General features: G+C 51.9%; 7 protein-coding genes across 20 annotated transcripts in view; 3 read left to right on the forward strand and 4 right to left on the reverse strand.

Annotated features, from left to right (window-relative positions):
* The first annotated feature begins 231 nt into the window (after positions 1-231).
* Positions 232-1,594, forward strand: MRPL17 (mitochondrial ribosomal protein L17). Its single transcript, XM_030969123.1, has 3 exons — positions 232-747; positions 990-1,058; positions 1,129-1,594. Exons 1-3 carry the CDS (start codon positions 574-576, stop codon positions 1,381-1,383), a joined length of 498 nt encoding a protein of 165 aa, XP_030824983.1. The 5' UTR covers positions 232-573; the 3' UTR covers positions 1,384-1,594.
* A 970-nt stretch (positions 1,595-2,564) lies between these two features.
* On the reverse strand, positions 2,565-17,778 carry ARHGEF39 (Rho guanine nucleotide exchange factor 39). Its single transcript, XM_030969122.1, has 11 exons — positions 17,744-17,778; positions 16,511-16,613; positions 15,013-15,197; positions 14,004-14,098; positions 13,485-13,605; positions 12,305-12,423; positions 10,545-10,615; positions 8,677-8,805; positions 4,274-4,503; positions 3,315-3,403; positions 2,565-3,139 (listed from the first exon to the last, which is right to left on the reverse strand). Exons 3-11 carry the CDS (start codon positions 15,157-15,159, stop codon positions 3,124-3,126), a joined length of 1,017 nt encoding a protein of 338 aa, XP_030824982.1. The 5' UTR covers positions 15,160-15,197; positions 16,511-16,613; positions 17,744-17,778; the 3' UTR covers positions 2,565-3,123.
* Positions 17,779-17,871: 93 nt separating this feature from the next.
* On the forward strand, positions 17,872-43,727 carry LOC115915319 (myosin-IIIb-like). 2 transcript variants are annotated; one of them, XM_030968663.1, is made up of 30 exons: positions 17,872-18,001; positions 18,071-18,136; positions 18,210-18,340; positions 21,055-21,157; positions 24,117-24,219; positions 24,704-24,860; positions 25,164-25,266; positions 25,534-25,662; positions 26,849-26,957; positions 28,047-28,163; positions 28,600-28,700; positions 29,155-29,241; positions 29,413-29,478; positions 29,782-29,895; positions 30,824-30,935; positions 31,705-31,751; positions 32,062-32,127; positions 32,404-32,523; positions 33,410-33,495; positions 33,743-33,790; positions 35,297-35,344; positions 35,519-35,610; positions 36,785-36,916; positions 37,266-37,381; positions 37,705-37,904; positions 39,834-39,923; positions 40,770-40,935; positions 41,266-41,538; positions 41,752-41,825; positions 42,924-43,727. In XM_030968663.1, exons 1-29 carry the CDS (start codon positions 17,876-17,878, stop codon positions 41,800-41,802), a joined length of 3,159 nt encoding a protein of 1,052 aa, XP_030824523.1. In that variant the 5' UTR covers positions 17,872-17,875; the 3' UTR covers positions 41,803-41,825; positions 42,924-43,727. The 2 variants fall into 2 exon arrangements, with proteins under 2 accessions (XP_030824523.1, XP_030824525.1); XM_030968665.1 differs by having other exon boundaries at positions 18,228-18,340.
* Positions 43,728-63,944: 20,217 nt separating this feature from the next.
* LOC115915414 (carbonic anhydrase 9-like) lies at positions 63,945-79,277 on the forward strand. 2 transcript variants are annotated; one of them, XM_030968805.1, is made up of 12 exons: positions 63,945-64,120; positions 70,953-70,976; positions 72,131-72,301; positions 74,466-74,608; positions 75,271-75,363; positions 75,606-75,672; positions 75,843-76,000; positions 76,158-76,293; positions 78,397-78,420; positions 78,581-78,625; positions 78,763-78,856; positions 78,999-79,277. In XM_030968805.1, the coding sequence occupies exons 1-12, from the start codon at positions 64,000-64,002 to the stop codon at positions 79,060-79,062; spliced, it is 1,140 nt and encodes a 379-aa protein (XP_030824665.1). In that variant the 5' UTR covers positions 63,945-63,999; the 3' UTR covers positions 79,063-79,277. The 2 variants fall into 2 exon arrangements, with proteins under 2 accessions (XP_030824665.1, XP_030824666.1); XM_030968806.1 differs by having other exon boundaries at positions 78,599-78,625; positions 78,999-79,253.
* A 716-nt stretch (positions 79,278-79,993) lies between these two features.
* Positions 79,994-84,825, reverse strand: LOC115915268 (gamma-secretase subunit Aph-1b-like). Its single transcript, XM_030968564.1, has 7 exons — positions 84,624-84,825; positions 83,421-83,591; positions 82,263-82,336; positions 81,969-82,091; positions 81,491-81,618; positions 81,139-81,262; positions 79,994-80,904 (listed from the first exon to the last, which is right to left on the reverse strand). The coding sequence occupies exons 1-7, from the start codon at positions 84,734-84,736 to the stop codon at positions 80,867-80,869; spliced, it is 771 nt and encodes a 256-aa protein (XP_030824424.1). The 5' UTR covers positions 84,737-84,825; the 3' UTR covers positions 79,994-80,866.
* A 4,790-nt stretch (positions 84,826-89,615) lies between these two features.
* Positions 89,616-103,129, reverse strand: TPM2 (tropomyosin 2). Of its 11 annotated transcripts, none has more exons than XM_030968351.1 (9): positions 102,902-103,129; positions 101,909-102,034; positions 95,704-95,837; positions 94,556-94,673; positions 94,364-94,434; positions 93,539-93,614; positions 93,345-93,407; positions 92,947-93,016; positions 89,616-89,923 (listed from the first exon to the last, which is right to left on the reverse strand). In XM_030968351.1, exons 1-9 carry the CDS (start codon positions 103,013-103,015, stop codon positions 89,841-89,843), a joined length of 855 nt encoding a protein of 284 aa, XP_030824211.1. In that variant the 5' UTR covers positions 103,016-103,129; the 3' UTR covers positions 89,616-89,840. The 11 variants fall into 11 exon arrangements, with proteins under 11 accessions (XP_030824211.1, XP_030824212.1, XP_030824216.1 ...); XM_030968352.1 differs by lacking the exon at positions 93,539-93,614 and adding an exon at positions 94,059-94,134; XM_030968357.1 differs by lacking the exon at positions 89,616-89,923 and adding an exon at positions 91,074-91,168.
* A 3,247-nt stretch (positions 103,130-106,376) lies between these two features.
* The window catches only part of TLN1 (talin 1), a 35,050-nt gene continuing 5,186 nt past the window's right edge, over positions 106,377-136,240 (reverse strand). The window contains exons 2-58 of one of the 2 annotated variants that reach the window (XM_030968396.1): positions 135,122-135,285; positions 132,810-132,907; positions 132,447-132,576; positions 132,064-132,216; positions 131,636-131,778; positions 131,103-131,230; positions 130,547-130,607; positions 130,171-130,275; positions 129,657-129,812; positions 129,316-129,417; positions 129,031-129,107; positions 128,690-128,870; positions 127,885-127,998; positions 127,448-127,556; positions 127,059-127,267; positions 126,842-126,940; positions 126,598-126,648; positions 124,723-124,890; positions 124,164-124,458; positions 123,901-124,067; positions 123,424-123,552; positions 123,007-123,120; positions 122,685-122,798; positions 122,393-122,527; positions 122,114-122,242; positions 121,899-122,001; positions 121,618-121,826; positions 121,391-121,510; positions 121,033-121,230; positions 120,563-120,702; positions 120,366-120,459; positions 120,123-120,212; positions 119,830-119,952; positions 119,507-119,650; positions 119,028-119,189; positions 118,799-118,939; positions 118,388-118,569; positions 117,901-118,033; positions 117,679-117,780; positions 117,417-117,587; positions 117,103-117,252; positions 116,871-116,972; positions 116,648-116,767; positions 116,208-116,354; positions 115,309-115,475; positions 114,884-115,067; positions 114,517-114,642; positions 114,110-114,226; positions 113,845-114,030; positions 113,639-113,746; positions 110,610-110,715; positions 110,344-110,468; positions 109,925-110,050; positions 109,729-109,791; positions 109,314-109,496; positions 108,521-108,646; positions 106,377-107,591 (exon numbers count right to left, since the gene is read on the reverse strand). In XM_030968396.1, the coding sequence (XP_030824256.1) occupies positions 107,460-107,591; positions 108,521-108,646; positions 109,314-109,496; positions 109,729-109,791; positions 109,925-110,050; positions 110,344-110,468; positions 110,610-110,715; positions 113,639-113,746; positions 113,845-114,030; positions 114,110-114,226; positions 114,517-114,642; positions 114,884-115,067; positions 115,309-115,475; positions 116,208-116,354; positions 116,648-116,767; positions 116,871-116,972; positions 117,103-117,252; positions 117,417-117,587; positions 117,679-117,780; positions 117,901-118,033; positions 118,388-118,569; positions 118,799-118,939; positions 119,028-119,189; positions 119,507-119,650; positions 119,830-119,952; positions 120,123-120,212; positions 120,366-120,459; positions 120,563-120,702; positions 121,033-121,230; positions 121,391-121,510; positions 121,618-121,826; positions 121,899-122,001; positions 122,114-122,242; positions 122,393-122,527; positions 122,685-122,798; positions 123,007-123,120; positions 123,424-123,552; positions 123,901-124,067; positions 124,164-124,458; positions 124,723-124,890; positions 126,598-126,648; positions 126,842-126,940; positions 127,059-127,267; positions 127,448-127,556; positions 127,885-127,998; positions 128,690-128,870; positions 129,031-129,107; positions 129,316-129,417; positions 129,657-129,812; positions 130,171-130,275; positions 130,547-130,607; positions 131,103-131,230; positions 131,636-131,778; positions 132,064-132,216; positions 132,447-132,576; positions 132,810-132,907; positions 135,122-135,251 (7,677 nt within the window). In that variant the 5' untranslated portion in view covers positions 135,252-135,285 and the 3' untranslated portion in view covers positions 106,377-107,459. The remainder of the gene's footprint in view (positions 107,592-108,520; positions 108,647-109,313; positions 109,497-109,728; positions 109,792-109,924; positions 110,051-110,343; positions 110,469-110,609; positions 110,716-113,638; positions 113,747-113,844; positions 114,031-114,109; positions 114,227-114,516; positions 114,643-114,883; positions 115,068-115,308; positions 115,476-116,207; positions 116,355-116,647; positions 116,768-116,870; positions 116,973-117,102; positions 117,253-117,416; positions 117,588-117,678; positions 117,781-117,900; positions 118,034-118,387; positions 118,570-118,798; positions 118,940-119,027; positions 119,190-119,506; positions 119,651-119,829; positions 119,953-120,122; positions 120,213-120,365; positions 120,460-120,562; positions 120,703-121,032; positions 121,231-121,390; positions 121,511-121,617; positions 121,827-121,898; positions 122,002-122,113; positions 122,243-122,392; positions 122,528-122,684; positions 122,799-123,006; positions 123,121-123,423; positions 123,553-123,900; positions 124,068-124,163; positions 124,459-124,722; positions 124,891-126,597; positions 126,649-126,841; positions 126,941-127,058; positions 127,268-127,447; positions 127,557-127,884; positions 127,999-128,689; positions 128,871-129,030; positions 129,108-129,315; positions 129,418-129,656; positions 129,813-130,170; positions 130,276-130,546; positions 130,608-131,102; positions 131,231-131,635; positions 131,779-132,063; positions 132,217-132,446; positions 132,577-132,809; positions 132,908-135,121; positions 135,286-136,240) is intronic. The other variant, XM_030968397.1, reaches the window with a different exon arrangement.

The raw sequence follows: 136,240 nt of genomic DNA on the forward strand, positions 1-136,240 counted from the left end.
TTCTGGGCTCCTGAGCGCCAGAGAGACGGGGAGATACTGGAGCGGGTCCAGCGGAGGGTGGCAAAAGGAATTAAGGGGCTGGAGTGTCTCTTATGAGAAAAGGCTGTGGGAGTTGGTCGTCTTCAGCCCCCAGAGGAGACCGAGAGGGGACCTCATCCATGTCTGTCAGCGTCTGCAGGGAGGGGTCAGGGGATGGACCAGGCTCTGCTCGTTGGACACGGAACAACGAGCCCAAACCGGTGCACAGGAAGTCCCACTTGAGCAGGAGGAAGAACTTCTTTACTCGTTCGGGTGATCGAGCACTGGAACAGATTTCCCGGAGAGGCTGCGGAGTCTCCCTTATCTGAGATACTAAAGAACTGCATGAACTCGTTCCTCTGCCGTGTGCTCCAGGACGACCCTGTTCGGGCACGGAGGCTGGATCAGCTGTCCCGCCGTGGAGCCTCTCCAGCCTGATCCGTTCCGGGACGGCGGGACTGTGGCTGTGACTACAGCTCCCAGCGGGCTGCGCGGCGCCCGGGCGCTGCCGGGAGGCGGCGGCAGTGGCGGCCGGGCGGGCGGTCGGTCGGCGGGATGCGGCTGTCGGTGGCGGCCGCCATCTCGCATGGCCGCGTCTACCGGCGGCTGGGGCTCAGCCCGCAGTCACGCCTGGACCTGCTGCGGAACCTGGTGACAGCGCTGGTGCGCCATGAGCGCATCGAGACGCCCTGGGCGCGGGCCGACGAGATGCGCGGCTACGCCGAGCGGGTGAGCGGCGGCACCGCGCCGGGCCGGGCCGGGCCGGGGGGCGGCGGGCGACCGAAGCACCCTGACCCACCGCCTGCCTCCTCACCCCTCGCCTCTCTCCTGACCCACCGCCTGCCTCCTCACCCCTCGCCTCTCTCCTGACCCACCGCCTCCTTCCTCACCCCTCGCCTCTCTCCTGACCCACCGCCTCTTTCCTCACTCGCCGCTTCTCTCCTGACCCACCGCCTCCTTCCTCCCCGCAGCTCATCGACTACGCCAAGCGGGGGGACAAGGACGAGCGCGCCATGCGCATGGCGGATTTCTGGCTGACCGTAAGTACCCCCCAGCCCCGCATCGGTCCCGGCCCGCCGCGGAGCCGGGGCTGAGCGTGCCGCCCCGCAGGAGAAGGACCTCATCCACAAGCTGTTCAAGGTGCTGGCGCCCCGCTTCCAGCCGCACGCCGGCAGCTACACGCGGCTGCTGCAGATCCCCAACCGGGACGGGTTGGACCGCGCTAAGATGGCGGTGATCGAGCTGAAGGGGAACCCGCTGCCGCCGCTCGTCCGCCCGCGCCGCGACTCCGACAGGACGCTGCTGAACCAGCTGCTCAAGGGATACCGGCAGGACGCGCAGCGGGCCCGCGGCACCTCCGTCTAGGGCCCCCCCATGCCCCAGGGAGGGGGTGGTGTGTGTGGCAGGAGGGCTGGAGGGTGATGGAAGTTGCCATGGAGAGGGCTGCTGAGTTTCACCGCTTCCTCGAAATGGTTTGAAGATGACACTCAGCAGGAGAAGGAAATCAAGCTAGGAGCCCTGATGATTGGTATTTTCTGTGTAAATAAACTTTGTTTAGAAAGGCGGTTTGCTTGTATTTGAGTTGTATTTGGAGAATCATTTAGGGCAGAAAAGACCTCTGAATTTATCAAACCCAGCCTATGACCAAACACCACCGTGTCAACCAGACTATGGCACTAATTGCCATATCCAGTCTTAATTTTAACATCTCCAGGTGTGATTGGAACTGTGTCTCCACCACATCCTGGGCACCTCCTTCGTGTCTATTCACCCTTCTATGAAGAAATAATTCTTAATGTCCTACATACCTCTCCTGACTCAGCATAATTCCTGTGCTTGTAACCTAATAGCTTATTCCAGAAAATTGGATTTGCTAACAGTGTGTTCTAGGAGCCAGTGTTCAGCATTTCAGGGTGGGAAGTTTGGTGAGAAATAAGATACTTCTGCTGTTTAAGAAGCATTGAATGCAAATAGGATGGTAACACTGAGCTCAGTACTATAAAGAGAAACCAAAAGAAACTTTTTTTATAAAGTGGTAACATAGGCATGAGTCACAGTAATCCAGCAAGAGCTTGACAGACACCCCAGCTTCAGAGGCAGGATTGCAAGACATCTCTGTTACTCTGTTGGAACAAAAAGGGGGAGTAGCAGAACTTTTTCAGAGTGATACAACTACTGAGCATTAAGAATCTTAATTTGTTAGCTTTGTGTCTAATTTCAGGCACAGCTAGTACTTGAAAATCCTAGCTGTAACTTTGAAGTGAAAAAAAAAAAAAAACCAAAACCCCAAACGTAAAATCACAGGATAGAATACCAAGTTGGAAAGGACTTCAAGAACACCTGGCCCAACCTTTCTTGGCAAAACACAGTGGAGCCAGTGGCTTCCTATAGTTTGTTCCATTTCTTCCTCCCAAGTTTCACAAACTTAAGCGATTTAAACAAGTGGCCCTGTGTAGCAAGCTACTTGTATGGAAAGACAAAGAACCCCCATTAGATATTCTCTCTTTGAGACACTTATCTCACACAGTACCAGTTCTGTTTTAATAAACACCAGTGAGAAATTAAAGATGGGTGGTACTGCTTAAGGAAGAAGAAAAAACAGTCGAACTGCTACAAGGTCAGTCAAACAGACTTTAATCTTTTTGTTTCTAATAACCTTGAAATTGTTCTCTTTGCAGTTGACTGTATTGAAATAGATGTTTTCTGAACCAAACTGCTGCACAACTTCCACATTATTAAAAGTCTATGCTGAGGCTTTAACAAAATACAAAAATTCCTTTAAGAAAACATTTAATGAGGGAAAACAAGTCACATTCCCATCTGCTTGACCTTAAGTTATCTTGAATTTTACTAAAGTGCAAAAAAGCTAGAAGCTTCTAAGCTAAATTGGGGGAAATCCCTGATAACATGGGTTTTTTGTGTACAAATGCTTTTTTTGAAGTATCTGTATGAACATTATGGCAGCTAACAAACACATTTATCTCATAAACACAGTGCATAGTCCTCAATTCAGTGCTACTATATGTCCCTGAACATTTTATAAGATTGTGGAAGCTTCTGCCATGAGGGTGGTTGTCCTGCCAGTCTGTCTTGTACTCATGTGGGTCAGGCTTTCAGCTGCCTGCAGAGGAAAACAAAGGGGAAATTCACAGTTAATGTGGGAAATCTGTCCTCATTATTCCCTTGTGTCCTGGCTGCCAGGATCAGGCTGCTTCCATTGCCCTTATAACCACACACAGGTCCAGTGGTGACTTCTATGTCCTGTCCTCTTCCACCTATGGAGCCTGGATGCCTACCTGACCACAGCTGTGAGACTCTGGTACCAGTCATTGATCTCTTGTTGGTTGCTGGACATCAACAGCAGTGTCTTGTGTGGAAAGGAAAGCTGAAAAACAAGCAGAATTTGTGGCATTCCTTGCCAAGGCAGCAGCTGCAGTGGAAGGAAAATCATCACCACTGAATTCAGTCCCTGCATGCTGATTTTTACCCCCTTTCTTCCCACACAGAAAAATTTAGTCTTAATATTGAGTGAAGCCAGAGACTGTACGGTACAGAACAAGTGCCACTCTCATCCATTGTTTCCAGTCAAAGTTGACAGCTCATTCTGACCTGTTTGGAGGTGAGCAATTAGAATTCTCAGCAGCTCATCCAGTTTTCTACCCTATTCCATGTCCCTAGGGGTCCTTCCACTACCATCATCTACAGGTCACAGCTTGCTCAAAGACTTCTTTGTCATAGCTCACAAGAAAAGAGCTAACACATCCCCAGGTGCAACCTTGGAAAAGCTGACTTTGAAACTCCTGCAGAAGACTCTGGTCCCTGTCAAGGAATCTGCAACCCTCAGGGAATTGGATGCACAACATCTGTTGCAATAACATCCACATCTTTTTCATTCTCTGTTTTTCTATATGTTTAGTCTGTAATCAGTGTAATTCATTGTCACACAAGTGTGGGGCTGCCCCCCAGACCTGTGGCTCTGATGAGGGCATGTCAGAGTCCTGGTGGAGCCTCCTCACCTGAGCTAAGTGAAGCAACCAGCAGCCTGTAACTCCAGAGTGTGCAAGAGGCTCCATGCCACAAAAGGAAAAGTACCTGCATCACTCAAGAAGGGAAGGGTTGTCCTAACTCAGACTTGCTCACTGCATTTTGTCAGCACCATCATCATCTCGGTCCCTCTGCTGCTGAGACAGCTGGACACCTGCTTGCAGGGCTGTCTCCACTGGCACTTCTGCCTGGCACAGGTGGGAAGACTTACACTGAGGAGCCCTCCCTGGCTCCACGTGTGGCCGAACACTTTATCCACTGAGCACTGGTGGAGCGGGTAGACAGCCTGGCAGGACAGTTTGCTGGAGTTCAGCAGGTGCAGTGGGTGGCAGGGCTTCGCTGCAATGAGGATATCAGAGAACAGGAAGAACATCCTGCGCTTTAGTTCTTCTCCCTTTGCAGGCACCACCAAAAGCCAGCCTTCCCGGATATACCAGCGCCCTGGGCATGGAAACAGAGACAGCTGTGAGAGCTGAGGGAGGGCAGGTGTGGGAACTCTGCACATCACTTTGGATGTGAGGAGTCCCCCGAGACCACGTCGAGAGCCAAAACCCCGTCAGGGGGCTCGGAGATCTTGGCATGATGCCCGGAACACTTGGTGGCTGGATTTTGATCCTGCAAATGAATTGCCAGTTTGGTATGAGGGCTGGAAGGTGTGTTTAAAGGTTTAAAGGGTGTTTTTATAAGGTGTACACAGGGTGAAAATATAAGTTTTAAAAATTTTTGTATAAAGGTAATGGGGACAAGATGGAGGGAACAAGGCGTGTCTCATCCTTCTTCCTTCTTCTTCTTGTTCTCCATCTTCTGCTGTGATGTTGGCACTCAGGGATTGGTTTGGGGAAGGGGTGCACTGTCCAACATGGGTGATAGGTATTGGAAAGTAAAGGTAAATATGATATACGTAATTTGTGGTATAAGAGACGGCGCAGCCTTGGGAGCGGGCGGAGAGCGTTGTGGCTGCCTTGCTGGTCAGACCTCTGTCTGCCAGGGAGAAAATTTTGTAGATAAGACTTAATAAACAACCTGAAGACCGAACAACAGAGAGTCCAGTCTCATTCTTCAGAGCCTGGGGTCGCTCCCTGGACCACCCAACTCACCTCAGGGGCAGAGAACAAGCAGCCGACCCCGAGAGGCAGGCAGGAATAAAAAGGATGTAATGACACAAACAGGAATACAGGGTGAGCCACTCTTGTAGGCTGCCGTGTTCTACATCAATTCCAGCCACTAGAAGGCACTGGATGTCAGCTGGGTCCGGCCCACCAGCGCCGATAGCACCCGTGCAGAAGCAGAAACCAGCCCAAAACGTTTAGTATATGAAGAGCCGCTGAAGTTGTTATAAATCTACTATTTTAACTAAGAGTATATTATCATATGCAAGTCTTTTTAAAGTGATCAGAACAAAAACATGGTTTGAGAACGGTATGCATACCTTTAAATTAACATAAGCCTTCAGAAAACACAACATGAACTATCTCAAATTGTGTTGCTCAGTTGTTTGTCATCAGTGGTATAACAGAAACTAGCTTCCGGTTTGAAAACTTACCATTTTTTCCTTGTTTTGTTTGTGTGTGCTAATAAAATAAATAAGCTCAAAAAACCTCCCCAAAACAAAACCATATTTCACAGGTCATCTGACTATATACAGACCTACAGTAGCCAAGAGAATACCAATTGCAGGTTACTGTTCAAAAGACAAGGCATGAAAGGAGAGAGAAAATGAGGAAGGTCTGAATAGGCAACCTTATCGACCTCTCTTGCAAAACAGCCCAGGGTCATCCACCTATGAAATTAATTGTGATAAAACAAGAGCAAAAGAAAGCAGGAGGGAAATAATCAAAACAATTTGATAAACCTAGCTGCAAGCAGCAATTTAAAAATAATAATAATAATGAAATAAATAAAATAAAGCAGGACTTCTTACTAAGATTATTGTGGAAGATAGCCATCAACTCATGGGAATTATGAAGACACCTGCCAGGAAGACTATTTATAAAACTGTAAATCCATAACAAGGTATTGCCACCTGATCTTGTTTAGGAAACATCTGCCAGGGAATTTCAGCCACTCTTTCATGCCTTAGCTTTTGCATGAGCAATAAATACCTTTTAGAATAAAAATACAGTGGATTTCATTGTGGATTGTGTCTTATTAGAATACTACAGTCACAAAACAAAGAAGCGAGTGAATTCCTGCTTAGCTTATTCCACTGGAACCAGTCCTCTTACCTGAATAAGAAGCTGAGGAAGAGAAGGGTGAGGAATCAATCCAGGTTTAAAAAAACAAATGGGAGGAAGATGTCAGAAGCACGGGAGCTGTTTCCCTCAGGCTATGCTGTGATCAGACTCACAGGCATACAATCTGCCCAGACTGCACTGGAAGTCTTGGAATATAGATCCATGTCCAGGATTCCCAGGTGTACAAGTTCTAGGAAGTTGTTGTGAAAGAAGGGCAAGAAAATATCCCAGGGGAAGCTCTGGATAACAGAACAATGTTAAGGAGGCAGTTCTGGCTGACACAATATTTGTCCTGAATGTGGAAGGCAGCAAGAAAAGCAGGGTCTCCTCAGTGGGAGCAGAGACGCTGGAAAATGAGAGATACCCATCTCCAACACTCCCCCTTTGTTCTGAACCTACAGCATTTTGTTTTTTCTTGTGTTCCTTCCTGGCAATAGGACACAATCTTAACTGTCCTGCAAAAGCTATTTTGTTTCTGGAAAGCTGGCCCAAAACTAGCAAGCTGCAGCTGCCTCTTACATTTGTGCTTCTCATATCCAATGATAACTATGTAACTCCAGCCAATGGAAAACATGACTACAAGAATTCTCTGTCCTAGATAACGGAAATGCCTTTACTGACCCTCAGCACTCATCCTACGTCTCAGAATTTTCAGGGACCAAAATAATCAGTGGACCAAACACTTTGAAACAATGGCCATCTCTGGTCTAGTTATACTGTTTTGGGGTGTTCGTTTGTTTTCATGGTGTTATCTTATTAGTTCTAACATTAATCAGGATAAGTGATTTACCTTTTTACTTACACACTACCCCAAGTGTGCCCAGGCACCTCCACACATGCTTCTGCTCAGCATAATTAGAGCATACCTGTGTTATCTCCCTTTCACCTGGCAGCACCAAAATAGTCTAAGGACAGGAAAGAGAATTGTAAATTAATTTGCCCATTGACTGAGCATCTTTGAGAATAACCTCTAATAAGTAACCTTTGTTCTACCTATGCTGGTTTGGCTAGGATAGAGATATTTTTTGCCACAGTGGCTGGCTTGGATTTGCAGTGAAAACACCATTGACACCACAGGGATCTTTTATTTATTTCCATGTAGGCACTGCTCAGTATCAAGGTCTTTTCTGCTCCTCAAGCCACAAGTGAGGAGGTTGGGAGTGCACATGAATGTGGGAAGGCTCACAGCTGGGACAGCTGATCTGAAATCCCCAAAGGGACATTCTATATCATATGGGATCATGTTCAGCCTGTTATGGTGGAGAAAGAAGAAGGAAAGGGGGGAGTTTTAAGGTGCTGGCTCTTGTCTTTCCAGGTTATCACAATGTGTGATAGAGCCCTGGTCAGAGCCCTTTCCTTGGAATAGCTGAACACCTGCCTGCCCATGGCAGAGGGTGGATGAATTCCTTGAATGGTTTTGCATGCATGAACAGCTTATGCTTTACTTGTTAAACTCTCTTTATCTCAGCCCACGAGCTTTGTCTGAGTTTTTCCCCATCCCAGTGGGGAAAGATTTTTTCATCCAAAATCCATACATGTTAATTACAACCACATTCACAGGTACCTGGAGGTTCTTGCATTAAAGACTTTCACACACAGTGACTTTAACACTCCTCTGCAGCTGCAGCACTGTGCCTGGATAACCTCTGCAATAGCAGAGTTCAGTGAGGCTACAGGTGAAGCCCCAAATAACCATGTCATAAGTGCTCAGACTGGGCACAGTTCTCACAATATTTCCTACACAGCTCAGAGGGTGGTCTGGGCATGGAGAGCACCCAGTCACATAAGAGAGCTATCCATTGAAATGTTCTTACTTGCCAGTGACTGTGGCTTTCTCTATCTCAACAATCAACACAAACACAGTGATTTCTGGCTCAGTTTAACCATGCAGATAAAAGAAAATTCTTCATATGAAGGGTGAGTGCAGAATGTCATTGATCTTGTAGCTTAATGTAAACAACACCACAGTTCTTGTGCCCTTGACACTCAGAAATCTGTGGTTCGTGCAATGGAGTAATATAATGCGATAATGCCACTGCTTACACTCAGCCAAAAGAATTTAGTGTCTCCCTTTCATTGCCACCCAGGACTTACACTCCTGATCTTCTTGGGTTCCTAACTTTCTAACCACATCATCAGCTTCTCCTATCTGAATGTCAGGCAATTAAGCTGTTGCTTATCCTTACTCAAAAATTCTTAATTAAAAAAAAAAAAAAAAAAAGGAGTGCTTGAATTAGTAGTCATACTCCTCTATCGCCTATCTGGAATTTGGGCAGAAGTGTAAAACTGGTTAATGTGAGCTGAGTCAGAGATGGAGGAGAACATAAGTACACATATCTCAGCATAGCAGAAGAAAAACAGAGTTGTCAGTGAGACCCACCTGCAGTCAAAACCTGAGTCTTTTGTCCTTTGAGCAATTTCTGAACCCGAAGTAGCTGCAAGGAGTTCTCTCTCTTATCAAAGATGTCTTGGACCCGGTGAGATACCTCACAAACAGATTTCACAGTCTCTGAAATTATAGCAGCATACTTTAAAGTTATCACAAATGAATGCGTATTTCACCTTATACATCTTACTAAGAGAAGACAGCATAAAATTAAGAAGAAAAGTTTTAAACCAAGTATCAACAACAGCTTTATTCAGGAATTTCTGTGAAAGATTGGACTAGAACACCTCCAGAGGCCTCTTTCCAACTAACAATTCTGCAGTTCTAGAAATCACTTCTCAACGAAACATCAGAGAGAGGGCTAATTTCCTGGATTTGGAAGCAAAAACAGGAAAGTGCCCTACAAGTGGTGTTAACTGCTTGTAAAAACCATAGAATCATTTAGATTAGAAAAGACTACTGAGATAACTGAGTTAACCTAGGATTGAATACCAGTTTGTCAAGTAGACCATGGCATTGAGTGTCATTTCTTGGGATGGTGACTCTACCACTTCCCTGGGCAGTCCATTCCAGTGTTTAATGACCCTTTCCATGAAGAAATGCCTCCCAGTGTCCATTCTGAACTTCCCCTAGCACTGATTGAGGCCATTTCCTCTCGTCCTGTTGCTTGTTACCTGGGAGAAGAGGCCAATCCCCAGCTGGCCACAACCTCCTTTCAGGTACTTGTAGAGAGTGATCAGGTCACCCCTTTTCTCCAGACTAAACATCCCCATCTCCCTCAGTCACATTTCACAGGACTCGTGCTCCAGACCCTTCTCCATCTCCACTGCTCTTCTCTGGACTCAGTCCAGCACCTCAGTGTCTCTCCTGCAGTGAAAGGCCCAAAACTGAGCCCAGGATTTGAGGTATGGCCTCAGCAGTGCCCAGCACAGAGGGGCAGTCACTGCCCTGGTCCTGCTGGCCACACCATTGCTGATACATTCAGGATGTCCTTGGCCTCCTTGACCCCCTGGGCCCACCCTGGCTCGTGTCCAGCCACTGGAAACCAGCACCCCCAGGGCCTTTCCCACTCAGCAGCTTTCCAGCCACGCTGTCCCAGCCTGGAGCTGCAGGGGTTGCTGTGACCCAGGGACAGGACCCAGCACTTGGCCTGGTTGAACCTCACACAATTGCTCCTGGCCCATGGATCCAGCCTGTGCAGATCCCTCTGCAGAGCCCCCCTGCCCTCCAGCAGATCAGCACTCACACCCAGCTTGGTGCCATCTGCAAACTGCCTGAGGGTGCACTTGATTCCCTCACCCAGATCATCAGTAAAGATATTAAATAGGACTGACTCTGATACTGAGCCCTGGTGGACACCTCTAGTGACTGGATATAGCATGAAGGTTACAAATTATCCTAGAAAATTGAGGCATGTGACCAAGAGAGTCAGGGAATGGTTTGGGTTGGCAGAGACCTTAAAGATCATCTTGTTCTAACCTGCCTGCCATGGGCAGGGACACCTTCAAATACATTACATTGCTCAGGACCATATCCAGCCTGGCCTTGAACTCTTCCAGGAATGGGGCATCAACAAATTCCTTGAGCTACCTGTTCCAGTGCCTCAGAAGCAGCAGAGTTTAAAAAAAAACAGCTGCCATTTCTCCAACCTATATATTAGGCCATTTTCACAGGTAGTTACTCCATATTTTTATTCCTAACATGTTCTCAGGAACATCTTGGTCAAGATGGAGAAGGAAAATAACAATCCACTAGAACCCCAGAGAGGGAGGAAGATTTTTTTCCTTTGAAACCAGGCGGTAGGTGAGAGTCAAGATATTCTTAGCAAGGAGTATATCATTGATCAAAGTGCCAGCACTTACTTGCAAGTTTCTGGTACTCAGCAGTGTCTGGGCTGGTGTTCTCCAGCAGGTCTCTGAAGAAATGCTTGTACCTGAGGTGGAGAGAGCAGGTTTAATTCACAACAAGATACCAGGAACAGCAGCAGCACCTCCTGTTAGAACAGCACAGTGAACAACACTCAGCCAGGAGTAAGCCTAAACAGGGCAGTTTTGGTCACACTTCATTCATTCGTTTTATCATCAAATGTCTCAGCTAAAATAACACAAGTATTTTGTACATCTGCAAACCTTCGGTTTTTCTTGGGAATCCAATAGAAGCAGACTCACAAATCACTTAAGATCATGAGGCTGTCTCAGAATTCACATGTTTTGTTATTGCCTTCAATACGCAACAAATTTCTCTTTGAACTATCTATTTTTAATAGTATATTAATAGTATTCATACCATGTTTTCTGCCCACACAAGAAAATAAAGGCATTTCTGTAAGAACTAGGACCCACCTTTTTCTTTTTTCCTTTCCAGTCTTTACTGGAGAAGATAAGATCTCTGCAAAAATTTTCTCCCAGTAAAGTCAAATAGAAGGAACTTAACAGATTCACAAACTGGCAGAACTCATATGACCTAGTGCACATGTTAAAAAAGTTTTAAAGAAATTTGAACATGATAGAACTGATTAATGAAAAAAATTGGACTTTCTATCAAAAAGCTCACGTTTTTCCAAATAGTTGGACAGTAACAAATATACTGCAAATTTAAAACAATTATCCAAAGAATTACAGTAAAAACCCACCAAACAGTTTCGTGTTTACTTCTGCCAAGCTGATTAAAAATATTACATAAAGTTACATGAAAGATTGTGGTATGATCTCTCCAAGTTATTTCCAAAGAAAATAGGTGCTCAATCTCTCACTTTTACTTTAGTGTAGATAAGGTCATGGTTGAAAAACAGCTACTGGATCTATAGCAGCAGAATCTGGGTTCCCAGAAAAACACCATTATTACCCACACACCCTCCCCAGGAAAGGGCTGCCCATAGGTGCATGCAGCACTCCCCTCAGGCAGTCAGTTCGCCTCTTCAAAGGGGAGATGATCGTAGAATATCCTGAGCTGGAAGGCATCCACAAGGATCATCAAGTCCAATTCCTGCCTCTGCATTTTTAAGACAACCCTGAAAATCACACATGTCAAATGATGTTGTCTAAACATTTCTTGAAGACTGGAAGGCTTGGTGCCTCAAAAGAGAGATACAGCAATCCTGAGTGGATCTGTCCAGGCTGAGACAAATGTGATAGGCATCAAATCTGAGGAAAGCATACGGCCCTGATAACCAGAGAGGAAAGAGAAGCTCTCCTTCATTAATCTCATTTCTCTCCAAAAAGACCATCTCCAATAGTCATAATGCTCCAGGTCAGCAATCTGCATAAAAATGGAGCAAAAGCATTGCTGATAGAGACCACCACTTCTGCAGTATTTCAGTCAGCTTGCTTTCATTCAAAGCCAAACTTCAGTAGCTTACTGAGACAGCAGAAAGCATCCAATTCTACCCAAGAGCTAGAGGAAAGAGCCAGGGCTAAACACAACTGCCTTCCTGTATCATCTCCCATCCATGTACACTGATTCCACTTTGCAGGCACATCCTTCGGGCTTTTTCATTGCTGCCTCTGTGCTCTGATTTTGAGACACAATAGGCAACTTTCCCTTTCATAGCAACAAAGATAGTGATACATTCATTCTTCCCTTCTTATGCTAATCCCTCGAAGAGTCACAATTGCTTACTTACTGGTGCAGCCTCTGCAGGGGCAAAGGAAGCAGATCTTCTAGCTGCCTCCCTTGGAACTGAGGTCGAGTCTCCTGGAGCTTCTTAAATCGTCGGAATGACTTATTTTTCCTCACTTGCTCCTGTGTGCAGCAAAAAAGGGATTTGGCTTTGAGACTACAGAAAGAACTACGTGCCCTACTCTGTACCAGAAGCTGGAACACTTCAACTTAGAGTTTAGGACTCCAGTCCCACAAGCATCAACTTCTTTTGTGGCTATGGGCAAGCCATTCCCTTTCTCCTGATCATTCATTTCAGTGGGTAATTGAAGTGATATCTCCCCTCTATACATGAAATTAAAGAAAAAGAGAAGGTTGACCCAGTTAGGAGAACAAGGAGTGCACTTGTGGCTTTTTGCCATGCCTTTCAAGAAAAAGCAATGCATATCTGCATTCCCATCACCTTAAGACAAGTATCCAAAATGGCTTTTTCTCTTGGAAAATCAAAAGCCTGAGTACATGCATGCAAAGAGGGAAACATCCCAGCACATTCTGCATCTGGGAACAAGCATGAAGAAAACTGGGAGTTGGTTTAAATTCCAGATACAGCTGTCAGGACTTCAGAATACATATATATATATATAAAAAATATATATATTTATACTTATATTGTTTATGTTATTTATATCATGTATATATATAAATATATAGTCTGCAGAAATTTCTTGAAAACAGGTTGTATTTGAAGACATAAGTGGGAAGGAAAAAAATGGTCTTCAACATAGAAAAAAATGTGGAAAATGTGAAGGAAGAGGAAATCCCACTACTGTGATACAGTTGGTGGTAATGGGAAAGACTAGGAGACCTGACAATTCCTAGAAAGAGATCACTGTATCATAGTGAAAGCCTGGAAACTCTCTAGACTTGCCAGTTAGGAAGGAGTGGGAGTAAATACAGAACACTGTTTCAGAAAGCAGTGCTCACCATATGCACATACATACACAAACACCTGAAAAGGCATTAGAAATTTGAAGCTCTAAGTAGAGAAGTTTTCACCATTTTATTGTGGAAGAAAGCCAGAATTTCATCAAGCCAGAAAAAGCAAGAAAACTGATCTCTCCAGAGACAGAAGACAAATGGAAGGATGTGGCACTTTCACAGAATGGAAAAAGAGAAACCATATGAAGACTAAAGTACATATTTACCTTCAAGGTTTTATTTGCATGCTCCAAATTCTCAGCATAGTGGCCATAAAGATCCAGACTCTGGCAAAAATTTTCCAGTCCTGGTCCCAAATTCCCTTTCTCCAGGTGAAGTGACAGAACACTGTGCACAAGGAGCAGAGATAGCTTGTGAGGGATACATACTGATGGCATTTTCACAGCTCCTTCTGATTCCTTCCTTTGCTGACCTGCCTTTACCATTCTCCACCTCATATCCAGTTTCTGTACCAAATTGGTTCTTGGAGGTCAGAGAGTAAGCCACAGATCACCTTGTGGAACAGGCTTGCTGAGCTTAAACCACTGTCCAGTAACTGGGCACCCAGATATGTGATACAGATCAGGAGTTTCCTGGGGACACCTCCAAGTGCCACCAAGGCTAGCAGTGCAAGAAGTGAATGCCTGTTTTACAAGGGGTTAGCCTTATTTCCCCAAATCTTACTTTTTCATCAACATAGAGTCCTCCCAACATAAGTACAGGAATTCCATCCTATGTCCACTTACTGGCTGGCTGAATATAAGGACTCCAGGGGTCCAAATACAGTTTCCAACACAGCAGGCTTCAGCGTCCCTTTGGCCTTTAAAATTGTCACAAAGTACTAAGCAGGAAAAAAAAAGATTCAAACAGGTAGCATTCACAAATCATCATAGAATCACTCAATGGTTTGGATTGGAAAGGATCTTAAAGATCATCTAGTTCCCCCCTTGGCAGAGACATCTTCCAAGCCCCATCCAAACTGGCTGATCCCTTCCAGGGATGGGGCATCCACAGCTTCTTTGGGCCATCTGTCCCAGTGCCTCACCACCCTCACAGTAAACAACTTCTCTCTAACATCTAATCTAAACCTACTGTCTTCCAGTTTAAAACCATTCTTCCTTGTCCTATCACTATGTGCCTGTGTAAAAAGTCACTCTCCCTCTTTTTTAAAAGCCCCCTTCAAGTACTGGAAGGCTGCAATAGTAATTAACCTCTGAAGTCACTCAAAGGCCACTTGTGGCACACAGCAGAAGCCAGGAGTTGCTGCCTGAACACTCTTTGGCTTGGAAAGATATCAAATATTGTGACTGTCTACCTAAGATATGCACCATCAGATGTAAGCCTTACTTGTAGCTCTGACCATAACTGTAAACACATGGAACAGAACTACAACACTGAAAAGAGTCTATTTCAGTATCCTCCAATGCATCTGTTTTTCACCATCTTGTTCATACACTTTTTCTTGTCTGTGTCCCTACAGTTCATACATCTCAGGCATCTTAGGGCGAGCACCCTATTCAATCAAAACTGAAAAGATTTATGTCTGTGTATAGACGAAGGCCAAAAAGCCAAACCCACGAGCTATTGAATATTACTGAGGAGGTAAAAGAAAAACAACAAAAAACCCTTTCAGCCACAGCAGGCGTCCCAGGCATTAGGGATGTACCACAGTCTTGCTCTCCACCCTTCCCCATGGCAACATGAATAAGTATGTGTCGTCTGGAGGCACATATCAGAAGGGGCAGAAATACTCACTGTGAGCACCAAATCCAGCTGCTCAAGGTATTTGTGTTCTGTTTCCAGCAGTTCCTTGGCTGTCCTGCTGCGCTTTCTCTCCCAGCGAGCCCGCTGGTCTTCCACAGTGTTTGCTCCGACCACGAATGACAGGGATGAGACACTCATGGCAGAGTCAGGGTTGATACACAGGGAGGTAAAGGATCCTGGAGAGCCAAGCAAGATGGGCACACAGCAAAAGAATAACCTATGTTTCAGGGTAGGATTCTGAGCTAAAAACTCAACACCTTCCTACAAAATAAGGGCAGTCCGCTGCCAGCAATGATTATTGACAATTTCCTTCTGCATTCCCTCCTGTGGGCACAGGGGCCCTGCATCAGAGGAACACCATTAGGGAGACCACGTTGTGAAAGCAATAGTGGTACGTGATGATTCATCTGCAAGCAAATCTCAGTGCACAATCCCACATGCAAACCACTGCTTCCTGTGCCTTGCCCTCACCATTCTTTGCTTGAAATTCTTGTTAAAATCTAGCGAGTTTGTGGGTGGAAGAGGTATGGATAAGAGTAGAAAATAACCGTAAGATTTGTCTTGAGGGGGGATTGTAACAGGATTTCCCCTGTACCACAGGGAAAGAGAAGAGAGCACTCTTACTTGTTTTCCCATGGAGGTTACTAAGAAGCCAGTGGTTTGCTTTGTCATTTTCTAGCTGTTCTTTGTGCTCCTGGAGGTGAGAGAGGCCTAGCAACTGCTGTGAATCACACCAGATTCGTTGGGCTCTTCTGCTACAGTATCATGATTTTGTTGCACAGGAAAACATTATTTATCACACTCAGAGAAAGAGGCATGTTTTAGCAGAACATTAGATATTGTTATATATTATTATTAGATATTGTTATTGTTAGATATTGTTCTTTTGATGAAAAGGCAGTGCAGGCAGTGCACACTTGCCCCAGCATCAAGTTCGCAGTTTTGCTGGAATCTGACTTGCCACTGAAAAGTTGTTTCCCACATGGACAAGATACACTAATACAGAAAGATGTGTCATCATAGAGAAGGAGATTTGTCAAACACCATCTTCCAGAGACATTTCAAACACGTAAATCAATGTCTGAAACAAAAGTTCCACATCAAGTGAGTACCAGACTCATTTAATGAGTTGCCAAAAGTCCAGAGAGCTGAGGGACATGCACAGTGGTTTTTTTATAGGAGCATGCCCTCATATTCACTTACAGCAAAACAACAAGCCTAGCCAAGACCACATCTTGGTCAAACAGGCCCGACCTGGTGTGGATGGGGAGGAATAGTGCACACTGCAGTGCAGGGAACACCACCTTAAGCTTAGCCTTAGTCCAGAAGTGTTCAAGGCCAGGCTGGATGAGGCCCTGAACCATCCTGTCTGTAGAAGGTGTCCTAGGGCTTTGCAGGGCTGTTGGAAGGAGATGGTCCTTCCCTTTAAAGTCCTTTCCAACCCAAACTATTCCATGATTATATTCAAGTGCAGTTGCAAAGTACTCACCAGTAAAGGACTAAAGCACTGCCATTCACAGAGCACCTCTAGCCCGGGTAGACTGCAGTCAAGGCTTTCATTTTGCCGACCAATTTCTTTTAACACATAATAACTAAAACAAACAAGTTATACCAGGTTTGACCATCTACTGCTCACATAAAGAAGTTCTAACACTCCCATTATTGCACAATATATTCTGTGTGAGGTCTGCAGGGTGAGAGCTGTCTGCAGCCTGTGGGTACACTAGAAAATACTTCACCCACAAGTGGCAGAACTGCTCCAGCTTGCTTCTCCCCAGCTCACATTCAAAAATCACTGAACACCCTCTATTACTGTTAACTACCTATAGTACACAATTACCAGCATCCCCTTCACCATTTCTAAATTTTTTGGGTACCCTCAAAAAATGTCCTGTTCTTATTGCACAGCCTCTTTATGTCTCAGGAGTGTAAACACAGCTCCAAGGGACACATGGCCGCCCATCCCACACTGTGAGGTCAGAGGAAGGGGAAGGGAGAAACCCTGGAGCCCACAGCCACTCCTCAGCCAACCTGAGGACAAAAGGAGTAAATACTGCAGGAGTTAATACTGGAAGTAAAACACGCCCCTAGCCTTCCTTAAATTCGCCTGTGCTGCAGGGTACTACAACTGTGTTTTGGATCAGTCAAAATCAAGGGTACTATATTTTTTCAGCAGATGAGAAAAGATCCATTAAAAGTCTTGTGGGATTGAACAGAAAGCTATTCTTCGCCCAAACCGAAGCATTTTGCTCATTATCAGAGTTCTGTTTTGGGTGGGGTTTTTTGGTCTTTTTTTAATCAAGTGAAATATGTTTTAAATAAATAAATGTTTCCAGTATTAAAAAAATTTTAAAAACCAAACCACAGGAGCACACTACGCAAACATTTACTAAACTTTAACCAAATGTTTTTCTCTGACTGCGACTTGAATTCAGGAAATACTTGGTGGAATCAGGGACTAATTTAGCCAAAGGGATTTTTATGGGCATGCAGTTGAGCCTTGTGACTAAAGCTGGGCTACCACCAAATTCAGGCTGGGCTATTCATGGGCTCATTCTGCCCAGGACCGGGTAGAGATCGGGACGGGACATGACACAAACACCGGTAGCGGTGGCGGTCCCGGTTATGGTTATGGTTATGGTTATGGTTATGGCTATGGCTATGGCTATGGCTATGGCTATGGCTATGGCCCCAGCCCCACGCCGCCCCCGCCGCCCGTTACCTGCCGGTCCCGCCGCCGCCCCGCGTTCAAACGGCGGCTCCGCCCCGGCGGGCGGTCCCGGGGCGGGGCCGGAGCGCGGCGGGGCCGGGCCGTGTCGTGCCGGCAGGGCGGCGGCGGCGGCGGCGGGCAGTGATGGTGCCGCCGGGGCAGCGTGGCCCCTCGCCCGGCGCGGCCGGGGACCTGGCGGCGCTGGCCGAGCTGGACGAGGCGGCGCTGCTGGCCGGGCTGCGGGAGCGCTTCCTGCAGCAGCGCATCTACGTGAGTGCCGGGGGCTGGGGCGGGGGGCGGCGGCGGGCGCTCGGCTGACCGGCTGTCCCGTCCCCACAGACCGACGTCGGAGACATCCTGGTCGCCATGAACCCCTTCCAGCCGCTGCCGCTCTACGGGAGAGAGGTGAGCGCCGCGCCCCCCGCCGCGCCCCGCAGCCCCCGGCCGCTCACCCCTCTCCGCCACCGCTTCCCCGCAGGTCTCCGAACGGTACCAGCGCCTGGAGACCGACGCGCTGCCGCCCCACATCTTCGCCGTGGCCAGCCGCGCCTACCACGCCATGCTGGGCCGCGGGGGCGGCGGACCTCGCAACCAGTGCATCCTTATCAGGTGAGCGGCGGTCGGGGGTCCCGGGACCGGCGGGGGCCGGGGGTGGCCTCCGAGCTCTCGCTGGGATCTCCCTGCTCAAGGTTCTTGTGAAGCGCTTCTCCGGTTCTTTGGTGAGTCAAAATCCATCTGCGCTGGCAACATATCCTTGATCCCGACCGCTTTGGAGACATATTAGGGGGCACGTCGTGAGAACGTGTGGGCAGACAGAACTGGCTTTCCTGGAGCAGCTCGGCCAGCAATCTTTACAACAGTAAAGATGCCGGGTTCACTTCTGCTGGGGAACCAGCCGCTGGAATCGTGCTCTGGGAAAGGCTGTTGGGTGCTCTGCTCTGGCAGCACAACTTCCATGGTAAAAGCTGTAGTAAAAGTTGGAAGGATGATAATGGAAGGAACTAGTTTTCACAAAGTGGAGCTTCCCAAGTGTAAGCAAAGAGCAGGAAGTATTAAAACATGCCTTTCTGCTCTAAGACCTTTGGGAATCTGATTGAGGAGCATCTTAAAGTTGTGGGCAGTTCTATGCTCTAGAAGTCAGGAAAAAGTGGTTCTTTTAACCAAAGAGCCTACCAGTAGTATCATGAACATTTTACTCCATTTTGTCACTCTTGGTCTGCTGGAACTCTGCAGCACAGCAGGTAGCGTCATTTAGCAGAGAAAGCCTTAAACAACATCAACTAGCAGAGAAAGCATTGAACAGTGAGGAGAAAACCTTGAAACATTAACTGCCTCTTCTCTACTGCTGGGTGTTGTAGAGAACTATTTAAATGTCCTCTCAATTAAAATGCTACTTGCCAACTTGTTTGATTTAATGCTCCTTTGTATTTGCCTTCTGATCATTTTATCAGTATTTTTGGTCTACATGGTGTGGAAGTCAACTGCTGAATCACTGCTGAGTGTTTTGGTGGGACTGGGAACTGACTTTGAGGGGCACTTGAGCCCCACTCATTCCTGTAGCCTTCAGGTCATTGGTGCCTGTGCTTTACATGAAGTGCTCTCAGCAAGTGGTGGCTGTGGGGTCAGCGGGTGCAAGAGGCACTGCTGGTGGGGCTTTGGGGGGTAGAGAACAGTCATTGTATTTCTCTTGGGAGGTGAAAGACAAGAAAGAGTATCCTGTGAGAATTTGTGGTCAGTGGTCTTGTTGTTTTCTGCCAGCAGTTCAGAAATGAGTCTGATATACTCCTGTCCTTTTACCTGGTCTGTGTGTTACTGTCACAGGAAGTTTGTGGTTTTCCTTTCTGTGGGGGGTGAAACACTAATTAACAAGTTTTCCTACATGAGCACAGTTGGGGTGAACAGGCAAGATGAGGTCACACCTGTTAGACCACAGTTCCCCACAACACCACAGAAACACACCAGGATCTGCTGTCCCTGGTGGTCTCTTTTGGTGTCTCCAGCTGAGTCTGGGAGGTCTGGATTGCATCCTTCAGAGCTGATGTTGGATGAAGCAGCTGCTGCCAGATCATAAATGTTCATTGCTACCAAATGGTCTTCAGCCACAAATTCTACTGGCTCCTCTTGCCTTCCCAGTCCCGAAGGACATTAATCATAGCCTGCATGTGGTGCAGTACAGCACCTGGGTCACCTGAAGATGACAGCATTTCTCCAGAGCTGGGGGCAGTTACACACCTGCTGTGCTTGCAGGGCCTTGTGAAGGTGTTGTGCTTGTTGGAGGGTCTAAGGTCAAGCTTGAGCCATGGAAGTGCTGTTGGGTATTTTTTTTTGTGGAGAAGGGAGTTACTGAAAAATAAAAATAAACCTGACATACTGACCAGGGGCACTGGATGGCCTGTTCTCAACAGGCAAAATGGTCCTTTTTTGTTTGTATGTATTTGGATGATGCTGGTCTGACCTGTGCTTGAGATCAGGGACCTGCTTGAGGTTTTTAGCCACCTATGACACACACTTGATACCAAGCTCAGAGCCACTGGCAGTCACAAAGCAGTAAAGCCACACCACACGCTCAAAGGTCGGCTCAAAGGAAATGGGGACCTGCCCTCAAGTATGCCTCCAGCATTTCCTGCATGTATTTTTTTTCATGCACATGCTGAAGTTAGCTGGTGGGATGTTGTCAGTTAAGGACACGTTGTCTCACTGATTGTACATTCCCTCTCCCAGAACAGGGGAAACTGCACTTTCCAAGAGCTGGTTGTTTGACTTGGAGGCGGAGGAACTGTGGATGTGTGACAGCAGAGTGACGTGGATGTGTGACAGCGCAGTAACATGCACTGCTGGCACTGTGGGAGTGTGGGCACCTCTGCACCTGCATTCCCAGCTGTCTGGCACATGGATGTGTGAAACACTTGAGATCTGAGACTGCCACTGCATCTCATGATCATTATCCAGGTGTGGGTGTGATGTAGATAGGGCAAATCTCTCTGGAGAAAGAGGAAGTTGTTGGCTCCAGCATTTTCAAGGAAGTTGATGTACCAAATGGCTTTTGAATCAGAGCAAATGATCTGTCTGATACATCCCATCCAGAAGTGACAGCATGGGGTATATCTGTACTCCCTTGCAGAGGGGGAAAAGTTCCCTGATGAAGAGCCTCATGGTTCATGTGTAAAGCTGTGGCACATGAGTTTTTACTCACAGAGGTGATTTTGCTGAAGAAATTGTGAAACTCTAGCAGAGCACTCTCAAGTGATGGAGCACTTCAGCCATAAGGGACAGAACAACTATACTTTAAGGTTGATGGACTTTATTTTGCTTTTTCTTGACAGTGGAGAGAGTGGTGCTGGGAAAACAGAGAGTACAAAATTGTTGTTGCAGCACATCATGAACCTATGTAAAGGCAACTCACAGCTGGAGCAGCAGATACTTCAGGTAGGTCATTGCAGGATGGTGCTTGAAGGTGCAGAAGCAACACTGCTGCAAGAAAACTTGCATTAGGCTTAGGAAGACTGCTGGTGAATCACCACTGGAAATCAGGGAGCCACACATAAGACACATAAGAAAATAGTGGATAAGAATGGTGAGATACCTGGCCACAAATTAGAAGGGTTAGTAGGTCAGTAATTCTGTTTGCTGGAGATGGTTCTTAAATTAGAGAATTATCATGTTCTCTTTTACAAGAGATTGGTAGCATTTTTCTAAATAATTTCCTGTTTGAGGTAGAACAAGGTAGAACATGCCACTTCCATTAAAAAAATTAGACCTTGATTTAATGGTATAGAGGGATGAAGATTTCATACACTCTTTAGTAACCCATCCTTGGCTACTTATACTGGCAGTTAGCTAGCTGGCTAACTGCCATGTTTGCTCTTTTCATATATCTTTGCTAGCTCATTTTGAAACATATTTGACACTTTGGTCTGAAATATTTCCATTTGAATTTCTCCCCAGGGAGGTGTGAGGTTTTTTTCAAACAAATCATGCTTTAAACCATGTGATAGATTAACAAGAGCAAGTGCTTGGACTGCTTCATTTTAAAGTCTGTCTTTTCAGATTTCCTGTAGAAGCATAGAGGTCTTTCTCTGTGTGGTAGGTTGACTTCAACCAGTGCCCACCAAGCCACTCTGACACTCCCCCTCCTTAAGTGGACAGGGGTAGAAAAACATAACAAAAACTCATCAGTTGAGATGAGGACTGTGAGATCACTCAGCAACTACCATCACAGATGAAACAGGCTCATCTTAGGGAAAATTAATTTAATTTATTGCCAGTTAATGTCAGAGTACGATGATGAGAAATGGGAACAAATCTTGAAACACCTTCCCCAACTCCTCCCTTCTCCCTAGGCTCAACTTGACTCCCAGTTTCTCTACCTTCTTCCCTCCAGCAGCACAGGCAGATAGGGGATGGGTGTTGAGGTCAGTTCATCACAGTTTACCTGTGCTACTGTCTTCTTCCTCATGTTCTTCCCCTCCTCCAGCATGGGGTCCCTCTCACAGGAGACAGTCCTTCAGGAACAGACTGTTCCAGCATGGGTGCCTTGACATGATGCACTCCTTCAGGAGAAGGCTGCTCCAGTGTCAATACCCTCCCTGGGCTACTTCAGGAGCAGACTGCTCTGGTCTGGTCCCCTCTGCAGGGTACAGTCCTTCAGGAGAGGGTGCTCCAGTGTCAGCCCCCCACAGGGTCACCAGTCCTATCAGCAAACCTGCTCCAGCGTGGACTGCTCTCCAGAGGTCACAGCTCCTGCCAGGAACCTGCCCCAGTGAGGGCTGCTCTCCCCACAGGCCACAGCTCCTGTCAGGAACCTGCTCCAGTGAGGGCTGCTCTCCCCACAGGCCACAGCTCCTGCCAGGAGCCTGCCCCAGTGAGGGCTGCTCTCCCCACAGGCCACAGCTCCTGCCAGGAACCTGCTCCAGTGAGGGCTGCTCTCCCCACAGGCCACAGCTCCTGCCAGGAACCTGCTCGTGAGGGTGCTCCCCCAAGCCAAGGCAGAGCCTGCCCCAGCACGGGCTTCCCATGGGCTCACAGCCTCCTTCAGGCACATCCACCTGCTCTGCTGTGGCTCCTCCAGGGGCTGCAGGTGGATCTCTGCTCCCCCCTGGGCCTGCAGGGACACAGCTGCCTCACCAAGGGCTGCACCAGGGGCTGCAGGGGAAGCTCTGCTCTGGCTCCTGGAGCAGCTCCTGCCCCTCCTTCTTCACTGACCCTGTGTCTGCAGAGCTGTTCCTCTCACACACTCTCACTCCTCTCTCCCTTCTGTGGGTGTGCAGCAGTTTTTATCCCAGAGGCACTGCTGCTGTCAGTGGCAGGCTCAGCCTTGGCCAGTGGCAGGTCTGTAGGGCTCTGTTGGATATGGGGAAAGTACCTGACATCTCCTCACAGAAACCAGCTTTAGCTCCTCCTGCAACCAATATATTGACACATAAACTCAGTGCCCCATGCTCTGCTTTGGGCCCTGGGATGGTGAATTAATTCAGTGTGGTGTCATCCATGGTGGATCCAAGGTGAATGCCTATGCTGGGTTGTAGGAATGTGGCATTGGTACACCTGCTGTCTCTGCTTAGAGCTGGCTTGGGCCACACTGCCAGGCTGCTTCTGACCTGAGCAGGTTCCACAAGCAGGAGAGCTGTTTGCAGAGGGCCTAGAGCTAGCTTGCAGTTCCTTCCCTGGAAATAACTCACTTCAGCCCAGATGACCTGCCCTTGGAAAGCCTAGATGTGACGGTGAAGAAATAATATGCATCTTATTTGGTTCCTGTAGATATATCCAAGGACTAAAGTTAGTCCTCTTGGGGATTGCTATCATATCTTAAAGCTGTGTTCAACAGGGTGTCCAGCATTACTCTGAGGCATTGTTCTTTCAGTTGACCGGCATTCTTTACTCAAATATAGAAAAACTCTCATTTTGCCACCTTTGCATCCAGCTTAGCAAGCTGGTCTGATTGTTCTGTTAATTTCTTTATGATACACTGTCCTAATGTCTACAAATTTCAGTAGCTAAGCTGTCATACTTAATAACTGAGTGCCATGGTGACTTTGTTTACTGCTGTTGTATAGCACTCAATTTATCTAGTGACAGCCAGTACTGTGTGGAAATAGGTTGTACCAACCCTATCTTCTAAAAAATGACTCAATGATCTTACTGAGATCCCAGCAGTTCAATTGTACTGATCACTGTTAATCTCACACTGCTTAGTCTTTGTGATATTTGCCTCTTTGAATTTCTTTATCCAGGCAGAGATAAAACAGGTGCTCATCCATATTCATGGAGTTGTTCCTTTTCCAGCTGAACTCTTGAGTGGAAAATGCTAAAGATAAGTTTTTCCAAGTGAGTTAGATTGGATTGCTTAATCTGAAGAATGGTTGTTCTCCTTCTTCACTTGTTTTAGGTGAATCCATTGCTTGAAGCTTTTGGCAATGCCCAGACAGTGATGAATGACAACAGCAGCCGCTTTGGAAAATACATACAGCTGCGTTTCCAGAGAAATACAGGTAAAGTCAAGGGCAATTTTTAGCCTGAGGAGTGGTTAGGAACTGGAGGGAGTGGACTGAGTAGCCAAAACTTGTGGAGGGTAAAATTTTGGCATGTGCCTCCCTGTGGGAAGGGTGTGCAATTAAGTAAAATCTCACAGCAACCATTGTTGGATAGGACCTGCATAGGATTAGGCCTGGATTTGGACAGAGTGGGAGTACAGCAGGGATGTGGGGGTGAGAGTGCAGGGTAAATGTCAGTAATATTCTGTGATGCCAGAAGCCTTTGTTTCTGCTGAAGGAGGTGAACAGAAATCTCTAAGACCACAGGAAGCATGGAGAAGCCAATTTCCAGTGTACAGGGCAGCCTAAAGGGTCTTGCACACAAGAAAGTTAATTTAAACAATTCTGTGCTCCTGGCATCAAAGAAGAGATGTGGGACAGCCCAGGCAGCTTGATGTCCCCCAGAGTGAAGTTCCCCACCCTGTCACCTTTTTGTGTGCAGTGCAAGGTGCCAAGCTGAATGAGTACCTGTTAGAGAAGTCACGGGTGGTACGACAAGATACTGGGGAGAGGAATTTCCACATCTTCTACTACATGTTTGCTGGACTGTCTGCAGAGCAGAAGGAGATGTATGGGTTATTGGATCCTTCACTCTACAGGTGCGTCAAAGGCAGAACCTAGTTTAGTTTTTGTGATGTGTGGTGAAGGGGAAAACAGCATAATGGAGTTTTTTTCCTCTGCCCTGGGGTTTAATCTGTGGGTGAGTGGAAACTGGAGTGGGATCTGAATGGAGCTACATGAAGAGATACAGACCATCATGGAAGCTGGGAGGTCAGGGGTCTCTGCTGCACTACCTTGGAAAAGTTTCTTTCCCCTCCTGGTGATCTGCTTGTGCCCATCAGGGATGACTGAGTTACAGTGCCGATTGTGTGACAGTTTTTATGGGATGTGCACTTTCTCAGGTACATAAGTGGACGATTTGGTACACAGGAAGTAGCTGAACACTGGAAGCTCAAATACCAAGAGGTTTGCAATGCCCTTGACATGGTGGGCTTCCAAGAACAGGTTAGTCCTGGGGCTGTTTCATTTTCATCTGTGCTTCCTGCAGCCACGGAGTTTCTTTGTAGCTCCTCTCTTGAAGCTCAGACCTATTTCCTTCCTCTAGATTCTCCGTGTTACTTTCAGACCACCTGAGTCTTCCAGACTTTGTGGAGAGCTTTTTCCCACAGGTTGCCTGTGCGTCTTCCCTTAACCTCTCCAACTTCTGTGTCATCTGTGTTATACATGCTACATGCTAGTGGGTTTTTCAATCACCTTTCTTTTGTGTTTTAGGAGCAAGTGGACATGCAGGCTATCTTGGCTGGTGTGTTATCTCTGGGCAATGTGACCTTTGAGCCTGAGGAGAGCAATGGGTCTGTGAAGGTCAGTGAGGCCTCCCAGGGATGGCTGAAGGCTGCAGCGGTGAGTCACAAGAAATTTTGATTAAACCTTATGGGTATGATGCTCTTCCCCACTGGCTGTGTGACTGCAGGAGCTGTTCCTGCCAGAGGATGTTTTCTGCCTCAGAATGTGAAAGTTTCTAAAGAACAAGATTTTTTTTGGAAATGTACAGTTTGACCCCATGACAGTATTTGTGTTCACTGCTATTCATACCCAGAGAGATACGTCTCAGCTTCTGTTTCTTGTCTTACATAGTGAGCATATACCTTGCTGACTTCATAAAACACAAGCTTTTTAAAACTAAATGTTTTATGTTAGTGAGTTTGATGGTGCCTTGGAGAAATTCAGGTGTGCAATATCTGCACATTAGTTCTGTGTTTTCATCAGATTTTGTCCAAGGATACCACCCTAAGTGCTGTCATTTTTTGTTGGTTATCTTGAATTAAGCTTTCTGTTATTTTGCATTAAGTTATCACAGATTAAGTATGTATTTCCCAGGACAATTCCATTTTTGTTAAATGGGATGGAGAAGTTATCCTGGTTTGTTAACAACACAGGATGGAAAAAATTAACATCCTTCTCCCCTTTCTATTTCTTTTCATTTTGACCTGTTTGAAATCCCAGCACCCTTGCTCTTTGGTTTCACTCCCATCTCTTTGCTTGTTTCCCTCCTACGCCATACCAGAAACAACCACCAACTTCTGTTCAGCAGCCAACTAACTTCTTTTTATCTTATTTCTGAAAACCTGCTCCTCATTTCTTGCCCACAGGAGGGGAATTCCTGTTAAACCACTGAGGGGTTCTGTGTGTCTGAGTTTCCTTTGTTTCCTGCCTCTTGTGTGGGTTCCTGTGACTCTGAAGCTCAGATGCTTCAGCACCTGCTCAGTCACCTCCGTGTGGTGCTGTTCAATAAGTCATTAAACTGCTCAGCAGGGACTGGCGTGGCTCCCAAAGAAGGTGAAAGGTGGCAGCACTGGAAGAGCAAAACAAAAAGTGTTTGGGAGTGGGTGTGTGAGGCTGGTCACTGCGGGGGTGGAGCAGATCAGAACCCACATCTGACTCTGGTGCCAGCAGTAGCACTCGCCTTACAGTGGGGCTCAAAGGCCTGAGCCTGAATCATGACCCCATTACACGCAGACAGACACAATCCCCACAAGCAGAGTAAGGGTTTACAACTGACTGTCCTCGTCTCTTTCCTGTTTCCCAGGGTCAGTTTGGAGTCCAGGAAGATGAGCTGTTAAAATGCCTGATTTGTACAACGTCAGTGACCCGAGGCGAGCAGATCCAGCGCTTTCACACCCAGCAGCAGGCAGAAGGTAGGAAACACAATGAATTGCAGATGTGCTGGCTAGAAAGACTGGATTTTGTGGAGGGGTATCCCCACACATGTGCAGCTTGTTGGGAACAAAGATGTCCTTCTGTGCCCCTTCATTCCTCTCACACAGAGGGAAGTATGTCAGTGTTTATCTGTTTAGTCACTTACTGACATGAAGGGCCATGAATGCTGCTTTTGTTTGGTCTCCAGGAGACTGCAGAGATTAAATGAGAAACCAAGGAATTAGCTTTGCTTTCTGCCTCAGTCCAGCCCAGAAAGAAACTCTGGATATTTGTGGAAAACGGGAAGGTTCTTGTTGCAGAGTGCTGGCAGTGTGCAGAGCTCTAGGTAATAGGTGGAGAAACAACCACAAGAGCAACGAGATGTCACAGTGTCAGAAATGGAGTGAAAAGAGTAAAATAGCAAGCACAAGGTGTTATTTTCCCTTTCAATAAAACAAGAAAATAATCTAAAATAATCTGTACCAAAAGGTTCATTTAAAAGGTAATTAAAAAGAGATTATTGCTTCAAATAAATGAGAAAAGAAAATGAAAATTAAGTGGGATTAGCTAGTTCTGTTTTACAAATTTCTCTAGACAATAAAGCATACATCTCTAATCATAAGTCATGTTAGTTTGGTCTCCTTCTTAGAATGTCGGCAAGCTTTCCATTGTGTCCTTTTCTTGACTACAGCATTTAAACACTTAGCAACTATGGGTTAGGAGGAAGAGAACCATCCAATTTTCCAAGCTTGGACTTGTCCCTTGGTTTAGCAGTGAGGGGATCCATACTCAGTGTATCTTCAGAGGGGAAAGCAAGTCTCTGGATATTCTAAAAAGTGGCATGACTCAAAAATGCCCTGGTATGGCATGGCTGATCTTGTAGAAAGATTGTGAAGATTTTGAAATTAAAGAGCTGTTTTTAGAGCTCCCACTTGCAAAGGATGCAGACAATCCAATGTTTATCTGGTCTTTAGAGTAGCTTTATATAGCCATTGTTGCTGGAGGTGGATGTATCAAGCCAGCCTGTGTTGTGTGCCCTGCTCTCCTGTGGAGCCTGTCAGTGAGCTGCTGCTGTTCCCTCTGTGCAGATGCTCGGGACTCCATTGCAAAGGTGGCCTATGGCCGAGTGTTTGGCTGGATTGTTTGCAAGATCAATGAGCTGTTGGCTGAGAACGTGGATCCTGATGTGGAACTGAGGGAGATAGGTGAGTTCTGCCTGCCTTGCTCCTGTTCTGTTTTCAAATATGCGTCCCTCAGCCATGACGAAGGACAAGGCACAGCATGAGGTTTCACAGAGCTTGTGTGCTGGGATGCATTATCAGAGCAGTGATCCTGCCAGAGATAAGAGTCAGCATTATGAAGTCTGTAGGGCTTTGTTCAGCTCTGAGCAGTCAGTTGATCTGAAGTAACTCTGAGGCTGTTCTGGGGCAGTCTGGCTTAGCAGAGAAGCCAAGCTGGAGTGGGTCTTCTCTTAACTAACTCTTCAAGATGTGGAAGAGCTGCGGCTGGTGTCTCTCTTGGATGCCTTTTCCCTGTGCGACAACAGCTGTGTGATAAGAGATTTAGTTGTGTGTTGGTGTACACAGTAATCTGCAAGGATGGTCTGCAGGCTCCACTATGTGCTATTCTTCCCTTTTTTAGGCATCTTGGATATTTTTGGGTTTGAAAACTTTGCAGTGAATCGTTTTGAACAGCTTTGCATAAACTTGGCCAATGAGCAGCTGCAGCATTTCTTCAACCATGTAAGTTTGCTGGGGGTGACCTCACCTTGTGTTGTAGAGAAAGCAGAACACTGCTCCACCTGGCACATACAGGAAAGCTTGGGGAAAAACATATCTATTGCCTGTAAGGACAGAAATAGTGAATAGTGAAGCAAGATAGAGAGCAGCAACCTTTCCTGCTGGGGTAGGGGAGGCACTTGGACAGAAAAGGAGGAGGTAGAAGGATCAAGCAGTAATCAAAGTCATAATAGCAGGGACAGTTACACTCTGACAAGTGTTCCTGCTTTATGCACCAGCACCAGTGAGTGCCAGGGTTACAGAGAACCGTGGAGAGCAGCAGCCACATCTTGGACCTCTCATGCTGTGGCTGAGAGTGCCACACCCCCATCCTCTTGTTCAAGGCAGGAAGGAAGATGTTCAGGGTTGGTCTAGCCGAGTCTGGTGGGTGCTTCAACCTCTTTTTTCTTTATTTCAGCACATTTTCCAGCTGGAGCAGGCTGCCTATAAGGAAGAAGGGCTGCCTTGGGAGACTATCACATTCAACAATAATGAACCTATTCTGGTAAGTGAGAGGACTGACAGAATATAATTGGTCTGTCCAGCCAGGAGAAAAGTCTTGCTCTTTCGCTGGGGAGGAGATGCACCTGAGAAGAACCTCTGCAAAGGGTGGCAATGGTGAGAGGGGATGTCCTGCACTGCTTTATGTATGTGGCATGCATCTTCTTTCCTGCAGAATCTGCTCCTGGCCAAGCCACTTGGGCTGCTGTCTCTTCTGGATGAGCAGAGTGCATTCCCTCAGGTATGCATGAGACAAGAGGCAGGGAAAATATTCTGGGGGCTAAATATATCAATGCATATCTGGGCTACAAAGAAAGGTCTTGATCTGGAGCGCAGGATAAACAGAGATGTCCCCATGTGTGACTTGTGAGACAGGACATCCTGATCAGAGGCAGTCTAGTGGCATTGGCATCCCTGAGAAGAGTCAGAGAGAAGGTACAGCAGAAGACTACTGCACAGCCAAGGATACTTCCAACATTTTGTTTGAATTTTGTGTGTCCTCATCAGGCCTCTGTTGCAGCTCATGAAATCTGTTCTCTTGCAGGCAACTGATAAGACATTTGTGGATAAACTAAACAGCAGCTTTAAGGAGAGTTTACACTTTCAGCCAGCCCGAGGCCGTGTTTTGGGCTTCAGCATCATTCACTATGCTGGGAAAGTATGTACTGTTTGCAGGAAGAATGCTGTTGTACTGTATGTTGGAGGGGGAGGGAGTGTTGCCTGACAAATAAGGCTTTGATGTTGAGGAATGTGTGGTCTGAGGATGACACTAACAGAAGTGATGTGTTCCAGTGGATTGCCTCCTGAAATTCCCTGGGATTTATGTAAAAATTACCCTCAGGAAAGTGGGGCTACCTCTCAGAAATGTAGCAGATTTACAAGAATCTGCTGTTCTTCTAATCACCATTCTATTAGGACTCTAGTCCTAAAGTAGTACTTTATAAATTAAACTACTGTGTCCACTGTGCAGCACCAAAGGACAGGCTAAAGGCTTTTTCTTTACCTAATGGGTTCCAGAACAGAGCAGTGACTATTTTTTGCAAACGCCTGGGAACACTGTGTAAACAGCAGGGTAATTAATGTTTTGAAAGTGGAGGCAGTTATTTACACATTCACTGGTATCTAAGCAGCTTGAGATTTAGCATTATTGCATGTAACTTTACTGCCACCAGTATTGAAAGCATTGGTTCACATTAAATTGAATTGATCGGAGATAATTTTTGGAACAGGAGCAGATATGACAATCCAGGTCATTGTAACTTGCAGTTTAGTAATCTAATCTCAGCATTGTTGACTAAGTTACTATTTGTGACATCCATTATTACAAAAATTAACATTTAACATGTAAAAGGTGGATGTCTTGGTGTTATGCTGCACTCCTGTGATTCTGATGCCTCTGGCACATGCATGGTTTGGTTCCTCAGGGCTGTCATCTGAATGGGGTGCATATGTGTTTGAAGAATTCGTGCGCAAGCCAGAGTACAGTCAGTTTAACTCATGGTCAGCTCCCAGCAGGCTGTGGAAGTGGCTTTTACAGCCAGCCTGTGTGCCCTGCTGTCCTTAGTGACCTGCTGCCCTTTCCCCAGGTACAATATGCTGCCAGGGGCTTTCTAGAGAAGAACAGAGACACCGTGCCAGCCAGCGTCCGTGGGCTATTCATCAACAGTGTCACCCCCTTGCTCAGTGTGCTGTTCACAGGCAAGTCCTCTGCACATCCAGCATGAGCCAGGACCCACCTTGGCAAGAGTTAAGTGTGGGCATGAGGCTCCTGTGTTTCCCAGAGTGTGTTTCACAGCTGGCAGCGCCAGGGGGACTCTGGGAATGCTGCAGCCTGCACTGGACCTGTCAGAGCAACGTGTTTATTCCCTGCCATGGAAAGCAAGGCAGGCGTATCCCCTTCCAGAGAATTAGCCACCCCTCAGATGCCTTCCCATCTTCTCCAAGGCCAGTGCAGGACTGTCTCCACAGGCCCTTTCTACACACTCTATTCTTGTCTAGAAATGAAGGTGGTCAAGATCATAGATTCTAAAAATGTAGCTTCACAGATTGTTAAAAAAAAAACTCTCAGGTCATGCATTATTTTTCTCCTACCACTATGTTTCCCTTTTCCAGTTATCAATAAGCCTTCAGATTCTCCAAGGCTTCTAATTAAATGAAAAATTTAGAGAAAGATCAAGTGGATATTTCCTTGGAAATTGGCTGGCTGAATACAGTGCTTCTGGTGTAGAAATTTTGTAATTTTTTGGTCCCATTCAGTCCATGCCACTTTCTGGGATTTACAAGAAACTGATGAATTTAATTTCTATTCTCCACTGTGTTTTTCAGCTACTGCTCAGGACTATCTTTCTTCATTACCATTTTTGCACTTACTGAAGGTACTTAGGTTTGTGTGTGAAGTGAGATTTGAATGTTTAGCCCTAGTGCATTGCAAAGGTACAAAATCAACTAATTGTCTCTGTTCTTCCAGCCACTGTCTCCAGGACAGGGACCCTAATGCCTCATGTGAAAGCCAAGGTATTGCACTTCAGGTCCACATTGCAATTGATAAATGTTACGTGATAATTACTGTTTGAGAAACTGTCTGAAAAAGGGCAGACAGAAGTTGGTTTAAGATAACAGCAGACAGCAATCAGCTTGTAACAGTTTCTCCTTTGTTTTTTACCATGTTTTGTGCTTGCTTCTCCCATTTATACATTTAGCTTGTCTTCCCTCCCATTACATCCATTCTCCCTCCTTTTTCGCCATCTGCTTTCCAGCAGTGCTCTTTGGCTGTCAATCAAGCACCTCTTTCTGGGGCTGATCCTTTGTTTTGGTCTGGTTTCAGGTCGTGCCAGGAGCAGATGACAAATTCAACAGCACGCGGAAGCAGTCTGCTGGAGCTCAGTTCCGGGTACGGTACTGCTGCCCTGAGGGGCCCCGTGAGATGAAAGCAGTGATAATTTTATCACTGCACTGCTTCCAGAGTGCTAGGCGTGATTAAAGCAGACATTATGTAGACAGGGTTTTCCTGATGGCCAGGCAGGACTGATCATGGTGGGATGGGCCCAGTTGTTGCCAGAACCCAGGAACTTGCTGCGGGGTGAGAAAACAGTTCTTGCTGCAGGATATTGCACATGTGGCAGTGCTTTGGCTTGATGGACTGTTGATCTTCCTCTGCCCTTGGCAGCATTCCCTGATGGTGCTCATGGAGAGGATGTATTCTGCCAACCCACACTTTGTGCGCTGCATAAAGCCCAACAGCCAGAAGGAGCCAGGTGTGCTGGACAGCCAGGTGGTGCTGCTGCAGGTGAGCAAAAACAGTGTCCTTTACAGGGACTTCTGCCACATCTCAGTGGGAGGGCAGATTCCACCAAAAGGCTGTGAAAGGTGGCTCAGTTGAATCTCCCCTTGCAAGAGAAAGAGTGGCCACACTTTATATATGTGTAAAGATTCTGAGTACTTGGTTGTTTTTGTGACACAGACTGCTAGGTCCAGATTTTGCAGTCTTAGATCTCTCTCATTTCTTTTTCATGAATGCAATGAGATCTGCTTGTCAGGCGCTAGGATTCATCTTCGTATCTTCCCCTGGATGGGACTGGTACAGACAGTACTCTGGAAAAATTGCTTCCCAGAGGAGACTGTTCTCACCCATCAGCCAGGGCAACTCTGAATAGAAACCAAGATGGGATTGCTTTGATAGGATCTGAAATGCACTGATATGATTTTAGTTGGATATTCTGTCAGGTCTGAGGTATAGATGCCTTAAAGAATACTGAAAATGATTGGAAGAGTTCAGAAAACTCAGCATCCTCTTTAATGTATATAAGAAAGGATAGGATTAAGACGAAGTTCATCCATGCCTCAGAGTACTTCTGTGTCCAGATTTGGAAATATGAAGCTATCCTCTAAGGGACAGAAGCAAAGCAGTACCCATGGCTGGAAGGTGAAGTTATTTCAGTCACTGGTTTTTATGGTTTCCAACTTCTAACTCAGAGTGGTTAATCATCAGAGTCACAGGATTAGGTAATTTCAGTTCTTAACCAAAAAAACATTTTCAGAAAAGAACTTTTTCATTTTGAACTGGGGAAGTTTAGGGCCAAATGAAGTAATTTCTGCCTGCAAAGGAGCAAAACCAGTGTCATAATGACCTGTTTCTCTTTGTTTCTCTGATCCTCTTTGTGGTGCTGCTTCAGCTGAGGTACAATGGGCTGCTGGAGACAATCCGTATCCGAAGAGATGGTTTCTCCTGGAGACCCTCCTTTGAGGAATTTGCTGAAAGGTCTTTTAAAACCTCTGAATATTCCTTGTTAGATGGTATTTGGGAAATTACCCTGATAACCAGATATGGGCAATGAGTGAAAGAGTTTCTTCAAAGTTCATGTGGTCTGAGATCATGGGGTTGTTTGCTGTGGAGGCTGAGTGGGAAAGATAGTGATTTGTTGTTGTTTGCTGTCAGGGTGATAGGGATCAGCTCTGCCCATCAAGGATGTGGCTTTTATGTGTTTGTATTGGTTTGTTTTCCACAGATATGGAATTCTTCTAGTTAAACCTGGTGTCCCCCTCACAAAAGAAAGGTAGGAACATTAACTTTGTTGTGTGCAGTCTGGTTTGTTTTTCAGAGGCTTTTACCTGGAGTAGCGTAGGAAACTGAGTAAAAGGGACAGAAAAAAGAGGATGGGATTTTGTGGTGATGGGGAACACGGATCCCAGGCAAGGACATTTAATGTTTAAAAAGCATTTGGTACCATCATGAATTAAATCTTTCTTGAATTGTTATGTAGCAATTAAATTCAATTGTTGTAAAGTGTTGTTGTGCTGTGAAATGAAAAGTGACCCACGTATTTAATTTGGGAGTGACAATAATAGTCAAGGGTGTCCACTAAACTCAGCACGGCAGGCACTCAAGTACTGCTGTCAGGGTCCCTCTCCAGGATTTTTCCTGATGGCCCATGGGAGAAGAGGATACAGACAATGCTGAACAGGCAGCCAGCACTCCCAGGCTAGAGAAGATATTTCTAAACCAAGAATTTTGTCTCTATACAGGCAAAATATGCCATCAGCACTTTTAGAACCTGACTGTTTACACACATAAACATCCTTCCAGCTCTGCAGAGGAGCAGGATTTTACCCTGCCAGTGTTTTCCTTCCTACATCTAGGGCAGCAGTTCCCCACCTCCTCTTCTCCACTTTCCCAGCCTCTCCTTCCTGCCAGTGTCAGCTGTGATTGATAGTGAGAATGAATCATGTAAAGAAGCCAGCTGAGGGGTTTTTTTTAAGTCATTTAAGAAAAGGGTTTGAATGATGTCCTGGAACAATTCTCTCCTGGCAGTAGCTCCTCCTGCCTTCACAGTGCTTCCTTGAACTTCCTGATGCTTCTGAATAGAAAGAATTTCAAACCCAGCTGAGGTCACAAGAGATTCTCATAGATGGGCGAGAGATTATTGTAAACAGGCGGTGTGTTTAGAGACACAAAAGTCATGGGATGCATTTCAGAAAAAAATCCTGCGGATATGGATTGTGGCACTGTGGAAGTTGGCCGAGATAGAAGGAAAAACACTTCTGCTTTCCTGTGTGAGATATTAGCAAAAAGTGCCACTATGATTTCACAGCCTGGATTAGCAGGAGAGAGAGTAAGCTGTCTGTGTGTTGCAGCTAGAGCTGCTTTCAGTTCCAAGTTTCAGGGAATCTTTCCGAGTGACCCAAATTTTATCACTGGAGTCTGCAAAATGAAACTGGAATTGGAAAACAGACTTTCTCCCAGAAGTCTTGCTGTGCTGACCTTGCAACTTGTGTCCTCCAAAGGGCTTGGAAACAGAATGAGGAAAAACACTTCTGAGAATAAAATAGGCTCTACAGAATTGCCTCCCAGGAAGTTGAAGTAAATCTGCCTCTGGGAACCCCTTTGCTGATGTTCTTCCCAAATGTGATCCTAGCTGTACCTCAAGGTGCATTGCAGACTGACAGCCAGTTTACTGACTGTTGGGAATTGCTGAGGCGCTTTATACCACTTTTTGCAACTAAAAATTTGTTGTTGGCTCTGGGTGGAAAATTATTTATTTCACTTTTTTCGTCTCTTTCAGCTGCTTGGAGATACTGCAAAGTACAGAGTTGAAAGGCTGGATTTGTGGGTAGGTGTGGATCACTGCTGTTGGGAATGGGAAGCCTAATATTTTACATGTGTAAGCTGTCACCTGGTTCTCTTTAGGGAGAATTCTGTGGTTGTAGGAATGGGCTCTTCAAAGGATGATGGATAAATGTTTAGGCAGTGTTTCTCACTGCATCTTTCTCTTCCAACTTCACAGAAAGTCTCGACTTTTCTTTAAATATTGGCATCAGGAACAGCTGGCAAAGTATGTGGAGCGACTGGAAAGAGCAGCAGTTATCATACAGAAAGGTGAGCACTGGGACAGGAGTTGATCTCAGACCAGGGGAAGGAAAGCCTTTTCTGCAGTCCCTGCTCCACCTTTGCAGAGGACAGAAGGGTAGGGCAGGTGCCATCTCTGTGTCAAGGCCCTGTGAAGTCAAAGTCCTTATTGCAAATGCCCTTATTCCCAGTGCTCATCCTGAATCAGGGAGAGCCCTCAGTGTCAGCCTTGGAAAGGGAAAATGTGTGCAGGAGAGCTGGGCTGAGCAGGGCATGCACATGATTTGGCTGTGTCCTGAAGTCTGGCTCACTGTCCTCTGGAGTAAGGATTGTTGGTGAGTTGTGTTGAACTGGGGAGAGGGAAATGAGTGAAGCAGATCTCATTGCTGTTTTCAGAGACAGGCAAAAGGGGTGAAATTTTGGTTTGGTTTTTTCTTTCCTTTCCATGCCAGTCCCTTCAGAGTGGCAGTGGGCAGATTGGTACTTCCCTTTGCACAGGCTACATGAGGACTGTGCATCCCGGAGGAGGAGGAGGCTGCTGTCACCCTGCTTAGCTCCCCTCTGTTACACTTCTCTTCTATATGGGTTGTTGCACTGCTGGAGCATCTGAGCAACTTCCAGCTGTGCACCAAAGAGTGTGACAAACATCAGATGGTCACAAGCTGTGCGCTGTTGTCATCTATGGGGAGGGTGTGTGGGTAGTGGGAAATGAGAGGGTGCAGCTTTCTTAAAAAACACTTCATGTGTTTTAATAACTGGTAGAGTAGGTGGGATCACACAATGTCTGCAATCCTCCTGGTGAGCCCTGCAAATGGCTGCTTATGGGAAAAGTTTTTCTGTGGGCTGGCGTCAAGGAAATCCTGTCTCTTTCACGGTGTCTAGAAGGACAGAGAGATGGATGGTTAACAGGCCTTTCTGTGAGGATTTCTTTTTAGGTATTCAGTGCCCTGGGATTACAGATGAGAGCTTAGATCTGTAATTTGATTTCTATAAATCTGTGATCTTGCAGCTTAGAGAGTAGAAGACAGCTCTCACAGGGTTTTGGCTGCCTGGTCACAGTAGAGTTTCCATTGCTCTTTATTAACATGATTCAGGTGTTGAGGGCTTTGTACTGGATGAAGGACTATCACCCAGTGTTCTTCCCTGAGAGAATTACAAAGGCATGAACAGCATCTTTTTCTAACCACAGCTTTTTTCTGAACAGTTTTTAGGGGATTCAGATGCAAGAAGAGTTTCCTAAAGCTGTTGGCTGAGCTGAGAGCTCAAGCACAGCGGCTACAGGAGGAGGCAGAGAAAGAAAGAATCCAGCAGCCGGCACTGGCAGCAGAGGCCCAGGGTGAGTTGTTCCCATTCACAGTGACCCAGAGCGTGTCCACTGGTGTGGTGATCACCTTGACGTGCTGTAAGCTCCAGGTCATGATGGCCTGCCCTGGGATGGGAATTCCATCAGTGTGGTGGGCAGGGAGCTGATGATGTTTCTGCTCTTTGGAAGTGTGGCATTGTCTGTGGGCAGCAGAAGCAGCATAATGAAGGTAATTTGCCTGGCTGTGCTGGAAGAAAGGCCAGGCTGTGGTTTTGCCACATAATCCATGCAGCAGAGCCTATCCCAGTCCTAGACCTGTGGAGAATAGATCTCATGGATCTTGGGATGCTTGAGTTCACCTACTTATTTCTTCTTGTTGCAGAAAGAAACTCCCTTCCAGTCCCCATGCCACGAAAGAGACGCCCTCAGTCTAGTCCTCATCCTTGTGATCAGTCACAGCAGCCACCAGTGCCTCGGCCACGCAGCAAACTGACAGAGGTAGCAATACTGGCTCTGCTGGGGGCCCTGAGCCAGGTGTGCTGGTTCCCTGCTCCATCCACCTTCTGCATGCACGTGTTCTGCATGCAGTCCCAAGAGAATGTTGTCATTCTTGTCATGAGAAGTGTGAGTCCTGTCCTGCTGTGGTTAGATAAAAAGCATGGTCAGGACCTTTGAGGAACTGAAAGCAGCCTTCAGTAGTTGGTGACTGATCTTCTCTTAAGGCACTCAGGAGTGGGGTCACCTGCTGAAGTGATCTCTTCAAATGTCCCCTGCCTTTGACTTTGCTTTCGTGCTGACTTTCCCTCTCTCCTTGCTTTCAGTCCACTCCTTTTGATAACTTCTTGAACCCTTCTGTGCCTCCTCCTGTTCTGGGAACTGAGGAACAGACTGGAGAAGAAGCAAAAATGAGGAAACTCAAGAGAGGAGCAACTCTCCGCTGGTTCACAGAGACACAGGCCCAGAAAGTCATGCAGGATGATGGAGCCTTTCCAAGCTGGCTGCAGGGGATGATCAGTCGGAGGTGAGTCCTCTGGACACAGTGACCACAGGTGGAAATCCATGTGTCCTTTGGACTGTGTAGGTTGGATTGGCCAGGAAGGAAGTGGAATGGAAATGGAAGTGACCAGCATAACTTTTCCCTTTTAATCTGTGAGCATCAAACCCTTCAGGGAAAGCTTGGGAGTCCCTGTCACAGGCTGTAAAAGCTGAAACTTTATGCAGGTCCATGGAAAGATCATGGAAACTCATAGTACATAAGTCCACTGGGTCCCTAAATACAGATCCTGTTTAGGGATGGGAGGCTTGTAAAGTAATCAGAGAGGAAATATACACATGCACTTTCCCTGTTCTGGACCATTTGCAGAGACATGAAGATGAATTTTTGGGTGGATTCATTATAACTGTTTTTCGTATTTCAATATAGGTCAGGAGAAGACCCCAATTTACAGCAGGAGAATATAGAATTCAGCTTACTTTTATTTTAAATAGTATTAAGAGGGGCTTTAGTGAGTAGCTAATGGCAAAACTCTACCAAAGCCCTCTGATACAGGCAGAGGAAGGGTTTTTCTTGATACCTCTGTCTGTCTAAGGAGGATGCAGCATAGGTGGTATTTGCTTCTAGTTAGTCTGGGAGAGATAACCACTAAGTCCTTCTTTCTTATGGATCTGTTTGCAAGACTTTGTTTAAATGCTTGAACTTTTTCTACCTGGTCTGCCTCACACTTCTCTCTCTTGGCTAAGTCAAGCAGTGGCATAATCAGAGAGTGCTGATTATGCCAGTGCTCAGACAGGAGCAGGATGGCATTACAGTCTCACCTGTGTGCAAATTGATCTACGGTGCTTCACACTTGTTAACTGCCAATCTCCTGTAATTGGTGGGATTTCTTTGTCATTGTTGCTGCCATCTGAACAGCCTCATCATCTTGCTTTAGTTGGGTTTTTTTCTGTTGAAACTGCAATTCTCCTTCAGCCTTATTAGATCTATGTTCTTGGATTTTTTCAGCTTTTTGCTTTTTTGTTCTTGGATTTTTTCTTCGTTCTTGGATTTTTTTTTTTCTCTTTACTCAGAGACATTACACAGCACATTAGCTTGGTAAAGAGCACTACACTAGCTCACAGCTCCCTGGTAACTGCATTTCTTTTAATTTTTTTACGATAGTTATTGATACCCTAACCTGTAATAATTCTTTTGTCCACAGATGAAAGAATGTAGGAGAGGAATTAGTGTCTGGAAGACAAAACTGTCTAAATTCGAGTATAGACTAGCCATGAGCACTGCACAGTGAAGGACGTGGCAGATCCTTCCCAAAGACAGTGGTGCTTAAGCAGACACTTAATTTTCACTCAGCAGTGTAAGCTCAGCCTCATGAAATGGAGCAGCCAGAGCAGCCCCAAATTGCCCTGGTGATTTGCAGTCACCTTTAGCCTGAAGCAAGGCACATGACAAGCACAAAGCAGAGCTCTCTCTGTTGGACAGAGAAGGGGAAGATCTCATTCCAGCAGGAAGTTTGGAAAGCCAGAGTGGGGTAATCCAAGCTGGTGTTTTTCCAAGGTGCTAGGCTTACCCAGTACCCCACAGCATCCTGACTTCTTCATCCCTGGACCATAGGAAGTGCACACATGCACAGATTCCTCATCTCAGTGTTGCTTTCTGACATGCTTGGTGCTGGAAGGCAGCTGTTGCTATTGCACAATCAAACCTGCTGGAGCAGATTTGGAGCAGCCCTGCTTGGAGAGGCTTTGGCTGAGAGTATGGTGCTTCATCAGCCTGTTAGTGCCTCCTGCACCACCAATCTGGGTCATGAGACCTGTTCTGTAGTCAGGAGCACATGGGGCAGATGCTGGGCTCCCTGGGACACTGCTGGGCTAGCACATGAGATAGGATGCGAATCCCAGCAGTGTGGCAAGGCAGCTGCTGGCTCTCTGCTGAAAAACTCTTTCCTGGTTCCAGGGAAGCTGAAAACTTGCTGATTGACAAGCCTTTGGGTTGCTTCCTTGTTCGGATCAGCCAGAGCCGGCCAGGCTACATCCTGACATACCGGTAGGTGATGGGCAGGGGAGGCTCAGGGGAGACATTATTGCTCTCTACAACTCCTGGCAGGAGCCTGCAGCTGGGTGGGGGTCAGCCTTTTCTTCCAGGCAGCTGGCCACAGGACAAAAAGACACAGCCTCAAGCTGTGACAGGGTAGGTTCAGGCTGAATGTCAGGAGGAATGTCTTCACAAAAAGGGATGTCAAGCACAGGAACAGGCTTGCCCAGGGCACTGGTGGAGTCACCATCCCTGGAGGTATTTAGAAGATGTGTAGATGTGGCACTTGGGGACATGGTTTAATGGTGGACTTGGCAGTGCTGTGTTAAGGGTTGAACTTGAAAATCTTGAAGGCTTTTCCATCCTAAGTGATTCTATGAAACTGAGCACTGCATGAAATTCTGTGCTCCTGGAATTCTACAGTCATAGAAGTCTTGAATTCTGTGATTCTATAAAACTGCTTGACTGGAAGACATTACCTGCTCCACAGAGGAGTCCAGTGAGGATCATGTTCAGCCTCTCCTGTACTGGGTGCCTCAGGGAGTTTGTAGTAGCAGCTGGGATACTGCAGAATCTGTCTCTTACTGAAAAAATAGACTTGTTTGTGGGTGGGATGCTGTGGCTCCAAGGGTAGAGGTCCTGCTTAGGCTGTACTCTGTGGCTGAGAGGGCAAACCAGGTTGGAAGGAGATTGCAGCACATGTTAGCGCCCAGCACATCTCCTGCCTCTGTGGTACCTGTTACTGAGGATCCTGATCACAACTGGCTTCTGGGGACCACGGGTGTGGGAAGCAGGAGCCAGGTTCTGACAGGCTGAGGCCCCCATGTTGTGACTGTTTCTGTCCATCCCTCTCCCCAGGGGCGAGGGGCGCTGCAGACACTACATGATCCAGGTGCAGCCCAACGCTCGCTATGTCATCCTGGGCGAGGCCCGGGCACACGCCTCGCTGACCGAGCTGGTGCGCTACCACCAGCACGTGGGCATCCAGCCCTTCATGGAGAGACTGACTGTCCCCTGTGGGCAGGTGAGTGCCCAGGGTCTCCAGGGGGAAAAGAGGATGGGGCGTGGTCTGTGCCTTGAGTGAGTGCTTACAGACACTGCAGCAACATCTGTTTTGTGTTCCTGTTGAGGGGTGTTCCATTTTGGCCAAGCAGCTTGGCTACTTCTGCTTGTGCTGGGAAACGCTGCTAGCTGGGGAGTCCTGGGATAGGGGAGAGGCACTGGCAGGTGGGTGGCACTCCGCTGCCCCCTGAATGTCAGCAGTGGACACAGCTGGGTATTTCTCTTCATTGTACTGTTCAGTGTGTGTGAAGGGTCTGCAAACCACTGCTGAATCCACTCCTCCTTTCTCCAGAAAAGTAGTGAGAGCTTGAATTACAAAAATCTGGAGAACCTCACACTGAGTTCACCAGCAGACAAGGGGGAGACCCTTCCAGAGAAGCAGTCCTGCCCCTCCATGCCTTCCAGTGGCACACCTGCTCTGCAGTGGTTCAGGAGGACCAAGAACTTCCAAAACCAGCAGACCCCACAGAAGAGTGGAACAAAGCCTAGCTCTGGAGAGAGCAGCCAACGAGCCTTCCCTCGCCTCCGCTCTTCCATACGCCTGGCAATGCAGGAAATCCAGCAGGTGAGCTGGGGTATAGCCTCTGCTAAGCCACAGTCCCTCTGGGGCACATGGAATTTCCCTGCCCAGACACAGGAGAGAAGAGGGTTCCACAGATAGCACTTGGTTTCTTAGCTCCTGGGTCATAGGTTTTATTTGGTGGTCTTGGGATCAAGACTATATTCCTTGCCAGCCTGTGCTCCCCCGCCAATGCTGTTTCTCTGCTTCTCACCACAGTTCACTTCCAGTCCCATGAACATGTCTAGAGAGAGGAGCTCACTGCACTGAGGATGCACAGCCTGGGTGACATGGTAAGAGGAGGCGGTGTACGATTCCTCTTTCCTGGGAAATGGAGAAGCAAAGGAACTTCTCCCTTCACATTTCACCTGTAGCATCTCTTGGCCACAAGCTACATAGAAGTAGAGCAGGAAAAACAGAGAGCAGCAGCCAGCTTCCTTCCCAGGACTACACAGAGACCAGGGAAACCCGGGAAAATCAGCCTAAGTTTGTGTTCCCAGCAGCTGTGGTGCACGGCATTCTTACAGTACAATGGCCAGGCTGCTGGAGGTAGCTCACAGTTTGTTGGAGGGCTGGGGCTGGAAGGATGAAGGCTACCAGAATGCATGCCACAATAGTCAGCTTCAGTGGCTTCCTGGGGTAGGGAGGCAGTGGTGGTGGGGAGCCCTGCGGGGTGGCAGAGGCAGCGAGCTGAAGGTGAGGCTCAAAACAGGGGAAAAGGCAGCAACTTTGTTGATGTAAAGAGGACTTTGTTGAAAGTCTCAGCAGTAGAAACACTGCTAGTGACTGAGATTGTGATATAGTGGATGGGTGACACGGGTCTGGCATGGGTCAGAAGAGGCCTTTTGACTGAATTTGCCTTATCCAAAGTATCTGCTGGATGTGCAGCTCCCTGTCCCACTCAGCTGCTGCAGACAGCTGGGAGCTGTAGTGGTGCTGTAGTACACCTCTGGAAGAATCTTGGTATGTGTCAGCTGAGCATGGAGAGGGATCAGAAGACCATGCTTTTGGCTGCTGACTCACTGCAGGGCTTCCAGCCACACACCAAGATTACCAAGTTTCCTGCGTGGTTCTGCTCCCATGCTGGAAGTCATGCTGGAGCAAAGCTTTTTAGCTGGGGCCTGTCTTGTCTTTCTCTTCATAGCTGAGAAAGACAGGAACTCTTCAATAGCTGAAAAAATCCTCCCCCTGAAGTGTTTGGCTTAATTGCTTCATTTCTCTGTGTCCCATTCATTGATGTGCCCAGGGGATGCTCCTTGTGTCAGAGGTTAGGCAGAAGAAAGATAAAACACAGGGATTGGCATAGATAACTGCAAGCTTGTTGTACTGGGATACTTAAATTGAATCCTTTTGTGTCCTCCAGTGAGTTGTGTTTCTTGACTCTCTTCCAGGTCCAAGTGGCTCAGACCTGTCCTCTTCCAGTGCTGTTGGGCCTTGTCTAACAGTGAATACATCCAGAGATACAGCAGACTTTTTCCTTTTTTTTAAATTTTTTTACTTTTCTTTGCTGCACCCAGCTGTCCCTGTGCTTTCAGACAGGGCTGATGCAGAAGTTCCCTTTCCTCAGCACTGAGGCAGATCGTGACTGCAGCATCCAGACCAGTCTGATCCTGGCAGAAGGGAGAGGATGGGAACAGTCACACTCTGCACAGACCCACAGTGCCTGACAGGCTGTGTGCCTGTACTTCAGTGTTCCTGGAGACTCCTTGCCTAGCACTGTGAATAGTCACAAACTGGGTATCTCCCAACAACCTCTTCTGCCACGAATATCTGATTACCTACCTCTTTCTCTTTCAATATTCTCTGTTTTGGTCCTGTGTGTCTGCTGCTCTGGGAGCCGAGGGGAAAAAAGTTGGGCTTGGGCAGTAAAAAACAAAACTGAAATGTCCCTTTTGTTGAGTGCAGGAGCACTTGAACAGAAGCTGAGACAAGGTCAAGAAGATCTTTCTTGTAAAGGGGATTCACTGCCCTTGCACCAGTGTGCTGGCACACTGCTCCACAGTCCTTATCCAGAGCTTAAGTCAGGGAATCATTGGTGAAACCCTCTCACTCATCCTGGCTGAAATCTCTACAAGTCGAGGCTGGACAACATGCTGCTTTACCCTGAGGGTGGGCAGAGGGCTTGGAATGTAAAGGACCATACTACTTGTTCTGTTTTTCCTACCTTTTAAAATAAATCTCCTTTTTTTGGCCTGTGTGGAGAAGCTCAGTGGTTTTTTTGTTGTTGTTACCTGCAGTCAGTTCAGCCACAAATGACAAATGAAAGAAAGCAGCTAACAGCTCTGGGGGTAGACTTGGGATTGTGTGATGGTGGAGAAGCTGAAGGCACGTGGGGCACTAACCCAGGCATACAACTGCTACCTGTAACAGCCACTCTTCTTGTACTTACTTATGCCTGAAGTACTTCTGGAGTGCTCCTTAATCCACCTGTAACAGCTCTCCTCCCAGCCAGCCTCGTTTCCCAGGCTCTGCTCTGAAGGACAGCCAGGCTGCCCGCCCCACCTGCCCCTTCCCTGGGAGCGTGGCTGTGTCCAGGCTGGTGCTGTTATCACTGTGATACAGGGTGTGGGTTGCAGTGTCTCAACACTGCCTTTAGTCACGGGGCTGTTTCTCCTCCCTCCCTCTGCTCTGGTGCTGAGCTGTGCTGGATCGCAAGGCAGCGCTGCTGGCTGCAAGACAGGGAAGCAGTGGCTGTTCCTGGCTCTCCCCAGCACTGCCTTGCAGCTTTAACACACCTTTTCTCTTCCTCATGTCAGGTTTTGGCAGCTGCTTTGAAGCTGTTCAGGAGAGAGCTAGTCCAGGCAGTTGAAGGCTGCTGTTGGCAGATTTTTCCTGACTGAGCCCAGGGGCATTTTGCTGGGCAGCCTTGGCTTCTTTTCCAATGTTCTCCTTAGTTTCCTCCACCGCTGGGCTGGTGGGAAGCCTGCCTTCTGGGCAGCACATAGAACCACTTGTGGTCAAAACTTTTCTAGGAACTCGTGCACAGACCTGAGACGTGTGTGAGAAATGCATGTCAGTAATGAAGTCCCTCAGTAACTCTTTCCTAGTTCCTGTGCCAAGAATATGGTGCACGCCCAGGGCTATGATCCAGCTGCAGAGCAGCTCCTGTAGCTTGGCAGGGATCATGCTGAACCAAGGAGGGTGGTGAAGAACTCTTCCCCAGCAGTGCCTCCAGTTCTTCCTGGGTGCTGCTGCAGGCACAGGTCACAAGTGACACAGGAATGACTGGTGGGTCAGGACGATTCCCTGGTAGATCTTCATGGCGCATCCTGCAAGCTTCCCCAGAGCAGCGCAGATCAATCACAGATTTCTGCTGCCTCTGTTCCAATGGGTGCAAGTTGAATCACAGAGTGTGCAGCCAGAAGCCTGGCACAGACCCAAGCAACACACCTGTGTTGGCAGGTCAAGTCTCTCCCACATCTGTTACTTCTGCATTTTCTGTGACAAGGCAGGAGGGAACCAAGGGAAAAGAGGGTGAGAAGCTGCTCATCAGAGGAGGTTATGCAACACAGGAGACATTGGCACAATTTCTGCAGGGCTCTGGTTTGCAGAGTCATTAGCAAACAGCCAGTGCCCTGCCTACACACAAAGTCTAGCCAAGCTTCTGGAGAGCAGTGTGGCTGGTGCTGGGCTGTCATGGGCACAAATGTGTGCCAGCAGTTGGGAAAAACTGGAGGAAGAGCTGGGAATACAACAGGCTGCTGAAGAATAAAATGCAGATTTGATATCTCTACTGTGGTCTTTGCCTGTGTGTCCCCAGATCATGGCCAAAGTCAGCACTGTGTGAAAGCTAAGAATTAATTTCATCTTCTATCTGAGGGTGACCTGTCCTATGAAGACAAGCTGTGAGAGTCAGGATTGTTCAGCCTGGAAAAGAGGAGGATCTGTAGAGACTTCATAGCATCTTTCAATATCTAAAGGGGTTACAAGATAGTTGAAGAAAGACATTTTGCAAGAGGCTGTAGTGATAGGACAAGGGACAATGTCTTCAAACTGACAGAAGGTGGGTTTAGATCAGATATCAGGAAGAAATCATTTGCTGTGAGGGTGGCTGAGGCACTGAAACAGGTTTCCCAGAGAGGCTGTAGATAACCCTATCTCTGAAAGTGTTCAAAGCCAGACTAGATGGGCAACCTGATCTAGTGGAATGTGTCCCAATCCATGGCAGGGAGTTGGAACAAGATGATTTTTATGGTCCCTTCCAATCCAAGCCTTTCTGTGATTCTATGATCCAATTATTCATTGAAGAGCAGAAGGTACAGGAGCAGCCTTACCTCATTTCCTACAGCAGCATCTTACCTCATGGCACTTGGAAAGCTATGTCTCAGAAAAAAGCAAAGAATAAATCAGGTGGGAAGACCTTTTGTGATAAATCATGCTATAGTTCAGCTAGTGTGTGATGAAATGAATTTATACATGTAGAGGATTTATGCATTTGCTCTCCCACAGAGAGAGCAAATACCAGGCTTTACTGGGCTGAGTCAGCAGGGCAGCACTCAGAAGAGGGTCAGGCAGCCTGTGGATCCCTTGAGCACAGCATTTCATTCCCCATGGAACTTAAGCTGAGCTCTAAGAGGAAGGATAGGAACAAAAACACAGGTGTCGGGAGCTGGAAAGAGCCAGCACACAGGAAGATGAGAAGAGCAGCAAGAAAGATTTGCAATCCAAAGGAGTGAGAACTGGAAGTGCTTCTCTGGGCCTGAAGGCTTGGGATTAATTTTATTTCATAACCTGGGCCTTAATAGTCATCCCCCTGCACTCCTTCTCTATAACTAGTGTTTCATACCATCCTTTAGAGAGCTTCCCTAACCTGCTTTCTTGTTTTTGCAGAAGGATTTTGTGCCCCTTTGTTACGTCCCTCTATCCTCTGCATTTGAATGATCTTGACTGTAGACCTTTTAGTCAATCACCTTGAACTGAGATCTGCTCCAGGTTAGTTGTGTGCTGTCCAAACTAAAACTGTCTCACCTTTGGCCCTTGAGGTATCTGGCCAGCGACTCTCCACCAGGCTGGCTGAAACAGAATTTTCACTCCCCTTCAATTCTCAACTTTTCCTGTTCCCCCTTTTCACAGTTCTGTTTTTTATCCTCCTCTCCTCAGTCTGGCCATCATCTCTGATGGATGTTTGAGTTTTAGGAATGTTTGTAACCCAAGCACTGGTATGGCACTTACGCTCTTTTCACAAAGGCAGCCTTCGTGTTGTTTGCTTTCTTCCTGGGCAACTTTATAGAGTATGTTGACATGTTTCCTTCCCCAAATGTGTCTTAAAGACTGCTTTGGCCTTCAGCCCAGACAAAGGCTACTCCACACTACCCTTAGCCTCACTCCAGCCTGTGTCAAGTCACCATGGAGTGTTGTGACAGCATCTCTTGAGATACAGTCATTTCCTGTCTTGTAGCTGACTTTGTCGTCCCTACCGAGTTCTCGCATGGTGTGACTTTGCTGTGTTTAGAACTGGCTTTCTGACAAGGGCTTTGTGTATCAGCTTTCTCCACCTGGTGCACCACAAGAGCACAGAAACCACTGTGAGATTTAGGGGACAAACCTGCACCAGATTCTGGCTGTGAAGGTGGCCAGTGGGGTGTGGCTGGAGCAGATGGAGGAGCAGTGTAGGTATAAAACCAGACTTTCTCCACCACATGTTTTCAGCAATCTTTAATCAGGATTAAGCTCTGCTTAATCTTATTCTGACCAAAGCATCATTTTGCCTAGTGGTCCTTGCTGGGTTGTTCTTCCATGAGAAAATCTGGTTGCCTTTGATCCATTCTGCATTGTTTTGCATCCCAGAAATCCTAGTTAATTAATTCCTTAGACGTACAGAGTCACAGAGTGGAAAGGACCACATTTGGTCCAACCTTCCTGTTCAAGCAGTGACATCCAAGAGCACTTTGCAGAGGATTGAGTCCAGATGGTTCTTGAAAGTCTCTGGTGAGATTCCTCAATGCATAGTGAAAGAGAAATTTTCTTCAACCTGCTATGTCATTACTTAATAAATATTCTTGTTTTTCCTATACTGTAAAACAAAACAAGTAATCATTTGCTTTTCCCCTTTTCCACTTCTTAGTTCTACTGTCCCTTCTCTGAGAAGGAAGGGAGAAAACCTGTAGCTGATCCTCAGGCCACTTTCCCAGTTGGGGATAACTGGTCTGAACACCTTTGCACAGTAAGAGCTTCTCCTTGTAAATTACACCTACCCACACTTTAATTTGTCATTTTATCTCCCAGCTTTCATTCTGAGATCTTGCTCATTTTCACTACACTGCATTCTTCAGCCTCACCATCAAAGTTTTCCCCCTCACTGCTCACACACAGACCATTTATGAATACGTCAAAAATCACAAGCCGTAGCACAGATCCTGGTGGAACACACTAGTGTGTTCCATTTTAAACACTGACCATTTTCCATTCATTATCTTCTGCCTTGCTCTTAACCATGGGAATAAGCATGGTTTGGAGGAGAGCAATTAAGGACATTTGGTGAGGGATCTTTCTGAAAATATTTTGGGCACCCAGTAACATCCATCTGTACAGCCATATTAATTAAACTGGATTCCTCACTCCTTTAAAGAGCGAGACAGGACTTTCTTCTGCTAGAGTGGGATTCCTTCTTCCCGTTTAATCTCATTTCTCTATGTGCCCGTGGATGCTATTCCATGACACTCTGTTGGAATTTCTCCAGAGCTCTTGGATAAATGTCATTTGTATAATTTACTGTTTGTGTTATCAATTTGTTTTTAAACCTACCCTGCTAACTGCTTTCACTTGAAGCATCTGTCCCTACACTAGGACACTGTAGGATGGAAATTTCCCTTCATTCCTTGTTGGTATGGATTACTCATTTTGCTTTTGGCTGGGACTCTACCTTCTCTGAATGGTCTTTCACACCTCTGTTATGCTATTTATGGCAAGCTTCCAGGGTGAAATTTTTTTTTTTCATTTGTAATGGTTTGGTGGTTTGGGATTTGGTGGTTTTATTTAGTTTTTCAGCTTATCACTCTAACAGACTGTTATGGTTTTCCATTTCATTTGTTGTGGTTATTCTTCTTCAGAGAATTGCTGAAGGTGTTGAAATATCCTCAAAAGCGTGAGTTGTCTCTTCCTACATGTCTCATTTTCTCTTTTACATGCTGATTTAATTTTCCAGAATTTGGAGTTTCCAGGAAACCCATTACAAAATCCTATCAGCCACACTTTTGCCAACCTTAAACACCACTTCAGATTTCAGTAGCTTCATCCTGAACTCTTTTAAAGCCAGTTTGGATGAGGCTAGAACATGGAGGACATTTCACAAGGGCATGTAGTGATAGGACTAAGGAAAATGGGCTTTAGAGGAAAGAGCATACATTTAGATTGGGTATTAGGAAGATATTATTTACTGTGAGGGTGGTGAGGCACTGGCACAAGTGACCCAGAGAAGCTGTGGGTGCTCCATCCTTGGCAGTGTTGAAGGCCACTTGGATGGGCTCTGAGCAACCTGAGATAGTGAAAGGTATCCCTGCCCATGGCAGGGGATTGGAAATTAGTTATCTTAGTGCCCCTTCCAACCCAAACCATTCTGTGATTTTACAAAGCACGCAGAGAAGGTGCAGAATTAATGTCCCATGCAGCACCATGGACCTGAGTCCAGCAGCAAAGCTTTGGTAGGTCCTCAGCCCCTCCTGTGCTACATTCACACTAGCATGAGGCTTTGGGCATTTTTTGTTTTCATCACATGTTGGGAATGCTGCATTTTTCCAGCAGAATCTCTGGAGGAAACACAGAGCATCTGAGGCTTACAGCTGCTCTGGACAGAGCAGGGCAGGCTAAATATTTTCAGCTTGTGTTTTGGTCTGTGCATTGAGTTTGCTGACTGTGTCTGGCCTCAGCTCTTTGTATCACAGATCCTGGCAGCTGACAGCCAGGGGAACCCCCTGCATACCACAGGTTTTGTTCCCAAAGCTGTGCTTGGCTTCCAGTCAAGCAAAAACATTTGACAAATTAGGATGTTGGAAAATTAGTAAGAAACACCACATTGTCAGGAGACCTGCAAGAGTTTCAAAGTGTTTCTCCTGCTGCTCTTGTGCTTTGGAGGTGTCTGCCAGCAACTGAGCCCTGCTGTGGCTGGTCTGGCAGGCATCAGCTCAGCTGCTCAGTCCCTGCCAGAGGCATAGTCTCACCAAAAAACTGGCTGGAATGACAGCAACAGCACAGCTGAGGGCCTGCTGAGCTGAGAGTGCACCAGCCTCACCACGCTGCGTGCACAGTGCTGGGAGGAGAGCAGGGGACAGTGACAGGTACCCCAGGAGCTCTGCACAGCCCAGGGACAATGATGTGGCTTCCCTGGAGGCACTGAGACCACGACTTCAGGCAGATCCCAGCTGGAATAGGCAGTTATCACCTCATCTTAAGGCTGTAAGAGATAGCTTGTGTCTCTGCATGCTTATGAGTTTGTTGTTATCCTGGATGAGGATTGAGGGGGAATGGAGTCCAATCCTGATGAGCTACGTAATGGAAAATATTTGCCAGTGCAAGACCCAGAAATGCTTCTGTAGAAACCAGCCTGGATTGTCACTGCTGATCCACAGCTCAGGATTCCTAACACAAGCTATTTCCTCGGAGCTGGCTTGGGGTGCCCGCTGTGCTCTTTAATGTCAGAGCTGGGGCAGGGGTTGCTGGCTGTCATGGGTGCTGCTCCAGTTCCAAGCCAGCTCTGCACCACACTGCTCACATCAGCCTCTGTGTCTTCACATCCGCAGCAAGGTTAATTTACAAACTGTCCTCAAACAAGGGAGAGTCGGAGTTTCGGAGGGGACTTTGTATTCAAGATAGAGCTGGAAAAACATAACCCTGTGCTGTAGCCAGCAACATTCAGCAACATTTGCCTTTAGCTTTCACCTGCAGTTCTCTTCTGATTTCATCCAATTTTGGATGTGTCTGTTCTAGTTCTCAGTATCTAAATGCAGGACCCCTATCCCTAGTTCCACTTCTCCTTAACTAAATTTTTCATTCCTCTCTAGCCTGTCTTAGCAATAGAAGAAACGGAGATTCTCTGGAAACATCTGATTTCTTTGAGGAAGCATCTAAGGGCATGGGGAGAGGCATGTTTGTGCTGAGGGCTCCAATAAGAGGTGCCATTTTTCCTCAAGATCAGTGCAATCAGCTTGTCCAGTGCATGCATGCTCTAACTCTCTGTAACTCCTGTGCTCTGCTGCAGGCACAGGCCATTCCTCTAGTTCTGGGGAGAGGGAAACCTGACTGCTTTTCAGCCAGATGGCTAATGGCTGGGGCAGGGGACAGCACTGCTAACACTGCATCAAAGGCTTAATGAATTCCAAAATCATGTGCTCCACGTGACAGCACTAATGCTTCCCTTCAGAGGCTCATTTGGGATTTGGTCAAAAACACATTTGCGTGACAAGTTCCCAGAGCTTGTTACTGCTCTTTTGATCCTGTTATCCCCTCCTGGTCCTGCTGCAGGAGGCAGGGGCTGGGTCTCCATAGGGCTGGGCACTCCATGGGCCCCATGGCTGTCTCTGGGCATTAGCCTTGCTGTGGGCACCAGAGCAAGGAGAGCAACACAAAGAATCACAGGGAGCATGGGACTCCAGACTCTGGGGTGGGAGTTCCTTGGATTTTTTGCTGGGGCTTGCCACGTCTGGTTTTTCTGCGACAGATTTTTGCTGTCTGTAGAAGGTAAAGTTTGAGAAAGAGGCTGCTTTGCAGTTTAATAATAAATGGCCCAGGTTTCCCTGCAACATGTACAGATGACTTTGCATTTGTTCAGGTTTTGTAATAAACAGCTGGTGTTTTCTGCCCGTGCTGGCCAAACTCTGTGTGATGTGAAGCTTTTCTACTTCCTCTTCTCACATATGTATTAAATATATGCATATATTTTAAATTATTACATTTTTCTCTGGTCTTTCAACAGTTTTGGTGACAAACATCTTTGTTCAATGTTACCTTCCTGTTGGTTCACTTCACGCTGGCTTAGTACACTCTGTGCAGGGTCAATTTGTACTTGAATGAGTCCTTCCCTGCCTCTCTCAGCCCAAAACTGCCCAGTTGCTCTTCTTTTGCCTCATTTATGTAAACTCTATCCCTTCCTGTAGGGACTGCTGCCAAAGGAGATGGTTGATCTAGCTGGGCTTGTGTAGGAGAGGAGAATCTACTGTTTGCAGAGCTTTTCTTTGGTAGCTGGTCTTTTGTCTTTAATTTGTAGCATGAGCTTTGACTTGGCAGAGTCCTGTCTATGTCATCCTCATAGGAGGTGAAACGTGGAGCTTTTTGGATGGAAGAATGTCAGTCCAGATCAAGCGCAAAGGATCTTCATTGCTCTTGAGTCCTTTAGCAGCAGGAGTGGATATAGTGCTGAGAAGTGCTTCTGCAGGAAGAGGCAGATAAATCGGGGCAGTAAGTCACAGCCCTGTGATTGCCCAACTTAATGACACTTAATTTGTTATTGCTATGTGTTTTGCTGACTCTTTTTCCCCTTTTAAGAAAATAGGATCTTATGTGTCAGACAAATAATATGCTGCAAGACTACGCGGGATGAGGAAATTATCTGCATCTGATGGAACCAAAACTGTACTCTCTGCATTCCTGTTGTAATTATACCTGTTAGAGAAGAGTCTCTGTGTAACATGAAGGTCTAATTAAACTGCAGCTAGGAAAGAACTTGTCTGTTCATGGTGTATCAAGTTCAAAAGAGACCACAGAACCACTTGGCCAGAAGTCTGTGGTGGCCCAGGGGAAGGCTTTCATGTAGTCCTCACATCATGCAAGGCCTCCAGCCAGGTGGACTCTGGGGATGTGTTGGCTTTGCTGCCAACACTTGGTTCATCCCACCTCATTTTCTGTCCTCCCAGACTGTCCACTTGAGACTTTGGTGGTGCATCAACCTCTGCAAAGCACCTGGCTCTGCCCCCCACTTGGGGTCAGTCTCCCTTCCTGGTGGCTCTGGTCTGTCCTGGCATCACTTGAGCAGCAGTAGGAATTGGTTCCTCTTTCCTGCACTGTTCAGAACACCTGCCCTCCTCCTGCTCCCTGGGCAGCCGGGAGAGGCTGCCTGCTGGCACCTCTCTCTGCTGGGAGCACCTGCACGGTCTTGTGGTCTGGTTGGTTTCGGCTTTTCCACTTTCCTGGCAGGCCAGGGCAGATGGACACTGGTGTCATACAGAACTAGGGGTTTTCTCATGCTGCCCCCAAGGTCTTGCACTCCTGCCTGAGGCAGCAGCAATGGTTGCACTCCATGCTATGGATTAGTACATGCGTAGTATGTGTAGGTATTATGTTGCAGCACACTCTGAGCCCAACCCGCAGCACATCCACAGGAGTTCATAGAATCTCAGGATAGATTAAATTGAAAAGGACATAATCAAGGTCATCTCTGCCATGGGCAGGGATGTCTTCCAAGCTAGACCAGGTTGCCCAAAGCCCCAACCAGCCTGACCTTGAGTAGTGCCAGGGGTGGGGCAGCCACAGCTTCTCTGGGCAACCTGTGCCAGCACCGTCATTGTTAGAAACTTCTTCCTCATATCCAATCTAAATTGGCCTTTTTTCAGTTTTACACCATTTCCCCCTGTCCTGTCACAACGGGCCCTGCTAAAAGGTTTGCCCCTTTCAGATCCAGCAGTCCCTCTAGCAGTGATGAATGATCCCAGGAGAGCCTGGTGCCTTCTGTTAGCTTCTGAACCAAGGGTGGCCTGGTCTGGAGCGCGTCAGCAGCCAAACTCATGCTAAAAAAAGCCATGAGAGGTTATGAAGAGTTTCAGGCAAAAAAATACCAGGAGAATGTTGTGCAGAAAGCTGCATGGGGTCAGGTCCCCAGCTGATAGATGAACATCTTGGGAACACTCCGGCTGCATTTTGCTGCCTGCATCACCTTCCTCAGGCATCACATGTGTCAAGAGCAAATGTGAGCAAAGAGGAGGTTCAGGAACAACTGGGTCAGAGACCTGCAAAGGCCACTTTGCTTGGTAGCACTGCTTTGATGAGCTGTTGAGGCTCTAGAAAGATTTGTTAGGGAATCCTCTATTTCTGCAGGAGGAAAAATTTATAGCTGGTCTGTAACACCACAGTGGGCTATGAGTAGATATCCCCAGACTGAGTTTCTTTGCCCTGAGACACCCCAAAGGCCTCATGCTGCAGGAATGCCTCCTGCATCTCAGGGGCAGGGCTGCTGGATAACACCCCTTAGCCTGGTGCTGTTGCCAGCCAAAGGCATGGATTAAGGTAGTGGAGGAACCTGGAGCATGTGATGCCAAGGTCCTGCCAAAAAACCCAGGGAACAGAATGACTTTGCCAGTCACTTTTGCCAGTGACTTCGCCACCTTCATCATGTTCCCCTCTTGCTCCAGAGCTCAATGCAGAGCTTAAGCCCAGGAAAACCAGGAGAGCAGCATGCAGGGAGAGGCAGAACCAGATTGGAAAACCAGCAGTTAACTAAGACATGCTGTGGTGAATTGAGACATCCTTGCCTCCTTTTCACAGTGTCCTCCCAGGAGTCATCAGCACCATCCCCTTGCCCAGCTGTGAGCAGCAGTGACAATAAGGCTCACACATGTCCCTGCTGCCCCGCACCTGCGTCCTGCTCCAGCTGCTATCCAAATTCTGGGCTGCCCCTCTGCCTCCTTTGAGGTAGGAACCCTTCAGCAGCTGTTCCAGGGCCTCCCCAGGACCTGGCAGCAGCACATTTCCATAGGCTTTCCCCATGCTCTTCACTCACTCAGACTGTGCTGCCGATCACGTCCACCCCAACACCCCGCTGGCAGAGCTATCTGTGGGTTTTATCGCCCAACAATGCGTGCAATGTTATTGTGCTAAAAAGAAAACAAAGCCTAATCCATTTTAAATTAAAACAGTGCCCCAGTGTCATGCATCTGATGCAGACATGGTCTGGCAGCGCAGTCCTGCTGGCTCCCCGAAGGCTTCACCCGAGAGGTGCTGGGCTGTTCACTCGGTTCCCAGCAGACATCACTCAGAGCCTTCAGGCTGGGGGGGTTGGTTTTCCCAGGCCCCTCTGGTCTCAAGGTCCTGGGCTGGCCTGTCCCCTAAAATGCTCTGTCCCTTGTAGGTGGAACACTGCCATGTGCCAGAAGTTAGCAGCAGACAGAAACCAGGGGAGACAGAACTGGGATCTTCCTATGGAAGGAAAGGTTTATAGGACAAGAGGAAATGGCTTCAACTTGCACTGGGGAAGTTATAAACCGGATATTGCAAAAAATGTCTTACTTGAAAGGGTGATCAAGCATTAGATGAGACTGCTCAGGTTAGTGGTGGAATTTCTGTCCCCAAAAGTGGCAAAAGCCATGTAAATGTTGGCACCTGGGGACATGGTTTAGTGGTGGATCTGTCAGTGTTGGGTTGATGGCTGGACTCAATAGCCTTAGAGATCTTCTCCAGCTTCAATTATTTTATAATTCTACAGTGGTATAAGGCTACAATAGAGGCTTTGCCAGGTCTGGCTTAGGGTTTATGAAGTTTCAAATGGATTTAAGAGGGGATGAGGGTACTGGTCCTTTCAGTCCAAGAGACCATTTTTTGGCAGTACTGTTTCTGTTCTAAGTTAGTTTCTGTGATGGCGCCTCACATCTATGTTTGTCACACAGCAGCATTAGAGTCTGCTCAGGAGGCAAGACTGGCTCTGAGGGTGCTTCCCAGCCAGGACTGTTTCCCAGCCCTTCTCCGTGGTGATATTTTTTCCAGCTGATGTGTGCATGGATATTGGCCACAGATGTGCGCAGCAGACCCGTGGTGCCCAGGCGGGGTTGTGTGGTTGAAAACAAGGCTTTCTGGCTGTGATAAGCAGGCTCACCTCCACCTTTTCTTCATCCCCGCGTCTGGCAAGTTGATTAAAGTTTCATCCCATTGTAATGAAGAACATGCTGTGCCCCGCCGTGAAGAGCTGTTTGGCTTGTTTGATATACAGGCCTTTTATGTTTGCACTATTGTGCAGCAGTCACGGGTGTGAGCTTTGCTTCGTAGCCATCACGTGGCTGCAAGCCCTGCCAGTGGAAGCTCTGGCTGCACGTCCCTCCTGAGATCCCTGCCTGACTCTCCTCAGCTGCTTGTCACTGCGTGCAGCAGAGCCTGGTCCCTGCGTGCAGCTGTGGAAGATAAGGACTGAAAACTGCTGAGGAGACTTAAGAACTGTTCGATTTTTGTAAGCCAAGTGGCCATGAGTAAAACCCCTTCTGTTAGTGTGTTGCAACTCCCTGCATCTGACCAGCGCCCTTCTGTGAAAGGTGCAGCCCCTGCCCCGTGGCTGTGTGTGTGCAGCTGGCACTGAGGCACAGAGAGCTGCTGGCAGGCTGCAGCATCCCCGGGGGATGAGCTGTGCTCTGCTGGGCTGTACTGCCCCGGGGGCGTCTCTCTGGCATATGCTAGAGCCTCATGATTTCCATGTGTCTTTCTGGGTCTCCTCTCCTCTGTCACAACCCTGCAAGAGTCATTTGTGAATCCGACTTCCTTTTCCTCAGCCTATTTTGCCAGCTCATCTGTGACAAGGATGATTCTTAAGAACGGTGGTGAAAGAGTGCGTTGACGTGCCCTGACCCTGGGATATCCTGCTACGTGTTAAAGAGACATGTTTTCTGTCTGTGGGCTTCCACACAAGCAGTGTCAGAGATGCTCAGGGCATTTGAACTCCACAGCTGAGCTCCTGAGGATGTCTGACAGCAGAGCAGCTCTCTCCTGCTGCTAAACAACCTGCTGGGATGACTGTCAGGAGATCTGATGATACTGGCTCTGTGTGGGGGCAATCTCTAGTCTAGAGGTAAATACTGGGACCCTCTAGCAAAATCCCAGCTGTGCTCAAACTGAGGATTTACTGTGAAGCCTGAGTGACATGATTTTGACCTCTTCAAAATCATGGCACATGAAAGCCAGGCATGAGGACAAGGAACAGGGCAGGCTTAGGAAATGTGGGGTTTTCCCTCGGAAATCCACAGGTTAGAAAATAGTATTGAGTATGAAGCAGAGTGGTATGAATTCCTACCAGGATACTGTGCCAGAAGGAGCTAATCCTTTTCCAGATGAGGATGAATTGCAATGAATCACAGAATAGTTTTGATTGGAAGGGACCTCAAAGATCATCTTGTTCTAATCCTCCTGCCCTGGGCAAGAACACCTTCCAACCTGGATCTTGGGTTAGTATGTGGGAACAGGAAAGGGATTCCTCTTCCATAAGCAGTTTTGGTGAGGCTGTGGCTCATGTAAAGTCCTGTTCTGGTGTCCACATCACTGAAATAATTTTGATGGAAAATTGGAGAACTCATAGGAAAAATTATGGACACTCAGGATGGAAAAGGGTCCTCCAGATATTAATTAAAAGGGCTTTGTTTTATTAGCTTATCAAGGTGGCTGTTGAGGGGTACTTCAACTGAGATGTGGGGAAACACACAGGGACTGCTCAGAATCCTGGACTGGCTACACAACAGAATGAGAAGCAGCAGCATAGTGTTAATCAGACTAATGAAAAACAAATACAAATTGTGCAACTTCAACATCCATTGGAGGAGAGTTCTAAGAAAAATCCTAAATCCCCTGAAGGTTTATGAGCTCCGGCTATGCATTTCCCAGAAGTGAGCACTGGATCATGTGCAAGCTGCCAGGCTGGGTGCCAGGGTGATTGGGTAAGGTGATGCCTGGCAGAATGGTCTGGCGACTCTTTTTGCAGCTCTAAGTCTCTAACCAGCCACTGGGATCTTCCATCCCAGGTACCTTTTCTTTTATTTTATTTTAACTGCTTTAGGTCAATAAGACACTGTAACAATCATTGAAAGTAAATTTTTGAGCTGGTCTTCTGTGAATTCCCCTTTCTTTGTGTGTTTGTCTTGTAGTCTTATGGCCCCAGCAGAGGCTTTGCTACTCGATTCCCCTTTTTGGAGAAGCTCTTAAGGAAGAAAAAGTCATCATGCAGTACACCACACAGTGATCCACAATGCCAGTGACCTGAGTAGTCCTAACCAGCACCAACTATCTCCTAGGCAGCAAAAATGTGTATGGTTCCTAGGGTATAGAGTTTACAGTGCTGGGGAAATTTCACCAGAAAGCATTTCACAATTTTCTGTAAGCTACAGGCAAGATCCCCAACTCTGCTAATTTCTAGTTAATTGAGACACTGTTTCTCTTTCTCTAATGCCAGTTCTCAGCGGGGGAGTAGCTTGGTAGCTTCCTGTGACCGTAACACAACTCAGAGTTCGCTCCGAAGCCGCTTGCACCAGCAGGGCTTGGTCAATTCAAACATCCAGGGAACTCTCCCGAGCCGGTGGTCATTAACATTGTTTCTTATGTGTGTGGAAATTATTGTACACAGGCTGGTTACAGAAAATAACCTTATATCCACTGATAAGAGTTTCATTGCCGCAAGTGAAAGGTTACAAATGTTTACAATTATGATACTTAATTTCAAGGACAGAACTTTGAGCAATAAATTGCAGGGACTCGTTAATGAAGTCACCGGGACGGAGGAGCGCGAGGACTTGGCATGGAACGAGGAGTGGCACGGAATTTTTTAGTTCTCTCGGCACAAAAAACATTTTAAATTTGTGACCTGAATAATGTCTAAATATTTTAGAAGGTGACTCCAGCCCTTGGTGGTTGTATATCTATGGTGAATGATATTGAGGATGAACAAAGAATGTGAGCAACAATTAAAGTGGTTAGTAAAATTAACAAAGAATGTGGTGACTTTGGGGGTCAAGTTGCGCATGGAAAACCTGAGAATTGTTCCCAGCTGAGAACCTGCGGAGGAAACTCCAAAGCTCCATGAAAAGGTCTTTAGCAGTCTTTGATAGAGAGCAGCAGAGAGGAAGGAAAGCTGTGTGAGGATTGAAAATCCAGTGTCAGGTGTGACTCCTCAGCCAGACAAGCATCCACCCCCATGTTGTGAGACAGGGGAACAGAAAAAGAGGGCAAAATAAAAAGCAGGTGTAAGGACATGCCACTCCATCCAAAATAAAATCTAGAGGTGTTGTAAAATCTAAGGTGTTCAAAGGGCTTGAAAATGGCACACTGAGACCTGAAAGAAGCAATCAGCTGGCCTACAGGTCTGGTGTCTAGCAAGAGGCAGTGTCACAGCAGAGACTAAAAACAGTACCTCAGTTTCAGTGGAGAAAAGGGATCTGGATGTCTTCAGAAGAAGAAAAGTTGTGGAATAAGCAGGAAGAAGGATTTTTTTAAAAAGGAATGCAAATTTGCTACAATTAATTTTTTAGCTTACTAATCTAGATTCTCTCTGGACAAAGGAAATGTTCTGGGTTCCTTTACCAGGATTTCAGTAAGTTTTAAAGTAATTTCACGTGTAAGTATTAATTACAGTCAAGATGACAAGGAATGCAAAGATACAATTTTAAAAGGGAAAAATAATGGGTTATCTTTTAAAAAAGTGGCCCTGCATGGTAAAGAAGTGGATTTTGGGACCCACACTCATAAATACTGTCATTAGGAACAGCAGGGGGAAGGAGGAAGGGGGAAGAACACCCCAATGAAACAAGCTGGGAAACACTGCTGTGCAGCTGAAAATCAGGTGGCTGCAAGAGAGGTGTGAAGACTGCCTGTCATGGAACCTTGTGCTATGAGCTGCTCATCAGAACTCCTGGTATAAACTGCCGGAGGAAAACAAAAAAAAGAAGAGCCTGTGAACGACCTAATTGTGTGCTTACTGTGAGTGGTTTCACATGTGGCAGGACAAGGGTTTTCCATGCAGCTTAAATGTGTAATTTAACATGTCTGCATTCAGAAAAGAAAACTTGGACCTTGAAGAGGTGCAGTGAGTTAACGAGATCCTGAGTGGAAGGGGCATTTAGTCTCTGACAAGCTAAACTCTTTAAGACTTCATTCTAAACTTTCAAAACACAGTTTGAGAAGGGATAGAGTTGCTGCCTATAAATATACCAGGAATAAGTGCTGCCGAAAGGGCAGCCTTCATATAGGAGCAAATAAATTCACTTTAAAGGAAAATTCAAAGAAGATTAATAATCTCTGAGGTTTTATAGTATGACCAAGAAAACACAGGGCAGGAGGATGACCACTGCTTTCCACATGTGGCTTCATCAGGTTGTGAGGGAGGCCACGAAGCTGCTTTTTAAAAAGAGGTATCAAACTCAATGCCCAGGGCAAGGATTGTCAGTCCTAATTTGGACACCGCTATAGGTGAACTTTTGTTCTGTTTACTGCAATTAAACAGATTGATGTATTCACTGCTAAAGAGAGATTCGTGACACACCTTGGTCTTCTTGGAAGTGTTGCCAGTTTCAAATCTCCACATTTTGTCGTGCTGGAACAATGCTACAGCCAGTGCTTGCCAGCAGCTGCTTGGAAGATTGCTTTCCTACCTGGAACATACTGACATAAGGATCCAGAGGCTCCCATGTAGACTCTGCCCAAAGTCAGACTTGCTCAGTTTAAAGAAGTTTTGGTATTTTGAGACTCAGATCTGGAAGCAAGCTTCTTAAAATAAAATTCTGCTTCCCATTATCCAAGTTATTTTTAACCAATAGGCAATAATGACTGTGTAAATATTATGCATTATAATTGTGCATAGAAACATTAAAATGTCTATTTTAAACCCACGCCTACTACAGCTGCTAGAATTCATAGTTTTAAAGCAGCTCCCATATCTCAGGCTGGCCCAAGTCCAGGAGCTCTCAGGCCAGTTTGTTCCCCTGGCTACCTGCTTCCTGCAGTTTAGCCACAGGGAAGAGCAGACCAGGATCTAGACTGAGTCCAGAGACCCACAGCACAGGTGCTGGGGTTACTCTGAAACTAGGGACTATTACCCTAGACATCCAAGGGAAAGCATCTACGTAATTAACACCATTGCCTCAAAATATCCCTTGTCATCCTACCCTCAGGCACTGGAAGTTGGTTATTTGCTGCAGACAAGCACTGTGTTGGTGTAGGGCTTGGGCAGCTGATGGCACCGGCACAACAAACGCACAGATTTGGAGGTGAAAGTAAAGATACCTGTGAGGACCTGTGAGGAGACACTCCTGCAGCTTTTGCAATTGCAAAGCAGACTAAGATCACCTCAAAGGAGTGACTGTTGTTTAGGCAATTCTACCCAAATCTCAGTAATGAAATACAAACTGCAGGCGCTGGTACCTGGGATTCACTTCAGTGAGTGGCATAGATCAGCCTGATTTTGTTTGGAAATCATCCAGGGAACTTAACTCTAAATTGTGAATGAGCACAACAGCAGCACTGATAAAATAGTGTCCACTGTTTTTGCATTAAAAGTAACAAACAAAAAGCCCTCAATAAGCTCAGGAATTCGCTAGGATATCCCGTGGGAAAGGATTACTGGTACAATTTTGAATCAGGCCCAGAGTGCCAAAATTCTTCTAGACATCCAGGCCTTTCCTTAACATGAGTTAATTTTCCTGGGAATGACATCCTTTTCCTGAGAATAAACCCTTTTATGAGCATTTAGAGGTCGTCCCTCCCTACAGCACTGGAGCTAAAACAAGACCAGCCAGTGTTTCCAGAAGTACACCCACTCTATCTGAGACTGGTGCATCTTGTGCTGCACAGGATTGGAGAAGCTCCCTGGTACGCCAGTGCTTTGTGCCTCGGGCTGCATCCGTGCTGAATTGAGCACAAGTTTGGTGCTGCATATTTCCAGATATCTCACAGCAAAGAAGGACACAGGGCTGGGTTGTTTGCAGGGGGGCTGAATCCCTGTGATCAGATCTCCCCTGACATAATTCTGGCAGGGAATCCCAGGGGACAGCTTTTGGTGAGGCTATAAGCACTGGTGTGAACCTTGTACAGCATGACAAACCCCTTGTGCCCTTCCCTGTGTGGCCTGCAAGGCTCACGGAATGTGGCTGTGATCTACAAACTCCAGCATCCCCAGGAGGCATCATCCAGACCAAGTGCCCTGATGATGGAGTCACCTTTCATTCTAAGTGTCCACAGCTGCCAAGTGTCATCTCTACAAAAGAGCTGACAAAGTGTAAGAGATCATAGGTGGAAAGGAGACACGTGCAGTTACAGTGGCTGTGATATGATATGCTCATCCTCAAAGAGGAATTGAGAGTGAGGACAATGAAACCTAAGAAAATCAGGACAACAAAGAGAGTGCAGGGTGTCCTCCCTGGAGAAGCAAGCAGAACTGATAAACTCAGGTGCGAGGTGGGAAACCTCAGGGTCTTGTCCTGAAAAAAGGGTAGACTGTCATTCCTTTGCTGTATAAAACTGGCTTCTTCGTCTCCCTTTAGGATAAAGACTGTTTAGATAAACCACAGGATATAAGCAAGAGAGAATTACAAGAAGAGAGTTCATGGTTTGTTTTCCTCCCACAGGCCTGCTTCCTTGAGCATGGACAAATTAATATCTTCTTATCCAATGGTTCAGTTTACGTGGTGCGGAAAGGAACAACATGGATCAGAATAACTTGAATAATTGATCCTACCTGCAGGACACCCCTGGAGGCAGAGTTCTCTGTCAAGGCCTTCCAGAAGAGAGGGACCAACTCTGGCACAGCCCACGGCAGAAGCCCATGGTGCCAGGTAGCCAATGGCCAGCAGCTTGTGTCCCCAGCTGCCAACTTTTTGGCATGTGTTTCTTCTGCTCCAGAAGGAGCAAAAGGAAAAAATCCAGCCCCAGACAGATCTTCTGTACCGCTTGATGGATCTCGAGCCTTCTTGCAGCAATGGCAAGCCTGTGGATATGGATGTATTCACACAGCTATGCTGAGCACATTCATAAAGGAAGGTGTTGGGTTGACCAGTGATTTGGGCTGGGAAAGAGCTGGGCAAACTGGTTTAGCAGAGGTGTGTAGCCTATGGAGCATGGCACAGAGCTGGGACTCTGGCTGTGCCGCAGAGCAAGGCACAATATCCCACTAACTTGTCCAGTACCTTTTTGCGTGTGCACAAATTACATGTTGACAGAAAGGATTTTCCCATTCCCTTCTTCACCACATGAAAAAAAACTATTTGCTCGTTGGGCTCAAACTTCCTGCGGGATGGTTTTCATTGGTTGCGCTGTACATCTGCTATCTCGAGAGAGTAAGTCCTTGTTCCCTGCTCTCTTGTGTGATACTAGCCAGGGTGCCATGGGCACAGAGTTCACTCCACCAGGCTGGGCAGCCATGCCTGCTTTGTTCCTTCTTTTCATGAAAATCACTCTCACCCCCAAACAGCCCTGGGGCCCCATACGTGCTGTTTCTGTTCACGACCCTTTTGTGACGGGAGAAACAAAACCATGGGCAATAAATGAGAGGAGGTTTCACCCAAGGTTTATTCAACAGCAGGATGGGGTGGACTTTTTGTTTTGGTTTGGGTTTTGTTTCTCTCTTGATAATCTCTGATGTTTACTTCACTTTTTTCTTGGCAGGTCATGACCAGACATTACCACCACTCTCTGGTCTTTTCTAATGTGTTTCATTAGCTGATTAAAGCTCACCCCCATGCCGTGCATCCTTGATTACACCAAATGTGCAGCACTTTGCATCTACCAGCATGGATAATCTGTTGTCCATGTGCCTGGTCACTTTTGGTGCAGGACCTTGTTCAAAGCTTTTTGGTATCCAGGCACACTGTATACGTACACTGAGCAGGACCCACATGCTTCCTGCCACCTCTGAGGAGCAGGAGAAAGACTTCTGCCCAGAGTGGAGTTGTGCCATCATCTAGCCTCCATAGAAATGTTTTTCTTAACTATCCATCAGCAGGCAGAGGAGACACCACCACTGAGGAGTCCCTCACTCACCACTGAGGAGAGGGGACACCTATGGAGGGTCTGCACCTCGATAGAGCAGGGTCCTTCACCCATTCCTGAGGAGAGTGGACTCTCACCACTGAGAGGCCCTTTGCTCAGGGGTCCCAACACCATTACTGAGGGCAGGGGACAGCCACTATCAAAGGGCTCTTCACTCAGCTCTGAGGAGAGAGGACATCCATGATGGAGGGGTCCCTGACTGACCACTGAGGAGAGGGGACAGTCACAGCCAAGGGATGCCAACTTCATGGCTGGGGAGAGCAGACAACCACTGCTGAGGAGAGTGGAAACCCATGGCTGACAGCTCCCAGACTCATCACTGAGGAGAGGGATATCGACTACTGAGAGCCCATTCACTCATCACTGAGGAGAGGGGACACCCAACGGCTGAGGGGTCTTTCACCAACTGCTGGGGAGAGGGACCTCTGACCCGTGAGGGATCCTTGAAGCGTCGGTGAGAAGAGGCAACACCCGTAGCTGAAGGGGCTGAGGAGCCAACTGAGCTCTCCCCCGCCCCGGCTGCCCCGCGTGTCCTGGCGGGGGACTGGGCTGGGCTGGGGGCACCCCCGGGGCAGTCCCGCGCCGGGCGGCTCACCTGCCTGGACCGTGCGGCGGCAGACTTTGGCTCCAGCCCCTATAAAAGGTAACGGAGGCGTGAGTCAGAGCCGCCTCCTCCTCCCCGCCCGCTCTCACTTACGTGCGGCCGGGCGGGCGGGCGGGCAGGCACGGAGCCGCCGTCCCGCACCCGCGCACTTGCCGGAGATGAACCGCGCCGCGCTGCGGGTCTCGCTCCTACTCCCGCTCCTGCTCCTGCCCGCCCTGGGCCGTGCCGATTCCGAACAGGAACACGGCGGCGAAGAAACCCAGCATTCCGCCGGGAAAGGTGAGCGGGGGGTCCCTCGGTGCGCGGGGCTCCACGAGGCGTGGGGCGCCCCGCTGCTCGTTTGGGGTCCCCGTGCACGAGGCGCCTCGGAGCTTAGTTTGGGATCGCCAGTGCCTCAGCAGCCTGATGCGTGCAGCACCCCAATGCTGAGTTTGGGGTCTCTGATACATGGGGTGTCGTGATGTACAGGGTTCCCTCCCTTGCTGGGCTGGGGGTCTTTGACGAGTGGACCGCCCCAGTGCAAGTCGTGCTGGATTTGGGATGTCTGGTGCTTTGTGGAGAGGTATCCCCAATGGCAGAGAGTTCTCCCCTTGCTTGGTTTGGGGGTGGAGGGGCTGCTGTACCTCCTGCTGCATCCGTGTTAGGGCTCCAGGTGCGCCCCAGGATGAGGTGCCCCTGCGGAGATGCGCTCCCCCATCGTCGCCCAGCTGCGGGCGCTGCACCCCCCAGCACGTCCTTGCCTTTGTCCCTGCTCCCGCCAACTCCCGTGCGGCTCCACTGGCCCGACCCCTGCCCAGGGGCTGGGGCCTCGCTTTGTCCGCAGCCCTTTTCCCTCGCTAAGTCCCTCTCGCATCAGACTGAGGGACTCAGAGCTCCCTGAGATGGGGCTACGAGGGCTGTGCACCAAGCAGCCCCTGCTCGCTCCCGGGACCGCCCGGAGGTTCCAGCCCCGCACCCGGCGTGGGGAACGGCGGCCGGTCCCCTTCGCCCTGCAGGATGTCGGCGGGGCTGCCCTGCGCCCTCCTCGTCCCCCTGCGGCCCACTGGGAACGGGGTCTGGCCCTGCTGCAGAGCTGGAGGGGGGCTGACAATGGGGGACGGGGGACGTGACAGAACGCAGGGCTGCAGGGTTGTGTGCCCCTCCTCCTCCCCGTGAGATGTCTTGCTGGTGTTGTGGGGGCTTCCAGAGTTACAGGTTCAGAGGAAAAGTCCTGGGTCTTAGGTCTTGGTCCCTTTTCTGATTGGAGGCTACAGCACTGCCAGCGCTCTGCCGGGATTTTGGGGGCGTGCTGTGGATTTGCTCTTCTGGGGCTGAGTCCTGCACAGGGACGTTGTTGTACCTGTTCATGCTCCTTGTTCCCGCTTTGCCCACAGGTTTGTTTCCCGGGCTCAGCCTCAAAGCGTGTCCTTGGTTTTGCCCCTGGTAAGGAGTTGTCCTGACCTGTGCCAGGACAGCTGCCCTGTGGTAAGGACCAAGAATTGTTTTGTGCCAGGAGCTGCTTTTGTTATTCCAATGAATCACTTTTCTTACCAGAGCCGCTCTTGCCGGCAAAGCCCTGGACAGAGATGGGGATGCAGACAGTTCTTGCCACAGAGATTAAGTAACCCAGGCCACAGGGTGGGAGGGTGTCGGGCGTTCAGCATGCCGGTGTGCTGCGCTGGCCAAGGGGCTGGACACTGCATGAGGCTTGGGATGGCTGGGTGGGAGGACTGGGATGGAGAAGGGGAAAGGAGGTGGCCAGGAGATCAGCGGGGAACAGGCAAGTTAGCCCATGCTATACCAGTGTAAAGAGGCTGAAGTTCTGGATGGAATCCCATGGGAAGCAGGTCATGGCTGGAACCCTGCAAGGCTCCTGCCAGCTGCCAGGACCTGCGTGTCTCAGCACCTCTTCTGGGTGGTGAGCTGGTTCCCTCTTCCTCCAGGCTAGTGCATGAGGTAGGGCTGGTGGCTTCCCAGCCCATGGACTCGGCACGTGCTCAGGGATTTGCCATGGGGTTGTTCCCTGAGAAGACTCTGGCTTCCCCAGAGACCTGAGTCCCCCTCTAAGTGTGTCTTTGGGAAACAGTATCTCCCTTTCCCTGCTTCCTTTCCCTCTTATTCAGATGTGTCTTGCTCTCAGCGTCCTCTTGTTGCTCATTCTCCAATGTCCTTTTTCTCCAAGTGAACCTATTTTTCTTGCTTAATGCTTCTTATTCATTTCTCACCCCAGCTCCAAGCACTGACCTGTCCTCTGGGATTTCCCCATTTTCATCCCTTTTGTTGGGATGGCCCTTTCTCACAGCACTCTGATTGTTTCCTGTTTCCCCCAACACTAGCTGGGGCAGCTGGGTTTGGAAGGAGCAGGAACGTGCCCTGGAGTAAAGCCTGTCCTATGCCTTCCTCCACTCAAACTCTTGCCCCTCCTGGGGGGAGCTGGCACAGTTGGGCTCCACAGCCCAAGCAATACTCCACCAGGAGAACAAAGAACAATCCCTGCAGCGACCTGTGCTGCCAGTGGCAGATTAAAGGCTGATCCCAAAGGCTTGCAGTGGGTCAGAGTTTATAAACACAAAGGGGCTTTAATGCAGCCAGGCTTGGGAGGGATCAGTGTCCCCATGGGCAGCACATGGGGTGATGTCCTGGGCTGAAAGTACACAGGTGCTGCTGCACGGGGTGGGTCTGGATGGAGAAACCAGGGAAAAGATGGGGCTGGGATGGCACAGCCTCCCATAGAGACACTTCCTGCGGGGCTTGGCAGAAGGATGCTTGGGTTATGCACCCCCCTGCCCAGACCCTATGCCTGTGCCATGTTTGCCACAGACTGGAGAGCTGGCTTTGGACAGCATAAGCACAGTGGCACAGTCCAGGTTCCACAATCAGGTCACTGCCTTAGAGGGACATGGTGTTTGGATGTGTTTTGTAGGCTGGGACCTGGCTGCTGTGGCTGGTGCCTACTTTGGGACCTGCCTCTGTGCATCTCTGCATGGCCTGGCACCTCCTGGCCTACTGACCTTCGGGAATAACACCCTATTTACCCTCTCTTCTGGGCCGTGAGCTCCACTGATCCCTTCGTAGCCTGGGACCGCAAGGTGGTCCTGGTCTGGCATCTGTGAGCTGAACTCCTCCCGTGGGGCTTTGAGCCAGGTGTGGCTCAGCATTGGGTCCCAGTGGGAAGAGGAGGCTCTGGCAGGATGCCAGCACTGCCTGTGGCTGTGCACCAGGCACAGCGTGCCCAGCTGTTAAGAGAGCAGGAGGGAAGAGCTGGAAGTGATCTTGCTGTCCTATGTGCCACACACGAGCCATTGAGCTTCTAGAGTTCAAGGCGAGCAGACAGCACGAGTGGCTGTGCTGCTGTCAGGCGGCATCCACGCTGTGAGCAGCACACATTTCAGTGTTATCAGGTGCTCTGCAGCAGCCTCAGACTGCATAGACCCTAAAATATGAAAAGGTCAGGATGGGAGGTGCAGACCCATAGGGCAAACCCTTGGTCTCCTTCCTTATTGTTTGGCCCTGCTGCAGGTTGCCTCCTGGTCTGTGCAAATGATCCTGAGTCCTTTGGGTGCACAGTCCATCCCTGTGTGCCCTTGGTGAGGTCTCCTGGGCACAGCTTGCTGCATCAGTGCCTTTCCTATGTGAAATTCACAGCAGCCAGTGGTTGAGCTGGCTCCTTACGCTGCCAAAAGCTGCTCCTACCCTTCCTCCCGGACTGCAGGACATGCGGAGCAGCACGCTGGTAATGGCAGCGTCCGCCTGAGCTCGGCGGGAAAGTGTTGTTGGATGGTGTTGGATGTCAAGGAGGGAAGGGAGCTGGCACTTGCAGGGAAGCCTGTATCCCAGAATGGGAGGGCTGAGTGGGAGCAAGGAACAGCGGGAGAAAGCACAAAGGGAGGGTGTGAAGGGGGAATCTCGTGGGAAACTTGGCTGGATCGCGGGCCGCTGGGGAGAGGCGGGTGGCAGGAGGCACTCAGGTGAACCGGCGGGCTCTGGGCGGCTGGGAACGGAGGCGTTCTTGCCTGCAAGGGCAGGCAGATCCTGTCAGCACCCTGTTGTGTTCTCCTGCTGGAACCCCTGCAAGGAACTCTCTTCTTGCACGTTATCTCCCGCTGTGCGCATCGCCTCACCGGGGCTGTGTCCCCCCACGCTTTTGGGAGCGCTCTGCAGTCCCCGCGGGCCAGTGGGTGCTCCGAGGAAAGGCAGGGCATGCCAAGAGCTGCAGCACCCGCTGCCGAGGGGCAGACACGTCTTTAGCGGCGAGCGGCAGCAGCCCGGCATGAGGGAGACCTGGCATCGCACGGCTCTTCGGAGGAGCAGACGTGCTCCGGCGGGAGGTGTGGGAGGCAGGCTGAGTTATGCAAATCGGCACTTGGGCAGGGCAGTGGGTTAATGTTCACGGAAAAGGGATGCGAGATTGCAAATGCCCCCAGGTGGAAGGGATCGGAGGAGTTGGTGCAGGGCTGCTCCGAGCCGTGCCGAGGCAGGGGCTGGTGCTGAGAGCCGGACCCAGGCCTCGCCTCGGCGCTCTCCTGCGGCGCTCGGTGCGTGTGCCCGGGGGGCCCAACCCTGTCCTTGAGAGATGCCTGCCTGAGGGGGTGGCCTGGCTGTGCCATCACTGCACCCAGATCCATGGGATGGAAAAACATACTGAAGGGGGCTTCAGTGGGTGGATAAGAGCTCATGGATCCTTTTAATTTTGATGCCGAGACATCCCTGAGGAAGTCTGTTGTGTTGGGGTGGGTTAACTGGCTCCTGGGTGCAGTTACAGCATTTGGGGTGTCCAAAGCTGCCGAGCTGAGCTGGCAGGAGGCTGTGAGGAGGGTCCAGAGCCCCCTCGGCTGTGGGAATAGGCATGTGCTGGGAGATGTGGGAACCTGAGGTAATCGGTACAGTGCTGACACAGCAGGGCAGGTGTCAGCACGGGGCTATTGCTCAATCTGTGATATGATGTTGGAGCTGCTTTCTGTCCAGGCAGAGGCCCTGGAGGTGAGCAAAAAGTGGGGTGTCAGGGCAGGCTGTGCCAGTAGAGGCATGTGCAGTGAACCATGTGCCAGCCCTGGGGTGCTGTGCCTTACCTGTGCCAGGACTGCCCCACTGTGAGTGTTTCTTTGTGCAGATAGTGCCAGGAGAGGAAGGAGAGTGGGAACAGTGTGAGAGAAGACATATGGTGTTTCTGGAGAAGGGTCCATGTTCTCTGGATGTTGTGCAAACTCAGTGTCTGGGTAGCAGGTACCCTTTGTGTGAGCAAGGTGGGCAGGATAAGTGAATCTCAGCTTGCTGTAGCACAGCTGGGTGCATCCCTGGGCAGTGCCATGCAAGCAGACATGGAGAGGGCACTGCAGTCTGTCCCACAGCACACGTGTCCTGGTGCACGCAGGGGAGGTTGCCCGGTCCTCTGCTTGCTACTCCTTCTTCCTATGCCTTTGGGAATACCAAAGAGATTCCTAAGCATTGCTCCTGAGCATCAGAAATGTGTCAGAAGTGAGTCACCAGTCACACAGGACAGAGCCCCAAGATCTGTTCCCATCTCTGCGATACACAGTGCCCCCGAGCACCCTCCAGCCTTCCCATTCCAGCCTGGCTGTGATCACCCACGCTGCTGAGGAGCAGATGCACCAAGACCCCCAGCAGTGCCCATGCCTGGATCCTCACTGAGCGCAGGGCAGGATCCTGCTGGGCTTAGGGCCTTGCATGGGACATCTGGGCCTGGGAAAGCTTGACTCCTCATTTCTCACCCCTGAGCTGGAATCCACTCCTATTAATAGCAGTGGCGTGTCGATAACTCTTGTCTGCAGCAGGGATGGGGGCTGGAGCAGCTCCTGCTGAGACCCTCCTGCATCCTGGCCAGGCTGGCAGACCCCACCATATGGCCCCACCGAGGGACAGAGATGATATTTGGGCTCAGCTGTACCTCTTAAATGCTCCTCCATGTCATTGCTGCTGTATGAATGCCCCCCTTTGCCCCAAACCTGTCCCACCCTGGCACTCTCTGCTCCTGCACTCAAGGGCTGGGAAGTGCCAACAGCCTGTCTGCAGTGATAAGCTTGCTGGTAAGGATAAATCAGCAGGCACATTATCCTTTTGGGCTGTGTTTTCCTGCTTGGGGCAAATTTGAGCCCCACATTCCTTTACCTGGAGCTGGTTGCTTAGAAGGGCTGGTGATGGCTAAGGTGTTTGGTCAGGGGCATCTGAGAAGAGGTTCTGGTGCACTTCTAGGGCCAGCCCCAGTGATGTACCAAGAATCCAGGCATTGCTGGCAGCCCTGGAGGAGAGTGACAGTGCGAGGGCCAGCCTTTTAAGTATTGGGTACTCTCAGGACCTTCCCAGGAGGGTTCTTTCCCCTCTAGATTTGCACATTAGGTCTAGAGATCTGGTACACCACCAGCTGTGGGAAGCTCAGGTCACCCCTTGCTCTGGTGTGGTCACAGTGTGACCCATGGGTGACACAAGAAATGCAGAGGTCCTGGCATGGGGTGCCCCATCCTCCCTCCTGCTTTTCCAAAGGAAAGGGTTTTGCATGGTAGGACCTTATGAACCTCTGTGTGGGCATTTGGGTGGTCATATGAACTAAAACTGGGGACAAGAGCTGAGCATTTGGCCTGGCACATTTTCGTGTGAAAGTCCATCCGCAGTGCAGGGGCACTCACTGATGTAAGGAGAAGGTTTTAATGCTCATTTCTTTCCTCTGCTGTCAGTGCCAGGGTAACTTTCCCAGGTGGGAGGAGGGTGTCTGCACAGTGCAGTGCATCTTGCTGTCCAAACTCCTCGTGAGTGTGAGATCTGCACCTGTGAAGTGCCTTGTATTTGGGCAGTGGGACGCTTTGGCTGCTCTGGAGCAGCTGCTGGTACAGCTGCTCAGTAATGGAAGCCAGTGGCTCTGATTTTTCTTTTTTAAGGACGAGAAAATGTCAGCCCTGGGGTTTTCCCTCTGACTGACAACTGCAAGGGACTTGTGCTCCAAGGAGGCAATACCCTCTGGGAACATGACATTTGCTGGGACAGGGAGAAGTGGGAAAGCAAAGGTGGGGAGGGGGATGGAAGGCAGTGGGAGCCCAGAGACCTGCTGCCTGGCAGAGGTGTGTTTGCTGACAACCTTTCCCTTCCATTCATGTGGTTCTTTCTTTCCTTTTTTTTCAAGGCCACAGCCACTGGAGCTATGAAGGTAAATACCCTGCAGTTACTTCGGCTTTTTTCCTACTACCCAGCAGATCCTGGAACGGAGCCAGCTGTGGTTAATTATTACAAGGCTTCCATGCACACTCCACGACTCACCCTTCCCTCCTGCCTGACCCTGACACAGTGCCCGCACTCAGGCATGGATGGGCTGAAGAGCCAGAGGTTGATCTGATTTCGCCAGGAAGCAGCAGCTCCAATGAGGGCTTTCCCAGCCCCGTGGGTATGGGGGATGACCCTCAGGGAAGGGCTCCTCCCTGAATGAGAGCTCCCCGACCCTGTGCCAAGCGGGGGAAAAGGCTGCTCTCCCCAGGCTGGACTTGCAGCCCATGCTGGGACTTTGACCAGCCCAGGGATTAGCTTGTCTTCACCTCTGCCCTCTGTCACCCTCCCTCCCCATCCTGCCTGGCCCTGCCCTTACAGCAAGGCCTGGGGGGCTGCTCCACAGCACCCATGATGGGCATCACCACAGTGCTGTGGCAGATTCACCCTTTACTGCCCCATCACTCTGGGGTTTGGCTCAGCTGCTCACACCCTGCTCCATATTTACAGGGGTCCTGTGAGGGGCTGGCCTGGGGACAAGCCTGGGTTTGCACTGGCCTGTGACACACTAGAAGCAGCCCTCTGCGGTGCAAAGGGAGGCTTCTGAGGCATCAGCCATGCTTATCCCAGCTGTGGTGCTGGGAAGAGGTGGCCATTTCAGCAGCCAGCCCAGCCATGTCAGCTGGCCCTTTGCCACAGAGCCCAGGAGCGCTGTGGTACCTTGCTCCAGCAGCACTGGGGTGGTACCTGCCAGGGGCCAGGCTGTGCAGGGCAGCCAGTGTGTGATGAGCTGCAGGGCAGCAGCTCCTCCGCTTGCCAAATCCACTTGTATATGATCTTCTTGCACTCTTCCTAAACACCCCAAAAATAGACTTTCCTGGCAGCTCACCATGCTCCGAGACCTTTCCTGATACAGCTGCGTTCAGTCACATGTTGACATAAAGCTGCTCCCAAGCTAACTTCATGGAAACTAAACCTATGTGCATGGCTACTTCCCTGGCCAGTGCAAGTCCCCTTCCCCAGCACCCCCAAACATTCTTTCTGGAGGTCTCCTCACCCTGAGGATCTCACTGACAGTCCCTCCCTTCCTTCTCTCTCCAGACCTGAAGCACTGGAGCACGGACTACCCGGAGTGCGGGGGCACCAAGCAGTCACCCATCAATGTTGACACAGCCCAGGCCATCTTCAGCCCTGACCTGCGGCCCATTCAGCTCTCTGGATACAGCCTGCCCGCCAACCAGCTGCTCAAGCTGAAGAACAATGGGCACACAGGTGGGGGGCAGAGGCAGCTGCAGGGGCTGGGGCACAAGGAGAGGATGCTCGGACTCTCCCAGCAGGACTGGGCCCCTCTGATGCCCTTCCCCTGGGCTTTGGGAAGCAGACTGTCTTGCAGGCTGTGACCCTGTTGCCTTCTAGGCCAAAAGGGAAGCAACAGGCTGTAGAAATTTTACATGTCCATTTGTTTTCCTGGACAAGGGGAGAAGCCCCAAGGTGTCCAGAACCATTGGGAGCCGGCTCCAGAAATTTGTTAACTCCACATTTTCTTTAAAAATGTGTCCCTGACATTTCTGATGTGTATTTTCAGCCACTGGTTCCTCCCCTGCATTTCCCTTTCAAAGGACTCATCAGTCTCTGGATGTGGCTTAGACTTTAAGCTACTTACACCTGTCTTTTAGGGCACAACATTGACCATCCTCCTTTGTCTGTACTTGAGGATTCTATCTCAAGATCTTAAGAAATTTTCATAGGTTTTTGTTTTCCCTTCTCCAATACTAGCATGGTTTTTGTAAACAACTTTTAGGACACGACTTATTCATGTTATTTTAGTATCAGCCTCGGTATTCCAGATATGGAGGAAAACCACATTTTTCCACAGCTGAGGATGGTTGGACCTGGTTGTTACCAGATTTTTCTTGGAGGAGGCAGAATGTTTTGTGCACGCTGATGTCTGCCAGCCCCTGAGCTAAGAAAGGGTTATGGAGAAAGGGCCTTAAGAACTTGCTGATGGTGTGATAAGGCACCTCCTTGCCCTGGTAGCCGGAGAGATGGAGCTGACCTGTGTATACAGCAAACTTGACAGGTCAGGCTTGCTGTGTATGGTCAGATCAGCTGCGTGCTGCATGCACAGAGCTCTATACTGTGGCCTCCTGCCCTAATGTGCCTGCAGAGTTAAACTAGTTGAGCTCAGTAGTTGCTATTTTAGACACCCTGGCATCTGGTGTTGCTTGGTGTTTAGAAAAGCAGTGAGAGCATTTTCATTGGGGAGAGGGGAAGTACTTTCTCACAAGGCTTTTAAGACGCCATTTTATTGTGGCAACCACTGGCCTGCCTTATGAAAAGCCATAAATAAATAAAAAGTTGCAAGCCTAGTTAGCTATTTGTACTGTTACTCATTTTGGTAACAAAGTGTATATGTTATATAAGGTTTTTGAGGGCCTGAAAATTACTCAGGTAGTTAGGAGAAAGAAGACAATGGTTTACCTATACAAAAGCATAAAAGCAGATACATTCATAGGGAGGGAACAGTTTCTCACTTCCTGTATTTGAGTTTTCTATCTCTGAACCCAGTGGCAAGGAACTTGAGATGGCCAATGACTCATCACAGCCCTGTTACATGATTAATCTCAAATCTGTGCCCTATTAGTGATGTAACTAAGGGACACCCCATTTAATAAAGGAAAAAGGAAAAGGTCTTACATTAAAAATTAGGAAAAGGTGCTTAAAAGAATAGGACAGCCTTTCTCAGGGTTCAAGCATGCTCCTGATATTTTTGCCACATGTCCAGGTAACTCAGTTTTATATTTGGCACAGTGTTGCAGAAGTCCAAAGTAGCTGGACAAATCACACTAAAGAAAAATCAAAGTATGAATTTATGATATCCAAAGAGGCAAAAGGTTTAGCTCTAAGTACTTTCAAAATATTTAATTCTTCTGTGGCACTAGCTCCAGTTCTGTCATACACTCGCAGGCTGCTTTATTTGAAAGGTCCTAGCTTGCCAAGAGTTGCAGCTCCCTGTCCCCTTGCCCTTCTCTCATAGATATTCACCACTCTGCCAGTATCCTTCTCCATGAATTTTGTTCACGGTCTCTTTATATTATTCTCACTTACTGAATTAATTGTTGGATAACATTTGGCTTGGAGCTGGCCCCAGGAGTCTTTATGGAGGGGCTCTTCACTTTCCAGCATTTTCGTAGCAGCTTTTTTTGAAGCTGATATATTTACTGCAGTATCCTACAACCTTAGGTCAGAAGCTGAACCCTGCCACATTGGCAGGCCTGCCCACAGCCTCATGACAAATGGAAAGCAAGGTTTTTCTGATATGACCAGCTTCTAGAAGCCCAGAGCGACTGCTTCACTCAAGACGCCTCCTTTGCATACCTGTGGAATGGGCTGGGCTTTGTGTTGTATTACTGACCTCTTCCTTCTGGCTCTGCAGTTGTCCTTGAGCTGCCCGACTCGCTGGCCCTGGCTGGTGGCTATGCCCAGCAGTACCGAGCTGCACAGCTGCACCTGCACTGGGGCTCCCCGGCAGGACCCGGCTCGGAGCACACCGTCAATGGGCGCCGCTTTGCTGCCGAGGTGAGGAGCCCTCACGGTGCTGCATGCACCTTTCCCCTCATGGTGCTGGGCACAGAAGGCACTGGAATGCTGTCATGCTCCTCGGCCATGGCTCTGGCTGTCGCTGGATGTGGGCTGTAACTCCTGGCCAGGATCCTGGGCAGCTCTGCAGCAGTGGAGTTCAATGAAGCAGGCCACACTTCGATGCTGAGCCAGACTCATGCCGAAGCCTGGTTCTGGGCTGATGGTGCAGGAGCTGTGGCAGTCCCCAGGCTGTGGAAGCCAGCTTTTCTGGAGGCTGTGAGCCTGCTTTGGGAGCTACAGGGACTGTTTACTCTGTACACACTGTCCTCTTGCTCTGCCAGCTCCCATCTGGTTTTATCCCTCCTTCTCTAGCTGCTGTCCTCAAACTGAGCCTAGCTCTGCAGTATTAGCCCCTATTATACAGGACTGAGTGCTGATTTTGTTCATGAGCAGGGAAGTTCCTGGAGGCAGAGCTTCATGCTGGCTGCTTTGCACCAGCAGACTTTCTTGGACCCAACAGCATTTTCCCTTCCCTGCAGTGGTACTCATCACACCTGCATATGTCTCACAGCCCTTGTGTCAGTGGGCTGTAGCCCTGTGGGAGTAAGCATCTCCCAGTGGTGTCCATCGAGCACTGGGATTGCATTTTTCCCTTCCAGATCCATGTGGTCCACTACAATACCAAGTATGACAGCTTTACAGAGGCAATGGTTCACCCAGATGGCCTGGCTGTACTGGGAGCCTTTCTGGAGGTGAGTTTCATGGATCAGCAGCAGGAGGATGGGACTGGGGTGGGCAGAGTTGGACAGGGTTTTGGGGATGGACAGAGGTGCAAATATACTTTGGAAGAAGGAGGGAGAAAGGGCAGATCAACCCTGATAAGAATGAAGGGGTGACTGGGATAGGGTGCCTCTCTAAAGGAGCAGTACCTCCCTGCCGCCATCACCGCCTTGTCCCATGGCCTTCCTGTTACACTGGGGTCTCTGTGTTGCAGGTGGGGCATGGGGAGAACCAATACTACCATGAAATACTCAAGCATCTGCATGAAATCCAAGAAGTAGGTAAGGCCCTGTCCCACCTCGTACTCTGTGTCAGAGACTGCAGACCAGCAGAGAAATCAGCTGCTCAGCAAAGCTGCAGCACATCCAGTGCCACACTGCCCATGATCTTCATGCTGCTGTCCTCCAAGGGGTTTGTACCAGTCTCACTCCCATTATGTTTCCTCTCCCAGGACAAGAAACCTTGGTGCCCGGATTCAACATTGCAGGTCTGCTGCCTGCCAACCTGAAACTCTACTTCCACTATAATGGCTCTCTGACCACCCCTCCCTGCTACCAGACAGTCAAGTGGACAGTCTTCAATCAGACCATGCTGCTCTCTCATCACCAGGTCTGTCAGGGCAATGGGCTCCACACGAGGTCTTTCCCAGCCCCTCCCCGTGAGCGGGTGCCCTGTGCCAGGGCTCTGCAGCTCATCTGCTCACAAAAGCGGGATGTTGTTCCCTCATACATTACATGCTATTCTGCTCACACTGTTCTCCTTCCAGATGTCAGTGCTGGTTTCAACCCTGAAAAGCCCTGAGGACGAGCTTTTGCAGAACAACTACCGGCCAGTGCAGAGCCTGCACGGGCGGCAGGTGCTGGCGAGTTTCCAGACCACCCCTTCAGTGAAACACACTCCTGGTAAGGAGTGACTGAGTGTGCTCAGGCTGCTCCCAGCAGCAGGGACAGAGTAATGGGGCAGCAGCAGGATTCAGTGCTTTGTGTATCCTACAGAAACACAGCACGGCTCAGACCTGCCCAGCAAGTGACATGTGGCAGCAATGGTCTTGAGGTCCTGCTCTCTCTCATTTCTGCACTTCCTTCACCCTGCCTGGGGAAGACTGTTTTATAGAAACTTATTTTTATCCTGAGTCTTGCAGATGTAACAGTAGCAGGACTAGGGGATGCATGGTCAGGAGAAAAGAGGCAGGTCCTAGCACTCCAGCTAGCTACTTCAATCCCAAATGCAATAGATAAATTCAGCAGGAGCTGCCGGAGGTACAAGCTCACAGTGAACAACCCTCCCCCAAATCCTGCAGGATGGGCAGTGCTGGGACCCCTGCTGAAGGCTGTGCTCTGTCAGCACAGCCTCACACATCCTGGCCAGGCACACAGTCCCCTGCCTGAGGGGTCCCTGAATGCCCACCCTCTGTTTCTCCTTGAAGGCCTTTCTTGCATTGGTGATTTCCAGGCATGAGAAGAAATCACTATTAATCATCAGGTGTGACTATTGCTCTGCATCGCTGAGTTTTTGCCCATTGCTTCTCCCTGAGGTCACTGGGGGTTTTCTGTTCAACATCCTGTTCCTTTTCTGTTCTGATGGCATTTTCTACACCTTCTGTGAAGGTGACTAATAGAAACAGCACAGGGTTGGTCCCAGGCCTCTGGGCAATGCCTCAATAACCACACAATGTGGTGCAAGGCACTTCCCTCACCGTTCCACCTGCAGCCTGCTTGCTAATGGCTCTAGGCTTTTATTCACTGTGGTCTTCAGCCTGGCTAGCAGTTTCCCATGTGGCACTGCATCAAATGCTTCACTGAAACTGGGAGAGATAAAATCTACCGCATTTTCTTTGTCTAGAATATCACTTATCAAAGAAGGATATCGGGTTAGGCTGGCATGCTCTATCTTTGGTAAACCTCTTAGATACTTTATCATATTTTCCATTTACCTCCAAGCCTTTCTTTTACTACTTTCTTGCAGAAGCTGTTCCAAAGCCTCCCAACACTGGGGCAAGGGGGGAGTTGGCCAACTTTACTCTTTTTTTTTTCTTTTTCATTATTTGCTATTTCTATACAAAAATCCCCACTGTAACAAAAAGACAAAGGTCTTGTTCCAGAAGTGCCAGGAGAATGTCCTAGTACTCCTGGATGAGGTTACCGGTCCCCTGCCCCCAACAGGATTGTTGGGGGTTTCTCCCCACGTCAGTGCTAACTGCCTGCTTTAGCCCTTGGGGCTGCTGAGCACTGAGATGGAGTGCTGTGGAATCACATCTTGTTTGGCTTGCAGCTGCACCTTCTGTGCCATTGCTTGTTGATCTTTTTGCCAGTCACCCCCAGCTCGGGATAAGCCCTCCTGTCCCCAGCTGCTGGGTGGAGGTGGCAGCTTTCCTGCAGCAGCGATGTGGCTGGATAGAGCCCATAGATAGTGCCACTCTGTGCACCATACCTGAGACATGTACAGATGATAATGCAGCTCTTTAAAAGCCATGCTTTCATGCTGGGCAAACATTTGTCCAGCACAGCTCCCTCCCAGCATGTAGGGCCACCAAGCCAGCCCCATGCCAGGTGCCCTACCTGCAATGTGTGGCTGCCTCCTCCCTGGGAGCTGCTGACCATCTCACTGCAGACAACTGTCCCCATGGCTGCTGCCTGCTGGGCTCTGCCCAGGTGCCTCTCTGGGGTCTCCTGTGCAGTCATGGAGTGCTGCAGTGCTCAGCACCCTGCCTGCTTCCTTGGCTGTAGCAACAACAACGGGGGGATTTTCTAGCTGGGCTCAGTGAGGCTCAGCTGTGGGCTGTGGTTCAGGGATCCTTTTTTCTCCCCTTTTCTTATGCTTCTGGCAGGGTGTCAGGGCTGGGCTTCCTGCAGCAAGATGCTGTGAGCTGCTGGGGATGCGGCAGCTGATGGGAGTCTTATAGGCAGCCCTACTTTGGAAGTGGAACCCAAAGGCCTTCAGGCTTGAGACTTCCCTCCCCAAATGCTCCAAAGGCTGTGCCCTGATTGTGTTGTCTCTCTTTACAGGTAGTGATGATTCAGCAACAGCAGGTAGGTGGGGGGCTGGCACAAAGCAGGGGAAGGCGGGCAGGGGGTGTACCTGCCTGGGAACTGGGGTCTTGTGCAAGCCATGTGCTGAGCTGGGGGCGGGCAGCCACAGCGGGTTTGTAGGGCTGCTCTAGCATCCATGCTGCTGGTTCTTATCTTCCAGTCTTTGTCTCCTTTTCAGAAGGACACTCCAGCTCATTTCATGCAGGTAAGCGTGCCCAGCCAAGGCTGGTTCTTTGTGTCCCCTCTGCCCTTGGGCTACCAGCCTGCTCCTTGCCTCCTCTTACTCAGCCAGTAGTTGCAGGGGACCTCCCCTAGTGTAACACGGCTGTGCTTGGTTTGCAGGAGATGTGCTGGCTGTGCTCTTCGGGGTGCTCTTTGCTGTCACAGCACTGGCCTTCCTGCTGTACATCTATAAGCACCGCAGCCAGAACGCACGGTGAGCAATGGGGAGACACAGCAGGACAGGGCATGGGGACAGGATGGGTCCAGGGCCCCCACAAGACGAGAGATTAATGGTGGTTTCAGGCAACAAGACCTCCCTCCTAGTCTAACAGTCTCCCCCTTTCTTTCCCCACCAGGCTGGACTCACCGACCAAATCCAAGGTCATCTACACGGCAGCCAGCACCGAGAACACTGCGTAAACTCCACACCTCTGTGGCAGTCCCAGCCCCACTGGCTCAGCCTCTCACCTCACCTCCCCTCACTCCCATCCCAGGTCAAGGAAGACCAGTGCTCCAGCACGCCTTGGCTGCACGGGCTGCCCACATGGACTGTTTGTCTGGGGGGCAGCATTTGGCCCCAATAGATATTTTTGTTATAAAAAAGGTAAAAACTCTTAAAAAAAAAGTAAAATCCTCCCATGGTACCAGCTGTCTCTGCTGCCTTTGTGGGAAGCTGTGGGGCAGGACAGAGCACCCTGGTTCAGCTGGGATCACAGTGGAGAGGGGTGGGCAGGGACCCCTTCCCAACCGGCAAAGACAGCATCAGCCTCTGTGCACTGGGCAGAGCTCCAGAGTAAGCAGCACAAGGCTTCTTCTACAGCCCAGCCCTGCCCTCCATCACTCTGGGACTTCTTCCTCCTCTTATTTGTGCAAAGCATTGGAAAAACATAGCTGTGTCTTGGTAAGGCTGAAGAAAGGCAGAGCTGAAGGTGGCAGAGCCACCGGTTGCTTGCTGGGCAGCCCCCACCCAGCTCACCTCTGGCTTTATCACAGCTAGATTAGCCAGGACAACCCTAGATCCGTGGCTACCTCCCACCTTTCATGATGGCTCCTGTGGAGCTAGTGCCAAGTCCCAGGGAGCTTTATGGCTGTGACAAAACCGAAATAAACTGGCCCTGTGTGGGAGAGGAGAGAAACCTGCCAATCCCCAGCCCTCAGCAGCCTCCACCCCAAAGCTGTAAAATTACAGCTCAGCCACTGCTAGGATGGACAGAGCAGGAGCAAGGCCGGCAGGCAAACAGGGTCTGCAACTGCCAGACCATCCCCCTCCAGCCACACCACCACAAGCCATTGTTACCACTGCTTGTACCCTCCCCACAAGGGCAGCACTGCAGGCCACACAGAACCCCACTTGTCTGTGGTACTTAATTTTATTGGTATAAAAGCCCACTGTGGATAAAACTGCCTTTTCAGCCCGATGGCAGTTTCTCCCTCCCAGCCCTGTGGCACAGAACCAGGGCTGGTACCCGCCTGAAAATCCCCAAGAACAGGAGAGGGCAATGATCCATTGGAATGGTCCCTTGAACCCCCTCCCAAATCTGTGCCGGCAACAGCTGTGGCATTGCATCTCCTCCCAAGCCCTCCACCACCCTCCATGCCCACTGGGTCCTTGGACACTGTCTTTTTCCCTCTCCTCCTCCCATCCTGCATGGTGTCAGTACCCACGGGTCCCCCAGCACCATCCTGCTGCACCAGGATGCCAGCTCAGCCCTGCCAGGGCTGTGGCTCCTGGGGCAGCAGGACTGGGCAGAGAGGTGGAGAAAGGAGCACTACAGCAGTCAGCCACGACCCAGGGCACGGCAGCACTTTGCAAAGCCCCTTCCTCCACCCTGCAGTGAGGAGGCAATGCGGGCCCCCTGCCCTGGCATGGGGGGCAGCACATCTGTGGCAGCGGGGGAAGAAGCGATGGGTTTCTTTGGGCTCAAGCCTCCGGCAGTCACAGGCAGGCTAACTGGGGCTGAGCTCACAGCAGGGCCAGCAAAGTTGGGTCCCCCAAAACTGAGGTGTTTTATGGGGACTCCCAAAGGGGCGTTGGAGTGAGCCAGTCTCAGCCACACTGGTCAGCTGGCTGCCACAGCTGGACCCCAGTGCCTGCCCCACCAGGGCTGGCCAGGGTCCCCCAGTCCAGGAGAAAAGATATTGCAAAGAAGGTGATGGCCGATCCTGCCGCCAGGATAGGAGGGGAGGGGAGGGGTGACTGGGGACCGGAACATCCTGCTGGGCCTCAGGATCCTGGCTGGGGGCTGGCTCCGCTCCGTAAACCTGCAGGAACCAACAAGAGAAACAGTGAGTTTTCACCAAACTCTACCCCACTTCCCCCAGGAGAGGCAATAACTTGACAATGGCCTCAAAAACCACCTGCTCCTCTGCTCTGGGAGACAAGGGGATGATGCCCTTGCTTGAGACATTGCGACAACCTGTCACCATCCCAGCACCAGTCTGGGTACCCCATGAGACCCAAAGTGTCCCCCACCCCCTCTCTGGAGGAGCACTTACAGAGCAGGAAGCGCCGCAGGTTCTGCACGGATCCCCCCGAGAGTAGGTAAGCCCAGGCAGCGGCAGCAGCCATCAGCAGGTAGGAGGGCACCAGGCTGCCCACATACAGCGGGTTGCAAAACGACTGCAGAGAGAGGCACGAGAAGAGAAGGGTGAGCAGGCAGGAGAGGACAGGGACAGGATGTGTGGCAGTGTCATCACCTCAGCAAATGGAGTGAGACAGGCGGCACCAACCTCAGGATTTGGTTTGTTAAGGGCCAGCCCCTTTGCTAGTGCCAAAGCCTATTTCCTGCCAGCACAGGGACCAGTACTCTGAATGTCCCAGCACAGAGCCCTGCTCCCCGTTACTCACCAACCCCGAAACAGTGAGATGCATGATAACGACTGCTGCGATCTCCCACCAGCGCCGGTGTTCGCAGCCATGAAAGAAGAGGATCCCCCAGAAGGTGTGAAGGAAAATCAGCACCATGGTCATAAAAGCTGCAGGGAGAAGAAGAGGTGTCACCAGGGAATCACCCACTTGACCTAGCCAGCAGACTTGGGGAAGGGATGGAGATGAATCAGTAAAGGGAGGGTAGAGAAACAGCTTGGCTGGATTGGGAGGTGCTGGGTCAGACTCCACATGTGGGAAACATGAAAAGAAGAGCAGGAAGGGCCACAGGGAACAGCAAGAAGGGTTTGCCACAGAGATATGTGACAGGGGACTATAAGGGTCTCAGGTAAGTGAGGGTGCAGCATGGACAAGACAACGTAAGAGGGAAAACTCCAGCACCTCATCTGCTGCATCTGAGGTTGGGCAGAGATGTGAGCCAAGGGTGCCAGTTACTCACCTGAGGTCAGGAAATACAGCTGTGAATCCCCATGGATGCCCACAGTGCCAGGCCCTAATGCATCTGCCAGGAGATTGATCATGGAGAAGGCGCCACTCATGAGACCAAAGCCCACGCCAGCCACTGCCAGGACAGGGACACTGTTAAACCCTGAACCTCCCAAGGGTCACCCCACGCACCTCTGAGCGAGCTTTGGCATGAGAAACCTCCCTTTGCTCCCAGCACCATCCTCAGCCCTGCCCAGCCTCGCCCCCTGCCCCACGGTCAGGATGCTCCACTCTGCACAGCACTCACCATATGCCATTTGCTGAATGGAAATGGGGGAGCAGCCATCCTCACTGAGGGCCACCAGCCCCTCAATGGCCTTCCTGTGGAGTGAGAGCACACTGGAGCCCAGCACAGCCAAGCCATCTCCCGAGGCACGGTGCAGTGTTCACTCTGCACCATGCCACCTTCCTGGCAACCTCCCCCTCCCCGAGCAACACCCATCACGGAGACTGTCCGTGTGACTGTACCACCAGACAAACCAGGCATGTGAAAATCACGTGAGGCCACACAGAAAGATTTTCCACAGAGGAATGTGGGTGCCAGCCAGCCCTGCAGAGCAGGGCTGGTGTGAGCAGGACGTTGGGTGTAAGGCAAGCAGCACCCCCGCATGGAAAGCAGCCCCACTGCAGGCGTGGGAGGCTGTACCTGATCTCCACACTTAAAAAGGGTGTTGACTAACAATGGAGGAGGTGCAGGAAGAGTTCGAAGAGTTAGAAAAATTCAGTGGGGAGAGAAACTGCGAGAAGAGAGGCTTCATAATTTGTACCAACTAGAGGTGTGATAGGTCAGGAGGATGCCAGGCAGGTCCTCAGCCTAGGGAGGACAGCAGTGCTTGGGACCGGAGATCCACAAGGCAAAGGAAACGTGGTGGTTTTATGTCAGAGGCTGCTCCGTGGAGCTCTGCTACCCCCTGCCTGTCCGCCTCCGGCAGTGCCCTGCTGCAGGGAGCCTGCCCACACGGCTCCCCACCGGCATTCTGCCTGGAGGACCAGGGAGTATGAAGGACACCTCCCTGTGCCTGCCTGCCCAGCCCCAGCACAGTGTCCGTCCATCCACAGGACAGGGTGCAGCATGTCCTCCCCGGCAGCAAAAACCCCTGCACTCCAAGACAATGGTATCAGGAAAGCTGGAAGCTGCCCAGGCTGCTCTGAGACTGTCACCCAGGCTACTCAATCAGGGCACCAGATGCTCCAGACCTTAGGGCTGCTCTGCCCCACCACCTGAGACCCACTAAGGTCAACACACCGAAACAAGTGCCACCCACGTGCTCAGGGTAAGCACTGAGGCAGCTTCCCACCACACCTGACACTCCCCCCAGTCCAGCAGCTCACAGGCAAAACCTGGCACCACCACAGCTGGGAAGAGCATCCAGCAGTGCTGGCACAGTGGGGGAGATGCCATTACCTGAGGAGCTTGTAGTAGAGGAAGCGGAAGGCCTCCTGCAGCAGCACAGAGAACATCACCCCAAAAATCAGGAGCCCCTTCTGCAGCCGCTCATCCTGGGGGTCGCTGGCTTTCACTGCGATAAACCAGATGAGGGATGAGAGCAGCAGTGACACCAGCCAGAAGAAAGCCCTGTAAGAGACAGAGCTTGCTGGCACCAGTGCTGTGTCAGAGCCCCTGCCGTGCTGGGACTGGCACTGGCAGCTGTGCCCCAGCCATGCCCACTCTCCAACCAGCACCAGTGCCACTCTGGTACTGGTGCTGGGCAGGTGGTGCCCAGATGGGTCTCACTGCTGTGCTGCGCCTGCACACCTGCCCCACTGGTCACCAGAACTGGCACCAGTGCCCCTGTTGTGCCCACAGCAGTAGCAGCACCTGTGCCAGGCTTATATCCATGCCAGTACCACTTCCAGTACCGCATCCTTCTGGTCCCACAGTGGTACTGGTACCAGTTTCTCAGCACACACACGCACCAGTACCATTACCAACCCTCCACTGGTACTGTATGAGTTGTCATGTCTACAATGTGCTGTGCAACAAACAATATTGGTGCTCCTGTCATGCAAGCAGCAGCACCAGTGTGAGCACTGGTGACTCCAGTGAGCCCACATCAGCACCAGTGGGAGCACTGGTGACTCCAGTGAGCCCACAACAGCACCAGCATGAGCACTGGTGACTCCAGTGAGCCCACATCAGCACCAGCGTGAGCACTGGTGACTCCAGTGAGCCCACATCAGCACCAGTGTGAGCACTGGTGACTCCAGTGAGCCCACATCAGCACCAGTGTGAGCAATGGCGTGCCTGCTGCAGCCACCACGGTGCCTCAGCCAGCACCAGTCACATGCCTATCACAGCCCTGATGCCATCACCAGCCTGTCACACCCATACTGGTACCAGCACCCCTGTCACGCCCATACCGTACCAGCACCGGCACTGGTACCAGCTCCCCTGTCGCGACTACAGCGATCGTGCTGAGGCACTGGGACCAGCAGCCCACTACACCCGAACTGGGACCAGCACCAGCAGCAGAATCAGCGCCCTCGCCACCATCGTTCCGGCAGCAGCACCAGAGCTGGTCCCAGCGCCCCGCCCCGCTCACGCCGCTCCCGGAGCCGATCGTGGTCCCGCAGCCCGGCGGCACCGGAGCGCCCATGGCTGACTGACCCGGCGATGAGGATGATGATGCGGAGCGGGTCGCGGGCGATGGTGAAGATGAAGAGGCCGAAGGCGGGCCCGAAGGCGATGAAGGTGCACCCGAAGAAGACGGCGAGCGTCATTTCGGCGGGAGCGGGGGCACGGGACCGGGCTCGGAGCCGGAGCTCGGACCGGACGGGCCCCGCGGCCCCTTCCCCCTCCGCCGCCCTTCCGGGGCCGATGACGTCACACGTGCGCGCGCCGCCGCCGCCGGAAGCCGCGTCCCGGGGCGGGCCCGGGCCCGTCAGTCACGGGCGGCGTTGGATGCCGGGAAAGGTCCGGGCAGGGCGGGCGGACACCGGGACGGCCTCCCGGAGGAATGGTTCGCAGCACCAGCCTGGCAGAGCTCCAGAAGCGTCTGGTGAAGGCTCTCCGGCGCACGGTGTGACCCTCGGGGGGGCCTGTGCAGGAGCCGGACGCGATGGTCCCCGTGGGTCCCCCCGAGCTCGGCAGGCCCCGAGATCCTGTGGGAGCGCAGCCGCGCCCAGGGGAGCTTGGCCTCGTCCCCACGGCCACCCCGAGGAGCAGGGCCTGGGCCAGGTGTGCAGCTTGTCCCGCCCTTGGTGGTTCTGTGCTCCCTCCGCTTGGCACCTCCAGTCCACCTCGAGGTTGACACGGAAAGGCGCTTCAGGGCACTTCGCACTTACAGGCACCCACACCCCAACACACATTCTTCCTGCCTCCGGGAGACTTTGGACAGGAGCACTGGGTGTAGAGTTCTGCTGACCCGGCAGAAACGCTGCACCCATGCCAGTCTTGGCACACATGCAGCAGAAGGCTTTTGTGGGGTCTGGAAAGGCTTTTGTTACATCGTGGAAAACAGACCCTGTTTGTAGGAGGCACAATTCACAGCAGAGCACTCCAACGTGGAGTACAGAGGGCTCTCCTGAACAAGGGGAATCCCAGGGGAGCAGTGAGATGTGGGTCCTGGCATATCCCCACCAGCTCATGGGCTTGCCCTCACAGCCAGCGAGTTGGTAGCTGGAAGTGAGAATTACAGGATCTTTTCTACTTGTTCTGGGGACATGACTGATATTTGATTACCAAGGTTTACAAGGCCAGGTTGTGCTTCCAGCACAAGGGATCCCCAAAAAGGAGAGAGGGGAATAGTTTTGTCCCTGCCTAAGATTTCATAACTTCTTAGCAAAACAGCCCAGAGTCAGCTTACCTGGCCCAGAGAAAGTCGCAGCTCACTCTGTAAGCCAGGGACATCCACTTACAGCCCCTGTGTTACTTACAGCCCCAGGGTTCTGCCCAGTGGGCCTAGAGGGCCTCAGGGAGCTTGGTGAGGATGGCCAGGACCCACTGAGGGGTGGAGATGAAGGCTGGGGCTTGCCAGCTGGGAGATGTGGCTCTGCTGGCTGCGACATCAGGGAGGATGGGTCACAGCAGGAGGTGTCACCGGCCCTAGCACACCTGGATTCTGGTGACCAGTGAGTGTGCATGCAGAGGAATGCTGGGCTAGACAGGGATGGGGGCAATGCCCAGGGTGTTTCTAATGAGAAAAAACAAAAGTGCCTCAGGGCAGGACAGGCCACAGAACTGTGCTTGGGCTGGAAGAGGAGCTTAGGGCTCTCAATGGCGGCAGGTGCTCAGAGAGGCTTTGGGGACATCCTGGGTGTTCCCAGCCCCCTGCTACCTCCCACACAAACCTGATAAGCTCCTTTTTCATCCACCAGGCCTTGGCTCCAAGCCTTGTGTTCTTCCTGGCTCTGCTGACCATCCTGTCCAGATTGCAGCACTGTGACCAGGCCAACATGGACACAGCCAAACGGATAGAAGTGTGTGAGGAATATCTGCATCATGAGGTGACTTGGCTGCTGCAGGTGATAGAGGGGAAGGGGGGCACTGTGGAAGCCCCACTCCTTTCTGCAGTGCAGCAGCAGTGGCTGTTTTAAGATGCTGTATCAGCCCTGGTCCAGGTCACTGTGGGCTGCTGGCTGGACAGATGAAGGAAGCATGCCTCTGCCAGCTACAGGAAGCAGGAGAGCTCCAGCATCAAGGAGGAGGACAATGACCAGAAGAAGTTCAAAGGTGCTCACAATAGTCCCAGATCTTTGTAATCACCACATCCATCACCAATGGAAACATTCAAGCTAAGGCTGGATGGGGCTGTGGGTAACATGATTTAGTTGAGAGTGCCCCTCCTCATTGTGGCAATAATCTTTAGAGATCCCTTCTGACCCCAGCTGTTCTGTGATTCTAAAGCAGGACCTGCCCAGCGCTTGAAGCATGGGCCAGCGTGATAGAATCAAGACCAGTAATTTTATCATCTTCAAAAATAATACTATGCAGTTCACCAAAATGATGATCCTAGCCCAATCCACAAAGACAATAAACAGCACAGGGGAGACATCCTGCAAGAAAGGCATTGCATAACACAGCCCTGATAACAAGTGGTTTTTATTTACTTTCTTTTGCTCTGAAGGGAATAAATCAACTTTGTCACAAACAACTGCTAAACCAATGCAATGAATTGTCCCTTTCTGCCTGTCACCCTGTCTTGCAGCAGAGATGCTCCAGTGCTGCTCCCCTGAGCAAGAGAAGCAGAGGCCACATGTGCTTCTGTACTACACACTCCGCTCTCCCAGGCAGCATAGCCCCAAGCACTGCATATGGGGCAGGCTCATACAAAATTGAGATGGCCCCACGTGGTCATGGCCATCCATGCTTCCCTCTAGCTGCCTTGTCCTCTGCTGACTTTGACAAGTCAGTAACACAGATTTGGCGACTGGGAGATTTATGTGGCACTTGGCTTTAGGGGGCCTGACCTGTTTTGAAATCCCCCAGAGCTTTGCAAAACCCTCATGATTTGGCAACACAGTTTTTCTGTCCCTCTCCCCAATGTCTTAAGCTGTAGATGCAGGGAGAGCCTGAGGGGTGGCAGTAGTCTGTGCCTGGCTCTGCACAGCTTGACAAGTCTCATCGAAGTGTCTCAGATGCTCTTTGTGTGGTCCTCCCACTCCACCATGTAGTTCGAGGGCATTGAACGGCAAGGATTCAGAGATGGAATGAGGCACTGGAGAGATGAGAAAACTGGAGCGGAGAGCAGAGGGGAGAGGCTGCTGAAAGTTCATGTGCTGATATGTCAATGGGGTGGCAACCAACAGCAGGGCTGAAAACTCTCTGGGGAGATCTTCAGTCTGCCAGGCCAAAATAAAGAGATCCAAAGGTTGAAATTCCATGGGAGAGGTGGAGAGACAGGAATGGAGGAGGGCAGAGGCGCTTCAGTTCTCATTGTGGGGCTGTGACACCTGTGGGGAGACATGCTCCCATGCCAGCAGTTCCACAGTGCCCTGTGCTCCCAGGACTTTCCCTGGCCTGCCTATTTCTCCATGAGGCCGCAGGGGAAAGGAGGTGGGTGGAAGAATGGAGGAAGTGCAAAGCTTTGCTGACCCGTGACGTAGCTCATGTCTTTCTCAGGCTGAGCAACATGTGGGAACAGCAGTCAGGATCCCACTGCCAAATCACAGGCCATTCAAAGGAATAAAAAGCCCCTTGCAGCGAGGTGTAAACAGTTTAGTTAAGTGGACTGGTCCAAACCAGGAGGCAGCAGCAGCAGCTAATGGGGAAAAAACAGTGGGTGTGAAAGGGTTCTTTGTCCTGGCAGGAAGGCGAAGGGTGCCCAGAGGCTGGGCACTGGGACGCACCCTGACCGGGGCACAGGGCAGCCTTGTTTGTAGTGCAGGGTGCAGGCTTCCAGAGAAGAGGTGCTTTTACATGCTGGTTCTTTTTGAAACCAGACAACCCCCTGCCTGGAAGGTGCTTTGACTGAACAACAGAATGTCTCAGCTGATGCACTGCAGAAGAGGAAGGCAGGCCCAAGGAGGAGCTCCAGCCCTTGCGCAGCAACAGCTCAGCAGTCCAAGACACCATGTACTGTCCTCCCCTCCAGCTCCTCCAGGCCCAGGGTGGGAGGCTGCAGCTCACAGCAGACTTTGCAACCTTGAAAAGATGAACTGAAGATGAGCACCCCATGCACAGGGAGCTTTTTTCCCTGCTGTAGAAGGCCTTAGAACCACAAAACAGAATTGCTGGGCCATGGAGAGGGCAGGAGGCCAGCAGCACCTGGGCAGGAAAGAGATGCAATCTCAACACCCTCCTTTCCTGACCCAAGAGGCGCAGCAAAAAAAGGAAAGCAGATAACAAAAGCTATCCCTGTCAGGCTCTTGCTGGGTCTGGCTCAACAAGGGGTCAGCATGAATTGTGTTTCCTGGCAGTGTGTGTATGTGCTTTTAGAGGGATATCCGCTGGGTAGCATGGGACAACAGGGCTTGGTCTACTTCATGGAGGGGCCTGAAGTGAAGGGCAGGACTAGATAATGGCTTTGGGCATCCCCAGGAAATCCAGCCCATTTTGGTAACAGCAATGAGACACATCCGGCTGCTCTTCAATTTGAGTTGGAGAAAATACAGCAAGCCAGGAAGAAACTTCCTGAACATTTGTCTGCTGCATTAATATTTGCTAGCTTCTACAGCTGTCCCTCAGGCAGGCATTCAGTCACTGGTAAAAGAAATTGCAACTAGTACAAAGGGTGAGCAGCTAATCCCATACTTGGAGAAGACCCTGACAACTAATAATGTGTGCATGCATGATCATGTGCTTGTGTGTTTCCTCATTGTCATAAACATGAACCCTCCATGGAGATGTCAAGAACCTTGTGGTTTCCCCAGCTGCCAAGCCAGTAGCATGCAGACTGTGGAAGGGGACACACCAGTGACATGGTTTATCACTGTGTACTTGAAGAGGATGGTGAGTTTGAGCTTGAGAGCTGGAGGTCTCCTCTGTGTTCCAAGGAAGAGATGGAGATGAGGGAACACAGTCCAAACCATGTGGTTATCATTCCAAGCCCACCACAGCCACAGATGCATGCAGACCCTCCATGCATCAGCCTGGGGCGGGAGACCCACACCTCCTCTCCCAGTGCCTGTACCCACCCAAAGGACCAAACACAGGCATCCATCTTGTCAAACTGCTTTAATATTTGGACATAAAGACAGGACAGAGCCAGTTAGGCTGTGCACAAACAAGATCCCCTTGAGCAACAGTGCAAGGCTGCTGAGCTTCCCTTCTCAATGGAGGTGTGGGTTTGGCCAAGATGCAGTTCAGCTGATGACTGCATCCTGAGCATGCCAGTGGGGTGCATGTGTTGGGTAGGGAAAAGGGATAGGGGCTTGCGAGGGCAGCTCAGAGGTTGTTCAGCTCCAGTAAGGTCTGGTCCAGGACCTGGTGTATCCCCACGTTCTCCTCTTTGGCACTGGCCAGGCTCTCTGTGAATACAAGGGACACCCAGCCACGCACACAGACACAGCCCAAATGTACCCAGGTGCAGCGGGACGCACGCACACCACACAAGCACACACACACACACAGATGGACATTTCAGTACAGCAAGAGCCCCCAGTCAAATGGGGCATCCCCTGTGGAGCATAGTCCACGCAGGTAGCCCCATTTCTGGCAGGGATGAGTCCAGCCACTCTGGGATCTGCCAGGGAAGCCAGGCCAGTCAGGCTGGTCACTGGGACAGGCAGTTACCACTCTTCAGCATTTCCATCTTCCCAGGCTGCCCCGTTGCCCGTGGCTGAGCACTCTGCAGCACAGGTGCCGCTGGCGAGTACCATTATTTGGCCAGACACTGGGGCATCACCACTGGCCAGCTGCAGGCACATGCACAAACCCTTGGCCAGCAGAAGCGGAGAACCAATGCCTGCTGCATGACCCAGCAGCGCTCCGTGAAGAAAAGAAGTGAGAAAGCAGCCCATTAACAGCCCAGGAGAGTGGGCAGAGGACAACAGAGATAAGGAGCAGAGCTAACAAGGCTACAAGGATAAGCTCTGCCAGGCAGCCTTCTGCCAAGGCAGCCTCCCTCTGGTGTTCACTTCCAAATGGCATCCTCCTTCCCCCAGACATGGGGATGGAACAAGACTGCTGTCCACCCAGCCCCATCTCCCAGTGTGCCCTTGCTAGCCTCTTCCCTGTCCCAAGTTTGGGGCAGCAGGTGCTGCTGGATCCCCAGCTCTTTTCCTAGCCTTCCCAGCACCCTCCAAGGACCTCTTTCTAAGGGGATCCATCCTGTACAATTTAGGGTGACCAGAGTGAGGAGGAAGAGGCTGCCCACTGACTCCCAGGACATGGGGAGGAAGGCAACAGTACAAACCACTGCATCCCTCCCCAGCAGAGCCAGGATGATGCCAGAGGACATCCATGACTACATGGGCATCCCAGGACTTCCCAAAACCTTTCATATCTCTCCCACAAAAACTGATCAACTCCAGAGGGGCGCCCTGTCCTGCCCAATCAGGGTAGTTACCCCTATGAGGATAAGGCAAGGCTTTACACCCTGCCTCACCCCAGCGGGGAGGGGCTCCCAGCTTGGAGCCAGCCGGGCCAAAATGGGGCAGGGAGGCTGGGCCGGGGCCAGGAGCTCTGGGCAGCTCAGTTGTTAAGTTCAGTAAGGATGACCCGCAGCTCGTTAGTGAGAACACGGTTTTTCTCGGCCTCCTGCTGAGAGCGCTCTAGAGAAAATGGAGAGACATCAACGCAGCACAGGAAAGAGAGAGAAAAAAGTGAGTTAGTGAAAAGAGACAGCATTTCTGAAAGCCTTCACAGGAAACACCACAAGCCACCCAGCCAGTGGTGGGATACAGCTGGACTGGCAGGAGGCAGCCAGTATTTGTGCAGGGACAAGGCTGTAGGTCCACCAATTTGGAAACTGGGTTCTGGGACAGGGTAGGGTGGTGAGGAAGGAGGAGGTGGATCAGGACCAATTTAGAGGTCACAAGAGATCACTACTGAAGGGTAGCACAAGCCTCTTCACCAAGAGAAGGTGATGCAGGAGCCATGACAGGGATGAGATTGCTGCTTGTAGGCAATGTCTGAGAGTAGAGACAGGGAATGGACAGGACCAGGTCTAACCCTGACATTTCACACCAAAAGACTCATGGAGAAGATGGCATGAGATGGGGAAAGCTGCATACGAGAGTCAGGGGGTGGCAGGGGTCAGCACAATGGCCCCGTCCCGCTCAGCCTGACAGCACGGGAGCCTCTTGGGTCTCAGCCATAGTCAGCCTGGAGAGCCCGTGGCTGTGAGCTGCCTGCAACCAACTCCTACCACACTGCTGACAGCACCCACATGAGACAGGCAGGAGATGAGGGACAGAGTGGCATGAAGAAAACAAAGGAGAAACCAATGTTAAATTTTTATTGATATCAACTCATTAACCCAGAGTGACAGAACACAAAAGAAAAGTCGTGAGATGCAAACTGAAGAGCAATGTGCAAAGGACAGAAGGGTGAGGGAGGAGTGAGGGTCGCCTGCCTGCCGGGGAACAAGGTGTCTGCACAGTTGGATCCAACCCTCTATCCCCCAGGCCTGAGCTTTGGCAGTGGAGGTGCCGCTTCCCCAATGCAGGTCATCCCCATGCTGGGGCCAGCAAGCAGCACCAGGGGACTTCGCTGGAAGTATATGGGGGGAAATATGGCCCCCCAGCCCCGGAGCTGCAGGGTCCCCAGTGCTTCTGCTGCTGGGGAGCCAAGGAGGGAGCTGCTGGAACAAAGGGCTTCTGGGCACAGTCCTGATCCCCAGGGCAATGCTGTGGCATGGGCCTACAACTACACTGTCCAGTCAGTATGTGGGGCTGCTCTCCTGCCCTGAACAAACAGCTCTAAGCACCTACACCTTGTCTCCCCAAAGAGGGGTACAGCGGGAACACCCCGGGTCAGCTCCTGTCCCAAAGGAGCTGATGGACAGGCACAGGCTAGGTAGGACAGAGGAGGACAGAGAGGGTAGGGAGAGAGGTGGGATGGCCAGGCAGGCAAACAGCCGAGCTGGGGAGAGACAGGCAGGGAGCAGATGCAGTGCTGGTGCCCAGCGTGGGGCTCAGAGGGAGGTGATGTCATTAAGTGCATTGTCCAGCTCCTCACTGATGGCTTTGTACTTCATCTTCTGCGCATACACTTCGTCTGCAGGTGAAGGCAGGCAGGGAGCAGATGGTGGAATAGAGTGCAGGACACAAGGTGGAGAGAGAGAGTGGCTGTGAGCAGCGGGCTGAGGGCAGCAGGGGTGTGCGGGCACAGGCAGCATGGATGTGACCCTATTGCCTACCCGAGGGCAGGGCCCAGACCCCAGGAGCTCTGTGCTCCCACATCAGATGCCACAGCATCCAGCCGCTCTGCTCCCAGAAATCCTGACCGCCCCTCCCTCTGGCCAAGCACTGTCCAGCCCCACCAGGAGCATGGTGTGTCCAGTGCCACCCCAGGAAAGAAGGACATGGGGCTGGTGGGGACATTTTACCTTCTAGGTCATCAATGGTTTTCTCCAGCTTCGCCACAGACCTCTCAGCAAACTCCGCCCGGGTCTCAGCCTGTGGGAAGCACAGCGGGGAAAGGGTGAGCTGCAGGACACAGCAGGTGGTGCAGGCTGCACTGCACTCCAAATCTGCCCCATTTGCATCTCTGGTACCCTTCTCCAGAAGCCCTCCCGTGGAAAAGGCAAGGGACAAGAAGGGACTAAGACTCCATGAAGCCTCACACCATAAATCAGAACAGACTAATGAAAGTCATCCCAGACCCAGGTAACTGCTATGATGCTGGGCTGCAATTTAGGAAACTGGTAGAGGACATAGGCATAATGGGGTCAAAACCCATTCAAGATGGCAAGCACTCATTCTGTGGCAGCCCTACAACCCTTACCTCCTTCAGCTTTTCCCCTAGAAGCTTGATTTCCTCCTCGTACTTATCCTCCTTGGTGGAATACTGCAGAGACAGAGACAAGCACCTGTGAGTCCCAAGGCATATCTCCAGCTGTCCTCCACCCCAGCAGGAGACCACAGCATTCCCAGACCCCACGCATTCTTCCCAACCCTAGCAGCCTCCCTGGGTCCTACCTTGTCAGCCTGGGCCTCCAGGGACTTCAAGTTGTTGGTGACAATTTTCAGCTCCTCCTCTAGGTCACCACATTTACTACATCCCAAGCAGAGCCGGCAGGAGGGGGGGAGTGGGGCCAGAGGGCAGGAGAGAGGCAGGAGCAGAAAGAACAGGCACGGAGAAGCAGGAAAGAAAGAGAGAAAACAAGTTGAGAAAGGAGAAAACTCAGTGCAGGTGGACCAGGAGCAGAGCCACTGCGAGCAGGAGCTGCCAGGACGCATCTGTTCATCCTTTCCTTGTGCTTCCTTGCACGGATACCTCGTGCATCACCACCAGCCCAGCTTTCGCTGGCCCCGCCGGGGAAGCAGGGATGGAGGGATGGAGGAGCGTGCCCAGCCTGCGCCTGCTGGAGAGGGGGGCGAGGGGAGGCTGGTGCTGGAGGCAGTGGTGCAGAAAGGAGAGAGGTGGCTCGCATGGTTCGAAAGACAGCGACAGAGAGAGGGGGCTGCTGCACATCGCCCCGCGCCCCTGCCCCAGTACCTCTTCCTCTGAGGCAATGAGGGATTTGAGAGACTGGTCCATGGTCCGCAGCTCTTCTTCCAACTGTCTCACTCGGCTGGGGTGGAAGAGGGGCACCCCCGGAGGGGGACAGCAGAGAACAGGGTCAAGGATATGATGCCAGTGGGTTGGCACACCCCTACCCCCAGCCTGCAATCCCAAAGACCACCCCAGTGATAGACCCTGCTTCTTCCAGGGACAGACATCCCCATCCCCATGTCTGCCAGGGATTTGGGACAAGGGCTGTGTGGGGCCCCTGCATGCTGCCTACCAGGAGCCCCACTCACCTCTCCGCCACCTCTGCCCTCTCCTCTGAGCGCTCCAGCTCTCCCTCAAGAACGACCAGCTTGCGGGCAACCTGTTGATGGAAGCAAGTGACCCATCTTAGCCCTGTGCCTGCCCCAGCTGGGGGCACAGGGCTATAAGGAAATGGCTCTGGGTGCTGCCAGGGTGTCAGGACTGGGGAATGGGGTACACACCTCCTCATATTTGCGGTCAGCCTCCTCTGCTATGTGCTTCGCCTCCTTCAGCTGCATTTCCTGGAGTTCCATCTTCTCTTCATCTTTCATGGCCCTGTTTTCGATGACCTTCATGCCTCTGAGGAAAGACCATGCCAGATGATTTTACTGCTTGTGGGTCAAGGTGTCATTTGCACATCCTGCCTGCCCATCTGCACGTCCTGTACCCTAACAACACCACCCTCTAGATTCAGGGACATGGTACATTGCTTGGGGAGGATTGCATACAGTAGGATCACACCACCAGTACCCAAAAATGCTCCTGTGCAGAATTACAGTGGAACTGGTGCCAGGCCTATGTTCCAGAGTGAGGTATGTCCATGGTGGCACTCAAGCAGGCAGGTTCTGACCCCATGTTTGTTGGGAAAAGGTGTCCAGCCCAGGATGAGCCAGCCACAACCTCCACAAAAACAGCCTGACAAGCTGGAAGCCCTTAGGAAATATTGGAAAACATCCTGTGGCAAAGCCTTTTTCATTCAAGGTGATGCTCACAAATAGGGGATTACTAAACCCCCACAGAAGAAGACTCTTCTTCTCTCACTCAAATGCTGTTGCTCATAGTGATCTTTGCCAGTGAGGGAAGAGCTCACATAACTGCCAGGAACACTGTGACATGCTGGGTGCTGCCATACAACCTGAGTGTCCTTGCCTGCACAGCTCCAGTCTGGGAAGCCTACTTGCCCTGAGGATGGGGCAACATACCCCCTCTAGAACTCTTTTTGAATGAGGCTGTCTGGTCCTCAAATCTGACCTTAGTTACCAGCACAGAGGTTTCCTTTTGGGCTCTTATTTTGTCCTTGAGCGTCTAAAGCTGCTCTGAGAAATAAAACATGCTGAGGAATAAATATTGTCCTCTGGCTTTGCTTACAGTCTGGTGCTTTTATAAATACCAGATAAAATTTTTCAGGATTTTATGTGGGCTCTGCATAAGAGTGTCTGTATCTGCGGGACTTCTTTGCATTGTGGCTTTGCTCTCTCCCTTTGAAGTCTGCAGGAAAGTGAACAGAAACCCCAAGAAGGTCACCTCAGAGGGACCCCAGTGCAAAACTAAGGGGGCTGTCTGCATCCATGGTGACTGACACCACTCCCACTGTCCCTTTCCATCCCACCTCTCGCTCTCATCAGCTGCCTTCTCAGCTTCCTCCAGCTTCTGCAGGGCAGTGGCCAGACGCTCCTGGGCGCGGTCCAGCTCCTCCTCTACCAGCTGGATACGGCGGTTGAGGGAAGCCACTTCAGCCTCAGCCTGGGGGAACAGAAACCCCTCAGTCATCCCATGTCAAATACATAAATTGAAAAAAGCATTTTCAATGATTACTCCTATTTACCATCCAGAACGCCCCTTGGCACTGTGTGACAAGCCCATGTTCACTGGAATGGCTTGCCTGACCATGCATTCCCTCACCTCTCTATAGGGTTATCTCCACCCCTAGTGGCTGTTTGATGCTGGCTTCTCCCAGCCTTGCCATGTGCAGCCCCACCATGTCCTCACACTTCCAGCTCCCACCCTGGAGGGGGACAGGGCACGTTCGCTGGGGCAGGGTGGCCATAGCAGCCGTGCCGTCACAGGGATGGTATTTGGGGTTTGCAGAGCAGTGAGTAAAAGGGGAGGAATGCCCTGTGCGGCTTCGCTCCCGAAAAGGAGATCAGAGCTGCTTGTGGATTTCCTGTTTACAGAGGCGGTGGAGTGAGCCGGGAGCTTCTCCTGCAGGAACCCCCAGGGCCCTGTGCAACAGGGCAGCCTGAAGCCGAGCACGGAGCCCCCCCAGCTGATGCACAGCACAGTGCCGGGGGCAGTGGAGCGAGTCGCCCTCGGCAGGCTGGCACCTGGCCAAGATGAGGCTGGCAGGACCAGAGCCCTCCCTTTCCCAGGCTCCCCACGCACAGGGCTGGGAGCTGGGGCTGGCCAGGAGCAGTGGCCCTGGCCCTCCGCCAGCCTGTTGACGCCTGGCCTTGCACTCTTTCCATTTGGTAAAGGCCTCCTGCTCCATCGGCACAGTCAGGAAATGCTGCCTCAGCAGCTCTCAGCCCCGCTTCCCACTAGGAGGGTGCGAGGAAGACAAACCCCCGAATATCAAAGGATGGGTGGCAATAACACCTCACTGTGAGGAGCAGCTCCATGCGCCAACCCAGGAGACAGAGGCTCCTGCTTATATTCACAGGCTGCAGCAGGACTGGCTGGCTGCAGTGCCTGGACACAGCCAGCCTCATGCTCCAGCACTGGGAATGCCCCAGGGAATACTAGCCAAGCACAGGGACTATGGGAGCAGCAAGGGGCTGTCACCCTGCATGGCCCCACTGAGCAATCCCCTGTGGGGAGTTGGCGGGGTGGGGACAGGCACAGCCGGCACCTCTTTGAGGCGGCTGCCAGCCCCACAGCTGCCGGCCCCACAGGCGCCTCCGCCCCATGATCGCCCTTTCTACAGACACTCAGAGACCTCGTCCCTTGCCAGAACGCCCAATGGGGAACCGGAGCTGGCGCCCACAGGGCAGCGCTCTGCCTGCAGCATCACCCTCACTGCGTCGGCAGATTTTTTTTCCCGGGGAATCACCCCCAAAGTGGGTCAGAACTGCCCGGATGGACACTTGGGAATATGAGCTCTCCCGGCAGCTCCCAGTGACCAGGGAACCCGATCTGAGGCTGCAGGAAGGGGCCATTTCCTCCGCACACAGCCCGAGTGACAACAACCCGGGTACCGCACCCAGCTCTGCCGCTCCTGATATGGTGAGAATGTTGAATGAGTGGGCATAGGAAAAGGAAAGAAAGGAAGAAAACAGAAAGCTCCAACAACTACAAAGACAAACCAGGAAAAAGCTGCAGCTTAGGCATACCATCCCGCTGCCGAAATGGAAATTTTGGCCTGAGGCAGTGTGGAGGGGTGGCTTGTCCCCGCAAAGGGACAGGCTGGAGCTAAAGCTCTGCAGCCAGAACGGCAGAGTCCGCTGGAAGCCGGACAACAGCCTGGGCGTGGGATTCTGAGCTGTGCACGCCGGCCTGCGAGGGAAGGGATCCGTTCCCAGGAGGCACCAGATCCCAAGGCAGGGCTGGCTTTGCCCGCTCCCAGCGCCCGGCCAGCCGGGGAGCCCCGCTGCACGCAGCATCTTCTCTCGCCACACCGACGGAGGAGGGAGGCGGCGGGCGGAGGCCGCCCGAGGCAGGGACTGCCCCGGGGCTCTCGCCAGCTGGAAGCAGCTCCCCGCCGCTCCCCGGGCACCTCCCGGCGCTGCTGCGCCCCGGCGGCAGCCGGCCCGGCTACCGGGGCTCAGGGGCCGGGGCCGGCCCGCCGGAAGCGATGCCGGAGCCGGCAGGGGATCCCGAGGAGCTGCCGGGGTGCCCCCCGCCCTCCCTCTTCCCATTCCAGCGGCCCTTACCCGCTCCCGGGCCTGCCGCTCGGCATCGGCCTCCCGCTGCAGGTGCTCGGCGCGCTCCTCCGCCTCGTCGGCCACCTGCTGCAGGCTTTGGATCTTCTTCTTGACGGCATCGATGGAGCTGGCGCTGGCCATGGCGGGGGCTGCCGGCGGGGAGGCCACACCGCCAAGCCCGTTGTGGGATCCGCCCGGCTCGGGCAGGAAGCGCTCAGGCAGCGGCCGCTCCCGCCGCCCGCCCTGCCTCCATCCCTTCCTGCTCCTCCTCCTCCTCCTCCTCCTCCTGCTGCTGCTCCTGCTCCTGCTGTGCTGCCTCCGGCCGATCTGCTCTGCCGCTCCCCCGAGCGAGGCGTGCGGTGCTCACCCACGGCAGGAGAGAGTTCCCACGCCGGGAGGGATGCACAGTGCCCCTCATCCCCAACAGGACAGAGGGTGCCCCCGGGAGGAGTGCGTGGTCCTTCCCAGGCTTTGGTCACTGTCCCTACATCCCCGCCAAGGCAAGATGCATAGCTGCTTCTGGGCAGGGCACAGTGTCCCCCCACCCTGGGTCAGCACGCATGGTCCCAGGTGGGTGCATGGTCCCCTGAGGGGGTACATGGTACCCCAGAGAGGGCACACATTGGCCCCAAGGCAGGGCACACACTTCTCTCCATGCCCAGGATGCATGCTGCCCCCTAAGCAGGGGTGCACAGTCACATTGAAATCCCCCAGAGCAACGGAGAGGAGCCCAGGGAAACAGACTCCTTTCCAGCAGTCCATGGAGTCTGTGAGTGCTGGAGCCTGTCCTGTGGAGCGCCCATGGCCACAGGAGCAACATACCCATGTGTCAGGAGCAAGTCCCCAAGTCCTGCTCTCCCCAGCCATTGCTGCAGAGTTAAGGAGAGTTGGGGACTTTTTTGTTATGGCAAGTCAGTAAGAGGCATGAGCAGAGCCTGCTCCTGGGCTTTCTCTGGGGGAACCTGGGCTGCAGCCAGGTGCCCAGCACCCATCCCTTGGTGTCTGCTCCCCAATGTGAGGACCTGTCCTGCAGCCCCACAGAGACTCATGGGGACCATGGGGGCCATGGAATCCCTGGCACCTCCTGCCTTGGGGACTGTGCCCTATGGGGGAGGTCAAAGCTCCAGCTCCTGGCTCTCCGTCTTGGCTGGGGCACATGTCTTGATCCATCAGATGAAGTTGGAGCTGCTGGCACTCAATCCTCCCTTAAGATGTACTGACAGCTCCCTGGCTGTGCTTCACACCTGCCTCCAGGAATGCCAGTTCCCAGGCTGACCTCACCAGCTGGCATCAGCTCCAGGGCCAGGGGTCCTGGGGGTGACTCAGCCCCACTGCTATCTGCACCCTGCAGATCTGTGTCCCCTTGCCAAGAGGCAGCGGAAGAGGCGATACTGTGGGTCCCCTGGGAGCACACAGCCTTGGGCTTGGCTGTGGGCTTAGCTGGTCCTGACCCTTCCCAGTCCAAGGCCTGGATGTCAGCAATGCACAAGCCAGGACATGGGGCCCAGAGCAGGAACAAGGGCTCCTGGCAGCAGTGGGGCAGGGACGAGCCAGCTGCAGGCAGAAGGGGGGCGGGTTAGGGGGCAGCCACCCCGATCTCCCAGTAGCCAGGCTAGGTGCCTCCTGCGGTGGCCCCACCCCGAGATGCAGTCACTTCCCAGCAGAGTCCAGTTCCCTCCCACCAGCTCAGGGAATCGCCAAATAAGAGCAAAGTCTTGGCTGGGGAAAGCAGCTGGGGCGGGAACACGGGGGAAGCTTTTGGGATCATGGCCTGGGAACGACAGAGTTTCCTTAAGGCCCCTCCGGGGTGGCTGGGGACAGGCCAATGCTGGGGATGTGGGGCGGTGGAGAGGGCTGTTCTGGCCTAAACCTCTTGTCCCAGCTGCACCGTTTCCAGCAGCCCTTGCCCATCCTGACCTGGGCACCATGGGCTGTCCCTACTGGTGACAAGAAGTTCTAGGACCATGGTGGGCTTGCAGAGCTGCTGGGAAGCTCTGTGGAGTTGCTGATCAAGAGTCAGGTATTCCCTGCTCTGCACTATCTGACACCTCTCCAGGTGCCTGGGGCAACGTCTTTGCACCCTTTAGTGCAGTCCCCATGGCTTTCCTGCCCCACCATCCAGTGCCAGCAGCAGGGCAGGGCCATACTGAGGTGGGTGTTTATTCTTTTAAGGCAATGACATTTTTGCCAAGAGCAGGAGGCTGCCTGGATGGCTGATATGAGCCTGAGCTGTCTGAGGAATTGGGACACGCTGTGCTCACAGCACCCACTGTCCTGGCAGCCAGGGAGGACACAGGGGTGCCTGGGGTGAGTGTGCTCTGGGGTCCACCCAGCGCTTCCTCTGGTGGAAGCAGGAGCTGTGCTGCACCTCGCACCAGGGAGGAGGTGACACCAGCCCTGGCACTTAGAGCTGTCAGCACATTCACCCCTGGCGAGGAGGGGAGACTCCCAGAGCCCCATACATGGCGCAGGCTTTGGCATGGACCTGGGAGGGCTGTGCTGGTGATGGAGCCCTAGCCCTAGATGCAGCCAGCCTCCAGCCTGACATGGCTCCTTCACCATGGCTCCTGCTCTGGCCCTTTCCCGGTGGCTCCCATCCTCTGTATCTTCTGGTATGGGACTCTACAAGCTCACGGATTTGCCAAATTGCTGTGGACCAAGCTCAGGGAAACACCCTCCCTGCCCAGGATGGCATCGCACAGCCCACTGCCAGCAGCAAACCACTCCACACCCCACAGCTGACATCTGCCCAGTACCTTTGTCTGCCCCTTCCTCTGAGCCCTGCACTGGGAATGTCACATCCACTCTCAGCCACACTGAGTTTGCCCTGTCCCATACCAGCACAGAACCATTAGATCAGTGTGAACCCCACTGCACACAGCAGCCACCTTGCCCAGCTTTACATGCCTGCCCCATACTAGGTTAAACGTGCCCTTCCAGAGGATTCTCAATGTTTTGAAGGAGAGTCATCTGTAGGATCAGCAAAGAGGTCTGAGGAGACCCCTGGCTGCTGCCCAGGGGCTCTGGGCTGCCACAGGACTGGTGCTGCCATTGCTCGTCCTTGTCTGCTCACCCCTGTCCTTGGCGGCGGCCTCAGAGATTTGACGCATCTCCCCCATTTAGCTCCATAAACCAGCTGGGATTGAATTTTTTGTTCTCAATCCTGAAAAGCCTGGCCATGCCCTGCTGGCTGCGCTCCAGACGGCTCTCCTTTAGCTTCTCCTCCAATTTCCAGGGTTGGTTTTCATCAAAGAGGGGCTGGCTATCAAAAGGAGTATTTATTTATAGGGTGTCAAATACCCTGTGTGGCACCACAGGTCGTTATACCCCATTCCCAAACGGCCCCGTGGCCGCACACAGCTGTTCCACCCTTCATCCTGGCCAGGCACAAGCCAATTTCAACACCTTCCTAACATCTCCCCAGAGGGATCTATTTCCCAGGAGAAACATCAGTCATGGCACTAAATAAAACTCTTCCTGGCCTTGCCCTTCTCTGGGTACAAAGTAGCACACTGAACCCTAAATCTACCCAAATCCCCTTCCATACACCCCAAGCATTCTTCCTTGTAGCCAGCACTGCAAGAGATTTTTCTGTTTCTCTGATCTGCCACAGTTTAGCAAGCACCACAGTTTTTCCTACGAGCATTGAGGAGGTGTGCGCTGGGGCACTTGTGACACAGCTTGGGACACTTGTTCCCGTTAGCTTTGGGGAGCCAGGCTGTAGGCTACCCCACAAAGTTCAAGACAGGACCAGCAACCAGCACTGCTCACCACAGCTGGCCTGCCCCCCCAGCCCACACAGGATCCATCAGCCCGGTTCAGTGTCAACATCGAAGGAATGGGATCCTGACAGTCTTCCCCTCGGACGCTTTCCATATAAGGGCCCCCTCTTCCTTTAACCCCCCCGAGGTCCAGAGCCTGTGCAAGGGAGGAGCTGCTGGCGTGCCTACTTACATCTGTAGCTTTCTTCTCCGCCTGCTCCAGCTTCTCCTGGGCCTCCTTGACAGACTCGGAGTACTTCTCCACCTCATCCTCAGTGCCCTTCAGCTTCTTCTGCAGGCCCTGCTGTTCCTCCTCCAGCTGGGGAAAGGACAAAGGGTGGGGTTCAGGGCAATGGCAGTGTCTGCAAGGCTGGAAGGGGATCTGTCCTCCCATTCTCCTCCTGGGGACACCCAGCCTGTGTGGGGCACGGCAGGAAAACATGGACATGGACGTGTCCTCTGACAGCTTTGGGTCTACGGGTCCTTGGGGGGCTCTTGGTGTACAGCAGCCTCCTGGACCCCCATCATCCCTGAGCATGGTGGAGGTAAGGGGGTGGTGGTCTCCTTCCCTGTATAGGGGACTGGAGAACTCCTGTCTTGGGGACACAGCTCTGGGGGACACCAGTCTCTGTTCCCATCTCTGTGGTTGCAGTGGGAGTATGCAGTCCCCAGGGCTCTCCCTGGCACAGGGATAGGGAGGTGGAACTGGGGCGTCCAGTTTGGGGGGACCAGTGTAAGGGGTCAAGGGAAAGTGCTGGTTCCTGGGGAACATGGGGTTCCTGGATCTGCATGGGGTGATGTCCTTGGGGACATGGTTGCAGAGAGGGAAGGTCTTAAGGGCTGTCAATCCCTAGAGCTGGCATCCACAAGCAGGACACCCAGTGGGGCAAGGTCCTTGGGCCAGGACATGCTTAGGACAGGGGACTCCAGGCTGGGGAACCAGTGTGGGGAGCTCAGTGTGGGGATTGTGTGATCCTAGAGTGTGACTGCAGTGTCCCCAGGCTGGACAATCAGTGGGATGGCATCCCCAGGGCTGGGCACCCAGCGGGACAGGGTTTCCAGAACTGGACAACCCTAGGGTGGAGGGTCCCCATGCTGGACTCCCAGAAGAACAGGGTCTTGGGGCTGGACACCCCTAGAGTGGAGGGTACCCAGGTAGTGCCGGGGAAGCCCTTGGGAGACCCACCTGCTTGCAGCGATCCTCTGCCTGCTTCTTATCAGCCTCCGCTTGCTCGGCGCGGTCGATGGCATTCTCCTTGTCCAATTTCAGCATCTGCATCTTCTTCTTGATGGCCTCCATGGTGGCGGGGTGTCGGCGACGAGGCGCGGGACGGCAGAGGGACGCGGAGCACCGGGAGCGGCGGGAGCACCGGGAGCGGAGGGAGCACCGGCACTGCGTTCCCCGCCCCGCCGAGCTGCCTAAAAGCTGGGGAGGGGCCGTGCCGGGCGGGGGCTGCCCCGGTACCTCCCCCGCCGCCCGCCAGCACCTTTTAGGGACTGGCTCGCCACCGGCCCTCGCACCGAGCGGGACGGGGGGGCGGCCCCCCGGCGGGCATCGCCACAGCCCTGGCACCCGGCACCCACCGGGGAACAGGGCGAGGGACACCCCGGGTCACGGCGCTGGGGACAGTCTGGTGGCACTGGGCAAGGGACACCCCGGGATAGTGTGCTGTGGGCAGCCTGGTGGCACAGGGTGATGGACACCCCGGGGCAACGCTGCGGTGGTACCCCGTGATACTGGATGAGGGACACCGTGGCACTGGGCTGGGGTACCCCAGTGGCACCGGGCAGGGGACATCCTGGGGCACTGAGTAGGGGTACCCCGGTGGCACTGGCCCCAGTTAGAGCTGTCCTTGTGCTAGTGCCCTAGGTACCCCACACACCCTGTCACAGCACCCTGGGGCCTGAGGGACCCTGCTTGCTGGCACTGGCTTGGGGACACCTCAAGGGCTGGCATGGAACTTGGGAACACCAGTGGGCTGGCATTGGATTGTAGGGGACACACTCAGGCTGTGATTGCACCGAGGGACACGTTTGGCTGTCACTGCCCACATGGGGAAAATCTCCCAGGGGAGAAGTGAGCAGAGCCCCTGACTTCCCCATCCAGCTGCTGGTGGGGCAGGAGGGCCGGAGCTCTGTGCAAACCTTGGCACCCACCGTCCTTCTGTCTTGCACCTTGGTGCCATTGTCCCTGGCACCCACAAGGACACTTGGCACATGCACAGCCCCTAGAGTGGCATTTTAGAGTGACACAGGGCATACAGGCAGCTCACTGCCCCTCTTCGTCTTTCTGCTCTAAATAAACTGTATTCCACAGGCAAAAAAATGCAAACCCTTCAAATCCCAGCTCCTCCAAAAATAACCTGTACTTTAATAACGATCGTAAATGCTTCTGGCACATTCCCAGCTGCAGGGTGGGCTGTGGGCCGGGGGGGCTGGAAGGAGCTGGTGGAGGGACCATGGGAGCCGTGTGGCACGTGTGGAAGGCTGGGATGGGATGGGGACAGGAGGGGTGCGCAGGCTCCCCCAGCCCATTGCCCCTGGGCTGCAGCCAACCCTTGCTTGATGCAACTTCTGGGCACCAGTGCTCCAAGAAGAGAGGAACGAAAAGTTTTTGACAGCTGGAGAAAGTGCCTTTTAGGAGCCCTCAGGCCCAGATGGTGGAGGGCATAGGAGGGGTGGGAGCAGTCAAGGACCAGCAGGCTGCTGGCTCCATGGGGAAAGCAGAAGAGCCACTGCTGGACTCTGGAGAGAAGCTATTAGTACTGATAAATTAGGCACATATTTGGACTAGGAGAGTCTGTAACTGCCAGCGTGCGGCTTCTGACGGGAGGGGGAAGATTCATCTCCCATCATTCCTGGGAGAGAATAATTGTTTTTCTGCGAGATGTTTCAGCCTGAAGCAGCTTCATGGCCTTGAACATCTTCATGTGCTCAGTGCATGGGGCAAATATAATAATGGGCATGGTGCAAGCAGCAAGGAAACTGCCCTGGAACCAGGCCAGCCCTCAGATGTGCCCACAAAGGATGCTGGTCTCTCTCTCTCTGCTCTCTTTGCTCCAGGCATCATAGCCATGTCTGATGGACACTGCTGGAATCATCTGGGAGCCAAGGTCCATGATTCTGCCCTTAAGCCTGACCTCTGTGGTAACCTGTGAGAGAAGAGGGTGCAGAGGGGCGTGGGTGCACATCCCTCCCTTTGCTGCCCCATGCCTAGCCTTGTATGGGCTAAGGTCTCCAAGGATGGCAGTCCCCTCCATATTTCACACTAGGGTCAGACCTTACTTCCAAAGAAAATCTTGTCCTGATGACTAATGGGACCTTTCCAGGTGCAGTCCCCCATTGCCCCATCCCTGAGCTCCCCAAGAAGCTGGGACGTGGTTTGCCCACTAACCTCCAGCTTAGCTGAATTTGGATCCCTGTGGTGGCCTGGCACCTTAAGATTTGGTCATCCCAGCTCCAAACTTCTGTATGTGCTTTCCTGAACCTGCCTGCCAAAATAACCCTTTGATCAGTGTGTGAGACTGAGGGGCAGTGGTTAATCACACCCCTGTGTCCCTCCCATGGTATTTATGCCACCACCTCTTGCTTGTACTCAAGCTGGAGGACACAGCAGTGGATGTGCTTACAGCCCTGTGCAGGGGGTGCTGGAGCTCCCTTGTCCCCAGGATGCCAGGATGAGGCCAGAGCTGCTGCCATGCCGTGCCTGCTCGCTGTCCTTGCTGGACACTCCAAAGGGCCCCATGTCCAAGCTGGTACCTGGGTGAGAGCCTGGGTCAGGCCAGCGCAGATTGTCAGGGGACAGCTGGGAGGACTGGGATGCCTGTGAGAGCCACAAATCCACCCTGGAGCCTGGCCAGGGGTAAGTGTCTTAGGAGAAAGAGCCCCTCCACACCCCCAGGGACATGACCACAGGGGGATGGGGGTTGCTGTTGGGAATAGTGCAGGATGCTGTCCTTGCCACTGATGTTTGTAGCTCACAGTATCAGAACAGCCCCAGAGGCAAAGGACATGTGCCAACCTGCCCGTGCCCCTGTTGCACCCCACATCACCTCTGCCTGCCCTGCCACTGCTTAGGCCCCCCAAATCCCTGCTGAGTGACAGGGTGGGAACAGGTGGGGACACGCTGGGGCAGCTGCTGCCTGCACAGGTTGGCTCTGGGGGGCTATTTCGGGGCGTGAGATCAATGCTGGCAGCCGGGAAGGCTCCGGCCACATTCCCAGACCCACACCACAACAGACTGCTCCTTCCCCACTGATGGCCCACCAGTGACTATGGGGTGGGAGTCACCCCACCTGCACCCCTACTGCACCCTACCCAGGAGTATATTTGGATGGTAGCAGGAATGGGGCCAGAAGCTGAGCTCCAGACACAAATATCCCCCCTGCCTTCACTGAAGCCCAAATCCCCAAGAAACAAAATCCCCAAGATCCCCTCCTGCAGCGGTGGCCCCCCGGCAGCACCTGCGAGGCCAGCACATGGCTGGCAGCGGGGGTCCGGCCTGCCGGGTGCCTGGGGCTGGACGTGCCTCAAATATTTTCCATGCTGTATAAGCACCCGTGGTACACTCCCCCCCTCCCTTTGCTGGGAGGGAAGGCGCCCAGGCCTCCCTGCCCTCCCCTTCTCCTGGAGAGGCCCATTGATACCCAGTTGGCAAGAAAGCAGGAAAACCAGATTTTATTGATGAATGCGTCTTTCTGAGGAGACACTGGCATCCCCCACCCCATCCCGGGGTGGGAGGGAGCTGGTTTCCTTCAATCTTTAATATGGGATGCTTAAAAGTATCAAAATGGTGAGAGAAGCCTCAGCGAGTGCAAAGGGGAAGGAAGGGGTCCTGGAGCCAAGGAGGGGTGGGATGCTGGGCTACGGGACCCCAGCAAGAGCTGGGTGTTAGTGTGCAGGGCATGGGCAGGCAGGGAAATAAATGAACTTTGGAAGCTGCAGGCTCAATACTAGAGAAATGGAAAAGTTACAAAAATACTGCAAACCTTGGAAAACAATGCAGGCACTTGGGAAGAAGAAGGAAGGCAGAGCTGGCTGGGGCTGCAGCTGGGGGGAAGCCCTGCAGGAAGGCAAAAAACAGCTCTGGGGGTGAATTCATCACATCATCCCCCATCCTGAGTGGAGGCACTGTGGCTTCCAGCCCTGCTGCCTGCTGCCCCAGAGGGGTCTGGGCTGAAAAAAATACTCATACTCATGAGGGGGACTCAGGGTCTTCCAGGGTAGCTGCAGAGGAAGATTCAGCCAGCAATAAGGCATTGGAGGTGAAAGGCAGCTCCACGCGATAGCTCAGCGAGGGGTGGCTGCTCCCTGCATGCCATGGCACAGGAGAGGGCAAGCCACCCACCTGTCCCCATCCCGCGTGGAGGAGAGAAAAAAAGGGGCATGAGAGGGAAGGAAGAAGGCACAAGTAAATATCCCCTTGCAGTGGAGAGCTCTGTGGGCCCGCACCCCGGGGCTGGCGGGTGAGCCCTGAGCCAGTGCAGCCCCGGCTCCCACCCCAACCGAGTCCCTCCGAGCGCTCTGATTGTGCCTTGGGTGTGCATGGGAAGGTGGCTGGGCAGCGAAGCGGAGTTGCTGGTGCGGCACCGGCTTGGAGGGGCAGCTGAGTTAGTCCCGTTGCTCTGGGTGCGGGCAGAGCTCTGGTCTAGCCCAGACAGCCCTTCGCTTGTGGCAGGTTGTCTTAAATAGGAGCAGGCAGGTGGGCAGGCGGCAGTCTGTGCGGTGAGCGGAGGGCGTGCGGCTCAGTTCTGCTCCTCGTCCCTTAGCTCCGAGGGCAGGAACTTGTACTGCTGCTGCCGGATCATTGCCAGCTTCTTCCGTGCCTCCTCCAGCTCCCGCTCCTTGCGCAGCATCTCCTCCTGGGCGGCGATAATCTGCCAGGAGAGAGCCCCAAGGTCACAACTGCCTCCCACAGGGATGGCCAGAGCCTCTGCCACAGCAGTGCCAATGCCACAGCTGCGTTCTCTGGCTGCTGCTGCCCTCCCATCACAGCCACTGCCTCACTGGGCATGAGGACTGTTTGTCCCTTGGGTGGGAGCATGGTACTCTGGACATAAAGCAGAACAGCACAGCTTCTGAGCTCTGCCCCATGTGCTGTGTAAAGAGTCTCAGCTGCAGGGAGCCAGCACTGTGATATCCCACACTAGGCAGATCTTGCCCTCTACCCACTGCTCTGCTTTTTCCTTGTGTCACAAAGGATACTGTGGGCTCTGCACTAAGGAGAAGCCAGGGCTTTACACTCCTGAGAGTGCATGCACCATCACCCACTGCTACTTGTGGCAGGATAAGGTGAGGCCTCATTGTTTAACTGGTGCTCAGTGGTGTGGCAGCAGCTCTCTGGCCACAGAGCAAAACACCTCTCCAGGCATTGTTATGGGAAAAGTCCGTGAGAAAATCAGAGAAAAGAATGATAAACAATTCTTAACTTGCTGTACCTTGTATTGTGAACATGTGGAATGTCTTATGGAGATTGTTTACCAAAGGGTGGTTTCTTAATTAACCAGTGGTGATGGTGTTTGGACTAAAGGACCAATCAAGTACACCTGTAGCAAACTAAGGTATAAAAGTATGGGTTTCTTAATAAAGATATATTAATCAGCCTTCTTTAATACATGGAGTCTATGCCAATTATTACCCGGCCAGGGGCCCGTTGCAATGATACAGTGGGATGGGTGAAATCACAGCATTTTTGTGAGGTTCTCTCAAGACATGACCTGTGCTGGTGGGTGGTAGGACATGCTTCTGAGACTGGCACACACAGGTTGTGGGGGCACCTAGAGCTGCTCCTGCCCTCACTCCTCACCTGTGCAATTCCTCCCACCATCTTCTCCTTCACCACCACCGTTTCATCATGGTCCTGGAAAGCAGCTGCCTTCTGCGCTGCCTTCACCAGATTGTCTGATGCCCTCTTCACGGCATTTCCAGCGGCCTGCAGCAGGCAGGAGAAGAGCATCAGTGTGAGTCACAGCCCCAGAGTATGATTGCTGTCCAGGGGTGTGAAGGAACTCCTGCCCCAGGCTGGGCAGCAGGCAGGACCAGCAGCCAGGAGTGCTGGGAGCTGCTGGCAGGGATTCCTTTACATGGCTCGCTGCCTTGTCACCCGCTCATGACCATTTCAGGCGTTTCTGCTCCCAGGCAGGCTCTGGCTCCTCTCTGAGCAGCAGGGCAGGGACTGGGAGGCAGCCCTGCTGCCTCTCCCCAGCCCTTGGCCCCAGTGCTGAGACCCCATGTTAACTCCCCAACACACAGGCATTAACCTCTTATGTGCCATGGCCTCTGAGGTTTAACGGTGCTACAGAACATGCCTTCCACACATTAACCTCTTGAATACCAGTGAGGAAGCGCACCCATTTCAGGTATTCCTGTGCCAGGTTGTTGTTTCTGAATGCTGCCAGGCTGAGCAGCCCAGCATCACTCACATGCCTGGCACACAGCTAGCAGTGAAATCCAAGCAACCTGGAGCCTGTGTTCCAATGAACTTCCCACTGATGGCATACAGGCAGGGAGCATGAGCCCCGGAAAGCATCCACATGCCCTCATGCCACTCCCAGCCACCCTTCAAACAGCCGGGGCTGAAAAGGCAGCCTAGGACTCACCTGGAGCCGCTTCATGGCCTCTGAGTCATGGTCAGCCTTCACCTTGCAGGCCACCAGGAGCTGGGCTGTGGAAGCAGCCACCTGCTTGGCAGAGGAGATGAGCTTCTCCTCACTGGCATGGCCCTGCACCGCGGCGTTGGCGGCTTCACACAGGTTGTTGGTGGCAGCAGCCACCATGCGTGCCTGTGGCAAGAGAGGCTGTCAGGGGAGGTACAGGAGCTCTGATTGGCTCCAGGGAGGTGGTAGGGGCATGGGATGGTAAGAACCAGCTTCCACAGCATGTGGGAGAGGGAGGAAGAGGCATGGCTGCTTCTTCCACTGAGGACAAGCAAAAGGGCAAAGCATCCTTGTGTTTACAGCAGGAGTCAAGAGGAAAGTTTCCCCCTCAACCCCTCAGCATGACCTTGATACTTACAGCTGAAATGAGACCCTGGGACCACTGTCCATCATCCACTGCATTGGCTGGGATGGCACCCACCTATGAAGAAGGAGGGAAGGAGTAAGGGTCACCATCCTGCACACCTCTTGTCACAGGCATGAGGGTTACAAGCAGCCCCAGAAGAAGGGAGAACCCTTCACTACATTTTCTTCTTCCCCTCTTATGGCCTTACTTTTCCTTGGGCCACTAATTCCCGCTGGGCTGCTGAAGCTGCCTTCACCAGGGCACTCGTGGCTGCAGCAATGGATTTGGCAGCTTCCAGGATCTGCTCCTCAAAGTTCAGGCTCTCGTCTGCTTGCTGTGGGCAAAAGCAGAGTGTGAGTCCCAAGCAGGAGTGCTGGGACAGATGGAGCAGAACAGGAGGATGGCTGCAGGGGACTGAGGGCAAACATATAAAGCTGGATTAAGGGCTATGGGGTGCAGTGGGAAATGGGCTACCCAAGGAAAGTTCAGCTGGGGATGTGGGAGGTAGCAGGAGTACAGGAAGAGGGACCAGCTGTCAGATGGGCCTTCAAACCTAAAGCACAGACAGGGGAGCCCCAGCCCACCCCAAGCTGAGCACGAAGGTCAGACAAGGCTCAGCACTGCTACCTTGGGCTTGGCTCTCGGTTTCAGCTGCTCCAGCTTCTTGGCTGCAGCCTCAATGGCAGCTGCTGCCCCCAGCAGCTCATTCTCAGCGATGACAGTGGGGTCTTCTGGGTCAACCCACTCCGTCCCTATGAACACCGGGAAGCCAGGCAGGTTACACCTGCATGCAGTCTAATTTCTGAGTTTCCTTGCCTCCTCCAGCAGCTGCTGAGCCCTCCACCCTAATCCCAGCCCTTGTTTATGCCCCTCTGAGCAGGACCTTTCCTTACCTTTCATGGCCTCGGCTGCCTGGATGAGCTCAGTGACAGAGCTGGCCACGCGCTTGGAGAAGCCTGCCAGCTGCTGCTTCAGCTCGTGGGTCGGCTTCTGCAGGATCTGGGGGGAAGGAGCAGATGTAAGCAACTGGAAAAAGGGAAACTTCATGGGTCTGTTTGGGGTGCGCTCCCCAGGGAAGTAGGGTGGGATCCCCCAGCCCCCTCCCACATGTGTACACGTCAGGCACTGTCTGAGATACTTTCTCAGGTGAGTCTGGCTATTCTCTTTGTGCCCCAGGATAGGATGAGCTTCCCCAGGGCCCTCCTGCATCCACAGCTTCTGGGACATCTTACATACACAAGACCCTCAGCACAAGCCTTTCTGCACTGAGCAGCTACCCATACCAAGATTTCTCCCTTTCAAATAATGTCAAGCTCCATATCTCCTTTGCTGTCCCCATTTTGGAGGTTTGTTTGCAAACATAAGGTGGGCCAAGGGGCATACCCTGGAGTGACATCCCAGCCAAGGAGGGCTGGCCCATCAGGATGAGGTGGCAGACAGTGCCCTAAGGGTTCCTCCCCTGGGTTGGAGGGACACATGCACACACCACAGCACACATGTGCACGCACACAGGGTCTGTATGCACAAGCAGAGCTCACTGCTGGCCCAACTTGCACCAGACAGGCAGCAGCTGCCCATCAGCTAGAGCAGGGGTGAGTACACAAACACAAACACAAGGACCCCAGGGTCCCTGTGGACACACGCAAGTCCCACCCCAGCACTGGGCTGGGCACACAGACACACCATGAGCAAGGCTCATGCTGAGGTTAGAGACCAGCAGGCACCCCAGTGTTGCCTTACTCACCGGCTGACAGAGAGGAGGGAGAAGAGAGAAAAGAAAGCAGTGAACACCCCAGCAAGAAGGAGGGGAGATAGGGGAGGGTAGGGGAAGGTGGGTGCTTTTTGGTGAGGGTTGAAGAGCAGCCAAGAGGAGCAGTGGGAACAAAGGATCAGAGATTCTAGGGAGCTGTGCTGCCAGTATTAGCTCTTACTTCAGCCTTGCAGGGCCAGGCAAGACAGGGCACCTGGATGAGGCTCCCACAGCCAGAGGAGCCACCTACACTCAGAGTAGCCATGGATCCACTCTCCTCCTCACACCCTTTGCACCTTAGTTCTCCCCACCCTGCATTGCTTCACTGCAGTTTTGAGCCACGGAATCTCTCTGCTTTTGGAGGGAGAGACCTATTGTTACCAAATACCAAGTCCCCATGGAGGTTCAAATTCCTACCCCTCCCCAGTGAAATATGCAGGCTTTCCCACTCCTCTGCCGGGAGCCATGTTTTCCAGCCTGAGACAAATAACCCTTATTCTTGAACCCTAACCATACTTGTTCATGCTCTGCAGAAGACACTGGTTTGCTTGGGGACAAAGTGTACAGCAATGACCTTGCTGCTGCTGGGGAATGAGGCAGCACCCCATCTGCCATCTGCCATCTCCCTTCCCATTCCCCTAGATCCTTCCTGCTTGTGGTTTCCCAGGAACCTGCTGTCCTTTGATAAACAGGACCCGTGAGCTTCACTCCTGCCTTCGCAGACCACAGTGCTCTGGAGACTGAGTCGTGGCTTTTTCCTGCCCTTGTGTTGGGCCATCCCGGCAGAGAGACCAGAGCAGCATGAGGCTCAGAGTGATGGCACACAGTGATGTCTGGTTTGCCCTCATGGGCACATCTAGTCTAAATGCCTTATTATTAAGCGTGCTGTCTGGTCTGACAACATGTTTAAAACTGCTAAATGATCTCGGTCTGGAGCTGAAGGCACCCCGGAGGCTACAAGCTTACTAAGAGGCACCTCCAGTGAACATTTTTAAGGATGTTCCAATGTATGATAGTCAAAACATTGCACAGCAGCAGGATGGTAACACCCAAAATACAGGGGAATGGCGTGTTCCTGCAAGTAGGCTGACCTCGGGCACTGCCACACTAAGTCATTAGCCTAATCATCTGTTAACAACAGGTCAGCCAGAGAATTTCTACTCAGCACTTCAGCCTTGGCTGCCATGATTCATGTGTGCCTGAAGCATCTTCCAGGCAGACATTTGATCTAGATGCAGAGGATGGAAAACCCACTGCTCCCCTTGGAACTGTACCCCAGTGGTTGCCTCCCTTGAATAAAACCACTCTTTGACTTCTCCTCTACGCAGCTTCGATTTCTAGCCATCGATTCCTGCCCACTTCCCCCTACTGCTGCCAGTGCTGGTTACCCTCTGCCTAAGGGGGCTTTCCCTGCAGGAAACCACAGTTTAGGCTCCACCACTTTGTAGCTGGTGATCCCAGACAGCAGACTCTCACTAACCAGCTTAGTGCAACCTTGACAGAGCTGAATCACTGTCAGTCTTTGTCTTGTTTGAGAGATCTCACAGCACCATGGGTTGAGTGTGCACATCCCCACAGTGCCCTGACTCCACTTCTGTGGTCTTGCCAAGAATGCAAGCTGTTGGAAGGACTTCACTGGATCTTTCCTACCATGCTAGAGGCTTAATTTACTTCTTGTAAACTAATGTTGCAGCTGAAGTCCTTGGGAGGACTCAGGCAGAGGGAGACTGGATCAAAAGGGTGCAGTGGGCGCTTCCAGTCATTATCTTTGCTATGGGAGGCACTGTTCATCTCCCACACATAGTGCTGTCGGCATGACACTGTTTTCCCACTGCCTGAGGTCCATTATTCCTATCACTTTTACTGGAAGCTGTATTTTTACAAGATTATGCTACCATGTTATTGATTTCCAGCCTCCATCTGTTTGCAGTCAGTTAATCTCCATCTGTTCTTAGCAAAATACCTTTCTTAGAGCCTGTTGAGCTCTCTGACATCTGCTTCCATGGCAGGGGCATGGACACACGCTGTGCCAGCACAGGCAGCAACGTGGGCTGTGCAAAGGGCTCAGTGGGAAGAGGTGAAGAGCCTAGAGGACCTTGGGGATCTGGGGAACACCCAGGCAATCCACGGTCAGCCTCTGCCCACCCTGGGAATCGGAGTGGGGACACTCACCACCAGCACATGCTCCAGCAGCTCCAGGTAGCCATCAGCACACTCCTTGCCGAAGCGCAGCGCCCGTTGCCGCACGTCCCCGCTCACCTCCGGGTGGTAGGCTGCTTCCTGCAACCCGGACACAGGGAAACCCCTATTCACATCCAGCACCATCCCCCTCCACCCACAAATCCGTGCTACAGATCCACCCCCACTGCCCGCCCCACCTTGCAGGAGCGCAGCATGTCTGCAATGGCCCGGCGGCTCAGGTTGGCCGTGGCAATGACATCCTCCTGCCGGCACGAGTTGCCAGCGGCCACCGCTTTGGCTGTGGCCATCGTGATGCCTTTCGTCATGCGGATGAAGTCCTCTGGGGTGGAGACCTTGGCAGGAGGCACCGGGGAGGAGAAGACCTGTGGGGCGAGAGGCAGCGGTGAGGCGCAGGGCGGCAGGCAAGCAGCGTGGCAGCCACAGCCCCGCGGCCGTACGCACCGCCAGCTCCTGGCGAATGTGCTCGATGGTGGCCTCCAGTGCCCGTGTCCCCTTCGTGGCCTCGTCCTCGACAGCCTTCACTGTCTTCAGCAAGGAAGTGACATTTGTCACCATCACCTATGGGAGGAGAGAGAGAGCCAGGTGAATTCCCACACAAGCTCTGGCCTGTTGCCAGCACCTGTCCTTCCCCTCTGGACTGGTTCCAAACTGCCCCATCCCCATACTCCACTCAAACTGCCTCAACTGCTCCTCTGCAAGCTGTGCTCCACCTTTTATGTGTCCCTTCCTACCCTTCTGTCCTGAACTGCACCCGAGTTGTGTTCCTGTGCCCAAACAGGCAGAAGAAAACTTCTCTTTCTCCAACCCCACTGCCTCCCCTCCTTCTTCCCATCACAATCAGCACAGACCTTGGCAGAGTTCTTCAGCTGGTAGACAGCAGGATCATCTCCAGCTTTGCCAGCAGCTGCTTTGGTGGCACCAATCAGGTCTCCAAGTGCCTTGGCCACATCCTTCACAGCATTGATTAGGACCACCTGGGGAGAGCAAGATCAGGGGAATGGCTGAACTAAAGTCACACTTGGTGTGGCTCAGCAGGGAAAATTTGGGCACCAGAGGCCACACAGGGAGTCCAGCTCAGCTAGCACCAGCCAAAGCCCAGCCCCCTCTCTCCCCAACTCCTGGGATCCAGCCTAAGCACCACATGACATCTGCATCCCTCAACCCCTCCAAGCAAGCTACCAGCAGTCTCCACTCAGCCCACACACCCAACCACACCTGGGTTTCGGGGTCTTCAGATCCCAGGCTGGCAGCACCCAGCTTCACCACCTCCGCCAGGCGGGTGATGGTGGACACAGAGGACTGGGCTGCCTGGGCTAGCTTCTCCTGGCTGGCTGTGGCATTCTGCACCAACACCTTGGTGTCCTCCACCAGTGCCTTGGCTGTCTTCAAGATGCCCTCCCTGGAGAGAAAATGTGTGTCAGGCATGACACAGCTCTCTACTGCACACATGGTCCTTGGGGTACAGAGAGACTGTGGATCCTGCTTTTCCCATGTACAAGCTGGAGTTTTGAGAAATAGAGCCAGCACAACTTGAGCTTGAAGCTCTGCTTGGGACTGGTCCACAGCTCAGAAAAAACATGGGACACAGCTTGACACCCCTGTCTCTGGCTGAGCAGAGGCTGGACAGGGTGCCTGGGTACCTGTGGTCAGCAAAGGTCTCAGAGTTCTCCCGGTTGAGAGTTCCTGCTGTAGCAAACATGATGGTGGTGTCAAGGTCAGCAATGATGCCGGAGACAGCGCTGGCTGCTGTGATGCAGGCTTGTGTCCCACGGTTCCCTGCCTGAAGAGCTGCCAGCACATGAGATACCTGTGGGGTACGAGTAAAGTGACTGGGGGAGTACAGCAGGTTCAGGGAACCCTCACTGCACACACCTCCAACACCCCCAAGGGTGGCGCTGCTTCATACCAAGGAGAGGAACTGGGAATATTTTGGTCTGCACACCCCTTCTTAGCTTAGAGTTATTTATTTTTACCTTGCAACTATCATGTTTGGTGGTCTAAGAGATGCTGGACTCAGCTAGTTTTCAAATTAGTAAGAGTTGCAGATGCCAGGCTGACAAGTGTTTATTGTTGTGTTTTTGCTGACAAGCACTGCTCTCTACCCATATCAACTGGACTTTTTAAGCCACATTTTTTCATCTGTCTGTCAGAAGTGTGCTCTTTAGATTGGCTTGATGGACAGGATGCCAGCAAAAGGTGAAGGGGAGACTGATCACTGAGTGTGAGCTGCAAGCATTGCTTGCAGATGCTTTGCCCAACTCTGCAAGAACTGATCTGGAGAGCCTGGCCTGTCACCAGTGTGTAGATCAGTTTTCCCAGGCTGCAGCACCTGGGCATCACACTCACCCACCAGCTGCTGTTACAGTGTCTGCAGAGGGGAATCCATCCTCCACCCCATCAGCTGGGCAGGGGGAGTGTGGTCAAGAAAGCCAACAGATTCCAACAGGACCAGGAAACCACCCTTGGAGTGGTGGCTCCAGGGGCACATGGCTGAATCCAGTATCCCTCCCACCTCACCATTGACATCTTGACCACCTACCTTCTCAGAAACCTTGCGTGCACTTTCTATCAGCTCCTTCTTGGTGTAGGCATCGCTGGGGCTGCACTGCAGGGCTCCAGCCTTGGTGACCAGGGCAGCACAGCCATGACCCAGCTCCTGCACCCGGTGCTTGATGTGGGAGCCGATCTGCAGAAGAATGTGTGTGTGACAGAGTCAGCAGGGAACTAGGCCCTGCATCTGTGACACCCGCTGGGAAACACCCGCCATTCAGCTCCTCTTTCCCAATCCTCCCACTCAGGGGAAGGAAAAAGGAAACGCAGCTTTGCTCCTTGTTTCTACGTCATGTTTCAGGGGAGGTGTGAAAGCTGCCTGTCCCCAGCTCCAATGGGAGGTTCAAATGTCCCTGTTCTCTGTTCTCACGCCCCAACAGCCCCTGCTCTGCCCCACATCACACTCCAGCACCTCCCCTGGGCTCGCACCTCCTCATTCTCGGCAGTGAGGGCAGCTGGCTTGGCCTCTTGTGCCAGCTGCCCATAGTCATGGGTGAGTTGGTTGGCCAGTATGCCCAGCTCATCTGGGTTGGTGGTGGATTTGGTGACCTGTTGATGGAAGAAGAGCAGGAGTTGGACAGGGCAAGGAGGGCAGTAGCCTGACTCAGTGGCAGGCAGTGCATTCTAGAGTGACCGGCTTGCTTGCACCCACCATTTCCTGCACAGTCACTGCAATAGCCTTGGCTGTCTTCACCATTGTGGTCTGGTAATCCACAAAGGTACCTTCTGGTTCACCCATGGGTCCTTCGTCCAGCTGAAAGAGAACACCAGGAGATTCTGGATCCAGCTCTGACCCACAAGGTCTTTAGCTTGTAGGGTTTGACCCTGACTCTCCCTCTCTCCCACATCCAGCTCTGTCCAGGTCCTCTCCTTGCTCCCCTCACCTGGTTGATGGCTTGGGTGATGGAGTCCACCATGCCCCCCACGACACCTGCAGCACTGGCTGCCTCATTCAGGGTGGTGGTCAGGTCCTCCACTGCTTCCTTCATCATTTGCACAGCCTCTTCCAGAGCCTCCTGAGTGTGGGCAGCTTGCTGCAAGGAGAAGCCAGAGTGAGGGAAGACAGGTGGTGGCTCCCCTCCCAACAGGGATGCTGCACACTGACTCTGGGTTTTCCATGTCTGGCTCACGTGTGTGCACCATGCAGCACCCACATGCAAAGGAGGGCACAGCACTGACACGTGCCCCTCCTGCTCACCTTGGGGTTCCCACCAGCCTCCTTGGCTGTGTACAGCATCTGCAAGGCAGATTCAGCCAGTGTTTTGGTCTGGTCCAGGAGGTTCATCTGCTGCTGGTGGTTGGGTGTTTTGGAGGCAGCGCCAACAGCTGCCATAATGAGTGGCTCAAAATACTGAGCCATCTGGGACACCTAGGGAAGAGCAGTGTCAGCACCAGCAGCTTCCAGCCCCAGCTGCATTGTACCTCTCCTTCCCAGGCATCAAGTGCCATACTCCCATTACCTTGTGCCCCAGCTGTGAGGCCTCGGCCCGTGCCGCAGCAGCCACAGGCTCGATCAGGTTGCTGATCTCTTGGACAGCTGTGATCATCTGATTGTGCAATGCCTGTGCAAAGAGAGGGTGTTGCATGAGGCTGCAGCAGGGCTGAGGTCCCTTCATGCTGCTAAGAGTCTGTGGGAGGATGCCCAGTCCCTTAGGCTTGCCCACAGCATGTCCCTGACCCACCTCCTGGGAGATATCTTGTCGGGGGGCCAGCTGCTGGCTGATGGCAGCAAGGGATGCCTGGTCCACCTCCCGCAGGCATCTGTTCAGGACCTCAATAGCCTCATCGCACTCCCGCTGTCCTGGAGCTTTGTCCCTGAGTGACAGATGAATCAGCCAAGCACTGGCAGCTGCTACACCATCCCTTCACCCCCCGCCTTGGCTGGTGCTGGTGAGGGGCAAGACCCCTCTCCCAGGCTTTGGGGCAACCCAGTGTGATAGAGCCTGGGCACATCAATGTGTGTTCCCATCAACCCTTGTGAGAACTGGAGAAGCAGCTTCCAGGAAGGACAAAAGGGACAGCGTCTTCCATCCTGTCCCTTGCCTGCCTGCACCAGCTGTCTTCAAGGAGATGATGAGCCAAAACATCCCCAGGAATGCTTGCTCAGGGCAGGGGTATGTGCCAGCAGGGACAGAGCCACGGCTACAGCCAGAGAAGGACTCTGCTCACCTCATGTTGGTGATCAGCTTCTTGATGGAGTCTGAGACTGTGCGCGAGTGGCCAGCGAGCACTGACCACTGTGGTGGGTCCTTGGGGTTGACAGCCAGAGAGCGGGCAGTCTGGATGAGGCCAGCAGAGCTCTCCAGCATGGTCTTGGCTGAAATGACAATGGGCTCCATGGCTCTGCGCCCCTGCACAGGGAGACAACAGGTGAGGCAAGGGAGAGTGCATGGGAAGTTGCCCCCTCTCCCATGACCTTTACCCTGGAGCAGCCCCTTGAAGCCCAAGGCTTGCTGCCATCTCCCCATCACACCCCCTCAGCGCAGGCTCCCCAGGCTCAGGGGAAGACACAGCTTCTCTCCACCCGAGCAGAGCCTGTCACAGCCAGGCTCCATCCTCCCTGTCCGAGCAGCATCCCACCTCTGGGCTGATCTGAGCAGGAACGGTGGCGAACTCTGGGTTGGAAGCGAAGGCTGTCAGGTTATCCACAGCCTCTATGAGAGGGGCGGTGGCAGCACGGCACCGCTCCCGGTTCTCTTTGTTGAACTCGCCATCCAGGGCCTGGTGTGGAGAGACCAGAGCAGTTATCCAACCCCCACTGCACCCCAAAACCCACCACCAGTGCACTGCCTCAGAAGGGACTCCACACCTTGATGGTCTTCACCAGGTTGGCAGTGCTGTTGGCCACCTCCTTGGCCGACTGGACGAACTGGCGCTTGGCCACAGGATTGGCAGTGCGGGAGGACGCCAGACGGCACGTGTTGCACAGGGCTGAGGTGTGCTTTGCTACGATGGTGGCTGCTGACAGCACCTGCAGGGGAAAGCGGAGTTAAGGCAGGATTCACGCGTTATTCCTACAGCTCTCCCTTCTCACCCACCCTGTGTAGGGCACCAGTGACCACAGGTATCCCTTTTGGGACCCAAGAAGGATCACCAAGATCCTGCATGCCCTGTCTGGACTGTCACCACTGCACCAAAGCTGACAGCTGGCTCCCAGTGCAGCTGATGGGGCCTGATGAGACACTAGTCATCATCTTGGCCAACTCTTGGGATGTGGCACTTCCAACTAGCTTCATACTCCTTTTGATGCAATCAAATGCCTATAATGGAACGCCACCCCACACTCACCTGGGACTGAGTACAGGCAGGGTCCACCAGGTTCTGGCAGGCCATCTGGATGGCTTGGTTAGCTCTAGCAAACTGAGTGGGATCCACCAAGCCCTGCTGTCCGGCCTGGCTGTTGGGGTCTGAGACCCCCACAAGGTAGGCAGCCTAGGAACATGGGAGATGTGGTGAGAGAGAGCCTGCACACTGCAGGGAGGCTGACAGAGAGCACGGGCTGCTGAGGAGTCTGCAGCATTTCCCACTGATTTGGAAAGGCAGGGGTGGGGGTGCATGCAACAACTATGCCCCTGGGGTAAGGCTCAGGGCTGGGACTGAGTGTGTCTCACCTGGGCAGCTGCCTCTGTCAGCCCACAGAGAGCTTTGGAGGCGGCACTGATGGAGTCACCAAACTCAGGCAGTTTGCTGTTCTTGGCATTCTGGGAGATGCCAGCCATGGACTCTCCCAGCACCTGCAGGACACACCACACACTGGTTATGGAGACGGCCTCTGACTCCCACAGTGCTCCCAGGATCAGAGTTCACTGTGTTTGATTGGTAGGGGAGGAATCACCTTTCTCTTTGTTCACATATCCTTCCCAAGCCCTCCCTGTTCTTCTTCAAACCTCCATTCAGGGCTTACCTTGGAGTTCTCCATGACACTGTCAAGGCAGTTGAAGTAGGACATGTCATTGACAGTCTGGGTGGGGTTCTCCAACAATTCCTTCACCGTCTGCAGGGACACAGGTGTCACACCCAGAGGAAAGTTCTGCATCCTCCACTTGCATCTCTTCTTCATTCCCTCCTGTTCTTTGCAGTGGGGTGCAGCTCCCCCATACCCAACATCTCAACCCTTCCAGTGCCTTGTCAATATGTGGCTTCTTACCTCCAGCTCTCGCAGGGCATTGTCACACTCCTTCTGGCCTGGGGCCTGCTGGGTGCACATGGTGATCAGCTGGTTAATGCTGTCAGTCACAGCCCTGCCAGGGACATGGGAGAAAGATCCACAGATCAATGCATGCCCCACCACCCAGCCCCACTACTGTCTATGGCCAGCTGCTCTAAGGCAGCAGCTCCTCTTACCGTGCTGCTGCTGCCAGCTGATTCTTGAGGTTGGGAGCAGCAGGGTCAGCAGAGAGAGCCTTTGCAGCCAGCAGCAGCTTGCTGGAGGACATGGAAATGCTCTTCAAGTTCGACACTACCTGTGCCTGGTCCTCCTTATTCTGCAATAAGCCAAAATGAGTTTTCTGCAGCACCTTTTAAAGCCTACATCCATCCTGGGTCTTCTCTGGGGATTTTCAAGCTGAGCTAGTTCCCTTCATCCAACTTGTCCGCCAACAGCAAGGAAATATGAATTCTTGCTGAACTAACCTAAGCCACCTTCTCCCTGTTGCTGTGGTTTTGCACAGCTCCACTCCCCATCTCCCTGGCTGCATTGGCCACAGTCACCCTAACCACCACTGCCTTGCCACTCTGCCTTTGGTCAGCTAATTTCTCAGATATCCCAAATGTCTGCCTTGATTTAGGATACCCCAACAAGCATTTCCTCTCACCGGGGACTGGCTGGCCATCTCCACTCCTGCCTGCAGGAATTCATTGAAGTCATGTCCGAATTTGCCAGAGGATTTGGCCAGGTCTTGAGGGGTGCCACGCGACGCCTGAACCAGCTCATTGGCAGACTGATTGAGCCCTGCTGCTGCCTGGTTCAGCTGGCTCTGTGCCTCCTGGAAGCTCTTGGTGCTAGGAGGGAACTGGAAGGAAGAAGAGAGTTTAGGAGAGGCACAGAAATGAGTGGAGATGGCAGATGAAAGTCTGGCACATGCCTGGGGATATGCAAGAGTGACCCAATGCAGTTGCACCAGCCTGCATTGCCAGATTTTCCCCTTCCCCTCCTGCCCTAGCTCAGCTCACCGAATCTGAGAGCAGCCTCTTGCTGGCCTCTCCCACCATGCGGATGGCAGCATCCACGTCCCGCTGCCCTGGCAGGCAGTTAACACAGCGGTTCAGGGCCTGTGACACTGCCTTGGCCACCTGAAGGGAAGCAAAGAGAGGTCACCACCTCACCTCACCACCACCCAGCCAGCCCCATAACCTTCCCACAGCCTGATGGGGCACACTGGTGTACTCCCTGTATCCACCTGGGCCAGGCGCTGCTGGCTCTCTGGGTCACCAGGCTTGGCCACTGCTTTCCGGGCCTCCTCAATGAGGTTGTTGGCTTTGTCCATGACATCACTAGCACACTCCAGCATGGCACTCTGTGCCTGCGGGTCGGAGGTGTTGGCTGCCACACCACGGGCAGCCTGGCTGAGTGAGCGCAGGGCCTGGGCCACTTCCCGGGCAGCAATTCCTGGGGGGATGGAGAGGTCAATGTCTGTCAGCTCAGTGCCCCTTCCCTCAGCCCTGTTGTGGAGGCCAGTACCTGTGTAGTTCTCATTGCCCTGGGCCACCTCTCCCAAGAGGTGAGCGATGGCAGAGCTGACAGCTTTGGTGCTGTTCCCCAGGTCCTGGGCACACTTCTCCATCTGCAGGGGGCCGAGTTGAGACATGCTGGTGAGCTGCACCTTTGGCAACTCCACTGCCTCAGAGTCCACCCTGAGCCACCCTTTCCTGAGCCACCCTTCCCTGCACCCTCACCGTCTCTCCTGGAAGAGGCTTGAGCTTGCCATCACGGGCAGCTGCCTTGGCTTCCTGCAAGTCCCTCTCCAGGCTCTGCACCAGACCCAGTGCAGAGTCTATCTCCAGGGGTCCACACGCCTCCTGAGCCTGTGACAGAGCAGAAGGGAAGGTGAGAAGGTGACCACTGAGCCCAGCTGGTTGTGGCAGAGACTAGAACCTGCCACCAGGCTGTCCCCACCATTCCCCACCACTGTGCACAGCTGGTGTCTCACTGCAGGATGAGGCTCAGCCTCTCACCTTCTGGGCTGCTGTGCGGAGCTCAGCCAGAGCTGCGGCCAAGTTCTTGGCACACTGGCTGAGCTGCATAGCAGAGGCTTGGTCCGTTATGGTGGGGACAGTGGCCTTGGCTGCAGCTACCATCTTCCCACCGGGCTGTTGGGCCAGAAAAAAAAGCAGTGAGAAGGGAACAAACAGGCAGCATCTCAGCTGCCTGTGTGCAGAAGATTTCCTCGTGTCTTAAAAGGGACAGGCACGGTAGGAAGGCTGTAATGCCAGAGCTGACATGGGAGGCTCTGGGCAGCACGGGTACCTGCAGGAAGTTCTGGCTGGCAGCAATGAGAGCCAGCTGGGCACTGGGGCTGTCCGGCTGGGACTGGCTTCCTCGCACACCTTGCACCAGCATTGGGATCTGCTCTGCCACCACCTGCCAGAGAACAGGGTTACTGGAGAGGATCACACATGGATTCAACCCAGGACCAGTGATCGAAAGACCAGCTCCTACAGGACCTAAGTCAGAACCCCAGGGTCCAGTCTGACCACTGTGGCGGAGCAGGAAGTACCAGCATAGCTAAGGGGAGATGAGACAGGGAGAGGGAGCACAGGAGATGCTGGGATCAGGCCCAGGCCCTTACCTTGCAGCTCTGCACCAGCTGCTGCTGAGCAGCGGGGTTCTTGTTGGAGGAGGAGGCGTGCTGAGCAGCGGCGATGGTCTGTGTGGCCGAGGCGGCGGCCTGCTTGGCTGCGTGCTAGCACAGGGAGGCACAGGTTTACACTGGCAGTCTGTATTGAGCCCCCCTGCCATGATCAGGGCCCAGATCCCCCAAACAACTTCACCTGTGCCTACTCCTGTGGCACCCAAGCATTCCCAGTACCCCAAAACAACACAGTGCACACAAGGGAAGGAAGATTTCTCTGTGACGCAGCATGGACACTGTACTTGAAAAGGACTTTATCCCTCTGGAAAGAGGAGTTGTATGGGGGTTCCTGGACAGGCCTTGCTCACTGACTCTGCTTGCTTGCCCTTTGCTGATCCTTGCCCAGCATCTCACCTCCAGCTTGTGCACAAGCTTCTTCTTGATGGCGTTCTGGGCTGCAGCATTGGTTGCCATGCGGAGCCCTTCTGCTGCCTCACGCAGCCGCTGCTGCTGCTCCTCGCTGTCCGGGTGGGCTGCAGCTCCCTAGAGAAAACAGAAAACCCATCACACCTCTCAGGGACCACAGAGTCACTTCTCCTCCTGGAGCAGAACCTCTGCTCTGGCCCCCACAAGACAGACCTGTTTATAGTACTTGGGAGATGTTCACAGCCCCTCTGGAAGAGTCCAGCAGCAGGAGCAATAACAGCTCCTCTGCTTTCTGAGGCTCCTTCACAGGAGGAGTCCACGCCACAGGTCCCTGGCTCAATGCAAGACCTTGCTCTGGGAACTGCTGCTCAACCAGGGGCTGCTCATCTCCTACCCAGCACTGAGCCAATAGCATTAGACAGGGCTGGGGCCAAACCCAGCATCCACCTTTCCCCACACACTGACCTTTGCAGCCTCCACCATCTTGGCAGTGGCATCAGCCAGGATCTTGGCTGCACTCAGAAGCTTGCGTGAATTCTCCAGGTCTGTCTCTCCCTCAGCATCAGCTTTGATGGCATTGACAAGGTCAGAGGTGGCCTGGGCCAGAATACGAGCCTGACGCACCATTTCCCCTGGAACAGAATGGAAGTGTGGCCTGTTAGCAAGTCCCAGGGGCTCTCTGATACCTCCCTATCCCTTGTGCTCTGCCCTGGGTGTCTCACTCTCACCTGCATCGCCCATGGAGCTGAATATATTCTCAGTGACGTTGAGGATGGTGTCAGTGGCCTGGTCGTAGCGCCCGATGGGCTGCCCACCCAAGGCATGCTGCTTGATGTGCTGCAGCAGGTCATTCAGGGCCTGGGTGACAGCTGTGGCTGCCACCCCCACCTGCTTCAGGAGCTGGTCATCGCTGGTGGCTGCCTTAGAGGCCTCCACACAGCCCTCAGCTGATTTGGCCACCAACTTGCCAGCCTCGATCAGCTGCTCCTGGCAAACTGGGGAGCTGATTGTAGGAGCCACAACCTAGAAGGGAGAACAAAGGCTGGGCAGCAAGCATGGTACGCTCTATGGAGGAGCTATCCCAAACTTCTGCTCTTCCAAAGAGGATCGTCATTGCTTGGGCACAGCGGCAGGGCCTCCAACAAGAGGCAGCCCACACTTCCAGACTCCCAATGCCCTGCCTTAGGACATGTGGTCCTGGCACACCTAGGACCCCGCTGCAAAGCTGCCCTCCAGCCAGGTGAAGCTCACACCCATGCTGAGGCAGGGGTTAACCTTGCTGCTTACCTTGGTGCAGGCCACCAGCTGGGAGGTGGAGAGGGCGCACTGGGTGGCCGCTGCTATCACCTGTGTCTGCAGCGCGGCATCCTCTGTTTTCTGAGCCACATTCTTGGCTTTGAGCACCAGCGCAGCAGCAGCATTGGCCACTGCCTTTGCCAGCTGCATAAGCATGTCCTGGGAGGGGACAGAAAGGGTCAATGAGGCAGCCGTGGCAGTAGGAGCAGCCGCAGCCATCTGCAAGGCTCTCGTGAAATATTCAGATGGGAAATGTGAGCCCTCAGGGCCCTTTCATCCACTCTGTCCCAGCACCAGCAGCACTAAATAGCTGGAAAGGCTGGCAGCACCTTGATCCCATCTCCACTGTGTTCTACAGCTGGCAGTGAGGCTGTAGCCTGGCCCTGAGCTGCAGTCTGCACTGCCATGAACACCACCCACAGGAGCTTGGGCAATGCTCAACATCACTGCAGTACTCATTCCCCAGACAACCACCTGTCCCCAGCTGTACCACAGCAGGAACCTACTGCAAGGCACTGCTGGTACTTCCTGGATTTGATTGGGTTTGCAAACATTTGAACACAGTGAAAAGATGACAAACCCTCCTGGCCAAACAACAGGCACAAGCCAGCCTAGGCACACCCACACCACGGGCAGCTGCCAGCAAGAGGAAAGTGGGAGATGCTTCCATGCTGGCCACCTGTATTGCAGGCCAGCTATTTTTATTTTTAATTCTAACTTGTGTCTGACAAGCTAGAATACATCTCTGCTGTTAGTCCTGAAGCTAAAAGAGAGGTGTGACAAGGCAACCAGCCTCCTCTCTCCTGGGTGGCAGGTACACAACTGGTGCCAGGAGGCAACAGGCAGGGATCAGCACACAGTGAACGGCTTTCCTGCAGGGCACCAGGTATGACAGCACGCTGCAGCCTTCAGGATTAGCCCCTGTGGCACACTGCTGGTGAAAACTGGTAGCACCACCCCTAAATAGCAAAAATCCTGGTAGGCAGGGCAGGGCTCTCTGCCTACTGCAGCTGCCAGCCTCCCGCTGTGTGTGTGATCACAGCAAGAAGCCCTGCACCCCACAAGAAGTAAGCCTCCGGCCACCAAACCAGAAGAGTCACAGCATCCCCTCGCCTCCTGCAAGCCAAGACTACTCCAACTGCAATCCATCACCTTGTGAGACAGGAGGAAAGACTGGAGAGTGCATGCATCCAATTCAAGAGTCCCCAGACCACGGCATCTGAGCCCATCAAAGGAAGTACATACACTCGGGTCTGACAACTGTGAGGCAGAACATCCTGCTGCTTGACTGCAAATTGTCTTCCAGGTCCAAAATCTGACCTTTGGGGATATTCTATCCTGCACTGCTGCATGGCCAAACATGGCTTTCTGCCCTGCTCCTAGCTTTTCTGCTCCCCTTGGATCTTTCAAGGCCTCTCTACTCAGTTGAATCCGTGTGGCTGCCATGAACAGAAACCCCCTCTTTCTGGAGCATTTTGGTCTCTATACGTCTGGATTGTCCTCCCCAGCACAGTGCTACCTCCTTTGTGCTGGCAGGAGCAATCATGGGAAAGCCAGCTGGCAGACAGCTCATCTAAAAAAAACTGCCACACAAGGCTCCACCCCTACTGGGTCTCTGATGGGGACAGGCAGGCAGCTCCCACAGGCAGGGAGCAGCAGGCAGGAACTGAAGTGGCTGCAAGGGGTGATCTCCAGAGCAGCACTTGCTCCAGCAGCAACCCGAGTGCATGGACTTCTGATCCAACCACCAGAAAAGCAGAATTTTGCAAGAGCCTTTCTCCAAAGATTTCAGATTATAGTTCCCAGAGGAGCCCCCTTCACACTGGAGATGGCAGGGATCACCAAGCCAAGCCAGGCCTGTTTTACCGTCTTTGGTTCAGAGGAAGGCAGGATCCAAGCACACCGGTTTTCTGGGATCTACACAGAATCCACAAGATTAAGAGTTGTTATATCACTCTAGAGACAGAGATGGGCAATGGTCTGTCCCCTCCCTCATAAAGTCACCAATGGCACCGGCGAATGTTCAGCTTGGACTCCTCCTGTGAGGTCCTGTGCAAAGGCCAATAGTTCTACAGAGCGGCTGTCCTTGGTTGCTGATGGGTGCACTCACCTGGAACCGGGGGTCAGTGTCACTCTCCCCTATCTGCTGCAGCAGCTCCCCGCTGGTTTGCCCCACCAGGCCAGCAGCCTGCAGGAGATTCTGGCGAGGCTGCAAGGAACAAGGCAAAACCGACACAAGGCTCATGAGCAAGCCTTAAAAACTTCACTCAGTGGTTTCCCTTGGCTTTCCCCTTCCTCTCAGTCCCACAGCCCCTCCAGCTCCCCACCTCAGCGCTGGCAGGCTGAGCTGTCTTCAGCAGGTCTGAGACGGCACTCGCCAGGTTCTTGGCTGCCTGCAGAAGCTGCCGCCCGTTCCCTCCCTCGTCTTCCATCAGTGCAGCCAGCAGCTTCACACCCTTAGACATCTCCGTCAGGTTGGAAGAGATGGTGGTGACAGCACAGCCCACAGCGGTGTAGTCCGTGTCTGCTGGATCCCCTGCACAGGAAAGACAGGAGTCAGGATGGGATGTGCTCCAAGTGATGCTCCAAGAGCATCCCCACACCTGTCACTGATGTGGTTTTCCGTTCAGGGAGCAGAAGGAGTCTTTCAGCCAGACAAGAGAGACCAAACATTTTACTGAACTGGGGCATCCCTCTTCTCCAACTCTCCATGTACCTGCAGTGAGGTTGACGACTGAGGCTGTGCCAGCAGTTATGGCATCCACTTGGGAGTGGATTTCATGCTTTGACTCATCCATCTTGTTTTTGCGCCAAGCTTTTGATGCCTGAGTGGGGAGAACAGGATCAGGAGAAGGTGGTAGAAGTGGTGGGTAACTGCACACATGCTCACACAGAGAAATGCAAGGAAGAGGTTATAAAGAAAAGAGTGGGAAGACCTGTAACCACCCAAATTCTCTAGTCCACCCTGACCAAACAACATGACCAAGTGTCTCTTCCATGTCTGCCCACAGAGTGGGATACAACCTCATCTCTTTTCAGGCAGCAGATCTTCCCAGGAGCTGCTAACACTTCTTCTGGGAATGTGGTCAGCCTCACCCAGCCCAGCTTCCAGTAAGGTCCACCCCTAGTACCCCACCTTCACCCAGCACTCACAGCATCCTGCCCAAGAGGTGGCAAGGTCTCAAAGTCATCCAGCGTGGCCTGAGCTGCATGCACAGCCTGCATGCTCGAGTTGATAGTGCCAGTCAGGGCTTGCTGGGCTGAGGTCTGCAACACAGAGACAGAATAAGTGAGATATGCCAAAGGCTTGGAGTCTAGGATTACATATTTGGCTCAAATGCTCCCCTGCAATGTAGCCTGTAGCCTGGCTACAGCTGCTGATGGCACCACTCTAGGTAGGTCTCCACAAACTGGGGTGGACTTAGCAAAAAGGGAGTTTCTCCTCTGCAACTCCCACTGGAAAATGCCTCATGCCACCATGGTTACAACTAAATCTCACAGCTAAACAGCTCTCAGGGAATGGGGAGAAGATGCTGTGAGATCCCACATGGTTTTCACAGCAAGTGCCCACAACAGATTGCATAGGGTAAAAGAAATCGGCCTCCTCGTGGCCTTTTCCAAGTGTTCCTCCAGCTGCACAGGAGTTGGGGGTACCAAAACACAGCATTGGGTTCTGCTCCAAACCACAGACCTAGTGGGGCTGTCCAGTTACGACCTGAAATGAGAGGCTGCAGTCCCTAGCCAGACTAAAATGCTGGGATGTAGCTCAAGTTTGCAGAGAAGGCGCAGGAGGATGCTGGCTCAGCCAGACCAGCAAGCACAAAAAACCAGTGGCACAAAGCCCCTGCTCTTCACAGCAAGACAATGCTTGGTCATGGACCCAAACAGATTGGTCTACACAAGCCTGACAGTCACCTCTGAGAGTTTGTGCGCTATGGTGAGCACAAGAAGAGCTTACCAGGGGAGGCATGTGCCCTCGGTGCATCTGGCCACTGGTGATTTGCAGCTGAGGCTGTGGCATCGTGCCCACCTGGAAGTTTTCTGGCCCTCCAGCCCCTGTCCGCATGATGGCTGGCAGGGCCACTGAGCCCAGCTCTGCCTTGCCTACACGGTTAAACTGCTGCTGCACGACTGTTGACCTGAAACAGGGAGAAATACCAGGTAAAGGAATGCCTACAGCGCTGGCACCAGGCTCTGTGGGCGTGGCAGCTCCTCCTCCTTGCTGCGCTGCAAGCTTTGCTGGAGCACAGTCTCCATTCAACTTTTGTTTGGCAGCTGTCTTGCTCCTGGAAGACTTACTTCTTTGGAGACACAGAGTCTTCCAGCATGGTGGACTCCTCATCACCCTCCAGTCCAAAGTGGTCTTTGCTCTTTTTCTGCAAAAGGAAAGAGAAAATGATATCCACAAGTCCTCCCCTTCTCCTGCAGCCCAGACACCATACCAGGGTCACAGGGTCCCCCTGCCCTGCCTCCAGCTTTCCCAGCAGTACTGTCTGCCAACAGCTGTTTGGAGGCAGCTGGAAGGCACATTCTGTATGCCTCTCTGGAGAGGGGCTATCAGTGCCCTTCTCAGCACAGCCTCACCTTTTTAAGGATGATATCAATGTAGCCAGCAATCAGCTGGGCGATCTGTTCCCCTTCCGTCGTCTGCACTGAGTAGTAACCATCCTGGTAATCTCCAAAATCCTGCAACAGCAGGGCACAGGGTAGCACCAGAGCAGGGCACTGGCAGCCATCCTGAGCCCCTCTGGTATGCACTAAGCACCTGAGCACCAGCCATCAAAGCAAGGGCTGGGAGAGGCACCAGAGGAGGGCAAGGCTGTGTCACCATGGAGCAACAGCTGAGAGAGAGGCTGGAGTGAGAGCAGCCCCCCTACAGGGGTACCGGCAGGAAGGAGGCATGGGAGACCAGTGCTGGTCCCTACCAGGGTGAAGCTCTTGGGCGAGGCTGCCCAGCGCTTGATGTTGGTCAGGCTCCACTCCTGAATCACTTCTTTGGTCTTCTCATCCACGCGCATCACGCACTCCTTGGTGATCCCCAGCAGCCGTGGCACCAGCTTGTTCTTCCCCTTCATCTTCTCCTGTGGGCCATAAAAGAAGGTCTGTGGGCTATCCCCAGGATGGATCCACAGGGGCAGAGATATCTGAGGTCTGCCATAGCTACCAAAACACCCGCAAAGCCACACTTTCTAGTGGTGACAATTATCACAACTTGACAATGTTGAATATAACGTGACAATGTTGAATATAACTTGACAATGAGAAAAAGCATGAACCAAGGAGTAGGAAGGCGGTGCACAGGGAAATGCAACAGGGGAGATGCAAAAAAAACTGGAGCAACATAGGTTGAGGAGAAGCAGCTGGAGACACAACAGATGGATGCTGAAGAAGCAGAATTTTGGTGAGTCTGAAGTGGGATCAGGGGGGCTGCTGCTGTACCTTGACCAAGAAGAAGGAGACCCCATAGGTCTTGAGGGAACGGGCAAGTTTCACATAGCGAACTTTGGCTTCGATCTCACTTATGTTCTGACACTGCTTGTGGGCCTGCAACAGCAAGACAGAACATTGCACCAGATCCACAGTCCTGCCTTGACACCACTGCACAGCCCTTCCAAGCTCTCCCCACCCCACCATCATCCCCTGCACCAGCTCTGATCTCTGAGACCTCAGGAGCCGCCTTGTCTGCCGACCTACAGCTCCAGCTCTTGTTTCTCACCCACCAGACTGGTGTATGCTGGCTCCTCAGACAGAAGTGCCTCAACCTTTAGTGAGGAGGAACAAAAAGTCCAGATCTCAACCTCCCAACTGCACATACCATGAAGATCTTGCGTTCTCCTTTCTGCTTGATGTACTCCTTGGGCAGGAAATCCTTGAGCCTGCCAACAGACAGCCAAGTGAGTTCTTAGCACAGAGCCCTAAGCCAGTGTATGTCCTTGACTATGAAGAAGTCCAGCTGAAAGCCACAGACAAGTCCCTGCCAGGGCATAAGCTGAAGTTTTTGGAAGCAGTAGAAATGTGGGAGATATTGCTGCAGCTATGAAAGCTGTCCTTGGAGTTCCCCTAGTTAAGAGTGGGGTAAAGGTGCTGATAATGCCGCCCTTTGTGTGGCATCAAGGCAGGCCAGGGGGTGGGCTGGGGCCACCCCCACAGCAGCTGACTGCATGTCCCTATAGGGCTGCCAGAGGATGGGGGGCTGGTACCCCTCATAGCTGGTGTGGATCCCTATGCTTGGGCACTGTGCTATGGGGAGGAGAGGGATTGCACCAGGGGCACCCAAACCCACAGAGCCCCACAATGCAGTGTGGCACTGGGTGCTGCCAATCTGCCCCAGCTGCCTCAAGACAAGCCCGGGGGCTCCTCAGGACACTTACTCCAGAAAGCCTGGCTTGTGCTTCTGCTCATTGTATGGCCCAAACTGGATCTGGCACTGGTAGCCAGCAAACTCACAGGCTTTGTCAAAGGAGACAGGGTGGGAACCATTCAGAATGTCATCACGAGCCTGTTTGGGAATAGAAGACACCATTGTGGGCTGGGCAGCCACGCAGCCCTGTCACTGCTCTCCTCCATAATCAAGCACGACATGTTTTACACACTTAAAAAGAAGTAGTTCTGAAAAACAGGCGTATGTAGGACCAGGCTGCTCCCTACAGGCATCAAGCCTGGGAGAGGAACAGCAGCAGGACTTCAGGATGATTTCTACCAGACAGAGCTGACATGGGATTCCCAGGGGAGCTCTGGAGTACACAGAGGACAGGGCTGGGATTGCCATTGTTGGCTCTTACCCAGGACATAGCTGGGTATCCCAAAGTACCTCCCCATCATGGCTCTTGACAAAACCTTCAGCCACCAGACTTGTCAGGGGCTGGCAGGAGGCAGTGGAACCAGGTGCTCTGGGAAGCTGTACCTGCACATAGAGCAGGTTGAGCTGCACAGGATCTCTCGAGTCCACGTTCTGATCAGAGTAGAAGAACTTGCGTCGCAGCAGCAGTGTTTCATTGTCATCGATGCCTTGTTCACGCAGGGTCCGGCCGTGATCCAGCCAGTTCACTGCAGACAATGCCAGGGTGTGAGCAGGGACAGGCACCAAGGCACGGCTGGTCCTGGTCCCGGGGCTGCTTATGGCGAGTGAGGAATGGGTGTCTGCCTGATGCATCCCAGCTCTTACCTGTCTGCCCTGGGCCCCCAGGCACAAGATATTCTAGGAAGTGTGGACACATGTTCCTTCATCCACATGTTTCTCTCCACACCCTCTTCCCTCACAGGGGTCCCTGCTCCCCTCTCCCAAGCTGTCAGCACAGGCTGACCCCATTCCCAGTATACCCAGACACCTACACTCATCATCTGTGTGCAACTTCTGTTTGAGCTTTTCCATCTTCTTCTCATCTCGCAGCAAGGTCTTGTCCTTCTTGAGGGTGCCAGTAACCTCTTCTTTCTTCTCTTCCATGATCTCCCGTACAAGTGAGTACTCATCATAGTTGGTGATGCCTGCAGGAGAGCAGAGAACCAAACTCAGAAGGACTGTTCTGCCAAACACAGAGCATGAAGCAACACAGGGGTGCAGAGTAGTGTCCCCTCCCTAGTGTCACGCACCCCTCAGATACACCTGCTGCCAGGCCACCTGCCACAGAGCTGCTGCTGCTCCCCCAGAAGCCTGTTAGATTCTGCCATTCTTTCCCCACCTCCCTTCTTCCCCCCTGTCGCTGTCCTCTCCTCACCAATCCGGGCACATATTGTCATGAGCATGTCCGTGACAGTTTTGGAGTCATCCACCATCACTGTTTTCACTGTCCCATCCAGCATGCGGATCTTCAGGGGCCGCTGCTTCTTCTTGTACTCCATGGTATCCTGCAGGCACAGCGGAGCACAGCTACCAGCAGTGGCACCAGTGCAGGTCACCCACACCCCACAGTCAGGCAAACAGCTCCCCCTGCCCGGCGCAATAGTGGGGGTGACAGGGCATGCTGCAGGGCACAATGCAAGGCAGCACAGCAGGCACCCACACCACCTCCACACTGTGAGCAAGACATCCAACCACGGAGTGAAGGACACCACTGGAAGGATGTGGGATGGATACTTACCCCATTGCGAAGCATGTAGTAGTCCAGAGCCTTCCCAGCCTCCAGCCAGATCCCTTTCTTTGGATCTTCATCCGAGAGGAAGAGCCCAAAATCATTGGCTGAAAAACAGGTACAGTCTCTAACAGGGTAGTCCTGAGCAGCATAAGGCCACCATAATGCCACTCTGTGCCCAGGGATATGCACTGGTGCAAGCCAGTGTGTGAAGCATAGCAGCCCTGTGAAGGCTGGAGCCCAAATCTAATGACAAACAAACAAAGCTGGCACGCAAGCTCTGAGGTTTTACCACAGTTATCTGTGGAAAAAATCATCTGCAGCATGCCTACGCAACGTTGAACTTGGAACTGACAGACACAACAGAAGGAAGAGCTTGCAGTTGTGGCTGACAGCTCTCTGAAATCTTCAGTGCAATGTACAGTAGTAGTGAAAATAAGGTAGTAAAATGCTGGGGGATCACCAGGAAGGGTGCTGGGAACTGGTCTATAAAATCTAGGCAATCCACACTTTGAGTACTCTCTGGTGGTAGGGTCTGCATCTCCACAGGACTCAGTACAGTTTGAAAAGATACAGAGAGACAACTTGAATGATGGAACCTAGAGGAGCTGGGGACTCCTTTTTTTGCAGAAGAGGAGGCTGAATAAGAACTAGCTCAAGCCTTACTCACCACTCAGAGGTGGTGAGTAAATATCATTCACCAAATCCTGCTCCCTCAGGGTGGGGTGCCTGGTGAAAAGGCTGCTGCTGGAGCCTGGCCAGTGACTCCCCAGCTCAGACCTACAGGGACAGGCCCGTTTTTATGTAGCAAGAGGGCAGGACCACGCCTGGCTTTGCCCTGGAAAGGTCCTCCTCCACCTCTGCAACAATCCTGCGCCGCAGGCTGTCTTGGTTGGCTATGTTTATAACTCGTCATCTTGTTGGCAGCTCTCTTTGGGGAGGGACAAATTCCTGAGCTGCCCTGCGCCTGCCTGGCTAACACTGCTGTTAAGATTGTACTAAACAGAGAGCAAAAAAAATCATGAAAGCTTGCCATTTTATTTTTGAAGTAAAAAAAGAACAACAAAAAACCAAACTGTTTTCAAAGCAAATTCCAAGAGGATAAATCCAAAGCACTGAAAACTGAGCAGCTTGCCCCAGATCCATGGGTTGGGCGGGGAGAGGCACTTCCTGAGACAGAGCAAGAGCAGAGCTGGAAACTTACACCAAAGCTCCCCCAGCCCGAAGGTGACAAAAAAACAGGGCAGCTCAAAAAAGGAGCCCGAGTGCCACTGTGTAAGGAGACCAAAGAGAAGTAAAAGCTCTAAGAAACATATAGGAAAAGAAAGGCTGTGAGCAACTGAAAAGGAACGCAGGAATAAGAAGTTCCCTTTAAGGCCTTCCCCTTGCTGCTTTTTTTATAAACAGGCTGGCTCACACCCAGGAGCAGGAAATGCAATGCTCCTTCCAACACCACTATAGCCCTGCACATCCAGTCCCTTGCTGAAGCTGAAAGCCATAGTCTGCTGGACTGCTGACCAGCTGGGCATGGTGTAAGAAGGCATTTCCTTTCAACCTCAAGGAATGTGCTGCTCCCAGATGTCGCTGCACCCCCCCTCCTCTTCCCACGACTCTTGACCTCCACTTTGCTCTCTCCTCCATGGCACAGCCACTTCTGGGGGTTGCAGGGACTCAGGAGAGCCCCTGAGACAGCGTCCCAGAGCTCCGACCCCCCATCCACGATGGGGACAGGCCATATCCGCGTGGGTGTGAGTCACATCATGAGCTCATGAGCCATAGACTTAATTGTGAGCCTAGCGGCAGCAAGAAAATACTGGAGCTGAGGCAGCCTAGAAAGGTAATGGAGCACCAGCAGGGGTCTGGCAGAGAGCTGCCAGTGGGATACAGACCCAGGGGAGATTATATATAGCCTGAGAAATCAAAAATTAACTCAAATGTTTTATTAATGTTTGCTATGACCCCTGCAACTGTTTAAACCCACATAGCCCTAGCTAGTGGTGATGAATGTAAGTAGGACAGAAGAGCAGAGACAGAAAGGGCAGCAGACTCAAATTGCTTAAAGAGTTATTTCACTTCCAAATGTGGTTTCCTAACTTCTAAATACAGAAACTTTCTTCTGGGGTGTTGAGGAGGGAGTCTGAGAAACTTAGACCCTCACATCAACTGGGCAAGAGGACTTGGACCCCACTCCCCCTCACCCCACTTCTTCTCTGGCAAAGTGCCAGAGAGGCACAGACAGAAAAGAAAAGGGAGAGGAGTGAAATGCCAGGAGCTAAGCCAAGGCAGCCCTGGCATGGCAGCCAGTCCCACCACGGACTTACACTGTCCTATCTGTGCCTCAGGCACCCGCTCACGGATCATGCGGCAGGCGTCGTACACCATGGTGGAGGGCTCAAACTGCATCGTCTTCACCACATTGCCGATGCTGATCTTCAGCGAGAGGGCAACCATGGTGGCAGCTGGGCTGTTCCCACTCCTGCGTCACCTGCCGGAGGAGACAGACGGTGAGCTCTGACTGCTGACCCCACCAGTGCGCAGTGTGCTTGCTCCCTCTTCCTTCGGCAGCACCTGAAAGCCAGGATTCAGCTTCCAGTGGCAACGAAGGGCTGCAGCCTGTGCCGGCGTGCCTGTCAGAGGTCCCCTTCCAGACCCTGGGACCAGCACTGGGACCCCTACCTCCTTGTCCTAAGGTCCTAAAGCCAATTTTACTTGCCTTCTGGGAATTACAGCAGCTGGTACCCAACAAAGATACTGCCAGGGAGAGGAAGCGAGCATGAGGGAGTACACTAGATAAGCTGTGAGAGCATGATGGAAGGGGTTATAATTAAACCTGCCATGACACAGAAGCCACAAGAGGAAAACCAAGCTTTGACCCAGAGCTGGCAGGGCCCTGCCCCAGCTATCAGGACCCCTCATGACACCAGCAGCCTGAGCACAGAGGGACAGAAAAGCCTGAAGCTGCACAGGGAGGCAAGATTAGGGCACCAGGCATTGAATTCACACATTAAATGCAATTACCTGGGAAAAGCACCACTCACACCCAAGGTGTGCTCATGAGATCAGGGTCTATGGCAGCAGATACCAACCCAAGGCACAGGACAATGCACAGGAGGGCAAGGGACCACCTGTGACAGGTCTCACTACATGGGCATACAAGAGCCACACCATGACATCTGAAAAAGGACTCAATCAGGGTCCAGCCTGAAGGATCAGCTTCATAGAACAGAATCACAGAATCATCAGGAAGATCACCTAGTCCAACCACCCACACAGCACCACCACAGTAACCCTTAAATCACTAGATCATATCACCTAGCACCAGATCCAGATGCCTCTTAAACACCTCCAGGGATGGTGACTCCAGCACGACTCCACCACCTCCCTGGGCAACCTATTCCAATGCCTCATCACCTTAACAGTGATTTTTTTTTCTGATATCT

The sequence above is a fragment of the Camarhynchus parvulus genome, chromosome Z, assembly GCF_901933205.1.
Source record: "Camarhynchus parvulus chromosome Z, STF_HiC, whole genome shotgun sequence".
Classification (NCBI taxonomy): Eukaryota; Metazoa; Chordata; class Aves; order Passeriformes; family Thraupidae; genus Camarhynchus; species Camarhynchus parvulus.

Bases quoted from the DNA above. Each gene is read 5' to 3' on its own strand.
- MRPL17 (XM_030969123.1), top strand. From the start codon at position 574: ATGCGGCTGTCGGTGGCGGCCGCCATCTCGCATGGCCGCGTCTACCGG. The intron at 748-989 runs GTGAGCGGCGGC...TCCTCCCCGCAG, and splicing joins TGCGCGGCTACGCCGAGCGG to CTCATCGACTACGCCAAGCG. The intron at 1,059-1,128 runs GTAAGTACCCCC...GCCGCCCCGCAG, and splicing joins TGGCGGATTTCTGGCTGACC to GAGAAGGACCTCATCCACAA.
- ARHGEF39 (XM_030969122.1), bottom strand. From the start codon at position 15,159: ATGAGTGTCTCATCCCTGTCATTCGTGGTCGGAGCAAACACTGTGGAA. The intron at 12,424-13,484 runs GTAAATATGTAC...TGCTGCACACAG, and splicing joins ATGCAAATAAAACCTTGAAG to GAGCAAGTGAGGAAAAATAA. The intron at 3,404-4,273 runs GTAAGTCTTCCC...CTTGTTTTTCAG, and splicing joins GCCAGGGAGGGCTCCTCAGT to CTTTCCTTTCCACACAAGAC.
- LOC115915319 (XM_030968663.1), top strand. From the start codon at position 17,876: ATGGTGCCGCCGGGGCAGCGTGGCCCCTCGCCCGGCGCGGCCGGGGAC. The intron at 37,905-39,833 runs GTGAGTCCTCTG...TCCTGGTTCCAG, and splicing joins CAGGGGATGATCAGTCGGAG to GGAAGCTGAAAACTTGCTGA. The intron at 41,539-41,751 runs GTGAGCTGGGGT...TTCTCACCACAG, and splicing joins CAATGCAGGAAATCCAGCAG to TTCACTTCCAGTCCCATGAA.
- LOC115915414 (XM_030968805.1), top strand. From the start codon at position 64,000: ATGAACCGCGCCGCGCTGCGGGTCTCGCTCCTACTCCCGCTCCTGCTC. The intron at 70,977-72,130 runs GTAAATACCCTG...TTCTCTCTCCAG, and splicing joins CAGCCACTGGAGCTATGAAG to ACCTGAAGCACTGGAGCACG. The intron at 75,364-75,605 runs GTGAGTTTCATG...TCTGTGTTGCAG, and splicing joins TACTGGGAGCCTTTCTGGAG to GTGGGGCATGGGGAGAACCA.
- LOC115915268 (XM_030968564.1), bottom strand. From the start codon at position 84,736: ATGACGCTCGCCGTCTTCTTCGGGTGCACCTTCATCGCCTTCGGGCCC. The intron at 82,337-83,420 runs GTAATGGCATCT...CTCACTCCACAG, and splicing joins CTCTACTACAAGCTCCTCAG to GAAGGCCATTGAGGGGCTGG. The intron at 82,092-82,262 runs GTGAGTGCTGTG...CTGTCCTGGCAG, and splicing joins CATTCAGCAAATGGCATATG to TGGCTGGCGTGGGCTTTGGT.
- TPM2 (XM_030968351.1), bottom strand. From the start codon at position 103,015: ATGGAGGCCATCAAGAAGAAGATGCAGATGCTGAAATTGGACAAGGAG. The intron at 95,838-101,908 runs GTAAGTAGGCAC...CTGTTCCCCCAG, and splicing joins CGGAGAAGAAAGCTACAGAT to GCTGAGGCTGAAGTGGCTTC. The intron at 93,408-93,538 runs GTAGGACCCAGG...CTGTCTCTGCAG, and splicing joins TGGAGGCCCAGGCTGACAAG to TATTCCACCAAGGAGGATAA.